We start from the raw sequence: 140,460 nt of genomic DNA, 5'->3' as shown, positions 1-140,460 counted from the left end.
AATCACAACTTACCTTGACTCTTTCAACACCTCCATAATTTCATCCATGGCAGGTGTTTTAGGAATCAAAACCTATTATACCGAGAATAGTAGCGAGTACGAAAGCTTTTATGGGCAGTTCAAGCAAGTTTTCCGAAAAAAGTATGAGGACGAAGACAACTTTGAACCCGGAATTTATGCTTTAAAAGCATACGATGCAATCCAAATCATCACCGAGGCTATGGAAGGAATGATCAACACTAATATCAGTTCAAAACAATTGTCTGAAAAAATCCTGTCAAGCAATTTCACTGGTTTAAGTGGAGAAATCCAATTTGAAAGGGGCATGTTGTCACAGAATCCTACATTGAGAATAGTAAACGTGGTTGGCAAGAAATATAAAGAACTTGACTTTTGGTTGCCAAGCTTTGGATTCTCAAGGAGGCTTGTTAATGAAGAAACTGAACATGATGGTAATACAGCTCAAGGATTGTATGGTCAAGTCACTTGGCCTGATGACTTGAACCAAGTCCGAAACCCGAAAGGATGGGCGATGCCTACGAATGCAAGGCCATTGATTATCGGAGTTCCTGGTAGAACCTCTTTTGAGAAATTTGTGAAAGTTAAAAATGAAAGTAATCAAAATGAGGAACCTGAAGGTTACTGCATTGATCTTTTCAAAATGGCACGAGAGGTTCTCGGTTATGACCTGCCTTACAAATTTGTACCGCATTTCAGCACTTACGATGATTTGGTCCGTTGCGTGCATAACAAGGTAATGAATGGGAACTCTTTCAACTAATTTCCAAGTCCTTGTAAAAATGTTTATCATTATCTTGTCTAACAAATGCTTCACATGGAAGACTTTCGATGCTGTTGTTGGGGATATAACGATACTAGCCAACAGAGCAGAACTTGTGGAGTTTACTCAGCCATATGCAGAATCGGGGTTGTCCATGATCGTACCAGCGAAATCCGAAGAATCAGCATGGATGTTCATGAAGCCTTTTACATGGGAGATGTGGATGGCTACTGCTGCCATGTTGATCTACACAATGTTCATAGTTTGGTTCCTGGAACATCGGTCCAATCCTGAATTTGAAGGCACATGGAAGACTCAAATCGGAACCGCGATGTGGTTCACTTGCTCTTCTCTCTTCTTCGCGCATAGTAAGTACCAGAAACTGCATGCGATTGAAAACATTCAAGCATACTCACAATACAAGTAATGCTTATTTTTTTGCAGGGGAGAATGTACAAAACAACTTCACCAGAGTTGTGGTTATTGTTTGGCTCTTTGTTTCACTCATCCTAACCTCGAGTTACACGGCTAGTCTTTCCTCGATGTTGACGGTTAATAAACTGAAACTGAATGTGACAGACATCGAATTTCTGAAGAGGAACAACTTGAAAGTCGGTTGCGACGGAGATTCGTTCGTAAGAAACTATCTAGTCGATGTGCTTCAGTTTAAATCGGAGAACATCAAGACAATCAACAGCCAAGACAGTTATATAGGAGAATTCGAAAAGAAGCACATCGCTGCTGCATTTCTCGAACTTCCATACGAAAAGGTCTTCATCAACAATTACTGTAAGAAATTTTCAGCCACCACACCAACCTACAGATTTGGAGGATTGGGATTTGTAAGTAGGATTTTCCAAACTTGTTTCTATCCATTTCAGCACCATGGACTTAAACAAAATCTTACCTATGCAGATATTCCATAAAGGCTCTCCGATCGCCATGGACTTCTCAAAAGCTATCCTAACTCTATCGGAAAACGGAGCGCTGAAAGAACTTGAAGAGAAGTGGTTTGCACCCTCACCCGAGTGTTCAACCGGTGTGACCGACAATCGAACCGAAAGACTGAGGCTTCATAGCTTCTGGGGTCTCTATATAATCTCTGGTGCAACATCTACCATTTGTTTCTTCTTATTCATCATCAAGATAATAAAAGACCAATATAGAAGCAATACTAGTCCAAGAAATAATAGTATCTGGAGTAAGGCAATTAGGCTTGCTAGATTTATCTACCAAGGACAACAAATTAATTTTGCTATAGACCAAACTCGGCCTCAACTGCCGGAAATTATCGGACGAGGATCTTCGAGATGGAAATATTCGAGTCCCGATGCAGCCGAGAATCATGAGGCCGCTTCCCCCGGAGCTGCTGATGTTGAAATGCTGTACATTCCAGGAGGTTAAATGACCAAAGAAGGGCAATGAAGGCTCTTGCAACTGTATACTGTTACCTGTGACATAATTTCATTTGTTTTATTCTTCTAATATAAATCAATAAGTTTATTTTAGCATAATGATATATATTTAGTACTTAACCTTACCTTTATTTTATTTTTGAGCTAAATTTAACTCTAAATATTTTAAAAGAGTTACATTATTATTTTTAAGAGAACTATTAACTAAAACCTTTAATTTTTTTATAACTTCTTATTTTTAAATATTTTTATAATTTTATAATTATTTATTGACGTGACATAAGATAAATAGTATCATGTTAACATAAACTAAACATGGATTACTATGCTAGTTGTCACGCCAACATCGTTAAAAAGTTGTTAAATGCTTAAATTGGCCCAACCTTTTAAGGGTTGCTCCTATAATGATTAAACTTTTTAAAATGGTCATGTAAGGGCATAACTTTTATAAAAGTACTTAAATGAAAGTCAAATTTTTCAAAATATCAAATAAGGGCCTAACATTTTCAAAAGTACTAAAATAAGGGATTTCAAATGTCGTATGTCAGGTTCCAAATTATGTTCTAACTACTTTCGTTTCTTTTCAAGCAATATTTGATTCGGGTGTTATAGGTTTTATTCTAAACACATCAATATTTACTTAATTTTTCCTACAAATTAGATTGAAGTACGTGAAAAATCCTTATTGAACACTTTCGTAAAGTTTATAGAGTCTCATTTGACTATTTTGAAAAGTAAGCAATATCTAAATTGTTAAGACCTAATTTGAGCATTTTCCCTTTAAAAGATTATTATTTTAGTTGTACTTTCATCAAAAGATAATTTTACACTTTTAAAAAGTTAAAATTAAATTTAACTAAAAATAATAAAAATCAAATAAATAAAAAATATAAAGATTTAGAGTTAAATTTATCATTATCCGTTAATTTTTTTTTTCTAGAAATGATTTTGGTCCTAGTTTTCATGGGTCAAATCTCTTACTTTCCACAATTGGCAGGAAAACCAGAAAAAGACAAAAAGGGGGGTTGCATGAAGATTCTCAATCATGTAACGAAGTAAACATAGTTGACTTTATTCATGGCAGACCAAGTCCAACATATAGACCAAAAGTTCCGGGCCATAAATTTCCATAGTGACGGCTTTTAAACGAATCTTTTCTCATTATTATTTAAACGCTTTGAGTTCCTGTATGTATCATATGTGCAATTATTTTACGAGTCCCCTAACAACATGCAACGACCTTGTTGTATCACTTTTGTGTTCATATCTCTCTTTCTCGTCTCTTCATATGGTGAAGAGACCGATAACAAGGTGACTAACATCGGTGCCATCATCGACGTCGATTCTCGAATCGGAAAAGAAGAGAAAACAGCTTTGGAAATTGCAGTTCAGAGTTTCAATAACAACGTTTCAAACAACCATAAGCTCTCCCTTTATATTCAGAATTCTAGAAGAGATCCCTTACTTGCAGCTACTGCTGGTAAGTGATTCATTCTTTTTAGTGATCCCTTAATTAGTATGTCAACGAGGTTTATTAATATTTACTAATGGTTAATCTGATTACAGCTAAGAAATTGATTGAAGAACAAGAAGTTAAAGCAATCATTGGGTTGGAAACATGGGAAGAAGCAGCTTTGGTTGCTGATATAGGAAGCCGAGCTCGAGTTCCGGTTCTTTCATTTGCAGTTCCAGCTATAATAACACCCACTCGTTGGCCTTTCTTGGTAACAATGGCTAATGGTGACTCCGAACAAATGAAATGCATTGCAGCTACTATTAGTTCATTTAACTGGAAAAGGGTTGTTGTAATTTATGAAGATGATACTTTTGGTGGTGATTCTGGGAAGTTAGCTCTTTTATCGGAGGCTCTACGCGATGTTGGTTCCGAGATTGAATATCGAGTGGTTCTTCCTCCACTTGCTTCTGTTTCTAATCCAAATGAAGTTGTGCAAGATGAGTTGATAAAATTATTCAACGTTCAATCTCGGGTTTACATTGTTCTTCAATCGTCATTACCGATGACAATCCATTTGTTTGAGAAAGCGAAGGAGATTGGACTTACTGGAAGAGACTCAGCTTGGATCATTACGGATACCATCTCGAATTACTTCGATTCTTTTAACAGTTCGGTGATTTCTTCCATGCAAGGCATTTTAGGAATCAAGACCTACTATGACGAGGGTACTAATCTTTACAAAACGTTTTATCCCCAGTTTCGAAGAACTTTCCGAGACGAAAACCCGGAAGAAGATAACTTTCAACCGAGCATTAACGCCTTACGAGCATACGACAGCATCAGAATCATCAAGCAGGCCATGGACAGTGATGAAAACAGTCCAGATTCGTTGTTGAAAAACATACTTTCAAGCAATTTCACAGGTTTAAGCGGCGAAATTCACTTTCAACAACACAAATTATCACATGATCCTATACTAAGGATTGTAAACGTGATTGGAAAAAGTTATAATGAGTTGGATTTCTGGTTACCAGGGATTGGATTCTCAAAGAACATTGGTTATGTTGGTAATAAATCTGCAGATTTTACTGGTACAGTCATTTGGCCAGATGATTCAAAGCTAGTTCCTAAAGGATGGGCAATCCCAACAAATAAGAAACCAATGATAATTGGAGTTCCAGCAAGAACCGCATTTGAGAAATTTGTAAAGGTTGATGATGGTAAACATCCAGGCCAAAAGAAATATGATGGTTTCTGCATTGAACTTTTCTATGAAGTTCTAACTGTTCTCGATTATGATTTAATTTATCAATTTGATCCCCACAATGGCACATATGATGAACTTGTTCACAAAGTCTACAACAAGGTAAAATACCCTTTGTCTCTTAGTCCATTTTTTTTTCAATATTTTTTTGTTAATAATCTCAATTTTGTGATTATGATAGAAAATATTCATATAATTTAACCATAATTTGAAGTGTAATGAATCATTTATTATCATTATTAAACAAATAAAAAAGAGTTTCTTACAAGTTACAGTGAAAGCAATCCAACAAAGTAAAACAACAAGGCAATAGCCCTGAAACTTCTTATTCTTACTTTAATTACCTTGATTTGTTTTTCCTGAAATCTCTTATAATTCCATTATATTTCCAGGAAATTTCGTAGCTAACTAGTCAAACTTTGAGTATTTATTTAGACAATGATGTGAAAAAGAAACTATGACACTCACCTACATGATTTAGATGCTTGTTCTGTCTCTAATAAGATTCTTCTTCTTTTTTTCTTTTTTTTTTTGTATGTGTGTACCAAAATCAACGGAAGACTTATGATGCAGCTGTAGGTGACATAACTATACTAGCTAATAGAACAACTTTAGTGGAATTTACTCAGCCATATGCAGCAACAGGGTTATCCATGATAGTTCCAGTGAAGCCTGAGCGCTCGGCATGGATGTTCCTCAAGCCTTTCACCACCAAAATGTGGTTGGTCACCGGTTCCCTCTTAATCTACACAATGTTCATAGTATGGTTCTTAGAACACCAGTCCAATCCTAACTTCAGAGGTCCATGGAACAATCAGATTGGCACTGCACTTTGGTTCACTTTCTCCTCCATTTTCTTTGCTCACAGTAAGTTTCACTGCAAAAATCTATAGTTCTTTATGCATGAAAATTTAGCCTAGGCTAAAACAGTTCATATTTTCCTTCTTCAGGGGAGAAAATTTACAGTAACCTAACTAGAGTTGTGGTTGTAGTATGGCTATTCGTTGCGTTGATCTTAACCTCTAGTTACACTGCTAGTCTAACTTCAATGCTCACCGTGCAACGATTAGAACCGAATGTTACGGATATTGAATCGCTGAAGCAGTCCAACGTGAAAATCGGGTGTGATGGTGATTCGTTCGTAAGAACCTACTTGGAAGATGTCCTCAAGTTTAAAAGTTACAATATCGAAAACGTTAGCAGTGAATACAAATATGAAGGGGAATTCAAGAGTAACCATATAGCTGCTGCATTTCTTGAACTGCCGTATGGGAAAGTTTTCCTTAACCGTTACTGCAAGAAATTTACCACTACCGCACCTACTTACATATTTGGTGGATTAGGCTTTGTGAGTATATGATATTGCTAACTTGGTGAATCTTTGCCGCAAAATTTTATTGAAATAAATGTAATGAACTCTTTATATATATAGGTATTTCAGAAAGGTTCCCCAATAGCCAGAGATTTTTCAAGAGCCATTTTAAAGTTATCTGAAGATGGGACTCTAATGTCATTGGAACAAAAATGGTTTGCTCCTTCACCAGAGTGTTCGGCCAATGTAACCGAGGAAAGTAAAACCAATAGCTTGAGCATCAATAGCTTCTTGGGTCTTTTCCTTATATCCGGGGCCACATCTACTGTTTGTTTGCTGCTCTTCCTCGCTTACTCGCTAAAGCGATATTGGCACCATGAGGAGGAGAATAATGCTGGCAACTTGTCTGTAGTTGATGAAGGTGTTTTGATCAAGGCAATGAGAGTTGCTAAATACATTTATAACGGAAAAATTTGTGTTCAAGGGGAAGTTTCGGCAGCACCCCGAGTACCAGATATCTATGAATGGAGCTCACCGACATGGGATTATGATCGGAGTTCATCTCATATAAGCATGGAGAATCTTGAGGTTAAATCACAAGCAGAAACTGAGATTGGAATACAGTTGCAGGTTCACAATTGACAAAACAAAAGAATAATCTCGGTTAAATGAAATCCAGCTGTAGTGTATATTACATTAGCCACCCTTCTTACATTGGTCTTGTGGAGAAAAATCGAAATATTTTACTCGTAATTTTCCACATTACCTAAAAGAAAAAAGGAAAGAATGTACTTATTTTTTAGGCTATGATTTTCTACCCAGGGTAGCCTTGTATTGGTATAAAGACAGATAATCACCAAACAGACACCGACTGTCGACCGTATCTCCAAAGATGCCTCCAAGCATTGAATGTAGCATTGTCTGTCAGGAGCCGTTGCCGGCTCGGATTAAGGGTGCTACATTTAGCTCACATTCTGATTCTTTCTGACCACTAAAGCTTGATGTGCACCCAATGATAAAGTTTTTTGCTATTCAAATGATGCAGACAAGAAATGTAATGCTTATTTAAGTTCAACATTAAATTAACAAACGAAGTCGGATTCTACATAATCAGGTCTGAATAATCATCCTTGATAAACAGAGTCACTATTTAACTTCACTGTCATGAAAGATACAGCCATCTCCACACTCTAAAAAACATGCAATGTTTCTTCAAATACACTAAAATTCGACAGGATTGGGAACTCAAATCCAAGATGTTATCCAATCAACTTTAAAACAATCTCCAGAGGACTGCAATGCCTGTTGTTAGTCCATAGTGAATCTAGAAACTCATCAGCATCTGGTATCAAACAAAACTTGTCCTGAAAAGAGACTTGGTTTAACACATTAACGACTTCTCGTGTTCTTCAGGTACAAACATATTCTCCAAATTTATAGATCGTTGTTGTACTATGTTTCATCCTCGAATTACCGGTAGCCTCTTCCTCTTCCACGTCCCCCCCAACCTCGACCCCTACCTCTTCCACCACCCCTCCCACCATAAGATATGCCTTCCAATGCTCTGTTCACAAGCTGATTTTGCATGCCACCAGCTCCACGGCCCTTCTTTGTCGCAAAGTTATTAGATCCATTAGCTGCAGTAGAAGGTCGCTTTACCCTGCACAACAATTGCACAGTTGAATTTGTTTCGTTTCAGGGTCACACAGTAAAAAGAATCCTCTTGAAACATGAATGAAAAGGAAGATAGTTTATGTGGTTCAATACTACTAATACTAATGCATGCTAATCAATCCCCAGACCACATCATGTTGGTCTGACTTTCCGTAAAGAAAAAAAATACATGAAGGTAGAAAGAAGTCTACAATGAACAGAAAACAACAGATAAAAGTAACAGCTAACTTACCCAGTTCCAGTTGCACTGGAGGGTACAGAAGGTTTTACAGCTTCTTTCCAAGAAAGGTTGACACTCTTATCCCCAATAAATGCAGGTGTTTTTGAATGCAAGGGCTGAAAACGTAAATAATAAAAGTTAAGCACATGAGGGTTTAGGCACACATGGAACATGCTATACAATTAGAAGACAAATAAACTCCCTTTTACCTTTGTCATAGCTAAAATGTTATTGCAAGTACGCAATCCAGTTGTGGTATTCTGCTTTTGAGTTTTCTGCGAACAGAAAATGAAGGATAAAGTCAAAAAGGAAACAGAAAACAAACTAAAATATGGGGGGTATGTTAAGAATAAACTCACAATGCTCTCCTTTGCTTCATCAGATTTAGCAGCTGCCATTGCTTTATTGTGCTCAGCCATTCCCTGAGTCAATTTCTTCATTGTGGCCCTAGTTAGGTCTTCAATACTACTCAATCTGGATCACCATTCATAAAAAAACGTATTAACATATATACAAGAAGCATTATGAACAATATGACAACAATTCAACCGAGGATGATAGGTTTGACAACAATTCAAAATTTCCTTTCTGTTGAGCAGTCTAGAATGAACCATAAGTCAGCTTGGGGCCAACCCGCATCTCTATGTTGAAGATAAAAATGGAACACAGCCATATCATAGGCAACCCTAGCAATTTTCCTTAGCATACTGACTAAGTTCATTTAGTAGATTGTATTTTTTCCTCTAGAATAAGAAGTTAATGGTAAATACCTCAATTAATTCACTGATTGGTAAATACCTCAATTAATTCACTGATTCAACATATATCAGTTTTGAGGACGTGATTAAAACTCAGAACAAAATTGAAATAAAAGGAAACTGGTCACTAACAGTAACAGAATATCTATCTAATCTATGCTACCTGGTGATACCAATAAACAGAAAAAAAAAAATTAACACTGTTACAACAGGAGATAACTTCTATCAAGATACATCAGTTGTTTTTTCCCCTTAAAAGTTATAGCATAATGAAAGACAAGAAGTACCTCTCAGTGAACTCCTTATAATACTCTGAGAAGTCCTCCCCAAGCCTATCTGATGGTTGACCAGTCACAATCTTGTAACCACATAGACTATTTGTGGCATTGGGAGCCTAAAATACAATAATTTTCAAATAAGCATTGCACAATATAAACTCATACAACAGGATGGTGAGAAAGGAAATTTAATCTTAAGAAATTATGAAAAAATAAAAAACCTTGTGAGCTAAATGGTGGAATGAAAACAACAAGCATTCGACATAGGTAAAGTTTGTTTCTTCACCAGTCTTCCTTCGAGGCATGTACTTCTGAGGAAGAAAGAATAAACAAAAAGATCATAAATAAACAGAGTCGTATATAAATATAAACATGCTTGAGACAATTAGAAGATAGAACACCAAAAATTCAACAAGACATAATAAGTAAACACATACTCATACCTTTAAAAGCTGAACAACAGAGGGAAGAATCTGGCGTGAATCCTGTGGCGTTGTGTAAGGAGAAATTTCCGCCAAACCTTTGAGCAAATCTAGCTTTCGCTCCTCCGGAAGCTGTAATACAGGGCCATTTTAGAATATATATTCCTTAACACAGTACTAGCAACTTAAAATATAATATCGCTCCAGAGCCTTCACAAAACAATGTTCCTCAAGAATTTCATGTAAAAGCAATTTCCCATTTTCAGGGAATATTCAGATGTGCAAAATATGACCAGAAGACACATCAACATATTGTAAGTAACATTTCTAGAGTTTCTAAGGTATTAGAATGTCGAGTTTTTGTACAGAATGAATGTTAGTATACCTTATCAAAAACAGGTATAATGTGCTTGTTTATGTAGTTGAGGAACTTGCTGCCAGATGCACCCCTCTGTAAAATAATTTTGGTAAGACAGCTAAGAAAGTTCATGTATGATATATATGAAGAATATTTAAAGGGGGAAAAAAAGCAGATACTCAGAAATACCAAATCAGTCCTTACCACGAAAAATGGAATAGCCATGAACAGACAAGATATCAGCCTATCTATATGATCTGCATCCGAAACCTGCACACAAAAGCCAGCTGAATAGTTATAAAGTAAGTTCATGACAATGACAGTGCAATGGTGAACCTCAACTAGACAATGTTGACTAATAAAACTATTTTTATATTCTATGGCCCCACATCCTTTCTAAAGAATATCTACATTAAATCATGCAAAGAGGTAGCTCGGTATTGTGATGCACCATAGAGAATCAAGTTAGGCATCAAAAAGAAAAGATTCAAACCGATATTCAGTAAAGAATCACTCACATCAAATTGTGCATCTAAATCAGCCTGCCCTTCAATTATTCCAATAAGTTCCTTCAAGCGCTCAGGAGGAGCTTTCTCCCCAAATATGCTCAAACTTTTTAAGAAGTCCATAAACATTCTGAATTCAGCTCCAGTTACATCCCCTAAACTCTGCATTGGAACTAAATAAAATCAATCCTCCATCTACCACTCTAACTTCAATATCAGAAGTTTATTCAGGGGGAAGAAAGAAAGACTAGATACAACGATGACTGCATAAATAGTGAAATCAAAAGTGTACCTTTTTAATTAAATCAGTTATATGCCTTTCCATTTCCTCCTGAGGTCTTAAGAGTTCAGCTTTAAGAGGAAAAACCTACAAACATAGTTGATTCCCCCTCAATTATCATCAGAAAACAAAGCAGAGATTAGCAACAATAGGCAAACCAAGAAGCAGTCTTAACCTTATCTCGTATAAAGCATAAAACCTTGTCACGGATAGTGTCATCTTGACTCGGATCCTCAACATTCCAAATATGCTTGAATAGTGCTGTCAAAGACTCTGCATTCACAAGAGAATCTGGTCATCAAGGGATACACCAGCAGGAATAATTCTAGAAAATGAAGAGTGCATGTTCATTCATGTCAAATTTTACAAGGATATAAAAGCATATGAAAATTGTTGATTACAGTCATCAAGATAACAATTGCATCTAACTTAGAATTTAAGTACATCTGTATATGCCTACAGTTCTTTTATTCACAAATTTTTTATGAACCATTATCATAAGAACCATATATTTATCCATAACATCCTAGTGAAAAAATCAAACTAAAAGAAGTTCATTTAAAATAGGACAGTAACCATAAAATGTACCTTGACCGGTAAAGAATGCTATCAACTCAAAATATCATATAATCATACTCTAGTTGGCAAAAAGCTTGGTTTTAGCACTCACGTGAATTTCACCAATGACAATATATATGTAAATGTATGCGTACATATATACTGCATTGATTTACCAGACATTATGAGAATGCACATTACCTTTCACATCCTGCCGCAGTACAGACATTAGGGCTTTATGAACAGCATCACGCTCCACAATCTCCTCTAGAAGAAACAAATTAAAGCAAAGAACAGGTTATATACACAATAGTAAGACATTCTTTAACATAGTGAAGTAATAGTACAATTTATCATAAAGGATTCCACTTTTACCGGCAGTAAGGAGTTGCCCTAAAATGTCTACTATTTTAGAAATATACTCCTTTGTGTCCTTGCAAAATAGAGGAAGCCCCCGAATTGCTTGCACCCGAACCTAAAAACAGTTCAATCTAATTAGCTTCAAGACAGTTACAAAAAGTTCTACTTTAATTCCTCACTAACCAATTATAGTAAACCCTAAAAGGGAAAATAAATTTAAACAACATATTATATCAGTAAAAATGCGCAGATTGTGTATGAACTAACCGCCAAATCTTCTTCTTCAATCAAATCGAAATGAGCATTCAGAGCACGGCTGGAGAGGTTAGGGAAGAACTTGAAGAAGCGGGGAATTAGCTGCGCAGCCAATTGCTTCGCCTTAATGCTTGTTTTCGTGGCATCGATGATTCCTTCGTAGTCTTTCACATTCTGTATCACAAATTAGACAAATTACAGAAAGAAAAATGAAAAACCCTAGAAATAGAGAGAACGAGGGGGGAGGACGAGAGACCAACCTGAGACTTATCCTTAGCCTCGTTGAGGCGTTCGCCAAATTCGTAGAGCTTCTCGATTTGCTTGGCTTCCTCGGAAGCGTCAGTCATCTGGTGGATTTAAAGATGGAGATAACTCAAAAAGACTGAAAATTCAACAATATTAACATAACAAAAAAATGAAAGCAAAAAAACAGTACTTTTATTGCGGTTTCCTGGTATTTTGTGCTCTGTTTGATTACTGAGAAACTGAGAGGGGAAAATATAGTGGAATTAGAAGAGTGTAAAAAGTGAAAGGAGGAAAACCTGAGAGGCTGACAGAATACTAGAAGAAGACTACGAGGGCTTTTTTTTTTTTTTTTAATTTGATTAAAGAAACTACGAAGAAAAAGAGAGGTTAATTTCGTTTAACGGACCTCCTCGACTCGCTGGTTTGCGGGTCGGCTCCGTTATCGCATTATATCCCCTTTTTTATTCATTAAACGACAGTGTTTAGTGTCTGGGCCTAGCGGTCCGTTATTGTGGAGGAATGTAATGTAACTGTAAGCCGTTAAAGCCAAATTTGGTCCAAGTCCATGATGGAATCCAATGGGTTGGGTTGTAAAAGTGTCAACCAACCGAACATTTCTCCAATTATATAGTGACACGTGGCATAAAACTATGGATAAATTAGAGTCCTTAATTATGATATTATCCCAGTAGAAAGCACTCATATGTTAATATTTAACAAATTTCGGATATGATAATTTAATGAATGATTAATATATATATATATAAGCTAAATTTTAAATAAAAATATATATAAGCTAAAAATTTTAAAAAGAAAAATGCATCATTTGATCAACAATAGAGAGCTGGATGCCCCTTAATCATTTTTTTTCAAAAGAAAATGTTATTAATATATACTTGCAAACAATTCACAATCATTCTAATATTGAAAATAAATTTTAAAGAATATGAATATTTAACTGGAAGTTAAGTCATACCGAATAATGTTGATAACAATATTAATATCACAAATATAAGTAATATAATTGAATGTCAAGTATCAAAATGGATCATGAAACTAGTGCATTGGATTTGGTATTGACGATCTTGTTCTCCTCCGATCAATTATAAAACCTTTTGTTAAATCATTCATAAATAAAAAGGAATTATTTTAAACTTGAAAAGTCTAATCAACCATTAATCTGATAAAACAATTATTAAACACTAATAAACATCTAACGTAACTTCATGATGTCCTCATAATACTCCAAGCTAAAATAAAAATCAAACATAGCTAAATGAGCAAACTTTATTATTAACGCGTTCAACATAATTAAATAAAATAAATTAATACCGTAATAAGCTGAACTGCAAACTTCTTCCAAGACATACCCAACAAAATCAAATCTACACAAAAACAATAATAATTTTAGACATAAAAAACGTCCCTTTCAATAATAAATGCTCTCAAAGCCTCGATCAATGACACGAGCCTCCACCATGCTCGCATCAAGCATTCCTTGAAGTTGTTTCGCATAGCCACTAAGAATCAAGTCATCACACTCCCTCGCGACTACACCGACACCACAAGCTCTATCCCGCTCGTCAAATGCATCATTATCACTGCTCCATTGGCGCCTTCCATCTAACTAGCCTCATCCATTGAAGTTATTTTTGAGTTATTATGCATATCAAGAATTAGGCAATCGTAGTCTCTCATGACTACAACACCACTAGCTCTATTTCACTTGTTAAAAGTGTTATAAACTTAACTATTGGTCATTCAAATAAAACTATTAAAATATATCTAAATAAGAAGAATCATTTAAAATTTAGAGCGTATTGGACATTAGAAATTAAAGCATATTCCTAGAGAAGAAAATAAACTTGTAAATTTCTTAATATTCCTAGAGAAGAAAATAAACTTGTAAATTTCTTAGTTAAGATGGCTTCAAACAATAAGGAAGGTGTTGATAAATTCTCTAATGAGCTTATAGCTAGCTTTTAAAGTATGATATAATCATGTAATAATATCTGTTGTTTGTTTATTTTATTCACCAACGCCAATTAATTTAATTTCTAATTTAATTGAGATCTAATGTAACTATCGAATATATAAAAATTTCAAATTCCACTCCAACTCTAAACATTTTCTATTATATTAAATAAGTAATCGACCACTTCAAGTTAAATTCAAGAAAATCAAATTTAATTTTCTTTCAATGGGTGCAAATTTTAAGCCCATATGGACATAAGAACAATTTCCTTCAAAATTGGAGTCCAAAATTCCATTTTAATTTCCTATTAAAGTAGACTTAAAAGACGACGCTATGCACAGTGTTTCAATTTCACCTTACTTTGCCTCCATATTTTGCACAAAAAATAAGCAGAAATTTCTTTTACCATCATTGAACAAGCACCACCGAAACCTACAAATCAGAGCGATGAGAGCCGTGGTCCAAAGGGTCGCTTCTGCTAGCGTCGAGGTCTGTTTCTAAACCCTAAACCTCGTTTCTTCTTCATATCCTAAACATCATTGGCTTAGCATTTTTCCCCCAGGTCGATGGCCGCATTGTATCGGAAATCGGACCCGGTCTCCTCGTTCTCGTCGGAATCCATGATTCGGACACCGAATCTGATGCCGATTATATGTAATGAATCATTTCCCTTCACCCTTTTCTTATCCAAATTTTTAGTTACTTCTTTAATGTTGCGATGATGAAAATGAAATAATTAATCTTTTTGCAGCTGTAGAAAGGTTTTAAACATGAGATTGTTCACTAACGAAAGCACTGGCAAAGGATGGGACCAGAATGTAAATTTTTCCCTTTTTACTTTACTTTTAAATCTCTGTAGTGAACTGAGGTTTTACTTCTACACTAAGGTTAAAGTTTGTGACTTTGATTTTTGGGATAATTCTTCAGGTCATGCAACGTAATTATGGAGTTCTACTAGGTAATTTCTATGCTTGAATATATATATATACTATAGAATCTGGTAAGGTGAAAAAAATATATAAAATATATTTATTAAAATTTTATATATATGAATCAAATAAAATTATCGTTGAAATGTCAAAGTTGAGAGGGTAAAATTCATGGTGATTTAAGTTCAAATCCCACTATTTATATATTTTTATTGATTCTATATATAATATAAAAAGAATAATATAATTTACATTGTAAAAGGAATGGCTTTTTAGTCATTTTCTGAGTCGGTGTTCGTTAACTCGTGACACCAACTCAGGAAAAGGATAGAGATATATACACACACTTCATTTGTTTATTGGATTCTGAATTCTAAATTTGTTTGGCACTGCAGTGAGTCAGTTTACATTGTATGGAATCTTAAAGGGCAACAAACCAGACTTCCATGTAGCAATGCCACCCCAAACAGCTAAGCCATTCTATGAATCTATAGTTGACAAATTCAGAAAAGCTTATAAACCAGATGCAGTAAAAGGTTATATTCCTAGTTAACTCTCCTCCCTCCATTAATTATTTCCATTGGTTGATTTGTTACATGATTTTATGTCATTTTTAAAGTAAATTTTAAACCATTTGCAAAAGCATTCATGTATTGTTTTATATTATCCAACACCAAGTAGAAAGATGTCCTTTGAATGCAAAATATAGAGAAAGGGAGATACATTGTAAGGTATACTTTGATTATAGATAATATCATGAATATAGAAAAGCTGACTTAAAGAGGCAAACTATCATTTTGATTCTCTTGAACCCTTCAAGTAGGTAACACGTGATGTTTTGTCACTCAAACATGGCACAATTTACTATTTGTTAGATGATGGATAGCGTGTTTAAAAAGTTATTTTGACTCTGTTTTGGTCATTTGGTGTAGATGGAGTATTTGGAGCAATGATGAAGGTGAGGCTTTGCCACAATCCCCCCCACCAAAATGTCATTTTCTCTTTATTCAGGGATGTATTTTGAATCGAATCTTTATACTTGTTCACAGGTTAGTTTGGTCAACGACGGGCCGGTAACAATGCAGCTCGATTCATCACAACCATCAAAGTGAGTGACTCTGATTGATTAATGTACGCAATTATTATCATATGATTAGTGTTCCACAATCGAGTTAAAAACACTAAAACAAGGTTGAACCTTTTCAGGAATACAACTGGAGTGGCAGAGGAATCCTAAATTGGTGGGTTGAGTACAGTATGTTGTTGGCACATCTTTGTAGAACTTGATGCAAAGGAAATTATTTTTTAGGATGCTTCATTGTTGTAAGGCAATAATTTACCACTTTTCAGCTGGAAGCTTAACCTTTTTAATATCAAATCAGCTTTTCAGAAATTTATTTTTATGTACTTGCTAAGCTCAGTAATTTGTTCTTTTTTTTTCTGTCAATTGTGAAAAAGATTTTAAGCGTGTCAAAACTCTAAACGCTAGTAAATATAAACAAATATTTTTATGCAAATATAAATTTCAAAATGATTACTTTAGTAATTAACTTCATTGATTATAAATAAATAATATAATTATAACCAATTGATATGAGCTTGCGTGTATTCGTACAAACCATTATTCTTCGAAATATAAGCTACTTTAGATGAAATGAGCAAGAAATGAAAATTTTAACTAAAACGAAATATAACTGCACTAAAATTTTAACTAAAACGAAATATAAGCTTTATGGTTATGGTTTATAACCAGATTAGAGTGTACCAACCAAATCAGCCGTACCAGAATGGAGCTGAAAACAGAGCTAGATAAAACTAATACAGTGATGGCCAAGCAAACTACTAACATTTAATAATGCGACCCTTTCGGAACCAGAAGTCATCTGCATCTTTCTCTCGGTTTCCTATGACGTCGAAATGATCATTGTTGCAGTAAATAGTGCTTCTTTTCCAAGAGATGAAATCTGAATCTTCCTACAACATGAGATAGACAATGCACTTGTTAGCAAAATCCGCATTGATATGTTAGCCGCTCAAACATGACCCTAGAGCTTGATTGCAGCTCATTTGGGATGTAATTGTTGCACGCATTACAAAGGAAATTACAGTGAGATAAAAGAAGCTTACTTATCTGCTTCTCTTAGACTATTGAAAGCAGCAGCTACGTTCTTAGATATTTCCACAAGAGACAAGCTGTCTATTACGGCTTCATTGCAATCAGGCATCCCAGGAAGATGTTGCTGAGATGTCAAGGACATATAGGCCTGGAACAAACATCATAAGAGCTAATCAATTAAAACAAAAAGGCAAAAGAAAAGAAAATTGTGGAGATGATTTCCATAACAGTTCTGCATTAGTACTCACTGCTTAACAAAGATCTTGAAAATCTCAGAGTTAATAACACCAAAGGAAAGAAGAAAAAAAGTTCCAAATTTTAGCTTCGAATTTAGATTCACATTAATTTCATCACTCATGTCTTGTTCTACAAGACTACAACCATAAAGCATGCAATTTTCAGTGTAGATAGTTCCAATTAAGTTTCTCAAATCTTGATCATATCAACAAGTTGAGCAAAACATAACATGATATGAATGAACATTTTGCATAAGGAACCATGGAAATGAACCCCACGTACTACCAATGAAAAACTCATCCATCCAAGCACCTGCCACTTCTTAACGCCGATATAATTAATAGCAGAATTTTTGTTGCTCCAGAAGACAATAAAAGAAACAACAGCAGATATTCATTTCAACTATCTCTACTCGCAAAAAAATAAGAGAAGACTTACAAGAAAAGCATGCGCCAAAAGCAATTGAATAACTTCTACATTGAGTTTTTTTATAATGCTTCTTACGCTGGTGCTATCTGAAAAGGACTTCAAAACTCTGAGAAACGTAGAATCTTCCGAAGGGCCATTCGATCTCCGAGTACGAACAGGCTATATTACAGAATAAGAATATTTAAATTATATGTTGTCCAGACTTTGTATCACAATTTGCAGTAAAAAATAAAAGTTCTCAATATAGATCATTGGCAAACCAGTTACAAAATCTTAGTTACTAACCTTAGCTGTGTATTTAAGTAAGTACTGCACAATGATTTCAAGCTTCCATTTAGGGTCATTAAAGATCTGAAAAAAGTGTATTCATGGTTGGAAATAATGATCATGTAATATGTCAATAGGAACAAAATTGCAATTAGAAGAGGAACTTTTTACAATGGTACTAAAAGATCAAATGAACTGTAGATATCAAAGAGACATTTAATAACATTTTATTAAAGCTGAAACAAATGCTGAGCTTGAGATATGTCAATAGGAGAAATATCCAATCAGAAAGGATATTAAAAATAGTTTTTCCAAAAGATTAGTTGAAGTCTGTCCTTGAAAATCCTAAAATTAAAAACTAATGAAACACTATCTGAGACTGATGACGGAAATGGACTACCTTCAAAAGTCAAAAGCAATATATAGTTGAGCAAAGTGTACAATCAAAGGACAAGGTGATGCCTAAGTGAATCAGCTGGATAAAAGGTAGCACCTGTTTGTTCACCACCTACCCAGGCAATTTTCTCTCCTAGATAAAGGACTTTTTTCTTTTATGAACAGAGACATTTTTTTGACGCGAAATTGTGTGTTTGTGCTAATATATATAAATGACAACCTGAAGAAATCGGGGAAGTATCTTTCTGTAATAGGTTAGCTCGTCCAAGATTATCTCTATCAGTGGGATTCTGCACCAAATCCAGACGTTAGCCACCTGATGTATATATACATATTAAACAAAAATACAAAGACCAAACTGAATCACCAAAACAGAGTCAAGCAATTACCTCAGACCATCTGATCTGGTAGTTAGACCTAGCATGTCGGCTTGCTGCTTTGACATGTCAATCTCCATAATCTAGAGGGGTCCACGATGTCACAGATAGTGAAAATGATTTAGAATCATCTTATATTTACAGATATTTGGGATCTAACCATTATTATAAGTTTCTGCATAGCCATACAAGTAGTCCTTTGAACTTCAAGTAATGCAATTGCTACATCAGTATTATGATTCTCGGATGATTTTTCATCAGAAGAGTCAGGCTCATTACGAATTCCAGCATAATCTTGGTACAGTCCACAGATTGTATGCAAACACTCTTTCATTAAAACCCTGTAGTTGACTCTTTTTGAAGCCTACAAATAAATCGAGCTTGAACAACCAATAAAAGACTGATGACAAAATAACTTTCAATGAAATATGTCAGAATGCAACTATGTAAGAAACAAAAGGTCGCAGAGAAATTAAAGGTTTAAAAACTGAAGCTGACCAGAAGCATGTTGATTAAGCACTCCCTCAAAAAGTTCCAGTTCATGCTTTCTGCAATAAACAATCTGTCAAAATTTCCTGATGATTAAGAAGCATAAAACATTCTATATTGGCTTACCTTTATACATACTGATACGGGCTAAAAAATCTCCTTCAAGAACATTGACAAGATACTGAAACAGTAACATATTTCCTAAGAACTGCAACAAAGTTGTTTTAGCAGCAGGTTGAAGTGTCAAACTAACTTAACAATAAAAAGAATAGACAATTACTATAATAGGACAGAAAATATAGGACAGAAAATATAGGTCACTTACTAGAGAAAACCAACCCAATGATATAACTAATATGGATATTGCTAACAAATTCTCAAAGAGCAATCTTTAAGGATCGTTAAGTTACTATTTATAGTGACAATGTTTTGTGTTTAATGCAAAACTTGGTAGTTAATTGATAAACTCCATACACATTACTAGAAGATTTTTTAATTCGGTAACCAAAACGAGTGCCTTTAGCAAAACTAATTAATATTACCATGATCTTTGCCATTAGAATGAGTGACGAGTGCCTTTAGCAAAAGTAATTAATATTACCATGATCTTTGCCATTAGAATGAGTGCAGTTGAAATACACAATCATATGAGAAATCCTCGGTGCTATATGCAAACTATCTAAAGAATTGAAAGATGAAATACATGGAATAAGTACACAAACCTTAGTATCCAATCTCTGAGAATTTGTTTTATAAGCCATTTCAGCAAGGCCTGTTATTAATTCATGAAAACCCTGGCAATGATAGAGGAAGTCAAACAAAAGCTAACGATGCTATTCTCAAGCAACAGCAGTATTGGTTTATACAGTTAGCTTCCCTGCTATTACCACAAATTTCCCTCTCATACAGAAAGAGTTCAACCAAAAAATAAACCTCAATTATTTCATATTAAAACAGCAAATCCAACTCACATTGGGATCAAACAGTCCACCCAACTTTCTTCGATTAGTTTCTTTCTCACTAGACATAACATCTAAGGAAACCATAAACGGCAACCATGCCTAACAAGCAACAAAGTCGAAATTAAATAAAAAGGGGGAAATAAAATTAAAACGTAAAATCCACAAATACAGAAACCTTGTTAAACATAGTCAAGATGACTATTTACCTCTTCAATCAGAACCAACTCAGGTGAACCATTACCAGATGATTCAGATACATAAATCCGAGGAAAACGCTGCATTAAAAAAATGTGTTATCATATTTTTTTCTTCGTCTTCCTAAATGAATTAAGTAACAAAATGATAAGTTAAGTAAATAAAGAATCAAAGTCAATTACCTTTTCAATCTCGTTCAGAAGCTCGTAACTAGACATTATAAGTTCTAGAGATTTGCCTGCCCTTAGGATTTGAAACACCGCTTCAACCATTTTCCTTTAATTAAACAAAGAACAAAGGGTTAATAATAATTTGAAGAGCAAATCAATCCTTCATACTAAAAAAAAAAAAAAAAAACTGAATAATTTGAATTTAAAAAAAAATAGTGAGAGCGTAGATTTACTTAGTTGGAGGTGTTCCGTTTTCTGGAACAATAGAAGCGATACGCACGGCTTCCAGAAAATCCACACCTAAATTCAACCAAACAAAATTACAATTCAGTAAAAAAATTACTGTTACAAAAATTAATCGGATGAATTGAATTCAAACCGGAGAGTGTACGAACGGTCATCTTTGGCATCTTGAGAATCTTTGTGAATTTCAGCTGAGTCGATGATGGCCAAAGTGTTAGCTTCTATGCAACCTCGGTTCATTCGTCCTTTTAGATTGCCACAATTATTGATGGTTTCCCTCTTTTCCATTTGGTTTTCTTCTTAATTTTTCAGTTTCTATTCAAATTTCAAAACCCTAGCTCTTTCTTATTCTCTCAAACTCTCGCAGGAGCAAAAGACTATGCGCGACTCTTTGGCGGGGGGAAAAGTAAGGGCCAATATAGTAAAGAACTCGGAAACCAGTTTAACGAGTGACAAACTCCCGCTCAAACTCCCAATTATTAATGGCAAAAAGAGTAAAAAGGAAAAATCCCAATTACTTTTGGTCATAATATGAAAAAGGTTAAATATGCTATTAGTCTCTGTATGTATTTAGAATTTTATATTTAGTCCCTATGCTTTAAAAGTAAAAATTTCAATCCTTTTATTTTCTGATTTAAACATTCTAGTCCTATAACTATCATGTTTGTAAATTCTGTCATAATTTATCAATTTAAATGTTTATTTTTGTTAATCATATGCAATATTACATGAAACTGTCTAATCAACATGTCATGATAAATTTTGGCGTAAAATATTAATAATGTTATAAGGATTAACTTGTTTAGTTATTCATATGCCTAATGTTATATGAGGCAATCTAATCAACATGTCATGACAAATTTTGGTAGAAAATACTAATAATGTTACATGGATTACATTTTCAATTTTGTCCAAGTACAAGGACTAAAAAAACATTTATGCAATATGAAATGAGGCAGTGTAATTAACATCTCATGGCAAAATTTGGCAGAAAATACTAATGATGTTACAGGAACTAAATTTTAAAGTTTGTCTAAGTACAGGGACTAACAAAACGTTTTAACCTTTAAAAAACTTCAAAAAATAGAAAATAAAATTCCGTTGCCGGGACTTGAACCCGGGTCTCTCGGGTGAGAGCCGAGTATCCTAACCACCTAGACTACAACGGAATGTTGTTGCAAGAGTGATATTTATAAATTTATTTAAACTAGTTAAATTGAAAACTAGGGTTTAACCAGTTTGACTTCCAATCAATTTTTAAAATTCACATAATTTGGTCCCTATAATGTTATTATTAAACCCGCACTGCTAACATTGTTGGTTGCTACTGTTAAAGTGATACATTGAATTTTTTAAAACAAATTGGTTGAACATAGTTTATTGGATTTTCCCTAATTGCATCACTAAATAACAATAAAAAAATATTTACATAATTATTTTAATGGTAGTATTATCAATTTAGACTTGCTGACGATCTTACAAAAGTAGAGGACTGGACCATATCAAATCAAAGTGGAAGGATTAAACTAAAAATTCTAGCATGGCTAGAGACTAAAATCATAAATTAGACTTCTTAAAAACAACAAATAAAACCAAATAGATCAACAAAGCTTACTAATCATACGAAGAGGTAAACCAGAAGATCCAATAGAAAGTAATGGCAAGTAATTAAAATGATAGAAAGTATGTAACTATGGTGACTAAAATGATTAAAGTGTGTAACGACAATGATCATAGTGGATGTACAACTCAATCCTTGTCCGGGCCCAATATAACCTCACAGCCTGAATACCAAAACTAAAATAAAACCTAACACTACCCAAAACCCAACCTATCCTAACCCAATTACCTCAGCCCAAACCTTAAAGAATTAAACCCAAACCCACCAGCCCAAATACAACCCAAAATCAGAAAAAAGAAGAAAAAGAAAAAACCCTAATCTATTCACCCTAGGCATCGCCGACGTCCCATCGCCCCATGCCAGTCACCTGCTCCACTTGCTCCACTGCCCATGTCAGCACCGCCCACTTGCCTGCAAAGATTAAAAGAAGAGGGGACAGATAATAGTATAGAAATCATGTAAAATGGCTATAAAAAGCCAGATCTAGTACCCTTGTAACATTGGGCATTTGGTGATAAATAAAAAAGCAACATTTGATTTTAAACACACAAGCAAGAACAGAGACCACAGCAATATCAAAAGCAGAAAATAGTCCAAACAGAGAATCAAAATCTAATAGCCCAAGGTGATTTTGTTTGATTATTATCGTTTTTTTCTTTCTTTTTTTTAAAAACCTATTTACCCACATACACACATATATTATAAATACACTTTAAAACGAAAAAAAGAGGAAGATTTTTACCTCCGTTCCCCGTGCACGGCGGTCGCCGGCGGAGAAGACGCTGCGGAGGGCGGTGGCGGTTCACCGGAGTGCTGGCCGGACCAAGGCACTTGCAGAAAGAAATGAGAGAAGAAAGAAATGTTTTTTTGAAGCAAAGTGAAAAGTGAAATATTTAAAAAAAAATCTGCCTTAAATAGCCGATCAAAACGATGTCGTTTTGGTCGGCCTTCCTAATGCCAAAACGACGCCATTTCACGTGACCCGTGTGAGACCCGACCCGATACCTGAGGGTCCGTGTGTTTTGGACTAAGGGTATATTTACCCATTTAGTCCTTCCTCTTTTCGGCGTGCTTCAATCCTGTTCCTTTTCTTTTTTAAATTTTACCATTAGATTTTATTCTATTTTCATTTTGATCCTCCTTTTTTTTTTTAGGCTTCCTGGAAAGCTGCGTTTTGGGGGGAGGGAATAATTTCCCTTTTGATCCCTGCCCTTTCGCACGCAATTCATTTTAGCCCTTCAGTCTACACTTCTCTATCTTTACTTTTAAAATTTATACCTAAACCTTCCTTTTTTATATAATTTAGCCCTTTTTTGATATCTTAATTAAATTAATTAATCTAAGATGTTTGCATTATTATTATATTTACCATTAGCATTATTTTCATTACTATTACATTTTATTAATTATATTATTATAGGGGTTATATTATCAGTATTATTCTTACTACGGTTATTATTACTATTACCATTATATTCATTAACATATTATTATTTTTACTATACTATTATTATTCCTTTTCTTTACTTACTAATATTATTGATATTAATATATATTAATGTATTGTCATTATCATTATTATTATTATTTTCATTATATTTATACTTATATTTATTTTATTCTAACACCATTTTATTATTATTATTTTATATATGTATACATATCCTTTTATTATTGTTTTTTATATACATATATTTTAAATATTATTACCGTTATTATTATGACTTAACATATGGTTATAATTACTTTTATTTTGATATTCTCCTATTATTATCATCTTATTGTTAAACTAATTAATTTCACATAGTTATTATATTATACACCTTCCTTTTTATATTTATTTACTTATTACTTCATTACTAATTAATTTAACTTACTATTATCATTATTATTTATCGTTATTATAAATATATTGTTTTTTTCTTATTAATGTTTTCACTTTATTATTATTACTAGTTTTCAACATGTTACTAGATTAATTAGTTTTATATAGTCGTTATTATGTTATTATAGATATGCTCTCCACATTTGCTCATATTATTACTAGTACTGTTATCATCATTATTTATCACCTTATTATTCTTATTACTACTATTAAATTATTATTATTATATTTCACCTATTATTCTTTAAATACACTTATTTAGTTTTTATTCCTTACTCACATTATATATATCATTTATTTGTAGATACACACACATACATATATATAAAAATATATATATATATATATATATATATATATATCTTCATATTTCGTTTTAAAATTTAAAAGTACTTATTACTTGTATTGCTACTATTAATATTATCATTGCTATACTATCGCTTTTAGTTTTACATAATGATTGTTTATTTATTACTAATTTTTTTAATTTCAAATATTTTAGCATAATTATTATTTTCTTTTCTGTTTTTATTTCGTTTCTTCATTTATTTATTTTTCAACTCTTATTATTATCATTCATATTTGCTTCTATGTTTATTCTGTTATGCCTGTCAATATCAAAATTTGAATTTATTTATGCATTCTTTATTATCTCATTTTATTGCAACTTATGTTACGTTAACCTTGCCCCGAAGAAAATAATTTTTTCATAAAGAGCGATACTCCGTACTTGGAATTTCGAGAAAATCGTGCATTAACTTACTGGGTTTCGATTCTTCTCATCTTACCTAAATAACGGAATATTCTTTTAAATCACAATACGAGTTTTAAAAAATGCTTATTTTCGGAGATACGAGGTGTGGTGCCCTAACTTACCGGGTATGACATTTTGTTACTTCGAAATAAGATTTTTCGCATATAAAGGCAATATTCGGTGTTCAGAAATTCGAGAAAACGTGTCCTAACTTACTGGGTTTCGATTTTCTTCGTTCACCCTAACTAACCGAATATCTTTTTGAAAAGTAGTTAAAATACACGGATTTTTAAGTAAAAGGCAAGTTCATTCTCAAAAGTTCGAGATGTTGTGTCCTAACTCACTGGATATGACATTTTGTTGCTTCGAAACGAGAAGGTCTTTAACGTTTGAATGTTTTTTACAAAAAGAAGGATCGTATTTCAAAGTCTTTCAATTTTTTTTTAATTTTCAACACTAAGACACTAATTAATCAGCTAGGTACCAATTTTTGGGCGTTACGAGGGTGCTAATCCTTCCTCGTGCGTAACCGACTCCCGAGCCCATCTTTCTGAATTTCGTGGACCAAAATCGTTGTTTAAATAAATCAAACTACTTATTAAAAACAACCACTTGTACAAGGTGACCCGATCACACATTAACAAAAAAGATTGGTGGCGACTCCCATTTTTTATTTTCATTTCCAAAACTTAAGTCGATTCCCGTTTTTCAAAAAATAGTTTCGACAATGTAAACTCTTTTTTCAATGCTCAAAAAAAAAGTTTATGAAAGTTAGATAACTAACTGTATAGTTTACCCCATATATAGTGTAATATCAATTATTTTGACAAAAACTACTTTGGTAAATTTGGAGTTAACCTTTAGACGAAACTTTATATAGAAACTATTTATCTAAACATTGTAAAAAGGCAACTATTTGACCATACAACATTAAGATATTTGGAGGTAATTAATTTTTTGAATGTCTAAATAATTGGTAAGTTCTCAAGCCCACAATAGATCCAACTTAGTAGTCTCATGGCAACCAGTGTGAAGCTGGTCTTTGGCCTCCACCGACATCTTAGTGTAAGTTGACACTTTCATTGTCCTTTTAGCCAACTACTATCTTGCTCCACCTCATCGTCACTAATTGAAGATCTAGTCCTCTTCTTATCCCCTTCCCCTATTAACTCAAATATCCATTTTAGCATATTGGTTCAGTGTTCGAGACCATCAAGGGAATTGGATCATCAGATCTTTCAAGCATATCCCACCTACCAACAACGTTCAGGCAAAGCTATGAGCCCTTAAAGACGGACTTCAATTAGCCAAAGACTCAAGCCTAGTTGATATTGTGATTGAAACCACAAATATTCAATTAATGTCCAATAATATCTCTTCTAATATTATTCTTTCCCTTTTGATTGAAGAGTGCAAAATGGTTTATCGATTTTTTACTATTAAACTTCTTTAACATATCTTTCGTGAAATGAATAAATGCACTGTTATATTAGTTCGACTAGGGAGTAATTTTCAACCTCTTTCTCTTCGGATGGTTCTTACATTTTTTTTTTCATTTAATGTCAGTACTACTCCTAATAGTTTAGACCATTTTTACTAGTTGATAAGTAGGGGTGTATTATATATCGAACTTTTGACTCTTATAATGTGTTTATGACTCTAATTCTCTTTTAGACTAAAACAAATTATTGTCACAAATTCGACTTACCATTTTAATCCAACCCTTATTCAATTAAATTAACATAATCAATTTAACCAAAATCAATAAAATAAAAAAATGTATCGTTTAAATCGATTTGAATTAACTTTCACACAGCCCTCACCAAACAGTGACGGGAAGGGGAAGAACATAGTCAATGTAGAGCCGTAGTTTTCATAAATCCCCCAATTCATTGAATCCTAACACAGCCGCATTTGCGTAACACTCTCCAATTTTCCTTCGGTTTTAATTAAAGACTTTAATCTTCCCGTTTCTTCAGCTGAACTTTTTTTGTTTCATTTTTTTTAAAACGTTGAATTGTGTGGTCTGATGATGTATGCATTGAAATTCCCATCTATCAAATGATTTTCATATTTAGAGTACGTTTGGTTCACTGTAATGAAATAGAGCTGCAATTGAATAGAGCTGTAATGGAATAAAACTGTAATGGAATAGAGTTGTAATCAGTAATTCAACTATTTGGTTGAATGGAATGGAATAAAACTGTAATAGTATTCTTGTGTTTGATTGAATAGAATGATGTTGTAATAGAATAAGAAAAAAAATTAAAATGACCAAAATACCCTTAGCGAAATTTTTTAGGTAGATGATTATTGTTATTATTATTAAATTTTAATAAGATTATTATTAAAAATAATTTAATAAAATAATAAATAATTTAATCATATTTTAACATAATTATTACTAAATATAATTTAATAAAATAATATATAATTTAATAAAATTCTTAATATAATTATTATTATATGAATTAAAAAATCATAAATATAATACTATAAAATAATATATAATCTACTTTATTATTTTTAAACTGCACTACATAATGTGCTAAAATATCATTAGTGAAAAAATAATTTGATTATTCTACAATAAAAATAAAATATAAGAAGTAATAAATAACTTGAGAATTATATTTCACATCCAAACATAATATTCATATGTTCTTGGGAATGTTTCTCGAATAATTTTCAAGATTGGAATACTACAATATTTTTTTCTCTAGAAGTCGTTAATGAGATAATACAATATTTTTTCTCTAGAAATCATTCACTATAAGATTGGAATACTACAATTTTTTTCTCTAAAAATCACCATTGTAAAAGGACATGATTGAATGTGCAAAGGTTTTGCAATCCATCCCTAGGTTAAAGTAATGCGTTAATGAGATAACTTGATATCCTTAAATATTCTATTCAGTTTCCCATAGTTTTCATATTTAATTCAACCACCAAAAAAAAAGGGGGGAAAAAAAGAGAAACTATATATAAATAAGACAACAAATGAGTGTATGATAGGAGCTGGTATTTACATTGAAAAGATTACAAAATAACATCATCAGTTTGCCCCAAAATGTGATTCTACCCAGATTCGCCTCTCATCACTCTAATCAATAGAACATTTTAATAGCATCCAAAAGATGAATAAAAAAAGGCTGCCAAGACAAAAAAAAAGGCATTGTAATAAGCAACCAAAACAACTGTTGAAAATGCTTCTTGTCATTTGTAACACGAGTAGTAACAAGGAAAAATCAACCGACTTGAATAAGATGAAGCAAATTGGCATTGATGAGATATTACTTCTCATGTGCCAACATTGGGAGTTGGAGTTGATATAGGAGCACCAAGTGAATTTCTCCATTGGTCACATGCTGAGCATTTATCCAATTTCACACTGTTTTCCAAGGTGCAAAACTTGCAAGACCAAAATTTGTACTTGGTGCCAATGTCTCTGGGCCTTTCCATGCAGCAAAGCTTGCATATTGGGGCTAATGGCTGCAATGTTTTCATATCAATGATATGCAAAGTAAGTTTCCAAGAGGGGGCATTAATACATATATATATATATATATATATATATATATTTCTCCAGTTCAGGAGGCAAACAAGTAACACAAAGTATCTCTCACTGTAAAAAAAAAAAAAAAAAGCAAACATGGTCCATACCAATATTAATATATCATGGCCTGTGGAGCTCAAAAAGCACAAATTCATGATTCTTAAGAACAACCAAAGCGAAAAATATGTGGGCCAAATACCATACAGGATAAGGATATACAACTCAAAAACAGGACCAAGCATGCCAGCGTGAACATTATCAATATAAATATCAAAATGTTTTAGCCCATAAAATACAATATAAAACATGAACATATGTGTTAAACAACATGATATCCCTTTATAAGCAAAGTATTTAAATGAAATGATATTGGTGCATGAAACACTTCTGGATTCAATAAAGTGCATGATTGGCACTCCTACACATGATTACTCCTTAATTTTCGGAGAATCATCATTAAGCATGGGGCAGAAGTGACATTTGAACTAGATTGGTGAGGTATAAGGTTATTGGATTTACAACCGTTTAGGAGATTTGGCACCTTCATTGATAGAAGATCTAGATACGGGAGGGGTAGTTAAATCCACAAAGCTAGATTCCGGTTTATCTTGCCCATGGCTTTGTTTAAGAGAGGTTCCACCAAAAGCATGTCTGCTGGAAACATCATTGATACTCAATCTCTCTCCTCCTTGATCCAAGTCCAAATGATCCTGCAGAGTATCAGCATAGCTTTCTTCATCAGTAATGTCAGAGCAATGGGAACCACACCAGATATCATCCTGCAATCTCCTTTCAGTAGCCATTGCAACTGCTTGTATAGGACTAAGCGCATCCCTAATGGTGCTGTCACCACCAAGACATTAAAACCAGCTAGCATGTGCTACTTAAATATAGATTCTCCAAATTATCTTCATATATCAAGATCTTTAGGATACCTAAGATAAAAATAAAGGCGCATTTCTTAAAACCTTAACTAACCCCTATTTAATTGTAATAATTCCAGAAACATAAGTAAATAGACAACAATGAGGAAACATGCAGAAAGAGCACTGATTGAGCAAAGATCAGTCCAATTTTCCAAGTAAGACATGCATCCCAAATGGATTAAAACTAACATAAGGCTCAAATACATTGTAACCAATAATCAAATTATTCAACTAACATAAGCTCTCCCTTTTTCCGCATAGATAATGTTTAATCGTGAATCCATATATAGGCACATCCTGAGAACCTCCAGTCACACCTAATAATGCTTTCTTAATGATTTGATCCTCACATGCCAGAATCTTTTATTTGATGGGCTTATATGGTTCTAACACAATAGCACGATCTTAAACAAGTCTTAACAGGAAAATTAGTAATATAGACATGAACCATCTATGAAACAACATTTGGCACTGGAAAATGATGATTAGGGACTATCTAAAAGAATGGAAATGGACCTTTCTAAGCTCATCCCAGAGCTTGTAAAAATTAGCATTATGAGGACCATGAGCATTATGGCAAAGCTCGTGAAGCATTGTATCAAGAACTTGATCGAAGGGATGAAAATCCCAATCCCGGTTCGGTCTTCGTAGCCTTAACTTCACGTGGATGCCAGCTCCCACATTCAGCCCAAGCAAAGCTGGATTATTCGGACTATCAATATGAAAAAAAAAAAATCAAAACTAAATTCAGTATAATTTTTTAAAGTCAAGCCAAAGTAACTCCTAATATGATAACTCAAAGCATGCAAACACTTCACAATTCTTTCAATGCATTATTTGCCTTCGGCATCATGCTTCAGCATTGATAAAACACATCTCAATGCCATAAAAGAAAAGCGCTTGAATTTCAGTAGTATAACCGTAAATACCTATTCTTCCATCAATCATAATTGAAGAAAAAGAATTCAGCACAATTGAAGAAAAAAATCATTCTCTTTAACAGAATAAAAGATACAAAAATGAATAAAATTGATCAAAATACCAGAATGCTGAGAGGAGCTTGACCCTCCATTTATGCTTACGCATAATGGGTTGAACTTGTTTGGCTATTTTCTCTAAGATTTTTTTTGGCTTCTTGTAACACCCCGTACCCGAGACCGTTACCGGAGTCGAACACGAGGTGCTAACCGACTAATTCATTTACTCGCACAGTCCAATTAAAAATTTTCCAGACGACTGGCTAACTGCATCACTGTCACCTTAAAAATCATAACTTGAGTTCCACAACTTGAAAATCAGATTCGTAATTTTTCCCCGAAACTAGACTCATATTTCCATCTACATATTTTTTTTTTTGAATTTTTGGTCGGGCCAATTATTACAGTTTATTAGTTAAAGTCTCCCCCATTCCAGGGTTCGACTACACTGACCTTCATGCATTACGAATTGGATATCTCCCTGTACAGGGATTCAATACTGATGCCGTTTCTTTCTATAGAAACTAGACTCAAAAAGGAATCTATACATATATGGCATGACTTCTAAATGTCTCTGGTTAATTTATAATGAATTTCCAAAGTCAGATCAGGGGATCCAGAAACTGTTCTGGCCCTGTCTCACGAAAACTTTAACATCTCATAATATAATGTTCATATGAACGTTTCGTTACTTTCCTATGAAAATAGATTCATCAAGGTTCGATTACATAATTTATTCGCTATTTAATTCCATTCCTACTATTTTTAGAGATTTTTCACATCCACATCACTGCTGCTGCCAGCATTTATTTTTAAGGTAAACTTTACCTATTTCATGATCCTCCATGGATCAACTAGAGTTTGTCATACATATACCAAAAGTGATCATGAATAACCATTCCCATGACTAACCGTTACCAACATTTCCATACCTCTCGATGGACGACATACAAAATGATTACAATGCTATGATCAAAGTATACTTAAAGCCATTTTCGCATGGCTTATATACATTAACCAAAATATCCTCCCGCTACTAGTCTATTCTATACATGCCATAAGATAATCCAAAACATAGCAGTACCAAACAGTGGATGGTGATAGTGTGACTGGTTGCTGACGATCCCCGAGCCTGTAGCTTCCAAATGAGATCTATAAAACAGAGGAAACAAAGTAAACGGAGTAAGCATTACAATGCTTAGTAAGTTTTAAGCAGTGTCAACAGATAACAACCAAATTATAACATAGTTGTTCGTATTTTTATTTCACTCTTCTTTCGGGCATACCATCCCTTTACCGAATATGCACATCTCAACATATATAGTAGGCAAATAAACTTTCACATAAAAGTGAGCTCATGTGACATAGATATATTGTATGATTTCACATAACCTCTCACACTGATCCGATGTCACATACTCATAGGAATAGTCTCATGGATTGCTCTCGTATGCATCACATAACTACCTTATGATTTAGTTCAAGTCAAGCTCACATATAAGCTTGGAGTACATACCTGTTTAACCTTTCGCACTGAATATATATTTATAAGCAATTCTTATTACGAAGTCTTATAGCTTTAACCTCTACTCGGATTATTGGCGAGACCTTTAGCTCAGACGAAATCTCCACACGAAGTCATCGGGTCTTACCCGGACATACGCTCCACACGTAGTCATCGGGTCATTAGAGCTCGGATATAGTACGAGCACGAAGCCTACGGTCATTAATCGGTGATAATATTCTCGCATAAAGCCTGCGGGGTTTTAACCCAGATATAGTACTAACACAATTGCCCTTCGGGACTTATCACATTTACACACTTCCACATCCATCACGTTGGCCACTAGGCCTTATCACATATATACACACTTTCACATTCATCACATCGGCCATTAGGCCTTATCACATATATACACACTTTCACATTCATCACATCGGCCATTAGGCCTTATCACATATATACACACTTTCTCATTCATCACATCGGCCATTAGGCCTTATCACATATATATATCTCATACATATTTCATATTTTTCTTGTACATCAATTTCAGCAATAGCTTATAAGCAACTCAAATAGTTTCATCAAAGTTTACAACAAAATCACATATTCACTACATGCAGTTTTCCTGAGCAACAGTCACTAAATTGTTTATAACTGGAGCTACAAAACTCAAAATCAATTGCCGTTAATTTTCCCGAATGTAGACTCACGTATCTTTCATCCATAAAATTTTCAGAATTTTAGGTGTGGCCAATCAATACCAGATTTTTCTTAAAGTTTCCCCTGTTTCACTGTTTGACTAATCTGACCACTCTTCACTACAAATCAAATTTCTCATTGTACAGAATTCAAAATGTGTTCTATTTGATTTCATTTAAAACTAGACTCATTAAGGAGTCTAAGCATATAAATCTTATCTTATAACCATTTTTGTACAAATTATAATGATTTTCCAAAAACAGAATAGGGGATTCCAGAGTCATTCTGACACTGTCCCACACAACTTTAAATATCTCTTTATAGGAAATTTCTTTGCTTCCACGGTCTCTTTTATAAGAAACTAGACCAACTGAGCTTTGATTACATATTTTATTCAGCCTATAATTCCACACCAACAATTTATAGTGATTTTCTAAAATCACATTACTGCTGCTGTCCAAGCAAATTATCACAATTTGCTCTTAAATTTCAAGTCCAAACACTTATGAACTTACCATTTGGGTTTAAGACATATCATGGCCACATCATATCTTATTAAATCAACTCATTATGTCCTATTATGATTGAATTTACTCAACGATTAATCGCTTAAAACTTACCTCGAAGTGGTTGACGACTAGATATCCACGGCTATTCGTTTACTTTCTCTTTTCCCTTATCCGACTTTGATCCTCTAGGCTCTTGAGCTAAATCAAACAATTTACTTCCCAATCAAACACAATCACACGGCATCCATATACATTTTAGAACCATTCTTAACATATTTACTACTCAAGCATGTAACTTAACAACTTAACCATTAGTTGCCGAACCACAAATAAAACATATTCATACGTCAATATCTCAAACCTTACCATAACAACCAATATGCAAGATATCACATATACATAACTTAGCTTATGAGAACATATGTATTACATCATAAACACATCTTTTACCAATTACCTCACTTAAGCCAACTTTTATAATCAACCACAAAGAAAAATATACCACAAATCACACTTCCAAAATGAGCTACCTCCATGGCGATTATACTTCATCATTAACATATCTCATTTTGAATCATATAATCAACATTTGTTCAAGACATCAAACCTCTTTAATTTCGCTATTACTAATATAAACATTCACAAATCATATTCTTAGGTAGACCGATTTCTTTCCATAACACATTCATCATCAATACATAGATGAAACAATCAAAATCCTTCCTTTATACCCTAGCCGAATGCTCCAATCATCCATCAAAATTACAAATTTTAGCATGGGCTAAGTAAGAACCATGATTATTTATCTAAAACAAGTTAAAAATTTCACCATTTGACATAATATACTAACCTTCTTAATGACTCAAGTGACCAAAATTCTTCCCTCCTTTGTTTCTTCTATTCGCCATGTTGAACAACCAAGAAAGAATTTTGTTTCTCCTCCCTTTCTCTAGTCACGGCAATGGGGGGAACATGGATGAGACAACTTTGTTCTCATCACCCTCCCATCCATTTCTTTATTACTAACCCTTTGTTTTATTCTTTCTCCCATAACACACTAACACAACATGTTTCCAACATGTTTCACCCCATAACATTTTGTCCATCCTCATGCTCATGGCGGCCACTACATATTAGGGGGAAAATTGACATGCAAGTCCTCCCTTTTGACTACATGCACTATTAGATCCTTGTAGATTAGCCTATCACATTTCAAAAGTGTCACACAAGTCCTTTTGACTAAATTCACATGCAATTTACTAAATCGAAGCTTAAAATTTTCGCACATTCATATTCACATATTTTAGACCATAAATATCACATCCAAATAATTTGGTGACTCGGTTTAGCGGTCCTGAAACCGCTTTCCGACTAGGGTCACTTTAGGGCTGTCACACTTCTTCTTCTCCAGGTTTCCTCTTCAATGCTTTAATTTCCCAGACCTTGTGCAAATCCCCCAAATTCATTTTCCTTTTTCAGATAATTTTGGGAAATATCAAAACCCTAATTCAAATTCCTGAAAGGTTAAAACTTTAGGGATGAATATGGTTAAGAAGGCTGGAAGGAAATGGGAAAAAGAACGAAAAAGAGAAAAGGCTCCAGATGTGAGGAAGGGAGAAGGGTAAAATTGAAACTGAGACACTCTGAATGGCTATTCTGTGGGTAAGGCGCCGAATGCTATTCAGCCTGTTTAGTGGGAATAGAAGCTGAATTGAATAAGGCTGTAATGGCATTACAGCCAACCAAACATTGGTTTGGTGGTGGACCCATTGAATTGGGCTGTAATCTATTCCTATTACACCCAACCAAACATAATGTTAGTGTGAGTTAAGATAAGCGGTACGATGTGATGTGTTTAGTTTATTTTTTGTCTCACGTTACAATATCGTTATAGTATTTAATCTCACCGTCATTGTTATTTTTACACTAATAGTAGATAAACGTACCACCCATTTAAATTCACACTTAAGCCTAAAACGGGCTGTATTGAATACATTTGCTTTGAAAAAGAAAACAAAAATTATCCAAACCCTCAATCTCTCGTCCTCCTACATTGACAATAATACTCATGCCATTCGAGCTAAAACTCAATCGGTAAAAAGTTTCTATACTTATTTGAACTAACTTGCTCCCAATAATTTATAAACCAAAATAAATAACGCAATCTTAAATTGTCATTGTTTACTTGTTTATAAAATTATCCTATTTATTTTGAAATGGATTAAATTATTTTTACTAGAGTAGACTAAATTACTTTTGATCCTATAGGAATCTTTTAAATATTTATTAAATTCACACCTACAATATAGGTGAAAAATAATTTATGTTATAAATATATCTATAAAAAAATTACATAAGAAAAAATAAGTCTTTTGTTGAAATGATGAAGTTAAAATAGTAAAGACCATGATTTATGCTATTGATAATAACCTTTCTAAACTTCGTTTAATACATAATTTAAACAAGCAAGTCTAGCAACTTAAGTTTTGACATGTCATGCTAGAGCATAATAGATTGACAAATTGCATTGCCAAAGTTATTACTAGCGATCATAACAGGTTATTGACTTTTAAAAACCCACCTGATCATGCTCGGTCATTATTTGAAAAAGATGCTTGTCGAGAAATGGTTAATATAAACTCCCATCAGCATTATTGTAGCTATAGTTCCTTGCACTAATTTATTTTCTACCAAAAAAAGAAAAGTAAAAACCATTCACGTATATATATTATATATAAAAAAGTCATAATATATTTATATTTTGTAAAATATTTCAGACATCAATTCAATATAGTATAGATTTTAAAATTATATAATATTAATTATAATCATATTTATATAATATTAATTATAATCATATTTATAATAATTATAAGTTACCTTAAATTTAAACAAAAGCGTGTGATACATAAAAATATATGAATATGGCATACAATATATATTTCATTGGCCATAATCTGTACTGAAACTGAGACAGCAGATTAAAATAATAACCTGAGGAGATAACCTTTAGCAACACAGCTGGATTAGAAAAGGAATGTATGAAATAGTATAAAAGTCCCAAAATACATTATTAGCTTAACAACATAATAAAAAAAAAATTAATTGATTTATTATTCAGCCAGCTTTCAATGTCCCTACACTTCTGATGTTTTCTTTATTTAATTCACCAATTCATGAACTACAGCAAGGATTTCGAGAGAAGAAGACATAGGCGTAATGATCGATTAAACCCCTAATGTTACTTATTTTTGACACTTTGATCCTAAACTTTTTTTTTTGGATTACTTTAATCTTTAACCTTTAAAAATTAGTCAAATTGCATGTTTTTGGATGGGAAAATTGATTGATCTGTTAAAATTTTAACAAGACTAATATGGTGTTCAAAAAAGCTAATAAAATTATTTTAAAAAAATAAAAAATTCATAAAACTTAAAAAAAAACTATCAAAGTCAACAATGAAGGATAAGTAGATTAACACGCGGACTGTCATATCAGCATTATTAAAATTTTAACAATTCAGTTAGCTTTTTCATTAAAAATATAATTTAACTAAATTTTAAATATTGAGGGCCAAAATATCAAAAAAAGAAAAGAATTAAGGCTAACATGTTAAAATGAGTAAACTTCAGGAGCTAAACTAGTCATTATGCCAAATATATATAAATAGAAAGTTCAGGTGTATCTGCGCAAATTAAGTTTCCAAATCTTTTTTTTAAAGCTACCAAATGATTAAACCAACCACATAAGTCAATATGCTAGCCTTAAAACACACTAATCCACGAATTTAGCAGCTCACTTGATTAACCCACAAGTTTCCCAACTGGAATTTTTTGTGGAGTAGGTTAAAGGCTGAAATTACGCGTATATTCGTTAATTATATATATATATAAATGTATGTATATTATTTCTCCATCCTCAAAACCCTATACTGTTCGTTGATAACAAAGATGGCTGTTGAAAGCAGACAAGACACAGCATCTGATAAGCTGTTACTTGAACATGTATGGGCGAACTTCATTGGTGGAAAAGAACCGAATACAGCAGCAGAACCTTCCATGGAGACTTTAGAAAGACTGCCAAGTCTTGGGAGGTGGATATCAATGGGAGCTGATGCTTGGGAGGGTCTTCTTGATGGGATTATTCCTTCAGGCAACAAAATAGACCAATCATGTAATGATAAAACAAGCAGTAAAGTGTGTTCCATGAGAGTAGATAAGGTGGCAACGACCAGGCATTACCGTGGAGTAAGGAGACGGCCATGGGGAAAGTACGCTGCGGAGATACGAGACTCGTCGAGGAAAGGTGCTCGTGTTTGGCTAGGGACATTTGAAACAGCCGAGGAAGCAGCGAGGGCGTATGACAAGGCTGCTTTGAGAATTAGAGGTCCCAAGGCATATCTAAATTTCCCATTAGAGACAGTTGCTAATAAGGCTACTATGGTTGATAACTCAAGAACTGGTCTCGGCTGTGTCGGAAATGTTCCGAACGACCGGAAAAGAGGGTGTCGAGATTGGGAGCAAAACAGGGAGTTTGTGATGGTTGAACAGCCTACAATGAAGAGAATGGCAAGTGTTGCAGAGCAGGTGGTTGAAGATGGATATGGTTTATTTGAGTTTCCGGATTTGGGGAGTGATTATTTAGAGAGTTTGTTGTCTTCTTTCTAACAGTTCGGAAATAGGTAGCCAACTGACTGTACATTCAAATCGGTTGATCATCATTGCTTGAAACATTCATTACTGTTTATTGTAATAGCAACGGTGGTATTGTAATTGAATTAGGACTCATTTGAAAAATTTTAAATTTATTTATGTAATGTATTTTTGTTTTATATTATTATAATATAAAGTAATATTATTTAAATTATTAAACTTAATTAAAATATCCCAATGCCGAATATTAATGCATCTTTTCTAGTGATAAATTCTTAATTTTATAACTCAAAAATGAATAATTTTAAATTACATAGAAAACATAATTTAATTTTGAATATTAATATATCAGTAGGTTGTTGAACTGATTTAAATTAAATAAATTATTAAAAACATAAAAATTTAGAAAAAATTAAAATATAAAATCTAATTCAACCGATTTTATCTTGATCCAAATTAATATATTGATTAATTCTCGGTCTAACGGTTTAACTGAATGATTTTAAAAACATCATTAAATTAATTTTAATTTTAATAAACAATTATTTAATATTTAAATTTTAATAATAAAATAAAAATATTATTCTAATATTAATATAGTAATATAATAAAACAATAAAAAATTTCTCTGACAACCTATACCCAATCCTATTGATGTAATCCTCATTTGAAATTTTATACCAAAAATATATATATTTAAATTAATAAAAATTTATTCAAATTTATATTCTTATATATCATAGGTAAGAGATACCATTTGATGGTTGGCAACCATACATGAGTGGGAACCTTGTAAAATAAGTTTTTGGAGTAGTGAAATTTTGTACTGAATCTATTTAATTGAAAATCGGTTAAACTGAATACTTGCATAAATTTAAATTGGGTTTATTATTTGAGGGGTTCACTTGCGGTCCTTGTAAAGTTATTGTATTAAAAGTTAGATTGTATTTTATCTCATTTACTAAAAATATGGACAAATTAATCCATGTGTATTAGATAAAGAAGCAAATTGATATTTTTTGTTAAATATTTCATCCATTTCCACAATTAAAAATTGGCGTGGCTAATGAAATAACTAGACAGTTACACGTAGAGTACCAAGTATACCTTATGCTTGTAACAACCCCTAACCCCAAGCCGTCACCGGAATAGGGCTACGAGGTATTACCAGACTTATATACTAACATTTATACAAAACCGAGTCATAAACTTTACATTTCAAATCAATTCTTATCAAATTTCATTTTAAAGTCCTTAATATGGGCCTACGGGGCCCTATATATGTTTTAGAAGTGATTTGAGACTAAACCGAGAACTTTGGAAAATTTCCCTTGAAGATAGGGGCACATGCCCGTGTGGCTTGGGACATGCCCGTGTGGCCTAGAACATGCCCGTGTCCTGCGGCCGTGTGATACATAGCTAGCTACTGACTTAAGCCCACGGCTAAATGACACGCCTGTGTGTCAAAGCCGTGTAATATTTAGAAGGTTACTGAGTTTCTTACACGGCCATAAGGCACGCCCTTGTCCCCTAACTGTGTGACACCATGTAGGCTTGATTTAAGCCAAATTGCCACCCCTTTTAGAGGTAATTTTCACAAGCCATATTATATAACATTTATACCTAAAAATTTTCAACCAAACAATTATTTCAAACCAAAACAAGTATATTTCATTTTCCAATCATAAAACATCACATTCAACATAGTTTGCATACTTAATTATTCATATAATTACATTACTAAATCAAATCCTATACGTGCCATGTAAACCAAAAAGTTATTTAACAAAATCTACCGGAGTAAATCTGGATAGCGTGACCCTTGATGTAGATCCGATCCTCGGTATGTATATAAGTCAATCTACAAAACAAATCACACACACAAGTAAGCTTATAGAAGCTTAGTAAGCTCATAGGCATAATAACACATATCTTACAGAACACTGTACACAATTATATATGTATTAGTTAAACTATTTCATCCTGCAAATCACAACTTCATTAATAAACTCATTTGAATGATTTTCATGATGCAATTCACGAACTTAATTCTTTTGGGCCCATTTCTTATTTATTTCCATTGTCAAATTAGGGAACAATAATGGAGTTGAGTGCTTCATTATCACATTGCCATAGTAAACTATGGACTTTCTCATTATCATACATCACACACCGAAGCCATAGCCCTGCCATAGTCTTATACGGATCACATATCATACCGATGCCATATCCCAGATATGGTCTTATACGGAATCACATAATCACATTATACCGATGCCATAGCCCGGTTATGGTCTTATACGAAAGCATATATCATATATTTTCCGTCAATTCATTATGGTCATAAAATGAAAGCACTCAAACCATTGTTTCAACTAATTTGTTCTTTTAGTTACACATTGTTCTTAAGTTAATACAATTTGATAATATTCATCTACAATAAAATACTTACAATCATAAGATTTTCATATCAAACATTGAACTTTTCCATATGAACTTACCTGGGCTAATTTGCAAAAGTCGTAGAAATTCAAGAACTATTCTTGAATTTTCTCTTTTCCACGATTCATTTCGTTTTCTTGATCTATAATTATAAAATCATTCCTTCATTAGCATCTATTTCAATTCCATTCTATTTCACAATTTATGCCCTTAATTTTCAAAATTACACAATTACCCCAAACTTTTCAATTTTTACAATTTAGTCCCTATTCAATTTATTCATCAATCAAACTAATTCCTTTCAAATATCATTTTATCTAAACACTACAAACTACTTCACAGCCTTTGACATTCCAAGCTTCAACACAAAACCCTAATTCCAACAACTTTCACAATTAGGTCCTAAAATAAATTTCTATGCAAATCTCTTCATAAAATCATCATATAATAAAATTAAAGCCTTAATTCCATGATAAATAATCATAAAATTTCAGCACTTACTCATGGTAACTTTCTAAAATATTCATAAAAGCAAAAACTATTGAATTAGATATTAGGACCTAATTGCAAAAGTCTCAAAATCACAAAAATCACAATAAATAATCAAGAATTGAGTTTACATGTAATAAAAATATGAGAGAGCGGCTTAAAATAACCCTTCAATGGTGTTTTTTCTGGAGAAGATGAAGAAAATTGAAGAAAACTAGATTTTTACCTAATATATCATATTTTACAATTTAATATTTACCCAATTCCAATTTTGCCCCTTGTTTACACTTGATTTTTATTTTCCAACACACACCTGCCGTCCAGCTCAATAATAGGTGTTTAATTCCCTATTTAGTCCTCCTTTAATAATTATTAGAGCTATTTAATCACATTTCACAATTTTGCACTTAATTCAATTTAGTTCTTTTTATCCAATTCACTATCGAAACCTTAAAATTTCTTAACAAAACTTTAATACTAACTTACTAACATTCCATGAATATTTATAAAAATATTTATAGCTCATTTTATGAATTCAAGGTCTCAATACCTCGTTTTTATCTTATTTATTCTACAAATTTCTTTTAATTCATAATTTCACTAATTCAAAATTATTTCTAAAACCACACTTAAATTTTACTTACTAATGTCTAAACTCACATGTCGGATTTAGTGATCTCAATTCACTATTCCGAATCACTGAAATTTGGGTCGTTACAATGTTGGTGTATGAGAACCAATTTTTAATAGTAAAACTAACCAATTTTTAATAGTAAAACTGACTCCTAGTACAAGAGCTTTTATTCATTCTTCTATTTTGCTTTCCTCTAGGCTTGGCAATCGAGAATTTTCTTGTGTTACAATATAATAAATACATCGTAGAAATAAATTTTATTCAAATTGAAGTCTTAACCATCTTTAATATTTGTAGATGTAATTTAAATGAAAGATAAATACATATTCTTGGACATGTATTTTCATCTTAATGTTTGTGGCTTTGGTGATAGGTGTATTGATGTACGACGTCTTTTAAATCACATATCACATTTTGAGTTTGTATGATGATAAGTCGACATAAACGAAATATGGTGTGATCTTCACTTTTGAACTTTGATAAGTCACCAAACTTTAATAAAGTTTGATTGTGTACATATATATATATATCTTCAAATTTTATAATAAAATTGTGTTTAAATAATTTACAATTATATTATTATTTTTATCTCTAATTTTATTTGTCACCAAATTTTTAGTTGATATTTTAACATAAAAAATTGTACACATTTACAAGCACATATACAAATAATTATATAAATATTCATTAAAAATATATTTAAATATAGGATATAAATATAACTATTTTAGAATTATTCTACTTTAAGATAACATAGGTTAAATGTATAATTAATAAGGTTAGTTTATTGTAAAGATGAGTATATATGTCGTAAACATAATCACTAACCATTTTATTAACTTCTTGGTTTTGAAGTTTCAAAATGAAAATGGAAGGAAATTTGAGAGTAAGTTCACGTTTATATTATACATAATGAAGTTGATGTTTTCTTCTTTTAATATTTTTATACAAAATATTTAAATAAAATAATTAAGGATTGAATGAAAAATATAATGAAAGTCGTTTTACTAATAGTCATATTGCATTTTGTCGCATCTACTTAAATAATAGATAAATTAATTATGGTACATTAGATCAAAGAACAAACTAGATTTTGTCCTATTCTATTGTTAAAAACTGGTCCGTTTACATTAAAATAAGGTACATGTTACATACCACGTATAACTATCTGGTTATTCTATCAATCACGCTAATTTTTAATAGTAGAAATGAATGCAATTTTTAAATAGAAAGGGTCAAATTGTTATTTGATCTAACACGTAGGGACTAATTTACTTATTTTCTAAAGAAATAAGTAAAATATAATTTGAATCTTAATACAAAACTTTCATGATACTTTTATCATATTTTACTTATAATTTAATATTGTGAGAGTAACAAAATTAAAAACATAGAAACACCAAAAGTTAGTTATGGTGTGACTCATATACACAGTTAAAATTTGAATAAATATTTTTCTTCGTCATTAATTCCATCATGGGTTTTTTTTTTTTTTTTTCTAGTTAAGCCATAATTATCAAAATAATCATCATTAATCCTATCAATACCCCGCCCTGCCTCCCTTCCTCAATACTTAAACCCAACTAACACCCAGCACCAAACGCACTTTAATAGCCACCTATTTCTAGCCATGTCCTTGCACTTAAAGAAAAGTAAAGCTAACCTGCAATCATTCCATATCGAGGCCTCAACAGATAAAGTTGGTTGATGGGTTTGCACCAAGTTGTTAAAACCCGGCCCTCAACTTCCCTTTTCTTTTCATCCTCCCCACTCCACACCCGCCAATTTTCTTCATATGGTTCTATCATAAGTTCTTTATAATCACAGAATCAAGATAAGTCCTCAGCAAACAAAAAACAATGAGCACTGCAAGATTTATCAAGTGTGTCACGGTCGGTGATGGAGCTGTGGGGAAAACTTGTATGCTCATTTCATATACCAGCAATACTTTCCCAACGGTAATGATGGGGTTCATTGAATATAATTTATGGTGCATTATGGTGATATTTACAATGGGTTTTTGTTTTTATAGGATTATGTTCCAACAGTATTTGATAACTTTAGTGCCAATGTGGTGGTGGATGGCAGCACAGTGAACCTTGGCCTATGGGACACTGCCGGTAAGTTTCATGTGCCTGCAAATTTGTACTAGCCTTATTATACTGACCATTCAAATCAAAGTAATGAGTTGATTTGTGTAAAAATTTTCAGGGCAAGAAGATTATAATAGGCTAAGGCCACTGAGTTATAGAGGAGCTGATGTGTTTTTGTTGGCCTTTTCTCTTATAAGCAAGGCCAGTTATGAAAACATCTACAAAAAGGTCTTCTTCTTTTTTTCTTTTTTTGCTGCCATACCTTACAATCCATATAGGTAACATGAAGCATTTATGCTAGGAGTCAGATTGTGTTTTGCCTCTTAAATTAAAAAAATAGGTAAATTAGTCTCTATATCTTAGATCAAAGAGTAAACCGATCATTTTGTTAAAAATTTCATTCATTTTTATTGTTAAAATTTAGTCATTGTATATCAGTATAAGATTCACGCAACACGCCATAGGTAATCGTCTGGTTATTTCTTCCACAGCACCAATTTTTAGCAGAAGAAATAGATGAAATTTTTAAAATGAATGGCTAGTTTGCTCTTTTATCTAAAGAACATGGACTAATTTATCAATTTTTTTAATAAATAAGTTAAAATACAATCTGACTCCTAATACAAGTTATTTTCCTCCCAAGTTACTTGAATTTTACATAAAAGCTCTCATTCATGGCTGACAGTGGATCCCAGAGCTAAGACATTATGCTCATAATGTACCAGTTGTGCTTGTTGGAACCAAACTAGGTAACCTAATTCTCCATCATAATTGGCACTGCCCCAAGCTTGAGAAAGAACCCAGACTTCTATTGCACAAAAACATCTTGTTTTTTTTTTTTTTCATTTTGTCTCGAATTGAATTGCAGATTTGCGAGATGACAAGCAGTTCCTCATTGATCACCCTGGAGCAACACCAATATCAACATCTCAGGCAAGTTTCTAAGTAAACATTATATGGTTATTTAACAACATAAATGTACTTTAAAACTGTTCAAAAGCTCATCCTTTTGGTTCAATGGAAACTTGGTAAACAGGGAGAAGAACTAAAGAAGATGATAGGAGCAGTTACTTATATAGAATGCAGCTCCAAAACCCAACAGGTACCCGGAGATATACAGTACCTAAACATAAACAGTAAAACAGACAAGAAGTGTAAAAAAAAAACTAATAACTTTCCATTGTTCTGGTTTTTTTTTTTTTTTTTTTTTGCAGAATGTGAAGGCTGTTTTCGATGCTGCAATAAAAGTAGCTTTGAGGCCACCAAAACCAAAGAGAAAGCCTTGCAAAAGGAGAACATGTGCTTTCCTTTGAATATTGGATCATTATTACAGTCAAAAACAGTTAACAAAAGCTGTTGCAGATAAACGCTGAATCTGCTATAGTTTGTTTTTGGTTTACATATGTTCCACGTGAAACTATGAAGCATCTCTAAGAAAACCCAAACTATCATATCAACCCATCGATCAATGAATCGATTTCAATTTTCGCAGTATAAGTTCCTTTTAATCCTTTCTTTTTACTTCATTTTATAACGAATTCTATGGATAATGTTCCTACAAACATGTCATTACAATGTTTAATTATAAATTCCATTCTTCTATTTTACTAAGATATTAGTAACTTCAAACTGCTGATTTTTACTAATTTATTATTTATAAATTGTTAGAATGATTATTTTTCAATAATTTAACAATAATATTTAATATTATTATTATTATTATTTCTCAATTTTATTAAACAAAAACATAAATTTTGACAAATTAAAATAAATGAATTAATTTCTCAATTTTTCGTGCAACTATTACAAAAATCCTTCATAGTCCTAATCTTAATTTGATGCAGAGGTGATAATAATCTTAATTTGATGCAGAGGTGATAATGGGCCGAGTTTGAGCTGGACTTAGCATGATATTGACGTACTTTATATTTTCCCAAATTCAACCCAGCTCGAAATATGAGTCTAAAATTTTGTCCAATTTAATCCAAGCCCATTTTAAGTTTGTCCATATTATTTTTTAATTTAAAAAATTTATATCATTTTATTTTAATATTTAATTATTTTATATATTTTTATTTATTGAAAATTTTATATAGTCATCTTAACATTATGTTAATGTTTATATTAGAGTAGTATTATATATATTTAGTATAGGTTTATTTTGTTAATAAACTTAAAAATAGGTCTTGTGGGCTAGACTTAGACCTTAAATGCTCAAACTCAAACTTAATTCATATTTTAAACAGGCCTAATATTTTTATTTACACTGTTTCAAATTTTTCGGGTGAAATATCTTCGAGTCTAGATTAATAACACCACAGGTCTAATTTGATGCTCAATGAAAATGAAATCATATTGAGCTTAATTAATATTCCATTCTTCTTTGCTGAAAGACCAAGCAATTCGAGTTACATTAAGGTTAAAGAGTATGGGATCCGCCAAACCTGCCCCAATGTCTCTTCAACCATCCAAAAACTTGAGTCAGTATCACATACATGTACCGTTATTTATTTATTTATTGAAATTGGTATATATCTGTATTATTTTGTATTTATAATATTTTTAAAATATTTAATTTATATATAAAATTATATATAAATATGAACTAAATGAAATTAAATAAATTTTAAATATAAAAATATTTATGGCATAATGATTTTTTTGGTCTTTTAACTTTATAAAGAAGAGAAAATATTTTTTATGATTTTTAATTTTTAAAAATTAATTAATTACTGATGTGAGATACACGTGTCAATCTATATGTATTTCACGTCAGCAAAGTTAACAAACATTAACTCTTCCATCATTTAAGGGTGATTTGACAATAAATGCAAGTTCGAAGGTTAAAGGAGGCGAAATTTTAAATGTAGGGCTAAAATGATCTTTTTTAAAACGTTAGAGGGCAAAAAACTCATTATGCCAATATTTATCAATTATATAAATCACAAGATAAATTTAAAAATTATACAAAAACTTTGGTCTAATGCACGATTTTATACATGAAATTTTGATTTAATTCCGTTTTTGCAAATTACTAACATAATTATCGATAAAATGTCATTTGAAATTTACATATTATATACACAAATAATTATATTTGTCTAGTATAAAAACTAATCGATATATTTATTTCTTTGAATGTGCACGATTAAATTGAAATAAAAGTTTCATATATAGATTTAAATCATGATTAAATTTCATTCATATAATTACACCATATCAAATTTTTGACGTATGAATTTGCACATTAAATAAAATTTCATGTATAATTTTAAAATTTATTCCTATAAAACACTCATCAACTAAATTTTACAAATTAAAATTTATTACTCAATAAATTTAAAATAAAGATATCACATACATTAAATAACAACAAAATAATAATAATAATAATAATAATAATAAAAGAAAAACACATTTATAAAAAATAATAATAAGGAGGAGGAGGAGGAGGTCATCTTGTATATGTGTAATTTTATAAAAAAGAAAAAATCAACATATGTATGCACTAGAGTTGTTTATGGGTCGGGTCGGGCTTTAAAAAAAATTTAGGCCCGATTGATAAGTTCTGGCTTGATCCAAAAATTAGGCCTAAATTTTTTCTAAGCTCGATCCGGATAAAAATGTTAAAACTCATATTCGGCCCGATCCGACCCACATTTAAAAAAGTTATTTTATTTTTTATATAAAAGATTTTTAAAAATATAATATATCAAAAACACTAAAAACATTAAAATAGATATTTTCCAACAAATAGAAAATAAAAAAATATTTATATTTAAATAACACTAAAACATGTGCAACTTAACAAGCAAATGTCTCCAAAATAGTAGCAAAATTAACAATAAAATATTAATCATATAATATCAAAACAATAACAACAAAATAATAACAATATAACAGTGAAATAGAAATAAAATAGTAGCTTTTTTTTTTACAAATTCGGGCTAGGTCAAAAAAACTTTACTCGTGACTTGACCTGTTTTCTAATCAGACCTTATTTTTTATCCAAACATATTTTTCAAACTTATATTTTTACTTAAATTTTCTCATTTTTCGAACGAAACTTTAATTGATTGATGGACAAATCTATATACACCAGACTATACATGTTAGCATAGTTTAAAGTTTTAAAAGTGTGGAACATTATTAATATCATCTTCTCGAAATCCAATAATGTTTGACCCTATATTAAATTAAATGTTTTCTAACTAATTATCTCAGCCAAACTTATTGATTATCGAGTTAGATGACTAATCAAAGTCATACATCTTAAAGGCCATTGCTATTGACTTTATTTCCCTTTTTCTTACCACAATTTCGTTTTCCCTAGGATTCCTACTTTGAATGTGATCAATTCCAAGCAATTTGTTAAGGACTAAATTTTAATTTTTAGTAATTATTGTAATATGTGTTTGAATGCTTTTAAATATTATTAACTTGTTTAAGGTTATAAATAATTTTAAATTTATATTAAAAGGAACATTGCCCATGCCACGTGCACAACATTGGGTGTGTCCAATTTTATATGATTGACATATTTGATCTTGTGTTTATTCTAACTTCAGTCCCTTAACTATGTCGGGAGTCGATGTTTAATTTTTTTTTTTAATTTAATATGATTTAGTCCATTATAATGTTATTAGTAAATTCAAATTGATAAATAGTTACTTTTGTTAAATTGATTGCGTAAACAAATTTAAACATTTAGTAGCCATGCAAATTCAGTATTGATTGAATATAATTAATTAGATTTCCATGTAGCCCTAATCAAATGACCGAATAATAAAAAAAAATCTAAGTGAACCCTTTCACTCTTTAATTTGGAATGAATTAAATCTCAAGTAAGATTCGAACCTACAACCAGTTAGTTAACAGTAGACCGTTCCATCATTAAGTTACTGAGGAACAACCAATTCCCATTTTCAACCCATGTCCAATATAAACTTGAAGTTTCCTTCGTAACCCTCAAAACTTCTTAGTAGTGATTACATTCCATGTCTCGTTTCATAAGAAACCTCAAAGTGACTATCTTTCATTATATTTCATCCAAATCCCAATTCGATATTATCAATTTGGATCTACTAAAAACTCAACCTTCAACCTTATTAAGAGAGCCAAGGCTCGTTGTTACATTAACTTAATTAATTTAATTACAATTTAAAATGATTTTTTTTCGTTTTTTTTGTTTTTTTTTTTTTTTGTTTTGGAATCAACTTGCTGTGTTCCCTTTAGTGTGACAAATAGAAAGATTCCGCAGTCAGCTAAGAATATATGTTAAGCACTAATATAAATTTTTTAAGTACAAAACATTTCCTCTAATAACATATTATACTTCAAATATTCCATGTCTATTCTTACCAATTTCGGTACCAGCTAGGAATATTTTTATACATTCTTGAATAGGATCAAGCAAAACAACAACAACAACATGGGATTTGTTAATTGATTAATCCAAATATTTTTAAGTCAAGATGGTACTTAATAAATTCGAATTTATTACACTCATTTTACGAGTTCGATGTGAATTTTTAAAAGGAAAGAATTAAACATATTTTTATAATGCAAATACTATTTATAATTTTTTTTATTGTGTTAATACGACTCATTAATCGAGTCATAACTCAGTTAAAAATTATCTTAATTACAAAATAAGTTATCTGATTTTAAATTTTTTATAAATCAATAAAAAGTATTCGTGTATTTTTTTACTTTTATAATTTGAATTAAAATAATTTTTAATTCATGAAACTTTAATAAGTATATTTATTAAATAAATTTAATTTTAAATTATTTTAATTTTAGTATTTTTTTGAAAATTAATTTAAGATGTTTTCTTATTAAATAATCACACTCTCCATACGTAGTAAGCCAATTAATATTCCAAGCGGTAACATTACTTTCTTGATTTTTTTTTTGCCATAGTTAAGTACCATTAAATCAGCCCACGATTTTTTGTGATATAAATAATTACACTAAATCAAGGATTAATTATAAATTTGGTCATTAATGTTTGCTTGTTTGTTAAAATGGTTTTAATTGTATTTTTGAGCTTTTTATTATTAATTTTATTTTCTTCAAACTATTTTTTCTAATGATTTAATGAAATTACAATTAAAAAAGTTAAAGGGATGATGTAAAATTTTAATATGTGGAATATTTTTAATGAGATATAATTTATTACTTAAATAACCATATAAGATAATTACATGTGAAAAGGAATAAAATAAATAAACCATCCATGCATGAGATTAAAAAAACTCTTAATTTAAATAAAATAAACATAATTATCTAAAAAAAGTTAACTTAGTAGAACAACCTCTCAGTAAACAAACGTATGACGAGCACCGTGGAAATACATGCCGCTTAGCCAAAGAAAGATGATGGAGAGGCCAAATGGGCACTAAATATTTTGCGAGAGATCTCCTCCACATCTCTAGTATGGCTGTCGAAATCGTGAGCATCGACATGTAGGTTTCAGATCCAAATGGTAGTATCGGATCCCTTAGCTATTGTTCTTGAGAAATGGCCCAGCCTAGCCCATTCCTTGAAAGAAGTTTTTTTACGGGATCCCTTCTACCAAAATTTTTACTTTTGGTTCCGGCGAACGAATAATCATTGAGTCCTCCTCTTTCCGGACAACACATACAAAGAGATCCGCCAACAATCAGTAATTAGTGAACCTATGAGAGACGCTTATAATTAGTTTCTTTCTCTTCTATCTCTCATCTATATCTATATATTTTTCTTTAGTTATTCACTAGAGCAATTATGATCTGGAAGTCGATCCGGGGCAAGTGTTCGGATATAATGACATATCCATAAGGCGCTCAACGAACCCTTTTAATCTTATAAAAACCTTTTGAAAAAAGAAAAAAAAATTGAAACATTAAATTTATTCATTAAAATTGTTAGAGAAAGTAGTTTGAAAAAATATCAAAAATCAAATATACAATTAGGACTATTTTGACAAAATATACAAACATTAGTGACCAAATTTATCATTAAGTATTAAATCAACCCACTTAAAGAGAAATATTAATTCAATGAGTTTGACTCCTCGACATTGAAATTAAAAAACGCTTGATATGATCAGGGGCGAAGCTAGAATAAATATTAAGGGGGAGGCGGATAAAATTTTAATTTTTTATAGTTTATATCTTTATAATTTGTAAAAAATTAAATCAAATTTTTATAATTTTAGGGAGGGCCAAAGTACAATTTTATCTTTACTAATTTAAAATGTTTTAAAAATTTTAAGAGCCAATAGAGAAAATTAATATTTTAGGGGGAGCCGGGCCAATGCCAACCCCCCTGGCTTCGGCCCTGGGTATGATAGAAACTTTTTGGTTTCTAATAAATTTAATTAATTGAGATGTGCGACCAATCTCTTAGGTTAATGTCACTAAATATAATTTAGTTTGTTTACAATATAATGTTACATCGCAAATTACTTTTCCAAAAATAATAGGAAGTGATTTTCTTAATAATTAATAGGAAAATTCCATATAGATGAAAAGTTAAAAAAATAACAAGAGATTGTTATTTTCTATTATTTTTGCTTAGGGTTTTATTATTATTTTACTTTTATATTTAGAATTTGAGTTACCCTTAATTAATATTTTTCAATATATACTCAAATACGTTTAAATATCAAATAACTTTCACATCAAACATATTTCATTAAAATTATAATACTGAAAAAACACCAAACACCTCGAGAATCCAACGATTTAACAACCAATCACAATGTTTAGTGGATAATATTTTAGAAAAAAAGTATGTATATATGATTTATTGTATCATTTATCCCGATAAAACTAATGCATTAAATACGAGCATTTTTTCTAAAATAATAACAACACAATAATCTATAATAAAACCAATATTTATTTATAAAACCGTGAGTCTGATTATTTTTCTCTTTTTTTCCCCAACAAAAATAGAATATATAAAAAAATATATAAAAAGGATGATTTGTGTGGTTTGCATGTGCACCAAAATTTATGCAATTTAAGCATTTAGGCATTGTCGAGTATTTACTGCAATCACGTTTGCATTAAGTGACCGCATTTCTAGCTACTACACCCATTTTTCATTTTCTTGCCTTTTGCTTTGCCTTCCATTGTTTTTACTTTAAAATATTTTACCAACACCATTTATTGTAATCATGTGCCTTTTATTTCAGTTTTTTAGTTAATTAAATCTTAATTTGATTGATATCATGAAGACATGAATTCAATTGTACTGAAGCACATTATCCTCCTGTTTATGAGTTAAGAGGAGTTTTAGTAATTTTAGATATTTTCTCAAAAAAATTACTAAAAAATATTATTTATATTTATTCTATTAAAATATTTAACAAATATAGGCATATAAATTAATACACGGGTAATATATCGTATCAATAAATAAATGAGGGAATTAATTCATTACAAAATCTGTGATAGACAAATTGGTAAGAGAAGAAAAAATATTAGAAGAGCAGAAAGGAAAAGTGTCACGAAAACAGAAAATAAGCGCATTAAATACATAAAACAATAATACATGAATTGCATAATTGGCTACAGAGAAACCTAATCTAAGAAGAGTGGGAAAGGAGGAAAGGGTAGAGGGTGAAGATAGAGTAATCAGAAATGGTTATACAACTTATTTTGTTCCACTTATTTAAAACATAAATAAATTAATTTTTGTACATTAAATTAAAAAAAAATTAGTTTATGTAATACGCTATGTGTCGCTGTCTAATTATTTTGTCAATTAAACTAATTTTTAATTAAAATAATCGTAAAAAAGACAAAATATAATCTAACAATTAACAATATCAAATTGGAGTTGGTTTAGACTTAGTTTGGATGGGCGATTGAGTGCGGTGCGGTGCGTTTAGCTTACTTTTTGTCTCATGTTACAGTATCGCTACAGTATCTAATCTCACCGCCACCACTATTTTTACACTAATCGTAGGTAAACGCACCGTCCATCCAAACTCACCATTAGTCGGTAAAGTATATGTAAAAAACAAATTCAAATCCCAACAGGTATAAATTTTCATAGACAAAAGTGGTCTACTTTTTTTTCCTCCCCCTCCTACTAGAGACTTGAATTCGCTGCTAAAACCTAAAAGAGTCTTGGAGGGATGGGGATGGTATTGGGTCCCCACTTTTCTGAAATCTTTTTCTTGTCTGTCTCACCCAAACAGTGAGAAAGAAAATGGCTCATTATAAACTAAACAGAGCATTGGTCCCATATGGATCCTTTTGTCAGAGCTTGGAACTCCTACATCTTTTACATTTCTACTACGTATTCTTCTATATCCATGAATACCAGACTTTTAATCCAAACTCTACTTTTTATTTATTTATGTAATATAGTTTAATGCCTAATACGAAAAAAGTAAGATGTTGAAACGGTGAGTAGAATCGGATATTATACTGGTGAGATTAAAATTATTTATAAAATACATATTTAGATTTAAACGCACGAAATAATTAAGTATAATTAACAAAAATCTACATCATCACTTTTAAGGAAGATAATAGTTAATGATATTATATAATATTATATAAGTAGAGCACAGTTGACCAGCTTCACCAGCTTACCAACAATTGAAGGCCGCAAACAATACCCTACGTGCCTGCAGACGCAACATCCTCCCTTTGGTTTGCATAATTAATGTTTTCCCCCTGTTTTTACACTTATAATTTTGGAACAACTCAATTTAATTCAATATTTGAAGATTAATTTTCAAGAAAAAAAAATGAAAATCCATGTGAATGAACAATAAATATACAGACCCCTCGAGTCAATCCAACTCCAAATCTCCAAACCACACACCCCCTTACTTTGCCCTAAATGAACTTATGAATTTGCAATTAAAGTAATATCAAAGTCCCACCACCACCACAGCACCCCTTATTTACTCCTTACAACAGTAATCCAACACTTCCATTAATGCACTGCAATCAAAAACCGAATTAATAGCAAATGAAAATCCCTCTATAAATCTATACATAAGAGGCAACCTTATCACAAAAAAAAAAAAAAAAAAACTTTTTTTTTCTCTGTCCACTCTTTGAAGTCACAAAACTCTTACTGACTTCACTTGTTTTTATTGCATTAAGAGCTTTTCTCTGTCACCTTTCTGATGAAGATACTAATTAAACCATGCTTCCTTTGCTTCTAGTCCGGGGGAATTTGCTCTTACTTTGAGTAGAAAACAAGTATTTCAGTTTTAATGTTAAAATTGTAGGAAAGGGTATGGGAGATATAGAACTTTCAATCTTCACCTTTTTCATTTATTTCCATTTCCTTTCTCGTTTACCTTTTAGCAGGGGATTCCCTTTGTGGGTTTTGCCTGTTATATAGTTTATATTATTTTTTTTTGGGAGATGGGAATGACTATTTTTTTATTTGAGAAAAAAATTATCACAGGGGTAGTAGTAGTAGTAGATGAGGAGGTGAGGCTATAAAGAAATCAGTGCCAACTTCTTCATCATCATCATGGCTTCATCAAACAGGCACTGGCCTAGTATGTTCAAATCCAAACCTTGCAATACAAACCATCAATGGCAACATGATATCAACTCTTCTCTTATGTCAAGTTCTTGCCATAGATCCTCTTTCACCTCAGGTAAAATAAGTTTATTACAATATATTGGTTGAGTGGTTATTTATTACATAGTTGTGTACAGTTGCAGGTTGTGAAGAACGTACACCTGAGCCTAAACCAAGATGGAATCCAAAACCTGAACAGATTCGTATACTGGAAGCTATTTTCAACTCCGGGATGGTTAATCCACCGAGGGATGAGATAAGGAAGATTAGAGCTCAGTTACAAGAGTATGGTCAAGTAGGTGATGCCAATGTGTTTTACTGGTTCCAAAACAGGAAATCAAGAAGCAAACCCAAGGTTCGTAACCAGCTGCAAAACACTAAGCAACAAACAGCATCATCCTCTTCATCATCCTCATCCGAAGGAGCTATTAACAAGAGCACCCTCTCTTTGAGTTCTTCAGCTCAAGCCATCGATGTTTCTAACTCTCCAAGTGGATCGGTGAACCAGACCTACTTTCACCATCAGCAGCAACCTCAAAACGAGTTGTTGAACGAACCCTTTTTCTTTCCCGTGCAACAACAGGCTACTGGATTCACGCAAGGGTTCGGGTTTTCCGACGGGATTCAAGTTCCTGAACAACAACCGGTTGGACCCTGTACGAGTCTATTGTTGAGTGAGATATTGAACCATGGTGCTTCGAGGAAAGAACATGAAGAAAAGATGATGATGCAGCTGCAACTTAGTTACACTATGGCTGCTCCTACTACAATTACTGTTCCATCTCACAATCACCACATTCATGGTAATTTCTTTTATTGTCTTTGTTATGTCATGGGGAAATCTAGGCACACGAGGGGTACACCGGGATTTTTGTGATCATTGTCTGTAAATGGACGTGTGCATGGCTTTATGCTTTGATTATGGGAGTGATTCCCTCGGTCGGCAGGTGAATCGGGTGCAGTGGAACCAGGAGGTGTAGCCAGATCATCGACGGTGTTCATCGATGATGTAGCCTTTGAGGTGGCGGTGGGACCCTTCAATGTGCGAGAAGCTTTTGGAGATGATGCAATATTGATTAACTCTGCTGGTCAACCTGTTCTCACCAACGAGTGGGGGATAACTCTTCAATCCCTTCAACATGGTGGATTTTACTACCTGCTTCGTTCATCAACCCCCTTTTCCGTATAACCAAGGTGACGAAAACTTTGAAAAATCAAAATTCAAGAAAAAACCCTTAAATTTTGTATACTGTTATTATCAAATATATATATATATAGTATAGTCTGTGCATGACAGCTTGGTATTCAAAGTTGATGATTGATGAAGGGGCCTCTTCTAGTGTAAACACTGAGGAGCCTTTTGCTTATCAATTAAGTTTTTGTCGATCAGTGTGTTTTATTTATTTATTTTGATTTTCAATTGCAGGTTTAGAAATATTTGGAAATGGATGACATACAGAGACATTGGCTGACACTGTCCTTTTTACTTCTCGTTCTTTGCTTGTTTTTCTCAAGGTTGAAATTTATAGCTTTATAAGCTATTGTCCTTAAGGCTATCTCTCTATATATTATTATGGATATATATATGTATTTGGAATAGTATGACAACTTTGTGGCACAATCTATTTAATTTCTCGTTAATTAAGCTAATATGTATGCAAGTTTTATATGTAATATATGGTTTCCTTTTACCTTTAATAAGGCTGTGATCATCATTTGCTATATACAATACTATTCAGTACATTTTCTAACACTAGATTAAATTTTATTTAATAATATTTTAACCTAATTATTGTTGATTAATTAAATATATTTAATGTCAAGAAGATTAAATAAAATTAATAAATAATAATAGTAACCCAAGGGTTTTTGGATTTTATTTTGTTCAACTAGATTAATGGTATGGTAGTTGCAATTTAAAATTTTAAAATTTACGATTTTAAGGAAATGGTTATATTAAGATTAGGGTTTAAGATTTTAAAATTTTAAAATATATTAATTTTAAATTTAAAATAATAATAGAAGTTAATTTAATGTTTTTGATATATTATATTATTCATGATGTGGTATGTCTAATCTAAGTTAAATTCTTATAATTAATATTTGATTTAGATAATGTATAATTTTGTTTATGGTTAACAAATGATAATACATCATTCAATTTTTTTAAAAATTCATTTACTTTTATTTTAATGATGTGCAATTATCTTGTTGGTGCAAATTTTTTTTAAAATCTAATTTTAATTGTGAAAATATTTAAAACTACTCATAATCTATCACAACCTTTAAATAGAAAGATAAATATATTTCAACATGCTTGAATACACGCATGTACTGATAACAATACTAATATTAACCAAATTAGAATTTAATCGACAGAAAATAAACTTATTAAATTCGTTACAACCATCAAGTTTTAATAATTTATAAGGGAGGTTTACATTATTTGCAATGTGAACTCTAAACCCGTCGAAAGTTCTATATTGAAACTACATGATATTGATGCTTTTGCAAGGAGTCTACACTTGGTGGCTCAATTGCTCTTTTATATGCACTAATTAAAAATAATATTTTCGGTTGTTGAGGGTTCGATTTTTCTCTTAAATATAAAGTAATATTAAAATTTATGATCAGTGTTTATCTCCTTAATAGATATACAGAACGTGAAAGATTAATTGTTAAATTCGTTAAAAAAAATTTATCATCAATTGAAAATGCATAATACATTTTTAAGGAAAGAATATAACTTTAAACACATTTACAAACAATTTTGTTGAAACCCTAAAACGCTGACCCACAGAAAGGGTGGGTGGGTCTATAAACCTTTCCTGTTGTTTATGGTATTGCGACAGGCAACAGCAAACAAGAAGGGTAGCAATGATAATATGTACCGAGTGGTCAATAGAGGAAGTGAAATATATTTCTATCTGTTGAGAAAAAAAAAAGAAATATATTTGTATTTGACGTGCACTCTGGTGAGAACAGTGTTTAATTAAACCCCCCCCCCCTCAAAGACAACCTCATAGCCATAGCCCTCACCCCCACACTCTTCCGATTTGACAAAGCCATATATATCAGCCTTGCCTGAATACATATATAGGATACGATATGTCAAGAAATAACTTCGTCTGCTTTTCTAGCTAGCCACTACACGTCACATTTCGCTAATATCACTGTGCTTCTTTTGCATGGACCGTCACCCATCATAATCATGGCTATTCTTATAGATTCCAGATTGAATGGAGAAACGAGCAATGGCCGTTCAATGTAACCCCTTCCATACATCCCTATAGTCTTCCAAGGGGAGGAGGTTGAGAGATGGGATATCTGTCACGAACTGGACACGTGGCGTGATGGGAGTGGTCAATTTTTTTATATGTTTATTGTGTACATGTGGGATTAGGTGTGTAAACAGTAGGTTTGATTGGATAGTTGTGGTGTGTGTTTTGAGCACGTACACTGGGGGGATGATGCCAAGTTTATACTGCAACGTGCGAACAAAAGAAACAAAGATCGGTAGGCTGCTGCTATGCTATTGCTATGCAAGCATACAGCCTCTGGTGCTCAGGTTCTCCAATCTCCAACCACTATAAGAAAACCACCTAATGAATCATGTTGAGTGCAGTTAGATTCTCGTGATAAAACTCATCTTCCAACTCTCAAACTATATTTACAAATTTTAAATTAATTATTATTCATGAATTATAAAAGTAGTTAATTATTAATACCTCAATCGTGTTAAAATAAAGACTTAATGATAAATTTAGCCATTAACATTTACATATTTTACCAAAACGGCCGTAATTATATTTTTTAGACTTTTTTTTACCATCAACTTTTTTTAACTGTTTTTTCTAACAGATTTGATGAAACTACTTTTATTTACGAGAAGTTTCAAAAGATTATTAATAAATTAAACCGAAAATATTGAATGTGTGCATTTATTTTAAAACTCTTTTAGATGATTACATTTATTTTCTTTAAATTAAGAGTTACTTTTTAACTTCATGAATTATTTATTTATTTTATTATTTCCACGTGTAATTATTTTATTATTGAATTATCTAAATAATAAATTACAATTCATTACAAATATTTCACATATGAAATTCCACATCATCCGTTAACTTTTTAACGGTACTTTTATCAAATCTGTTAAAAATAATAATAAAAGTTGATAGCTAAAAAGACTCAAAAATACAATTAGAATCATTTTGACAAAATATATAAACATTAATGTCTAAATTTGTCATTAAACCTAAAATAAAATAAAACCATGTAACAAGAGCCGATACATATGCCTTTCCTCACAAGACAAAGATTACATTGCATTTTTCAATCATGAAAACTTTTTCCCAGTTAAAATAATTTCATGATATTAACATATTTTATATTATTATTTAAATTATGAATAATGATTTGATAATAAAGTCATAAATTTTTTATCTATACAAATGGAGTAATGAGGCTAACAAACGTTGTTAATTGACATTTAAAAATTAAAAATTATATAAAAACTTGTGACATATGGTAGTCTTTTAACTCCAAAAGTGGAGCTAAAAACTCTACTATTTCTTTAATAAATAATAATTTATTATTTAAATTTCTAACTGAGTCCATGTTACGAATTTTTTATTGCTTTTTTCTAAAATAATTAGAATATGTGGTTTAAATATGTCATGCGTCCTTATAATTTGATGAAATTTGAGATTTGATCTTCTTAAAATGTTTGTTTGTTTTTTAGATGTTCTTAGTTTTCAATAACTAGCATCATTAATATATTTCATCAAAATTTGCTAACTTACCATATTTATTGAGAATATATATATATTATAATATCAAGAATCACCTATAAGATAACCCCTCCCCCAACTCTTAAATAGGAGGATAATCGTGCTTTGGCGTGCTTGAACTCACGTCCTCTTGCACTGACAATAATATTGATATCAACCGAGCTATGACTCACTTAGCAAGAATTAATGGTGCATTTGTTTCAAGGAAAATGACTTGCATAAAATGTTTTTTGCATTTACCTATGTTTATTTAATTAAAAACAGATTGGTTAATAAAAATGACTTAGAAGTTAACAAAAATAAGCTCATTTTCTTATAAATTGACTTTCCCTCTTGAAAAAGTGTAAGTCATTTTTCTTATAAATTAGTTATTTTATGAGTAATTTTATTTGTATATAAAATTTAACTTGAATCAAACCTAATATTATTATATTTATAAAAATTTGTAATTTTATTTTTAAAATATTTAAAATTTTAAATTATTAAAAATAAAATATTATAATGTGTAATATTATTAAACATGCATATTTAATTATTTATATTTAATAATATAATCTATTATTTTAATAAATTGTTTAATATTATAATTTTATTTTAATAATAAAATTTAAAAATAATATTATTATATTTTAAATAATATTCTTAATATATTTTGAAAATATTTATATTCATATTTTAATAATAAATATATATTAAAATTTATAAATGTTTAATAATAAATTTTATAGTAAAATATGAATATTTTAATTATATAAATATGAATATTTATTTAAATCATGCTTAAACAAATACAATAATTTAAATTAAGTTTAGTTAGATATTTTATTATTATAAAAATTATCTTATTATATAATAATTTTTATTGCCAAAAGGAAATTTTACTGTAATTTTCTATAATAAATATATTTATGTTGTATTTCTAAAATAACTTTTAGAAAATGGTTTTAAGAAAATTTACGAAACAACAACGAAAAATGTTATAATAGAATTATTAAAACACTAAAAGTATTAACTTTTTAGAAAATTAATTCATTTCAATAAATCATTTTCCAAAAGTTGTTTTTAATGAAAGGACTGTGACCTAAGTTAACAAGTTTTCAAAACATGCCAAAATTGAAAATAACTTTGTGAAAAATTGACGAAAAATATTCAACAATTAAATTTAATTTTTTAAAATAATACAAATTATTTTTCAAAATTTTAATCCAAATTTATTAAAATATCATAACTGAAGGTATATATGAAGTTTAAATATAGAGATGTTATATATAAATATAATTGTTTAATGCAACTACTAATTGTTCCTTTGTTTTTCAAGTTAAATCAGGTCATGGGGCTGCAACAATTTGATAGCCCATCGATTTGCCTTCAACTATAATTTTTTTTTTATTATTATTATTATTATTATTATTATTATTATTATTATTATTTTAAAAATTTGAATTATTTTGAAAATTTTAATGTTTTAACTTACACGCTACAAACTTTTTGATTTCAGCCCACCAATATTGATAATCATGATTTCTTAGACTTTCCTCTCCTCTGTATATATTTTGGAATTTAATTTTTGAATTTTAAAAGATATAAATGTAATTATATTAATTGATAAATACAGAAATAACATATCTGAATAATTAAATGCAGAATCCATCCTCCAAATATATTATTTGAAATAACTTTGGATAATATAAGATTAATTGATAATTTTAAAGAAAATACATTTAAATTATTAAAATAGAATTAATTATTATAAAACATAAATAGAATTTAACTTAAACATAAATAATTCTGAATGAGATTTACACAAAACATTATTTAAACCAAATTAAAACTATATAAATGATTATTTTAAAAAACTGGTAAAATTAGAATTCCACATTTAATTGGTAATAGTAAGATAGATTTCAAAGTGGAAATTATTTTATGAAATTTTTCTACCACATCATTCATGATCTCTTTCCAATCATTTAATGTCATTTCAGTAAACTTTTCCAATCATTGACACATTATTTTGAAAAAGAATTTACCTGAATCTCAAACCCTAAACCTCAAAACCTTAAACCCAAATCCTAAATTAAAACTTATAATTTAGGGTTTAAATTTAAGATTCAAGATACTAAAATTATGTGAAAAATATTACTAAAATATTATTAATTAATTTAAAAGAAACCTTTAATAATGTAATGTGAAGGGTCCATAAAATAAATTTTCTAATCGATTATACATTAAACAATATATGTTCATATAGAAACAAAAAAGTTAGACGATAATAGTAAGTATACTGCTAATGCAATCATGGCTGCAGTTAGTATATAATTGATGCCATTGTGCCACCAAAGATGGATATTTATTTTATTTTCTCCATTCTTTACTCTTTCATCATTTATGCCCCAAGGTTGTTAGATATAACCAAAATATATAAATCAATTAACAAGACTTTTCAATATTAAGAAAAAAAAATGACAATTTGTTTTTATATAAGACTTTTCAATATTTATTTACTTTTACAAAGTCCAAAATTCAAATTTAGACTTATGGGAATTTTCAAAGGAAAAACAATTATATAGATCAAGTAAATTAATTTATAATTTAATGTATATTTTTCTTTATTTTTTACGTGCTTAAAGAGGAAATCAAATTAATTTTCTCAAGAAAAGATAATATAAAACAAATAAAATTTGGATTAAAAAGGATTAATTTCACTAGATGTCCTCAAACTATCACTTAAATTTTAAACTGGTTCATACATTTCAAAATATTTTAATTGGATTCACTAAGTATCAGTATTGTATCAATTCGGTCTTTCCTTCGACCGAATCGTCAAATTTGATTTTAATGTCAGTTCAGATCCGACATGAAGCATTTTTAAAACTCGTCTATTAAAGTAAACAAGCAATTGCCATATGAACGGATTTTAAACGTAAATAGTATCACTAAATTTTAGAAGTATGTATTCTTTTAACACATTATATCCAAACAATTCTTGCTAAACTGCTTACAATTTCATCAATGTGTTTTTAATATGTTTAAAACCAAAATCGAGTTAACATTTAATATTCGAACTGTTGTCAATATTGATAAAAAGACCTAATCGATACAAATTATAGATATTTTAAGAACTCGATTAGGACTTTTTGAGATCAGAACGAGCTTACAATCTCGAGTATATTTTAACCATGTTTAATGGAATTAAACCTTAAAAATAAAATTGGCAATCACATAAGATTATATCACGATTTGATCCTTGAATTATACAAGTTTTCCCACACTTTGACTCTTAAACTTTTTTTATACCATTTTGATACTTCAACTATCATTTTCGTTCTATTTTATCTAGAAAATTATCGATGTCAAGTAAGAATGTCATGCATCAGTTCTTATTGGAAAACACTTTTTTTTTTCTTTTGTGGTAAACAAAGACAAAAATGATAATTCAAGTACCAAAGTGAAAAAAAATAGGTACTAAAATGAAAAATAAAATACAATTTAGGGACTAAATCATGAAATTTAGGTATTACAAAGTTACTAACCCTTTTACCAAACAAACCCGATTAATATAAGCTCCCAAGTCCCTGTACTTTTTCATTTAAAATTTATCCTCTCCACTTTTCTAGTTTCAAAATTCATCTCCAATTATCAATATCATTAAAATTCTTCTTTAAATTTGTTGGCGTAATAGCTTGAAATAAAAGAAAATGCTCATTTGACAACCATGTAACAGAAAAATAACACTGTAATAAACCCGAATTTAAAAAAAAAATAACGATGTTAATAATTGGGCTTGCATTTTTAAATCTGAAAAGAAGAGTGACTAAATTATTAAAAAATAAAAATAAAAATACTAAATTCAAAATGTACAAATAGTTGTGGGACTTTTTTCACATTTTAACCAACAAACTTTTCTTCAAAAACTAGTGAAAAAAAAGGTTAACACTGTTTCTTTTATACCCAGTCCATCCAAACCCAGAAAAAAAAATACACATTCGAAAAAGAAACGCCTTTTTTTTTAATATATATTTAAATTTCCATTTACAATTTTAAATATTTTTTGACGCCAATCAAAGACAACAATCGGACGAACGAAGAAGAAAACCCAGAAGAAAAGAAAAGAAAGCAAAAAGGAAAAAAATTCACGTAACAGAGGAATGGGAGCTTACAGAGCAGATGATGACTATGATTATTTGTTTAAGGTTGTCCTGATTGGCGACTCCGGTGTCGGAAAATCCAACCTTTTGTCTCGATTTACAAAGAACGAGTTTAGCCTTGAATCTAAGTCCACCATTGGGGTTGAGTTTGCAACCCGTAGCATTCGTGTTGATGATAAGGTCGTTAAAGCTCAGATTTGGGACACTGCTGGCCAAGAAAGGTTTTAATTTTTTTTAATTTTTTAATTTTTCCTTTGCATTATTTTCTGGGCTGCAAATCTTGATCTGGGTTTTTATTATTTTTGCTTAATTTGAGTATTTGGATCATGTTTTTGTTTTTTTTTTTTTGCTTAATTTATGATAATCATTTCCTAGGCGATAAATGAATTGTTATATAATGTTTCTTGTGCCTTTAATTCTTGACATTGTATTGAATTATGCTCGGATGATTCATTATATATATATAATTTTGTGTTTTTTTCCTTGTGTTGTAAAGCATAGTTTATTATAATTAAGACTTAATTATCACCAAAGATAGAACACTGATTCTTTGTTTCATGATTAGCATGTTTCTGTTTTGGTTATTTAACTAGAAAAACTTACAATTTCATCACCAATGTTATGAAAATTGAATTTTTTGCTAGTAACTGTTTTTACTCTTAATGTTGAAACCATACTTACAAGGGTTGTAGAGTGGCATTCAATGTATTAATCATAGCTTACCAAAGAAAGATATTAAAAAAGATGGAAATGAAAGCCATTTTTATTACAATTCCCTGCACTATGATATGTCTGATTTTACTTTTTGGACACCCTTTTCCAAGTATGTTCTAATTTCTCTGTTTACTCTCTTTTGTTGTCAAAGATATCGTGCGATAACAAGTGCGTACTACCGTGGTGCTGTTGGTGCTTTACTAGTCTATGATGTCACTCGTCATGTTACATTTGAAAACGTAGAAAGGTGGCTGAAAGAACTTAGAGGTCACACCGATGCCAACATCGTGATTATGTTAGTTGGAAACAAGGCGGACCTGCGTCACTTGCGAGCAGTCTCCACTGATGATGCTAAAGCTTTTGCCGAACGAGAGAACACCTTTTTCATGGAAACATCCGCGCTAGAGTCTTTGAACGTCGAGAGCGCATTCACCGAAGTGCTGGCTCAGATTTATCGTGTTGTAAGCAAGAAAGCTCTTGATGTAGGAGATGATCCCTCGGCTTTGCCTAAAGGCCAGACGATCAATGTAGGATCAAAAGACGATGTATCAGCTGTGAAGGGAGCTGGATGTTGCTCGGCTTAAGGATGGTGAAAAAAGTCAAAAAGAGATATTTAGTTGATATCTGCATAGAAGTTTTTGCCTTGCATCACAAAACGTGAACGTCAACAAAGTATCAACCAAGTTTTTGACATTGTGCTTTGGAACATGCTAAGCACAACTTGTCCATGTTTAGCTTGAATTCTAGGACTTTAAAGTTACTGGTTTTTATGTTATTTTTTTTCGTTGTTAATTTTCAGACAGATTGCTTTTGGTTCTTTCCTTTGTTCATTGCCTTTTTAAGTGCAAAACCATCATAATTTTACACAAAATTGATCTCTTGACCATTCTTTTTTTTTTCAACAGAAAAGCTAAATCATTATTCGCAAACAGATTACCACAGTTTCTGTCTGCATGGTTTGTCTTTTCTTTCATGGAACATATGGGTTACAGAAATCATATCCCGTGGAATTACATACATATGTACGTGCACACAATCCCAGTTGCATATGTGTTTGCCCGTGCATGCACGTTATAGGCAAACAGGGGAGCGGAAGAACCATGATCATATTTCGAAAGGAGTGATTACGCTGAAGCTGAATTATATATAAAGCTCTGCATATCCATGAACTCCCATTTGAACTGGAATTCATTAATTTAATTTTGTTGAGGGATTTGTTTACTGTTTCCAACTAGAGTTGATGGACCTCTCAACTCGTCTATTACCGTCCACAATTAAAATTGTTTTTCCAAATCCATAAGCATCAGTTTTAAAATAAAATAAATGCATGAGAAGAGCGACCATCCCCATGGTAACCCACTAAAAAATCTTACATTTGCGCTTAATAAAATAAACATATGCCCTATAACACATAACATAACACATAACATATAGAATAAGAATAAGATTGGGTTTAGATGGATACTGCATTTACTTACGGTTAGTATAAAAATAACGGAATTAGTGAAATTAAACATTGCAGTGCGAGACAAAAAATAAACTAAACACGTTACATCACCCATCCAAACACAACCTAAGACTGCATTATCGAATAGGATACGAGACTATAAATTGACCCCAAAATTGGACTCTATTCATTCAAATTTAAAATCGATCCAACCCTAAACAAAATGTACTTGCATTCAAATGCCAACAAGTTTAGACTCAGGAGCATAAAATCACTTTAATTCAAAAAAACGCAGACATAAATTATCAAATTATGTGCCACCGAATAGGAAGAAAAACAGTGTTAAGAGCTGTAACCATCACTTTTTAACGAAAAATAAATTAATAAAAAAAACTTTGAATTTAAACTATCTATTTTGCTAAATTGTAGAAAAACACACATATAGTCTTCTATTGAAGGAAAACATTTGATGTATATGAAGCTTTGTATGAAGGAATGTCATTTTCGAGCTTCAACCTTCTTCTGCTCCCTCGCTGAAACAAATTCGATTATGAATGTCCATCAATCTCAAACTGTCAAAAAAGGGGGAAAAAAGTTGGGAAATAATAGTTGTGGTGGTTCCAGATTCTTACCAGCTTTTTCTTCTTCTCGTTTTTTAGCAGCTTCTTCTCTCTGTTGACGAATAAGAGCTAGGCGTTCTGTATCACCACAATTTTCGAAGTAAGTACTTCATAAGGAAAAATGGTAATACAATAAACCCCACAGGATATACTCTTAACCATTGCGCAAAGCAGAACCGACACGCCAAGCTATACAGTTTTTCCATTTTGCATGTAACTTAAGGAGTAGGAATAAATTTAGCATGTTTAAAGATTTCAAAAGTACTCAGCTTGAACACACATCTCAGATTAATGAGCAACAATTACACAAGCATTATAAGTTTTCAACCTACAGAATCCAATTCCCTAACATCAAGACAAGAGGAAAAAACGTGTGAATTAACCCTTAAACTGGAGTTGATAGGGGCAATGGATGATTGTGTTCCAAGATAAATCTACAACTCGCATAATATGAAATCAGAAGTTAGTATCTGTTGTGCCTAGCCCATTCTATTAACTTGATGGGATTAACAAGTCATTTTGTAAAGGAAGTTAGATAAAAGGTAAAACAATATCAAATTAGCTTACCCAAATCTTTTCTTGCTTGTTCTGTTTTCCCTTGCTCTTGCAGCCTCATGTATCGTTCATGGGCTCTCTGCTTTTCTAGTTCCTCCCTATAGACAGTAAGACAAAATATATTTGATGGAGCATAATATGAAAAGAAAACAAACCATGACTTGAAAGTACCAAAAGTATAATATGGAAAGAAAAGAAATAGCATATTTTACAAACCTTTCACGCCTTGACAGTTCAGTAGTTTTACCAGCCTACACATGAGAGGATAAAATCAAAACATAAATAAAGCATTAATCATAATAACATACAATCACTAAAATAGTTTATAGGGGAGTCTTTGTGAAACTAACATCGAGATCTCTAGCTTTCAAGTTCTTTGGCTTCACCAAATTCGGATTGTTGACCTCAATAACACCTTGAGTTCCCTTGCGCTTTTGCTATTGGTTGGCAATAAGAAATATTTCAGATTCCCTAATCATTCATATGCAAAACAAGTGGAAAAGAAAAACCCGGTTATGATAAACTTACTTCAGTTTCATCTTCGGATTCTTCTCCAGACTCCTGTCCAGATTCCTCCTCGGATTCTTCTTCCTCTTTGTATGCAGCTTCTTGCTAACAACAATAAAGAGTAGAAGAGTGAGTTCTTACTGTTTTAGAACACGCATGACTATTATACGCGTGCGTGAGGGTGTCGAAATAGAGAGAGCGTACCCGCTTAAAAGTGCGAGGACGAGATGAGGTACCAGCAACTGCAAACACAAACAATCCGAGACAACAAAAAACATGGTTTTATCAGGCAGTGTGCTTGCAAAAGTGATTTCAGAGGAAAGAGCATCAGTTAACCCTAATCCTAATTTAAACAATGCTTCATTATCATCAATAGTGATAATTAACCTAAAATTTACTCTAAGCAGATAATACAAAACTAACCAAACACAACTATTCTAACTTTTCAAGCAAAGTTTTTGGACATATATTTTCAACAAACCAATAGAAGAAAATATCAATGTGATCAAAATTTCAAAAATTTAAACAACAATTTCGTAATTGCAATAATCTTTGTCAATCATAAACTAACTGTGTACATACTTCCATAATTTCAACTAAAATCATCTAAAAATATCTAAAAACATGGCTTTTAATCGAATATTTTCGGGAAAAATAAACTAAAAAAAAAACTGAAAATTTTAGAAGATTAAGAAATCTTACGCATCTCTTCAGGAGTAGAGAAGTGGCGTTGACCGGTGGGCTTTGCCTTGAATTTTCCTCTTCCCATTTTTATTAACAGAGAAACAGAATCGCCAAATACTATAAACTTTAGGGTTTACAAAGAGGAGAAAAAATACTATGAACTTTTTATTTAAAAAACCCCTGGCTGAATCTAAGAACCCTACTATTTAGTCAACTCGTGATGTTAGTCTCGTGGCGTTTGGGTTTTTATTCTATGGGAACGGTCTTATGTGAACTTTTCTCCGATTGTGACTTCCGAATCTGACGCCGTATATATAAGAATGATCTGACACAATAGGTTGGTGTGATTGTATATACTCTCCCACTTGTATCTGAGTTGAATTTAATTAAGGTTTTATCGCTGTTTTGGTTGAAAATTATTTCCCAATGCTATCAATGGAGGTGTATATGGCGGGGTAGAGTCGGGTACAAATTAAAATTTTAGGTTGGTTTGTTAGGTGTAGTTTATCTAAAAAATAGATTTAAAATTTTAATTAAATTCAATTCATATAAAAATATTAAAATTAATCTCGGTCAACTCTTATTAACTTTTTATATATTTTTATAAAAATTTATAATAGATCAAAATTACTAAAAATATTAAAATAGATATTTATTAAAAATTAAAAAATATTTTTATTTAAATAATATTAAAATAAATACAAGCAAATACTTCTCAAATAGTAATAAAATTAAAATAACTAAAAGTTATACAATATCTAAATAATAACAATAAAATAATAATAACACAATAGTGAAATGGAAGCAAAATAATAAAAAACAATAACAAAATAGTAAAAAGAGAGAGAGAGAACAAGAAAATAGTAAAAAAATCATTTTTTTTTTTACATATTCGGGTCGGGCCGAACTCAGGCCAAAAAAAGGCTTACTTAAGGCTTGGCCCATTTTCTAAATGAGCACTATTTTTTCTCAAACCCATTTTTTAAGCTTATATTTTTACCTAAACCTTCTCACTTTTTGAGTGGGCCTTCACGGCCCGACCCATAAATAGGTCTACCTATAAAGTCATTTATCTTAACCAATAGTCAAGGGTTCGATCCTCGTTTTGGGTATGAAACAGCTTTAAAATTCGTAATCAGCATGTACTCACTTAATGAGCCTACAAAATGTAAAAGATTAATTACTAGATTCACTCTAGAGAAAACAAAAAAAAAAAAAAAAAGAAGGAATATTAGTTTTTTGAGGGTATATTCTCCCACTTGTATTTACATTTTTCTTGAGAAAAATAATTAAAATATCTTTTAAAAGTTTTAAATTTGTTTAAAATTACTTTAAGAAGGAAAACGACTTGGAAAAATTCAAGATTATGATACATGTAAGTGAATAATCTTCCAAAAAATAATTGAAAGTTTTAACACCACTAGAACATAATATATCATTCAAGATACATGCTGTTGTGTAGAGAATGAAAGCGTCGAGAGTTGTATCATATGACACAGACCTTTTATTATTTAACCATAGAAAATTACAGAAGAATACACCGCACTGAAATAGAGAAGCAAACAGTAATAGTACATATATCCTAATCAAGTTCCACAATTCTTGAAAATACACAACATATCATTTCCTTGGTTCTCGTTTCGTTTTCTAAGTCATCGTTTCGAAACTATAGATCACTCCCCGATCCGATTCCTCTGTATTCTACAACTCCCATGGTTTATTTTCAATAACGAACCACTTCCGAATATGAGTATCATAAGACTAAAAGCCTTCTCTCCGGTCTCAAGTGAAGAAGACCAGAATGAATAGAATAATGAACAAACCCAGCAAAAATGATATCATCATACACTGGCCCGTTGCACTTGCCTTCTTCATAACCATAGCTACTTTCTTCTGCAAGGAGAAAAAAAAGGAAATTTTCATCAAAAAGGCCAGCAAATTCAGCTGATGTTGGCAAATGAACAGAAAAGCCCAAATATTTAACTTCCGGATCACGATTCAAATGTGTTTTATATCTGCAAATCAAGTTGACAGAATCACCTGAACAAAATCCAATCTGTTTGTTGTGCTGTCCATTTCATTACCTAAATCATCTATTATCTTCTCCTGAAATAAACAGATTCAAGTATTAGCATATGAACATATCGACTACAATACCAATAGCTTTGGTATCCGGTAAACCAGAGAGATTGCAGTACTCACCTGTGCAAGAAGTTCTTCATGTATGGTAAGACCAACACCTCCTATTCTCTCAACACTGGCACTAAGCTCGTCCAACTCCTCATCCTGTTGCCTAAAACCATCAATTGATAAACAATCAAAAACCAGCAAAATCGGACAAGGAAGCATGTTGAAGAAACAAATGCCGTAAAAAAAAAAAAAGAAATAATGGAAATGAGCAGGGGAAATCGAGAAAACCCTTTACCTTATAAGAAGCATTTGTCTGTCTGATTCCGATGATATAAAGTCATCATTATCTTCCACGGTGTACATGTTGGATCTATCTGGCAGCCTCATCAATTCTCTGTGCATTGCACTTGCGCTGTTGCCGTTTTCTTTTCCAGCCACTACAGCTTTCTTCACATTCCCGACCTGATCAAACAAAATAATCCTAAACAAGCTATCCATAACCAAAAATGTAGAAGACTAAGATTCAACATGAATTACAAAACCAAAATTTTCCATGGATTGAAAATTCCATAGATAAAATATACGATGATACCTGAGTTCGAGCAGAGCTGGTCCATCTCCTCCGATTTTCAAGTTCCACTTCATCAATGCCATACAATGAAGGATCCCTAGCTGCCACAGAAATTGCTTTGTCCAATTCATCTACCTTCCTATCAAGAAAGAAGTCTTTTGAGCAATGGCAAATTGGATTAAAAAATTTCCCTGTTTTCGAGAATCCAATCCAAACAGAGTACGAAAACTTAAATTGAATACCTGCCACTCAATGCTCTCGCAATTGGTGAATAGTTCTTTCGTGAGACGAACTCGTTGTTCGTTTTCGGGACGAATCCTCTCCCATCGGTGAAAACTTGACTGCAATTTATCGATCTAAAACCAAAAACCCTAAATGTCAACCAGTGGGAAAAAAATCCCAAAAGAGAATATAAAGAAATACAGTTAACAAATAAATGAAACGATAAAAAAGGAAAAGACCCAACATACAGATTCTTGAATCTCTTCTTTAACGATGTAAAATGGATCTTGAGCTTTAGACATCTTGTAAGTGACGGAAGTAAAATTATATCCTTGAAACATTTAGAGAACAATTCTTTAGCGTTCATTCAAGTAAAAAGAAACAACATAATTTTTTTTCCCATGGCTTCTTACCTCTGCCACTGATCTGAGATAAACCCAGCAAGGAAGATCGGCGTTTCCACTGATCGGAACGACGATGACGACAAAATGCGATTTGGTTCTATATAGAGCCCTAAAACAGAGAAAAGGATTCGAGATTTTGGACTTTGGGCATCATCTTTTTGTGATTTTTCGTTTTTAATTGATGGGTTTAGGCTGGCTGGCTTCACAATTCTGGTCCTTCTTCCCATTTGAGGTTTGAAAAACTTTAGGCCGAAAATGATCGCAAGGTTTTCAAATTGGTCCATGTTAATTACTGCCAGCCTGAAATATGCAGAATTTGTAAAAGCCCAATAAATTTTTACAAGTTTCTCCTGTTAACTAGATTTAATGAGTAATATATTATTTAGTACCTAAATTTAATTTTAATATTCAATTTAATAATTAAATTTTGATGATTAGTTCATTACTTGAGTTTTTCTTTATTCTATACAAGTACATAAGGTTGTTTTCAATATTCAATTTGGTATCGGTAAATATTAAGTTTATTTATTAATTTTATTCTCAAACTTAATTAAATTTTATACGTATTCAAATTCAAGATCAAATTCGACACAATAATTAAATTTAAGGTAATATATGTTAAAGCTAATAACATAAAACTTAATAATATTTAAAATATATATTAAAACAAAAAAACTCGTAAAATATTTGAAACGAGTATTATTACAAATTAAATTCACTTAATCAATAATTTGAACTACTTAAATTAGAATTCAACTTAATTATTATTAAATTTTTTTTTCTAATCAAACCTGAATAATTTCTAAATATTTAAAAAAAAGGAGTTAAAAGTTGTAAATGTGTTCTGCTTCAATGGTTCAATAAGAAGCCGACAGCGTCTGATCAGACAAAGACCGGTCTAGTTCCCTTTTTGGCAAGTTTCATATGGGACCTACCTACCACACATATTACGCCACGTGTTCTCATATTGGTTGATAAGAGGAAGTCACAATCTAAAAGGAAGTTGAAAAGGAGAAAAAAAAGGAACCAAAGCGTGAAAGAGAAAGTTTTGGGGGATTCAATTCTCTCGAGGAGCCAATAAAAAAAAAAATGGGCAGCAAAGAGCTGAAATGACTAGTTTACGCCTCAATCAGACGGTTAAGGAGTTGGTGGGCCCCGACACGTGTACGACGCCCGATGAGGCAGTGGTAGGTAATTAAAGAAACATCGGGGCGCGTGCAGGGATGATTGACATGACTAAAGTACGATGAAAGCTGAGACAAACGCAGCAGGGGGGAGGGGTGGGGGGAAGCAGCAGCAGCAACTCGCGTAAAAGTCGAGGGGTTGCTCTGTCATCTACAGAAATAAAAAAGGTTTAACTTTAGTCATTGCCCCCCGCATTTAATTATGACATCCTTCAATCTTCCCCACGCTCATAAGTTCCACGCGCCCCCTTAATTGTCAGAATTTTCTATTTCCCTCGAAGAAAGTTATTTAATTAAAATATGATATTTTTATTTTATTTTATTTTATTTTCAAAATTTTAAAATTAAGTTTAACTGTTAATATATATTTTTAATTTATTTATACGATATTTTGAGATAAGAAAATAATAATAAACTTAAATTTAATAAAATAATTTTAATATCATTAACAATTTTAATAAGTAAAATTAAAACAATGAAAAGAACTTCAATTTTAGTGTATTCAAATAATATTTTTCCACTTTGACTTGCTGTTATTTTAAATAATTTTAAATTATTTTGGAGTTATTTCTTTTATGGATGCAAAATATTCAGTCAAGTAAGGCATTGGTTTGGAATTTGACTGTTCATGTTATAACGTAAGAAAATTAACTGACATTTAACAGTTGTAAATTCACATGTGTCTTTCTAAATTAAATGAACAGACCCTACTCAGTCAATATGATTGGTAATAATAGGTTTTATTCGTTTAAATGAAATATAAGTAGTAAATTACATGTAATTTTTGATTATTTAGTAAGTTAAATTAATTTTAAATGGTAAAATGATTAATTTTTTTAAAAATTAGTTTATTTTTAATCTTACAAACATAGGGTAATATATCCAATTTTTTAATAAATAAATCAAAATGCAATATAATTTTTAATGTAATAGCGTCAATGATACTTTTACCGACGGTTTATTCACTCTTAAAAAATCAAATCATTAAGTTGAAAACTTGCAAAATCCATTAGTCTATTACCAGCAAAGATGCTTTTATGTATATGTCTGGTTTTATTGTCCTTTATGGATGACTCATGGTCTTTGGTCGTGGTCCAAAACCCTAGCTTTTTGACAAGTTTTTTTTTTTTTCAAAAGCTGCTTAAGCACGTAGATTATGATCATCTTCTTCCATATATATATAGTTTCATGCACCTTCATCCTTTATTTTTTATGGGATTTCTTTTAGCCTTTGTATATATGGCAAAGAGTTGCGTATGCATTAATCAAAGCCAAACAATGGAATACAACTATACAAAGTGATGGGAAAAAAAAAAAAAAAAAGCTAATTGATACGTTTTGTCGAGAGAACAATATTGCCTTTTTTTTTGTGTGTGTGTTTACATGTTTATATTTTTTAAGAATGTTGTGATAATTTGTCTGAACATATTTTTGGTTAGACGAAAAGAAATGAAAAACAACATGAGAATTAATGCCTTAATTAATCAGTTTCTTTAAGTACTTAAGTTTTTATAGAGTTTAAGATATCGACTCATCAAAGATATATTAACTTTAAACAAATGACATTTTCAAGATTTTTGGAAGAGGAATGAATCACGACTTAACAATATAATTTAAATTCTTATCAAATAATTATTAGAGTAATTTGGTTTCTTTATTTTGATATCTGAATAATAAAAAAGAAAAATAAAAGTTCCGGAAATGATTTAAGATTTTGACATGATGACAACAAAATGGGCTACAAACATGACAGGTTGCTTTTGTTTCACCTTAATTTTGCTAATCTCCCCCCCCCACCCCCTTTTCTCTCTTAAATTGGTATAATCAACAACTATAGGGTACAAATTGGAGTGAATAAGCATAAAAAATAAATAATTAAAACAAAGAATTTTTTTTTTTAAGATGCAAAATATATTTGTAGGGCCAAAATGCCAATCTCTTTGTGGCTAATTTTCAACGAAGTACATTGGTTTGATCAAATTTAAATGCGAATCAAAGAATAACTTTATGGTACATCCCTGGTAGAATTGTTCATGGTTGGATCATCCGTCCAGGTTTAAAATTTAGTTTGAAAAATGAGAAATTTTGAACAAAAATCTGATGTCTGAAAAATAGGTTGGGTAAAATTTAAAACTCATTTTTTTATATGGGTCAAACATTGGGTAAGATTTTTTTTACCCGAGCTCAGCTCGTCCAGAATGTATTATGTTATTAAAATTAATTATATTAATTATGTATGTTAAATAATAATTAATCCAATAACAATTAAACCCATTACCCAAAACTTAAAAAATGCTCAACTAAATAACCCAACCCAAAATATAAAATTTTAAAATTATATTTAAATACAATAAAATATTTATTATACTTAATTGTGTTTTTAATATAAATACTTTTTAATGTGTTAGAAGAAAATTATTTTAGATTTTTTAGTGCATTTTGTGTATTATATTTAAAAATTATTTTTAAATAAAAATTAAATTGAAAAAATAAAATATAAGTGGGCCAGGCCAGGTTTACTTCCTTAAATTGGGTCAAATTTATGCAAAAAAAATTAAGCCCGTTTATTAAACAATTCATTTAATTAACATAAAGTATATTCAATTATTGATCATAATTAAATTATATTAATTATTTTTACAATTAAAATACTATAATAATAAAATATTTCAAACCACAAGCAAGCCCTTAATGAAAACAATAATATTGTACTTCAAAAATTTTAATAATTTTTAGTTATTAATTGAATGAAAATACTTAAATTAAATGTTAATGTATCTATTATGTATTAGTTTTATATTATTGAAACATAAATAAAAATATAATTTAAAATTCGATAATTTAAATCATAATAAATTATCTTTTATCATAATTGAAAATTTTAAATCATAATAAAATTACAAATTAATATGATACAAAGTGTAATTTTAAACTTAATAAAACATTATTTGAATATTTAAAAATTAATAATAATAAAAACAAGTTTAATATCAATTTAGTACTATAATAAACAATAAAATTATTTTATCTATCTAATTTTTCTCAAAATCATATTATTGTTATTATTGGTATATATTCATATGTTTAGTGTTTTATTGTAAAATTTGTGCCTACCATAAATAATGTATGTTGAAATTCATATATATATATATATATTACAATATATTATAATATGTCTTGTTTATAAACATGTTTTTCACAAATTTAACAAATTGTTATATTTTGATCGAGTCTTAACTCGATTGATATATGTATTGTTATCAGTATAAGAAGACATGAATTCAAGTACGATGAAATGTTTTATCCTCTTATTTATTAATCGGAGTGAATTATAAATAATTTTAAATATTATTTAAAAATAATAATCTGAATATATTATTAAAAAAGCTATCTTAAGACATAAGTCAAAGAACATGATTGTAAGATATAATGATGATTAAGAAAACATTTTGACATCGATTTCAAGCATTATCGGATTCATTTTTGTTAATTTTTTATTTGTTGCTTAAATACTATGGTGCACGTGAGACTGAGCATCATCATTCCTTTCTTTCAACTCATCTATGACCACTTTTGGCTTTGGTCTCTGTCTTTTTCTTTTTGCCATTTCATTTTATTTTGTAATAATATGTTATTACTGCCAACGTCTTTAGAATTCCACCCTTCAATCGGTTAGATCATCTATTCGTCTAAATTTAATTAAATTGATTAGATTAATTTATTTATTTAATTTAATTAAATAAATTATTAAAATTTATAAAAATTAAAATCTAATTTAACTGTTCTATATCAATTCGAGTCAATTAATTTAATATTTTTTTAACTTGTATCTCAATCTAATTAATTTAATATGGCTGAAACAACCATGATTACTGCTTAAATAGGTCAAAGATTACAAAATTAAAACTGTTTGCTAAATTTCAAAGAGAGAATTTTTTTTCTTTTTGAACATGGGGTGGACAGAGCAAACTTTTCTTTTGTTTGAAACATGAGTTTTGAGCAGTTTTGGTATTTGCTTGTTCTCCTCCACTTAGTTTGATAGTTTAAAAGGATAAAAATGTAATTATATATTTACAATGACATTCCTAACTTATTTTTTCATTCTTTATGTCAAATGCACATTGAAATTATTAGGAATAACGAATAAAATATCAAATAAAGTAGGACAATGCAGGATGGTTGTGGACTTATCTAACATTCATAAAGATAATAATGATATTCAAATTTTAACACGTATGATAAAATGGAACAAAATATGTCAATAATATATTGATGATGAATCTTGTAATATCCTCCTCCTCGTGCTCCATTGTTATTCCTACTATTATATATAGGGATTGTCACACCCCAAGTCCGGCAGATCCAAGATTTAGAGGTGTAGATGGTAAATTGTTTAGCAAAGTATAATCCACCCATTTGCTTTTTTGGCGTATATGTGTAGGCATATAGTAACTGTTGTGTAAGTAAGTGAATATTCTATTTCAGATTATTTTGTTAACTAAAGATAAAGGTTTTGTTAAGTGAAATGATAATTATGGTATGAGTTACCGCCAAATGTATAATACGCCCTGTTTGCCTTAGTACTGTGTTGGTTGGGTTATTAAGTGATCTGGTTAGAAACCAATTGGATAGACTAGTCTGATATCTTTTATGCAAGGTTCTCACTTATATTTCTTATGAAAACTATAAACCATTAAGGAGGGAAAATTTTGAAATTGGTGACACTTGTTAAGTTCCACTACAAGGAAATGGTTCATATATATGTGTGTTAAAAGGGTTTGTAGGATAAGTTCTCTTATTCCTTCGATGTTACTCTCTAATTATTTTTTTTTAATTTAATTATATCTCTTCTTCCTTAAGCTGGAAGTAAAAGCTCTTAGTTTAATCAGTAGTCATTCCATATTTAGTTGTTGTTGCTAGTCAGAGAAAGATGTCTGAGTTCGAAACTTCGAACTATTGTAGATAAGTATCAAGTGAGTCTCTACCCGACTCTTATATGTGAAATGTTTAAGTAGAAATATATATATATATATATATATATATATATATAAAGATGATGAGATCTATGACAATTGGCAAGTGTATGAGTATAGTAAATATGATATATGTTTTGTAATGATAAGTACAAAGTTCTGTTCAAAAGAATGTTGGTTGGTAAGCATGCAAATAAAGTTTGAAATACAAAAAGTATGAATCGGTATAGAATGCGAACAAATCTAGGTAAGTAAATGCAAAGCAATGATCCTTTGTGATGCCTCTAGCACGACAGTTATATTGCGAACCAAATTGGTAAATCATGATATGGAAACAAGTGTAAGACCATGAGGTTGACACCCATTGTATCGTATGGTATGAAAACATTCATGGTGTAGCCTCTAAAAAGATGAAGACTGGATTGGAAGATCACGATACATGAAAATATGCAAATCCATATGGCTGAAACCCATGACAATATATGATTGTATGAATATTCATGGTGTAGCCTTCGATAATGTGTAGATCGGACGGGCAAATCACGATACATAAACTTATGTGTAAGTCCATGAGGGGGAAACACATAGCACCTTTTGTGAAAGTCCGCCGGGACATTAAACACGCAATTTTGTATGTTGCCTTTATGGCGTATTCTGTTTAGCCATTGTGGCGTAATTGGTTAAGTTTTTCTAGTAGAATAAGATTATTTGCACTTATTATAAGTTCTGGATAAATTTTGATTTCTCTGTACTACTATGATAAGGTTACGATATGTCTGAAGTTAAGGTAGTTAAAAAATATCTATGATGTAATTGAATAAGTCTTAAGGGAATTTCTTAAAAAAAAAAAGTGTGTATCTGTATGTCCAAAGAGGGTATCCACTATGATAACCTGATATTTTGAAATTTAGGCGTGTTCGTAATTACGAATGAGATAAGTATCCATTAGTCTAAGTTTGTTTGTACCATGTAGGGTCAAATCTGAGTTATCTAGTATCCGCCATATCTGAACAGTATCATGTAATCTTCTGAAATCTTAGGGAATTAGAGTTATTGTATTTCTGATTATTTGGAGTTCTGAAATAAAATTGTATAGAATTCATTTAGATAATCTGTATAATTCATTATCTGTAATGACCCAAAATCCGTGGGCACCAGAAAAGTGTGTTACCCGGCCTCCGTCTTAGTGAAATAAGTTCGAAAATAATTATTAAAAATATTTATGAATCTAGTAGTGTGTTTAATTAGGTTTTAATTAAGTAATTTTAGCTTAATTTAGAGTAATTAGTAAAAAGGATTAAATTGAATAAGGGTAAAAGTTTAATTATAGATTAAAGAAAATTAGAAGGACTTAAGAGGAAATTAAACCATTTCCTATAGTGAGGCGGTTTAACGTGGAAAATATCAAAGATTTTATTGATTAAAAATATATATATTTATTTAATAATTAAGTATATTATATTATATTATATTATATTATTATATATATAAAAGAAACAAATAAGTTAAAAGAAAAGGAAATGAAAACGAAAACAGAGAAGAAACAGGGGAGAAAGAAGAAAGAAAAGGGGAAATAGGGTTTATGATTGGTAAGCTCAATCAAGTCCTTTTCTCATAATTTTGATATTTTAGAAGTCTTAAAACAAGTTTTTGATGAAATTAAGTTATTAGTTTGGAAGTTCTTAGGTTTTTAAACAAAGTTCATGTTGAATAAAATGATGAAATAGGGGTTTAATTGAATGAAATTCAAGTTAGAATAGATATAAGGATTGAATTGCAAAGTAAGCTATAAGTTTTGTGTTTTAGGGACTAAATTGAGGAAAATTCAGAATTAAGAAAATATGTTGAAAATTTAATAGTTAAATTTGAGTTTAAATGAAATTTGAATAGGAATAAGGTGTGAATTGGTGTTATAAATTTGGTTATTAACATTTTACATCAAAACAGTTTTGGGAAGTAACAATGGTCTGAATTTGAAAATTCACTAAAAATTTTATAAATTGAACTAGAGGATGAACAAAATATGGAATTAAAGCTTATTGAGTCTAGTTTCTTATAGTAGAAACAGTGTAAGCAATTAATTGATGAATCAAGAGATATTTGAAAGTTTGTAATACTGGTTCGGGGTGATTTCGATATGCCCTGTTTTAACTTTGGAAAATCATAAAAAATTGTAAAAAAAAATTATTATGGAGTGTAATTTATATATGTGAACTCCTTAATGAATCTAGTTTCAAAATAAATAAACAAGAACCTTATTCGAGTTCTGTACAATGAGATAATTTATTTTTAGTAGAGAGAGGTCAGAACTGTCAAATGAAATAACAGGGGAGTATTTAACGAATAAACTGTACTAAATGGCTAGACTAAAAATTCTGGAAATTTTATGGTTAGAAGATATATGAGTCTAGTTTTAAGGAAAATTTACGGATATTAATTTTGAGTTTCGTAGCTCAAGATATAAATAATTTAGTAACAATGACTCAAGTAGACAGCTTAATGGTGAAATTATATATATACACATTAAAAATGGTTAAATTTGCATGTTTAGGCTCATGAATTAAATTGAATCATGTTGTATTGATGATTATAAATTATTATTTTCGTAGCCAACAAAGAACCTGAAGCATCAGCATCGAAAGGAAAGGAGAAAGTCATCGAGGACTAAAACGGGATAATTACGGTGTGTATTACTATAATTCGAATTTTAATTATTATTGATTGCTGAAATTTTAATTGTTATGTATGGTAAATAAGACTTGAGGTAAGTATGTGAAATTGAAATTAGAAAAAGTAAAATAATACCCTATTAACTCGTCGGACTAGATTCGATACAAATGGCGTGCCATTGGATTTGTGATGTGATGAAGAGATTGTAGTTCGGGCGAGAAGATGTTTCTGTTATTATATACTTCGGTTTATCCGAATAGGCATTTAATGCCTTATTGGTGTGTTTGGGAGGATATATTATACCGGTGTGTTATGGACGATTTACAATATTCCGGGTGTGTTTGGGTTGGATATTCTGGTGTGTTTGGGTGGAAATCCACGTATCTGTCATAGTCCGAGCTTTGTTAATAGGGTAAATAATTGAAATGAAATTTTGAAAATGAGATTATTTGTTAATAGGGTAAATAATTGAAATGAAATTTTGAAAATGAGATTATTTGTTAATAGGGTAAATAATTGATGTTTGTAATTTATTAATGTTAAATAGTCTTGGATTATAGTAATACCAATCGAGTATATCCATACTCAAATGTCTGATTGTTTCCGCATGCAGGTTAGTAGAAGTCAAGTGTCCCGGCTCAGCATCCAGAACAATCCCGACTCCAACACAAACTTGGTGATGTATATTTTTCTTTTGGGTAAAGGTGGCATGTACATAGGTGTTATTTAGTCACTTGAATATGTATATTACTTTGGGTAGTGAAGGATGAATTATAAAATTTAGATGGTTAAATGAAATGGTAAGGAAAGTACATGATATTTTGATACATGAACATCAAGTTGTTAAATGAATGAAGTTTTTAATCAATTTTGAATGATGCTATAATAGTTATTAAATTAAAATTTTGTTAATAATATAAATATTAGTATATGAATGTGAAATATTGGTGTTGGTTGTTTTGGTTTGAATTTGCGGGAGGTTTAGGTAAAATAAGCGAAATGTTGCCAAATTTTATAAAAAATTTGGAATACTCGAACAAGTCCCGTTCTACTTTTAATACGTGTTTGAACTTCGAGAGTTCAAGATAGGGACTTAATTATTATATTATACTATGAAAGTTATATTAATTGTAAATTATTCGTAAGTTGTCTGATATGTCCGGTAATGCCTCATAACCTCGTTTCGGTAACAGTTTGGGGTTAGGGGGTGTTACATTATCAGTGTGATCTTGTAGGGTATTGAACGAGAATATTGTTTGACTAGTAAACTGATAGTATTTAAATATGTATGGATGTCCGCCAAATCTGTATGTATGAAAAGATGGTTTGTATGTTGCAGACTCTAAAGAGATATTTTTTGAAAATTACCTTTGTGGTTCTAAGAAAAAAGAAGAGATTAAGGTAATGTCTGGAAGGATCTTAAGTTAGTTAAGTAGTTAAGAGAGAATTGGTATGATTAAAAGTATAGTAGTTAGCGTGTAAGTGTAAGACTGAAATTGTGATAGTATCCGCCCGAAAAAAAGTAAATGGTTAAAAAGGGTAGTTGGCATACAGATGTTCTTCAAATAGTATAAAAGAATCCACCAAGGTATTTTGTATTAACTCTTACAAAGTTCTCTTTAAACTTACAATGCTTGTTATTGTTTCAGGTGATATGGTAAGAGAATGCGCCAGGAGGGACTATGCCAAGAGTACACCAATGTAGCCATGAAATGGGTTTTATGCATATAGTGGAAAAGTGGCGTATTGTAAGGTTACACCTTAAAAGTGTCTTTAGTAAAATTATGTGATGTAATGTGTTGTACCAAATGTGATGCAATAATTCAATTTTAAATATTCTTTTGTTTATTTGAAATTAAGTCTTTAAAATAAATGATAAGAAAAATGTTTTGAGTAAAGAGTGTTTGTCTACTATTTCGAATTTCATTAAGTGTTATGTGTAATAACACCCGAGATCCAGACTCGGTGAGTTGGGTCGAGGTCAAGTCGTTACAGGGATAATGTAACTATTGGCTCCTAAACTTGGCAAGTAGATCCACATAAGCACCTGAACTTTTTTTTATCCATTTTGACCCTTAAACTTGAAAAATATTATTCATTTAAGTACATTATGTTAATAACCATGAAAAAAAAGGGGGTATTGTAACTTTTTTAGCCCTTGAACTTGACAAGTAGGTTCACATAAGTCCTTAAACTTGACAACTAAGTCCATTTTAATCTTTGAACTTGAAAATTCTAAAAAATTGATGATATGGCACTCTAAGATTGTGCCACATCATCAGTTGAAAAATAGAAAAACTAGATGGTGATGTGGTATATTCTCAGAGTGTCATATTCAATGTTTTAATAACCGAATCAATGGTTGAACAGGTTTGCCATAAGTTCTCGATTCAATTAGTTCGACCGGTTCAACCGTTAGACCAATAATAATTAAATAGTTAATTAAAAATTTACAGAACTCTAAAAAGGCAAGTAAAATCGATCTATATATATATTTATATGTTTTTTAATCAATTATTTAATTATTGTTGGTCTGACCATCAAATCGATCGAATTGGTTGAATTGAGAACTATTGGTTTAACCTGTTCAACCATCGATTTGGTTATTAAAGCATTGAATATGATAGTTTGAGATTGTACCACATCATTTATTTTTTTTTTCAAATTCAGAGTGCCATATCATCAAACTTTTAGAATTTTCAAGTTCAGGGTCAAAATGGAATCTCAGTTGTTAAGTTCAAGTGCTAAAGTGAGCAAAAAAAAGTAAATATACCAAAGTGAATTTAGTTGTCAAGTTCATGAGCCAATGTGGACCTACTTACCATGTTTAAGGGCCAAAAGTTACATTATCACTTTTATACATACATATACATCCTATGTAGGGTGTATTTAAAAAAATATATATATAATTAACAAATAAAATGTTAGTTGAATAGTAAAATACAGATGTTAAAAATTATAGAGGCTTAGGTTCAAATCTCATTATATGTATTTATATTAATTGCTTGTGGAAATTTTTAGAATCTACAAACATTTTGAGGTTGTGACATGTGTTTTTATTTATTGATTATACATTCTGAAACACGTCATAATCTCAACTTGTTTATGAGATATAAAAAAACTACATACGCAGCGTATGCTATAATTTTCTATTTGTAATTTTACTTTTTTTATATATAAATGATATGAAATGACAAAAGCATCTTTAAAATAGTTTCACTCAAATAAATTGATGTCTAATTAACTCGTGACATCAAACTTAATAAAGACTTATTAGTAAAAATATGTCTTATATCAATAACAGTTTAATGGACCGATTGACTTACAGATTGGTTGATTAAATTAGTTGTACCAATTTTATTTATTTTAAAATTTTAAATTTTTATTCAATTAAAATAAAAGAATAATCAAATCGAATTTAAAATTTGATGATACGATGGAGTTGATTATCGATTCGATTTAAAAAAAAAAAAACTCTGCTTCCTTGTTTAAACATGATTAGATTAACATGTTTTTGCTTATTAATTAATTTTTAATGGGTTTGATTTGAGATGAATGGTTGTTAAAGTAGAGAGGAAACCTAATCAACACCCAAAGTCTAATAATCAAACAATCTTAGTGCGGTGGGTGGGACTCACAGACTGACGCCAAAGATTAAAGTGAGGGAAAAAAATGGAAATATATAAATTTGTTTTCCCACGCTCTTATACAGCGCGTTCATTCCAACCGCCTCTAAAACATTCCATTCCATTTCAACGTTGTAGAATCATGATGTTCGATGTCGTTTTAGTGTCTACATTTTATTTTTATTTTAATTTCGTATCAAATAATTTAAAATTTATTTTTAATGTACTTTAATTTAAATTTAGAATTGATTAAATTATATATTTTTATTCTAATTAATTTAAATATTAACTTTTCCAATAATTAAATAATAAATCAATAAATTTCCAATAACATAAAATAAAATAATTTATAAACTCAAATTCTAGATTTTGAGTAGTTAATATCGATTAAAATCATAAAAATGAAACTCAAATGAAAATCCAAACCGATTCATAGAGAGAAATGAAGGATCAATCTACTCTTTGATCTAATATACAAAATTAATTTATACATTTTTAAGTAAAGGGAATCAAATACAGTATAACTTTTAATATAAAGTTCTCCATTATATTTTTCAGTAATGAAATTCCTTCTACCAATTAAAATTAAATTAATAAATTTTGAATTTTGGTTTCATTTATGATATAAATTATGAAAGTGAAATGCATATCTTACGACTATATTAGTAGAGTATTAATATAATAAATAATTTGAAAGCAAGAACTTAATCTGAAGAATTTCAAATTAATTTATTTTTATTTTCTTTTCCTTTAATAAAATTTAAAATATAAACAATTTGTGAATTTAACATGTGTTATTTTATCATTTACATTATTTTTCATGTAATATAAGTCACATTAAATATAAAACAAAATATTATAAATTTAGAAAACAAGTTCGGATTTTAATTATTAGAGTACGCCCCGACTCATATTTTAAAACATAATTTATTTACTGTTTTCAAACTTAATTTTCAAAATTAATATTTTCTTAAAACCCTTTCGAATATTTAACGGACCTTCAGACTCGGTTATATTTAACTGATGATGTTCCGTTTCTATTATCCCTTAATTAAGGGATAAGATTGCAATACAGTATCACAAATTGATGTTTTCAAGTTAGTGACATAGATTAGATTAGCTTTTTGTCACCCTAAGCACACAAATTAGAAGGGTCAATTAATTCTAAACATGATTGTCATATTCCATTGTTGGTTTAAGGCACAATGGGTCCTTGCATTTGTAATTGCCTTTTACCCAAGAAAAGCAAAAAAAGAAAACACCCTAGTGGCCTACAAAACTATGTATCAAAGTCAAAACTTTGCTCAAAGCAGAAATTATGAAAAAGAAGAAGAAGAAAAGAAAATATTGTATATATATACGGAGGATTTACTTATATCACTGTAATTTATTATTTCGTATTTTTTTACGATTAATATTTTAATGACCCAATATTGTATAGATTATACATGTCAAGTTTGACATAAATTAAAATTTTTAACTATTCATTTTACGTAAAAAATTTTCGTTAGATATATATTAATATAGACAATATTTTAGATAAATATGATAGAGATGTTGAATCGGTTTAAAATTTTATATGCATGATAAGTACAAATATATTAATAAATTTAACAGTTGAATCATTAAAATATTAATTATATGATACTATTTAAAATCACTTAAGTTTTAGATTGGTGCAAGTAGATCATTCCCCACAAGAGGATACCGGGGGTTGGCCCACCCACTAACATAAAAAATTTAACTTACAATTTATAAAAAAAAATTATATTAATATAAGATAAAATTATACTTTAACCCTTAAAAATCATAAAATTTTGATTTAATTCTTTAAAATTTTATAAAATGTAAACTATTAAAATTATAAAATTATATTTTAAATCTCACAAAATATATAAATTAATTTCAACACTCTAAAAAGATTTTATGACTTCCCTTTTATCTCCATTTGTATACACATATAAATGTATGTAAATATCTCATGGCTAACAACTTGACAAGTTGAAGATTATAGGGTTTTGCTTTTTCAAACAAATATAGGCTGGATATGAAGTTGGGAAAAAAAAGAGTTTGTCCCTTTATTAGAAAAGATTCACTAATTTTAATATTATTTTGCATTCAATAATCACATTGATTAAATATGTCAAAAAAAAAAGTTTTTTGGCTAAATAGATTAACTTTTTGAAGAGAGTATGAAAACACGTCCAGTTAGACGTACTTTTCTGTTGATATGTTAAGAATAGCGCGACTAGCTGGAGATGTTTCCTTATCAACTGTATAGAAAACGTGTTTGTCTACTGGACATATTTTCATAAACTCTCTTCAAAATCTATTTATTTCCCTAAAATTTAAAAATTCGACTTATTTGATCAATTAAAAAAACGTAATTTAACTTTAAAATTAAGATAAAATTAGAAAAAAAAATTATTAAACGTGAAGCAATAATCACGTTATTTTTTGTTAATAAACTCAAAAGTCGAGATTTTGAGTCGATAAGAAATAAAATTTGTGGATATAGAGGAATTTCCATCTTTTTTTTCCCGGGGAAAAAATGTCAAAAGTGAAAAGACAAGAAAGTAAAGGAGGAGAGAAAAGAGCTTATTGCTGTGACACTCAAGAAATGATGTTTAATTGGTGCATCAAGAATACTGATAAAAGCATAGAGGATCAATGAAGGAAGGATGTGAGTTGAAAAAAAAAAAAAAAAAAGAAGAAGAAGAGAGAGATTAATTTTAAGCTTAATTAAGCAGTTCGAAGAATTTACATTTATGCTTAAATTTTCAAAATTAAGAGTAAAAATAAACCAAATTTTAAATTTGATAAAATTAAAATAAAATTTTTACATTAATTGACAAATTTATTTTTTTACTTCATGTTGACGATATGATATTTTAGTATCGTGCGTATCATTACTTAATAATATATTTTTTACATAAAAATGAGTGATTACATGATACGTCGTATCATCGTAATGACCGAAATTAAGAAATTGTTAAGTTGAAAGACTAATGATGAGTTTAGATGGATGTTGCGTTTAATTTACTTTTTATTTCACTTTACAATATTTAATATCGCCGTCATTATTATTTTTACATTAACTGCAAGTAAACACATAGTCCATCTAAATTTACATTAAAATAGGAAAAAAATTAAAAACAAGTTGAAAAAAAATAAGTTCAGAAATTAAATGTGTGCTTAAATAAAAAATAAAATAAATGAGTATTCTACATAGAACAAAATAAAATAAAATAAAAACATTATTATTTTTCATCTTAATACATAAAAATTAATTATATCAAATTAAAATAATAAAATGAGAAAGATATATTTAATTCAAAATTATCTAATTTAAAAATTCCATTATTTTCTTTGAATTTATTCATATGTCTTAACAAGCACGAGAAAAATTATATATTTATTCTATACCTTAAAACTTTTTATCTTTTCCATGTTTGTAATATTTTATTTTATTTTGTATATAATTACTTGACTTTCAAAGCTCTCTTTAGTTCCTGGTTACTCACTCACTCTCTCTTTCTGCCACACATCACTCACAGCAGTCGCAGCATTGCAGCAGCAGCAGCAGCAGTGGCAGCACTGCTTTCTGCTTCCTTGCAGACCTTTCAGTCAAGAAAACACCCAAAAATAAAACATCAAAAATACCCACCTACTTTCCAATAATCCAATATAATTTTCCTTCTATATAAATTTGTACTGTTCACCAAATATATCTTTTACTGTTTACATGTACATATCTAAATCTAATTATTAAGTCTTCTTAATTAAAGCTTCTGTTTTTGATATCTAAAACAAGACTACCCTCCCCCATCCCCCCCATAAAAAAAAAGCTTTCTCTTTTGGTTTCTTTTGAAGGGGTCTCTCGACAATCGACTCCTTTAAAGTTTGGCAAAAAAAAACCATGTTCTCTAAATATGCAGTCATGAAATGCTCTTCTTCTTCATAAACTCACTTCCATTACAAATACAAAAAAGAACCCAAAGCTTTCTCTAACTTTTTGAGAAAACCCCTTTTTCTTTGACTCCCCCAATGGGGTGTTTAATCGATCTGAACACTACTGAAGAAGATGAAACGCCGTCGTCTTGTTCTTTATCACCATCTTCTGTATTGAGTGCTTCTGGTTTTAGTTCTTCAGTTTGTTTAGAGCTTTTGCATGCTTGTGTTGGTCCACTTATATCTTTACCAAAGAAAGGAAGTGTAGTGGTGTACTTCCCTCAAGGCCACTTGGAACAAGCTCCCGAATTTTCCGGCTTAGCTTCAGTTTATGATCTTCCTCCTCATGTGTTTTGTCGGGTTCTTGATGTTAAGCTCCATGTAAGCTACTTATATACATGTTTTTTTCAAAGCTGTCGCTTTTATTTTGTTTGTAAGAGCTATAAAGTTTGGATTTTTGGGTGGTTTCTTGGGTTTTAATTATTCAAATTTTTTGGGGGGTTCTGGGTTTAATTCAACTTTCAAGAAAATCCATGTAAAATTAATATTTTTATTGAAAATTTATGTTTTTTGTTATAATATTTGCTATGAAATGCTTGTCTTTTGTTGGTAGGCTGAGGGTGCTACAGATGAGGTTTATGCTCAAGTTTCACTGGTTCCTGATAATGAGGTTAGTTTTTATTCCATTTTCTTGTATTGCTTACTTCAGTGGTTTGATTATAGTAAAACCATAAGTAATATATATGTGTGTGTGTAATCAGTTTGAATCAATATGCTTTACTTTAGGTCCTTCATTTAACTTAATTCTTAATTTGGTTTATCATTTTTATTGGTTAATGCATTTCCTGTTTGGTTGCAAGGTGATTTCTATTTTCTTTACCTACAAATTTTGTGCCTGGTTTTGTGTAAATTATGTAATAATACAGCAAACTGAGCAGAATTTGCAAGAGGTAGATGGTGACGATGAGGATGCCGAAGCAGATATGAAGTTAGCCACGCCGCACATGTTCTGTAAGACCCTTACGGCTTCCGATACCAGTACTCATGGTGGTTTCTCCGTTCCACGTCGAGCTGCGGAGGACTGCTTCGCTCCCTTGGTAATTCTCTTGTACTCTTGTTTCGATATTGTTTTTACAAGACTTTGGTATGTTTTCGTTAAGCATTCTTCTGTATGGGATTTTGATTTTAAGTTAATTGGATTTATAGGATTATGATCAGCAGAGGCCATCACAAGAGCTCGTTGCAAAAGATCTACACGGTGTAGAATGGAGATTTCGACACATTTATAGAGGTATATACACTAAATTAATGGAACGAACGCTTATGGATTTCATCTATTTGTTACTAAGATTTTTTTGGATCGTGTAGGGCAACCACGGAGGCATTTGCTCACTACTGGGTGGAGTGCTTTCGTAAACAAGAAGAAACTCGTATCCGGAGATGCTGTGCTTTTTCTTAGGTTCAAAGGTTTTCCTTTTGTGAAGGCTTATTTAATATCCTATTGGAATCTTATTTATTGTTGATGGCAGAGGCGAGGATGGAGAACTGAGGCTGGGAATCCGAAGAGCTGCCCAAATTAAAAACGGGGCTTCTTTTCTTTCTTTGTGCAGCAAGCAGTTGAACCGCAGCACTTTTGCAGATGCGGTCCATGCTATATCTATGAAAAGTGTTTTCAGCATTTACTACAATCCAAGGTATGTTGCTGTTTACACAAGCAATATTATCAAGATACAAATTGAACTGTGATATGCACATTAATGCTCGGGGTTGAAGTGTTTAACATTAGGCTGGCATTTCTCACTTGTTTCCTCTATTTCCCGTTCGCTTCAAGCCCAAGTGTACTATACCTTGGTCAGACATTGTTTAAGACCTAATATAGAGAAGTTTCTAAAGTTGTCTTTAGTGTAGATATACGTGTCATATACAAACCAGTATTATTGTTGAAATCTTCCTAAGCTCGTTCCTTAGTCTTACTGTTATATCTAACTGTTTCATTTTCACCCAGAGAACGGAATAGCTTATCTTTTTTATGTGTAGCAGGGCTAGTTCATCGGAGTTCATAGTTCCGGTCTGTAAATTCAGGAAGAGCCTTGATCGTTCATTTTCTGTTGGAATGAGGTTCAAAATGCGGTTTGAAACTGAAAATGCACCAGAACGAAGGTGTGACCCGATTGAACCCGCAACTCTTTGAGTTAAAATTATATTATCTTTGACCTACACCACCAATGTATCAGGTCCTTGATTGAAATTTTCTTTTGTTGCAGATCCTCGGGACTCATAACTGGAACTAGTGATTTGGATCCTGTTAGATGGCCTGGTTCAAAATGGAAATGCTTGTCGGTATGTGTTCGATATATCTTCATTATTTCTGATTTATCAGAACATTGCTAGAGGTCATCTAATGGTTCTTTCTGACTCATTTTCGCAGGTGAGGTGGGATGATATTGACGCCAACAAGCACGGGAGGGTTTCTCCCTGGGAAATTGAACTTTCCGGTTCTATTTCTAGTTCTAACTGCTTGCTCTCACCCTGTTCGAAAAGGAACAGGGTTGGATTGCCTTCAGGAAAACCGGAATTTATGGTTCCTGGTAGGTTCTTTTCCATAACTAGTTCTCTTCCCGTGTTACACAATGTTATTTGACTCGGTCCTTCATTCAATTATAACAGATGGAATTGGAGCACCCGACTTTGGGGAACCTTTGCGGTTCCAAAAGGTCTTGCAAGGTCAAGAAATATTGGGTTTTAGCACTCTTTATAATGGTGCTGATAGTCACAACATGCATCGGTCTGAAATACGACGGTGCTTTCCTGGATCTAATGGTTCTGGCATTGCTACAATTGGAAATGTTGGTAGAGACCCTCCGTTGAATCCCGTTATTTCGTATAAAGGTGTAGGCTTTGGGGAATCTTTTGGATTCCATAAGGTCTTGCAAGGTCAAGAAATTTTTCTAAGTTCTCTGTATAGAAAAGGCTCAACTATGGAAGAGACTCGAGGAAATGACAGTGCTGGTCTCACTAATGTTGGGCAAATGTCGGGAACTAGAAGTGGATGGTCTTCCTCGATGCAGGGATATAATACACATAGTCCTGTACAACCATCTGTGCAAGTTTCCTCACCGTCTTCTGTGTTGATGTTCCAACAAGCAAGCAATCCAGTTCCGAACTTCAATTCTACTCGTAACTTCAACCAGGAAATGGAGCGGGGAGTGAGTTCTTTTCGTGTGCCCGAAACTTATGGAGCCAAGTTACTGTCATCGTCAATCAGCGAACATGATTCACAACCTCTGGCAGCTCAACCTTCTTTTGGGACCAATCAAGAATTAGCCTCCTGCAAAAATAGCTGCAGGCTTTTTGGTTTCTCCTTAACTGAAGGAGATCTTGATACAACTAAGGAAGACAGCGTGGTACATGCAACATTATCATTGGGTCGTGGATCGCTTTTACCTTGTATCGGAGAAAATTTCCATCCAAATCCTCCAGCAGTGACAAGCACAGTTTGGAAGCAATTGTACTAAAAGTAAGCAATCTCTATGCTGTCAAAGATATGCATTTTTTTATATTGCATTGTAGTTTAATCACAAAATAGCATGTTCGGGTCCACAAATATGGAGTTCTATAGTCAGGGTTTTATTGAAAATGATTGGTTCTTAGTTTTTGTATTCAAGTTGGTTCGGCATTTGATAGTTTTTCGACATTCTTTTTACAGGGAACTCTGCAACATTGTCTTAAACGTTATGCAGCTGATGTTTGAGCATAGAAAGATGCCCTATGGTTGGCCAAGTTGCATGTATTTTTATTGCAAGAATCTAGTTTTCCATTACCTAAAACTGAAAAAACTTGTAATAATTTTATGAAACGACTTTGATTCTAACTTTTAACTGCTCTATGGATATGTTAAAAACACCATGTAATGTATTGACCTCTGTGGTGGTACTCTACTATTCTCCATTCAAGCCTTATGCGCTTTCTGTTCCATATAATCTGCTCTTTGTCACATTGAATGTTGCCATGTTTTGCTTACTACATTTTAATTATATATGTTCTTGTATTTTATGAATTGTATTTATATGTTACTGTAGTTGTAATTTAACCTTAAACCTTGTATTAAAGAATGATGACACTACTCTCAATTGAGACTTAACTCGATTGATATGTTGGTTCGAGTGCATTGAAGTATATTATTTTTTTATTTATGGGTTGAGAAATAATTATGGATAGTTTTAAATATTGTGTCAAAAACAACGTATATAATTAGAACTTACAATTAGATTGTTCAAAAATTAGTTGAATAAGTGGTTAAGCCGGGATTTTTTTAAAATTTATTAAATTAAATTGATTAGATCGATAAATCAATGCTTTGACATAATCAATTACAGTTCATTTTAAAAACATTACTTTTTAACCATTTAGAAAAATTAATAATTTAATCTAATATTTTTAATATAAATTTTGCAAGGATCTATAAAGTAAAATTCTTTGACTTCACGATTGAAACTAACATAGAACCCATTGCTGATGTGAGAAATATGACTTGTGATGACAGTTAGAGGACAAAAATTTTGACCCCGTAGCCACCAGACATATATTCTTGTCCTTCAATGCTCTGTGGAACTGCAATATATGCGGTTCTCAGCTGCTACTTTTTTATTAAAAAAATATTCATTGATAGAGGAGGATTACAAATATCAGTGTTATATTACATTTTAATAATACAACAAGGTTTGAATCATGAAAATAATATTATTAGAAAGAACAGTCAGTCACGAGTAATAAATATGAATTGTAAAATTAATATGAAACATATTAAAGTTTTTAAAAAATTTATTAAACTTTTCTAAATTATAATTAAACTTAAAAATTTTGGTAAATTCTCATTAATTCAAAAATTTTAAAAGTTTGAATTAGGTCTATTTTATATTTTTTATTAAATCTTTACTTTTTAATTTTTTTTAATTAAGTCAATAAAACTTAATGTCAAGAATGGTTATTGAGTATTGAGAAAGCCAAGTGCGCCTGACATCTACTTTGCTCCAAAGGCTGTTGCTTATTGTATAGTATAAACTTAAAAAGAAAACATCATCCCTACATTTTTATTCACTTTTTTAACTGCATTAAAATTGAAGTGTTTGATATGATTAATTGAACTCAATTAGTTGGGATATCAAGAAATATATTAAGTCTATTGGTTTGCGAATTGGTACGAACTGATTGAGTCGAATTGAATTTGAATATATTCACTTTTCAATATGGATTATTCATATACATTGATAAACTAATCAAATGACAGATTGAAACTTAGACAAATTTGCAACTGGATCTGAATGTTTTCACTTTTCAACATTGATTATACAAATATATACATACATGGATTGACTTTTTTTTTTATATAAATAACCTAAATATATTAATTAATTAAGAAAATAGGTTAGAGGAAAAATTATATGCGAAAATGACCCGTTTGCTATAGTACCCGTTGGTGTTGCTTGACTAATCGATGACACCATCTCCTTTTTCCCTCTGATTATGACCCAATTCTCAATATTTAAAAAAATAATAATTTTAGGCGGCACCACACTATATTTGAATTTAGATAAAGTTGAGGAAATTTTTTTAGGGATATATTTGGGTAATTTAAATAAGAATTTTATATAGTTTTTAATTTTATTGTTTTAAAAAATAAAAAAAATGAGAAGGGTTTTTTTCAAAAGGAGACAGACTTAACATGCAAATATACCAAAAACCATTGATGGTAACACCTTTTCTTAAGCCAATCTAAAAATGATAATTGCTTCGCTAACTTCTTAAATGTTTTATATAATCATACTTTAGTCTAATGTCGTCACTATATCAAGTGACACTATTAAAAATTTATTATTTTTAAACACTGATGATTAAGGGAAAAAAAATGGTGCCGCTAGTTGATAAGGAACACCGTCAAGTAGTATAACAAACGGATATTTCTATATATAAATTTTCATTCAATCTGTTTTCGTAACAATTAATATTCTCAAGTTATTCCTAAGACTAGTCGGCAAAAATCTCAGAAAGTTCCACATAAACAACCAAAACCCCATAAAATTTTCACCAATCACCAAATAGCTGTCTAATTAGAAATTTTATTATATTTGTGGTGTGTTTAGAATTGGTGATTAGATTCAACTTCTTTTCAACTTTGTCATGTCGCACGTAATGGATTCCGTAAGAGAAAAAACAGTATCAGGAAATCGAATCACTGTTTTACACAACACACCATGTGTTGGCTAACCGAGAACCCTGCGTTGTTTTTACTTTATATATTTCGTCTATTATTTCCACAAATAATTACAAAGTCCAGGTGTTTCAGACATTAAAAAAAAAAAAAAGGGGACATGGCAGATGAGGAAGAGACGACAACGACGAGCTCTGAAACAACACTCGAAACAACCCCGACATGGGCTGTTGCCACGGTTGTTTTTCTCTTGATTGTGGTCTCCATCTTTCTTGAGTATTTGCTTCATCTTTTGGCTAAGGTATGTTACAGACTGTAACCCATGAATGAAGGTTTTATCTACAAAAATCACTCTTTTTTTCCCCTTAAATTTTCAGTATTTCAATAAGAAAAGAAGGAAGTCACTCATTCAAGCCCTTGACAAGATCAAATCAGGTGAGGATTAATCCAAACTAAAATCAAACATTTTCACTTCACACGGAGGACCGCCTTGTGGGTGACTCCTCTCTCGAGATTAACCCTTTGATCGACGGGCGTACACCTAGCCTGATACAATCCTTGTTACCTGTCCACCATCCTTTGAGGTGTTTTAAGCTCTTTTTAACCCCCAAACTTCTCAAAAGAATTGCAGTGCCACCACAACGTCCTCTGTGTATCAACATCTTCTTATCATCCTTTCTATGTGTTACTAACTATGAATAAAACTAACATTCTTGCACTTAGAATTAATGCTGTTGGGCTTCATATCATTGCTATTAACTGTAAGCAAAAAGCGAATAGCAAACATTTGTATCCCGAAGAACGTAGGCGAAACTTTTCTCCCTTGCAATGATCCTTTAAATGATAGCGAAGAAGAAGCAAAATGCCAAGAACAGGTACGTATTCTATTATATTCAAACATTAATCATATTCATTAATCGTGTTTTAAGTAATGGATTAGTGGGGTTTATGTTTGGTTTTTGGAACAGGGAAAGGTATCATTGTTGTCAAGACAAGGTGTGAAGGAACTTCAATACTTGATGTTTACTCTGGCTTTCTTCCATTGTTTGTCTTGCGTCCTTACATTCAGTCTTGGAATGGCAAAGGTAACATTTTCAATTTTTTCAATGATTTATATTTTTGATAAATTATCAAAAATTAAATTTTATTTAGTTTCAATTTTAATAGAGTTAACATTTTTTTGCCATCAATTAATATTTGTTATTTAAAAATGTCATTTATTTTTTAAACAAAGTTAATATCTTTAAAGCTTTTATGGTTCTACAAATGGGAAAAAATATTTTTATATAATTTTAAATGGATAAATCTCAAAACTACACATGAACTTTAGTTTAATGTGTAATGATATACTTGTACTTTAATTTATGTGCATTTTATACATGATATTTTAATTTAATTCAATTTTCAGAACAACTAACATTATTATATTACATATACAAATAATTATACTTATTCAATATAAAAATAAATTGATATATATTCATTTTTAATATATATAATTACACGTAGAATAAAAAAATAATGTAAAATTTTAATATTTATTTTTAAATAAAATGTTAATTCTACCAAGTCCTTTTACTATTCTCTCTAGGGGTCATGTTAATCTCTTATCTTCTTATCTTTCTTTTAATGTAAAAAGGACAGCAATGGGGTGTTTGGTGGTTTAATTTTGACTCTGGTTATTCCCCCTAAAATAATGCAATACAAATCAAAATCAGCTACTAAATGGAAAAGGGGAACTGTGAGAGGAAATTCCGAAGAAAGTAAAATTTTCTCTCAGAAAGCTAAGTGGGAAAATGCGACTTGTGTTTGACATTTATTGCTTTGATTTTTTGTTTTTTTGGACAGATGAGAAGATGGAAATCTTGGGAAGCTGAAACAACAACATTGGAATATCTTTTCTCAAATGGTAAGCTATTGGGGTTGGGAACTGTTGAGAAGGTTGGACAAGAATATTAGTTTTCGTTGGTTTTAGCCTTGAATTTTATCTTTCGATTTTGTCAAGAGTTTGGAGAGGTACTTGGAGTGAGAGTGCCTTCATTCACCACCAAAGAAATTGATGTGGTTTTAATCCATGCCCCTTGAGGCGCTCAGCAAAGTCGAGAGATAAAATCTAGAGTTAAAACTAAGTATAAACACTTCGGGTCTAGGGATGAAGATAAAAATTTTATTTAGGTGATCAAAATAAAATTCTAAAATTTTAAGGGAATTGAAACTAAAAATTTTATTTTAAGAGAACTTAAATTATATAATTAATTTTTAGGATGGGCAAAAATTACAAAATTTTCATTTATTTAAATGATTAAAGGCCTTAAAATGAATGATTAATACTTAGCATGTAGCACTAATAATATTTTTCTATTTGACCAAGGGGTCAAGGCGCTAGCCCTTGACTTCGTCTCTGTACAATACTTTAAAGATTTTTTTTAAAGAAGTTGGAACTTTTATCAATAATGCATGTAGTAACGAATCTGGGGTGATAAAAAATTTGATTCTTTTAAATTATAAAGATATAGGTTATTAAAATGATAAAATTACATTTTTACTATCATAACAATAAACAATTTAATTTCGGCTCTCAAAAATTTTTCTGACTTCAACCTTAAATGTACATAAAAGTATGTGTATTTAAATAAAAAAAATCTATTAATTCAATTAATTTTATAAAAATTAACGACTAACACAATCCCTCAATCAACTCAGAATCAAGATTGAATTAACATTAACTCGATTGCAAGTTGCAACCCGAGGTTTATTATCTATTATAATTTCAGCTAACGATCATCAGTATTCTATACATATATTACTGTGAAATTGCATTATGAACCATCTTACTTTCATCCATTACAATTAGATCCTCGGAGGTTCCAACTTATCCATCAAACATCATTTGCAAGGCGACACCTGAGATTCTGGAGTGAACACAAGTTTCTTCGTTGGCCGGTTCGTTTTATTGCCAGAAAACTGTGATCATGTCAATTATCATAAACATAAAAAACCATGAAAACCTGTTAAAAACTGATGACGATGTTTGGTTGACATGTATTATTCTTGCAGGCGTGTTTTGTTCGACAGTTCTATTCATCTGTTTCCAAAGTGGACTACTTCACGCTCAGACATGGATTCATTACGGTAATATTGACAATGTGTAATAATAAGAGCACTTGACCACTTCATTTTGATCCAAAATTTTGAACTCTTAGTATATATTCCCAGGCCCATTTTTCAGAGGGAAGCAATTTTGACTTTCAAAAGTACATAAAAAGAGCTTTGGAAAAGGACTTTGGAGTGGTTGTGGGGATAAGGTTGGTCTATTTCATATGAACCATCTTCATGTTTGTGTGTGTGTTTTCCCCTTCAGACCTCCGGTTTTCAGTAATTACAGTCAACTTCGATTAAATCTAGAATCGAGCCAATAAATCGAACTCCTAAATGAGAGATAAAGCTGGTCCAACGTTGTCTTCTTCAGAAACCTTACTTTTACCACTCGACCGAATAGATGCTTGTCTTCCTCCCATATATATTATACTTGAATCTGATAATGATATATTTAACCACTGGTTTCAGCCTCTGGATTTGGATCTTCTCAGTGTTGTTCATATTCTTCAATGCACATGGTAATTATCTCAAAACAATACATATATATATGCAATTTTATAATTAAGCCTGTTAATGCTAAAACCAGTTCATTTTTTTTCAAATGTAATTTTCAGATTTTCATAATTATCTCTGGCTTCCTTTCATTCCACTACTGGTAAGTAAAACAACTTATGCTCAAAAACACAAGTGTCAGCTATATTCATATCTGATATTTATATCGAGATACAGGTTTTAGACATAACGTAAAATGTAACGCTTAACAGATGTTATTGGTGGTTGGGACACAACTACAAGGCATCATAACAAGGATGTGTTTGGACAGCCATAACAGGTCCCAAGTAGTGAGAGGAACATTTCTGGTTAGGCCTAGTGATGATTTCTTCTGGATTGGCTGGCCTAAACTGCTTCTCCACCTTATGCACTTCATTTTGTTTCAGGTCACCTTTTTTTTTTTTTTTTTTTAACCTTCCATTTCTACTCCCTTTTGATTGTTTCCGAAAACCTAATAAAAAAAAATCATGTTTTTTTGTTTGTTAATTTGCAGAACTCTTTTCAATTAGCATTCTTCACCTGGACGTGGGTAAGCATTTCTGCAGCTGATTACACTTTTTTCTTTTTCCATTTAATTTTTTTTGAACATTTTGGTTATAAAATATGCAGTATGAATTTGGATTAACATCGTGTTTCCATCGAAGTACCAAAGACATTGTGATAAGAGTAGTAATGGGAGTTTTGGTTCACATCCTTTGTGGATATGTTACTCTGCCTCTCTATGCTTTAGTCACTCAGGTAATTTCATCGTTGTTTTTAATTTCGTAATCATTTGATTCAACCCGAACTTAAATTGCATGTATATTTGCATGTTTTAGATGTTCTTATATTTGATTGTTAGGTTAGATGTTAAATGTTAGTTTAGATTTAATGTGAAGCATTCACGGATAATATAGAATTCACGAACGATTAAATTCAATAAAAATTAATTGATACGATATTAATATTTTAAAATAACAAAATTAGGATCTTTTTCAAGTTTGAATATAATGTAAAATTAAAATTAATAAATCCAAAGATACATTAGGGTTTAAGTTAATTGTTATTAACCGATTGCAAGTTAATGTTTTTAACAGATGGGGACATCAATGAAGAAAGCTGTGTTCCCTGAAAACGTGGTGGAAGGTCTAAAAAGATGGCGAGCCAATGCTAGAAAACAAATCGCCCTAAAAAGTAATTACATTTCAGCACGGCCTTCACTTGAGACCGCATCTGCCTTCGGAACTTCACCTTCTTTCAGCCTCGATCCGTCTCATTCGGTAATGTTTGATCGAGTACCCGAATCCGATCACCTTGCCGTCGAGATGGTGGAAGATGAAGAAAGGGAAAATACGATATCTAGAGAAGCAGAAATGGAGCAACAAAAGAGAGGTTCCTTCGGTGGTTTTGATCTTAGAAATGTGTCGTGAAATTATTGTGGTTAAATATCAGCCTTATGGATTGTATAGTCGATAGTGTCATTTCTTCATTTCTTTACGTAGTTATTATATGTTGCTCGAATTTAGGATGAGTGTCGGATATTATTACATAGATATATTTAATTTATTTATTTATTATTCTAAACTATGGGAATGAGCATTATTAGGCAAGAAAGAGGTTTTAGTATTTTGTAAGAAAAAAATGTAATTAAGATTAGATTATTTATGGAACAAATTATACACACAAAATATGGTTAGGTTTCATTACCTACAATATTCACGGACGAAAAGCAAAATACACTATAAATAAATATTACAAAGAATTTATAAAACTCAATAATACATGTATCTCGTAATTCTAAAAACTAATAACTATCCTATGTTTATAAACTTGTTATATTATACTTCACAAAATCGAAATTTGGTCTGCTCAGGTGATTCATATTCCGACCCGATTAAGGAAGGGATGTCATTCAAGTCACCACTTTGCTCACAGCTCGCCTGTTTGCTAGTTAATTGATCTGCGGTTCACCACCTCCCTGTTTGTCTGCTAGTAAGTTAGCCACTTTCCAGCTTCACCATCTAACTCATTTACTTACGAGGAGGCACTTTCTAAGATACCTTTGAGGTTACGTGTCAAATCTAGAGGGGTAACGTGTTGTTATGCATGACACCCAGTTATCCCCTAGCACATCCCATCAGAGAATCGTGCTTTATAAAGATGAAGATAAATTCCATGCGAAGGGGATTAGAGAAAAAACCCCTCAACAAAACCTTATTAATTAGCACTAAAAAAATCTTAATCCCTTTAATTTCTTAATTAATATATATATTTATTTACTAAATAAATTTAATATCCAAACCAATTATGAAATTCTTTTGGCACTATACAGTTAGAAGGTTAGTACTTACTAGAACTGTTCGTAGGCAGATCCAAGGCCCAATTCCAATAAATTCGTGTTTAGGCCCATTTTTTGTTGACCCAACCCTCCCAAAAAGCTCATTTTATTGTTCAAAAATAATAAAAAATAATAATACAAATTTTAATTGATATTTTATAATTAAATTTAAATTTAATCTTTTATCATTTAAATTGAATTCGGGCCAATTTAGGTGAGGCCGAGCCGGTGGGCTACCTAGCCCTTGGATAGGTCTAGTACTCACACATAGTTTAGGCACATCTACACGACGATTAAAGGATGCTGCTCAAATAAAGGCCTTCCACTTTCTCTCTTGGAGGCTCGAACTTGGATGCGTTCTATGCAAGGTTTTCAAAATTGGATCAATAGTCAAACCAACTAGGCCATTAGTTTGTCATTCCAACCGATTCGGTCAGTTCCATTAAACAGATCATTAAAAAAATCATAAATAATAAAAAAATGAAAAATTCGATTCAACTAATTTGTATCGATTCTTAGGTCATCTGATTTGATGTCTCTCTCCAAATCAATTCCCCGATAGGTTTTGGTCTAGCAAGTCGCTCCAATCTAGTTCAAACAACCATAATTTTATGGCTAAACACCTTTGGGCACCAAGCCAATCATAAGAGTTCAATTATGAATTAAAATTTAAATAAATTTTTATTAATTGAATAACGAGTGGAGAGACTTCAGTTGATGTTAATCTCAGAATTTATCTTTGATCAACTCTTAACATTTCCTAGGGGTGTGTGTTTGTTCGGTTCAATTTTTTATTGCAATAATCAAATAAATCCAATTTTAAGGGATAACTGAAATAATCAAACCGAATTTCATCAATTCAGTTCGGTCTATTGGGTTTTGTTGTTGTTGTCGTTGTTGTTTTTTTTACCTTTTAGATTGTCAAAATAAAAATTATTTATGTACTATATTTATGTATATACAATAAAATTAATAAATTATAATTAAATTAATTGTAAAATTGGAATTATAAGCAATAAATTGGGCTTGAGTTTATTTTGTATGCTTTGGTGTTTGGATTGGTTACTTGGGCTTGATTTTATTTTAAATTTGTTGGGTATAATCATAAAAATAATTTTTAATGTTTACAAGAATCGATTTAGTTGATTATTTCAGTTTAAATTATTAAATTAAAATGAAATTGAATTACTCATTTAAACCGAAATAGATAATCAAATAAACAGAAAACCGATTTAATAAAAAAAAATTGGTTTATTCAATTCGGTTTAACCGATATTTTGCACACCCTTTCTATTTTCCATATCCAAAAAAGGTTAACATCTAACAAATTAGGCATGAATTGAACATGATGTGTAAGAATAAAAACAAACATGTTTACATTTAAGGTTGTGTGTTGTGAAAGTCCTACCGGTGCCGGCCAAACTTATTGATAACGTTAGTTAAGTCTAATTTTCACTGGAATACACATTTAACTCACAAAAAATGCCTTTTTTATTTGTATTGGATTTGGAAAATCAAACTCGAGAGAGAGGCCCGAGTATTTGCTGAGAACGGTCGATGAATTGGTAGCAGAGGAGTCATAAATTTTTTTTTTTTGAGATCGAAGTTAAATTATATATATAATTTTATTATTTTAATATTTTATATTTTATATTTTATATTTTTTAAAATTTAAATCAATTTTATTATTTTTAAAATTAAAATATAATTTTATTATTAATTTAAAATTTCATAAATTATAAATAATCAAAATTTTCTATTTTAAACTACTCGAACCCTGCGAACCCCTGGCTCCGCGACTGTGGACTGTACTAACTAACAAATAACTGTGACGCCTTGAATAAAAGGCTTATAATAAAAGCTGAAAACAGCATTATTATATTACAGTAGGGTCGGATATGGACAAATATTACAACAACAACAACGTGAGAAAACAGAGCCGCAGTTTTGGAAAGGAAATTTCTCCGCTCTTTCACATTCTACTCTGCCGTGTGATTTTGTTGTTCGTTCGTTTTTCTTTTGGGTAAATTGCACCCAAGATTACTAAACTATAAATAAGTGTATATTTTGACTATTTAATTTTAAAAAACTTATAAAATGATAACTAAATTACTTAAAAAGTCCGTTATATAATTTTCACTGTTTATACCGCCTACACTAATCAAAAGGTCTCCTACCTTTTTTTTCCTACAGTTTAGTTTTTTTTTATGAAACAATTTTAAAAGTCACAATCTGTGAATCAAAATTCAAAAAAAAAAATTCTCTGATCTCCGACAGTAATCATTAGATTAACTTGGAGGTAAGTTATGTTCTTCTACTCATTGATAGGTATTGATTCACCGTGGCAATTGTTGAATTAATTCTTGGAGCTTGCTAGTTGGACTTAAAAAAAAAAAAAACTTAACCCAGTGGCTTAAATAAAAGCTTTCTAATACTTTAGGGACTTAATTTTTTTGAATAAATTAGTGATCATTTTGTAACATTTTGAAGTTATGACGAAAACATAAAGTTACTAATAACTTGGTGACACTGGGTATAGTTTTACCCATTTCTTTTAAGGATAAACACAACATTTAATCTCTAGATTTAGTTTTTTTTTTTTTTTTTTTGTATTCGAATTTTATTTATCCATATCATCTCTAAACTTGAAATTTTTTTTAATTTGGCCATTGAACTTGAATTGCGTATAAGTGCGACAATTCAAAATTATAAGATTATGTCATATCATCATTTAATTTAAAAAAATTAAATTTTCTTTTAAAGTTTTTAAAAATTTCCGGGCGATGAAGGACCGTACTAAAAGAGTGTTACGTCATCACACCATGTTTAAGTTCATGTTTAAGGAGTTTAAGGGTCAAATTGAGAAAACAAAATTGTCAAGTTTCTAAACTAATATGGATGAAAAAGTTTAAGGACTTATTTGAAAAAATAAACAGTTAAATAGATTAAATATTGCTTTATCCGTTTTCTTTATTCTTATGACGTAGCCCAGCTGGCAGCTGCTTTGAACATTTGACTGTGTAGTTGCTTTAGTTGTATTGCATTCTTTGGAAATCGAAGCTTCTTCCTTGAGACGAATGTATATTACAGTTTACATTAATCTTTTCCTTTCATATAATTAAAATTCTAGAGATTTAAATCTTGAAATTAAGTATTTATATTATTATTTAATTATTTTTTGAGTTTAAGTCACTCTCAATCGGAATATCAATTTAGTTGTTAAATTACGAAATATTTTTTCGTAATTAAAATTAGTTATATTATTTAAGAGTACTTTAATTTTTTTTTAAAATTAATAAAATATGCATATGATAGAATTTGAACGGAAATTATTTTTTTAATTTTAACATCGTATATATTTAACGTATTATTATTAATTAATTTCAAATCTTATATTTCATTATTTAGTGCATGTTATTTTTAAACACATATTTATATTCTAAATTTGTGGTTTTTACTGAATATACGCATGTGATAAGATTTTAGTATATTATAAATGATAATTAAAACATATGACAATATATATATATATAAAGCAATTACAACATTATAAATCTTATAGAAGTTTAAAATCTAATTAAGATATATAAAAATATTTACAAAATTTAATTTTGATTTGATAAAATATTAAAAAATAAAAAATTGGCTAAATTGCTTAGTTCTTGGGTTAATTAGTCTAAAGGTTTTCTCCGGATTGACACCTTGTCGATTTCAAAGTTAACTAGTCAGTTAAAGTTTTTATGATTTTTTATATAATTTTTATAAATTTATATAAATTTAATATTTTTATAGTTTTTTACAATATTATTTTTAAGAATTTTAGTAGGTTTATTTTTAAATTTTAAACAAGTTTTATTATTTTTATATATTTTTACAATTTATTAGATTTATTAGATTTTATAATATTTATATTTTTATAATTTTAATAAGTTTATACTAATTTTAATTTTTTCAATTTTTTATAATTTTTATTTAATTTTGTGAGAAAAATATTAGATTAAACCGTAAACTATCACGTGTCATCATCTCGATTAGTTAGACAATTTATTTTAATAGTCAATGTAGCTGATAATAGAAATCACTAATAAAAAACTTAATTGATTATTTTAATTAACAACATAAATTTAAATAGATACTAATTTAATACAATAATTTAATTGTTTTTTTGGAAAGATTTTTTTCACAAATAATCCTAATTGAAAATCCGCTTCTACCCGTTCTACCTAAATCCCCACCTTACCTAGTCACAGTACGACAGGCTTTTTATGTCGTTTTGATTGGGTAAAAAGATGACCGGTTCTTTACTAGGTTGGAACTGACCGACAGACCGAACTTCTTTCAAAGTAAACAGCCCCCAATTAGTGTTAGAATAGTATTTTATTTTGTCTCTTCTCTCTTTCCGCAACATTTCCGTTGATTATTTACACTAAAAACAACATTTAATTGTTTATTATTCAAGTTCACATGTCTGAAACTTAAAATATAATTTAGATGAATTAAGCTAAGTTAAATAAATATGGTGTAAATGTCGTGTTTAATTAATCGGAGAATGTTCTATCAATCGGACAAGTGACCTTGACTCTAGAAAATATCTAGAGAACATTAAATTAAGGAGAAGTGGCAGCCTTAAGTTGCTAACTAATAAATACCAATAGACTTACTAAAATCATTAAAACAAATTTAATGATTCAAGAAAACAAAAGCTAATAATTAAAGTATGATGCGTCTAACCACGTGATTAACAAAATCAACTGTACAAATCTAACAAAAAATCTTTCTTTTTCAATAAATTACAAAACCATAGACTTTTAACAGTGGAAAATAGGACAATAAAGAAAACATGATCAGATTTTCTACTTTTTTTTATTTAGAATAGTATATTATAAAAATATTTTTGTGCTTTAATTTTTACTCATTCTATTTATTAATTGTTTTATTTTAAATTTAAATTATATAAGATTATCAGCATGTTCACTTGCGTGCTGAACTCTAATTATTCAAGGGAAAGAAATTATTTTTTGTTTCATTGTTAAATTAAATTAAAATTTGAAATTAATAAATATAATTAAATGAGTTCTGTTTTTAGTTTAAAAAGGTGAGAAATGAGAGAAAAGAAGCGTCCACGTCAGGTTGTGGGTCCCAAGTCTGTGATCTCATCCTAAGCAATCTTAACACGTGATTGAAGATTGGAATTAAAAAGCCACGGTGATCTTTTGATGAAACAATGCCACGTGTCCCACCCTTATTACAGAACATAACTCGTACGAACCACCAAAGACCTTTGAGTGATCTAATGCCTGATCTCATCATTCGTGTTTTCTTGCATGTTTGCTTACGCCTCTTGTTACAATTGTTTTTTTTTCCTCATTACCCATTCCGCTACGGGTAATTGAATATGAATTTTTTTTAAATTATTATAAGAGATAAAATTCTAATAGTAACGTAATAATGTGAATCAAATTTAATTTATATTTGGGACGATAAATATTTTAATTATCATATAAACACATTATAATATGAGTGTTTTTAATCTCATCATACTTTGTTTTTATGCACGGTATATATGTTATCAATTTTAATAGTAAATATTGAAAAATAAATAAAATTTATAGTAAAGGTTGAGATTTTTGTGAATATTTAAGTAATAGTTTTGAGTCTCATTATGTTCAATTGTTATATTTTGATCATTAAACTTATCATATATAATTGTCAAAAATGAATTTCATACGATTATATTCATATTATTTGTCTATTTGTATTCTATATCGGTTTCATTGTATTTTATAGTTGTTTAATTATAGATAGGTTGAGTTGATTAAGTGTTAGCACTCTAAGAGTATTAGAATAATTCACTTTGCTATAAAAATTATTTATTTTCGTTTTAATATTTTTATAAATATATCTATATTTATTATATAAAGGGTGAAGCAAGAACCAAGAAGCAACAATAATAGATGAAATCAATAAAAATATTCCAATTTTTACACTCAATTCCACTTTGCAATATCCCATTTCCTCATATTTTCCATGCACTGACAGGTCACCTTCCTATTACGTTCAAAACAACATGTCATTTAGTTATTACATTGCCGTGGGACAGATAACTTTGGAGGCTATTGTTGTCGTTTTCATTGGAAAATATTAAAGTGTTGTGCCAGCCGCAGGGAATTTTAGCCACTGCCTTGGAAAAAAGAAGCTATGTTGTGCAATTATTTCTCCTACCATGTTTAAGTATGTATTTAGTTCGTATATTTTAAGATGTTACTTTTCAATCTTTGTATTTTTAAAATTTTTAAAATTTAGTCTTATCAAATGGTAATTGTTATTTTAAAAATTTGATATAACAAACATATTATGGCACGTGTAATGCATAGCAGTTTGTTATTTCTACATATTAATTTAAAAAAAAAATCAATAAATTTAACGAATATTGTTTTGCATTAAGATTTAAATTTCGAAATTTGAAAAATATAGCGACTTAGAATAATCTAGTTGAAGAATATTGAATAAATCTATAACTTTACCCATAATACAAGATTAATAGTATAATTTAACTAATGATATTCGAACCATACTGAATCAACTAGTTGGACAGGAAATTGATTAGGGTACCATTCTGGAGAAGATCATTGAACCGGTTGAACCAAGTAAAAAAACCAGTTGAATTGGATTTTTAATAATTTTATGAATTTTTTAAAAATTTATTTAATTGAACTGGTAAATTGATGGCCTGATCGTTTCGATCATCTGTCTAATTTTAAAAATCTTGAATTTAACCAAACAAATTTAATTGCTATCCATTGGCCAAAACTAATATTTTAAATTTTGAAAAGGATAAAAAATGTAATTGATTAAATTAAAGTAAATTACTAAATCTACAATTTACGCAAATTATAGGGTTTAATAGTAGAATTTTACAAAGATATTGGCTCTTGTCTTTTGGCTTTTTGTCACACAGTGTGTAAAAGGATAAAGAAAAGGTCACGCTCAATTGTGGGGGTTGGGTTGGGGGGCGGGCAATGAGAATCGGTCTACCAAACGGTGACGCAGAACAACATCACCCACAGTCCCCGTGATGTCCCACAGTACGTAATCAGCGTTGACGTGAAAGTCTACTTATTCACCCCTCCTATTTATATAATGACAACCATTATTATAATAAAAGCCCCCTCCCTCCCCCTTTGCTTTGCATTAAAAAAAAACAAACATTCTTTCAATCTCAAATTCTCAATGCAAGAAGCAATCCCATATAAATCATATTCGACCACCACAGCCACCGCCGTCGGCAGCCGTTCGCCGCTTCTTAACTTCCTCGGTGGTGGTGGGGGTGTGGTTGCCAATGGTAGCGAAAGCAATATAAGGAAGCTGGTGGAGGAGAATGCCGTGGTGGTTTTCGGTAGACGTGGTTGCTGCATGTGCCATGTTGTGATGAGGTTACTGCTAGGGCATGGAGTGAACCCGGTTGTTTGCGAGGTCGAGGAAGGGAAAGAAGAGGCGGCGATCTGCGAGTTGTCGAGGATCGACGGCGGCGGCGGCGACGATGGAGGTGGTGGTGGTGGGATTCAGTTACCGGCTGTGTTCGTGGGAGGGAAGATGTTTGGGGGATTGGATAGGGTAATGTCTACTCATATATCTGGTGAATTGGTGCCTGTTTTGAAAGATGCTGGTGCTTTATGGCTATGAGTTTTGTGAAATCTCTATTGTGTTCTGTTTTTGGTTCTTACTGTTCTTCTTCTTCTTACTTTTTTTTTCTTTTTTTTTTAGAAATTCAACAGTTTTTACTTTATTTTGATAATGTTTTGAGGGACTTGATAGAATTTAAAAATATAATTTGACCCAATGATGTAAATTAGTAATTACAAAGGTCTCAATCATATATTTACCAAAATTTAAAATGACTGAGGACCAAAATGATAAAAAAAATACAACATTTGAACTGACCAAATTCATATGGCTCCTACCTATGATTAACTCAACCTTCCCAGTTGATGGGTTTAAATGCAATTTTTTGGGAAATTTTTTAATTAAATGCTTGCATCATGAGGATATGGATTAAACCTGGATTAGGACAGTATTTTTTTATGGTAAGTGATTAGGACAGTATTTAAAATTCAAGAAATTAACCAAATCCAAGCAATTTCAACCACCATAAACTTGTCAAAGAAAGCAAAACTATTACTTTTTTTAGGAAAAGTAAAATAATTACTTTAATTTATTCAAATTAAGAAAAATTTTAATGATTTGACCATCTCTTCATTTTACAAAAATTAGAAAGGTATTTGTACCATCTGTGGGTTAAATTGAAATTACTAGAGTAAAAATGATGACATAAGTATTTTTCTTTAATTTAAGGAATAAATATTAAAATTTATATTATCACTAATTAAAAAATAATTAAGTGATAATATCAAATGATTATTTTATCTCTAATTAATTAAATTAACAAGAGTTAAATAATAAATAAAAGAGCTTAAATTTTATAGAACAATTAACCGGAGTAGTTAAATTTTAAAAGAACACTCTTTTATTAATGTGATTTGTTCAAAAATGTAATTTGTTCTAATGAAGCGGTTAAATTCTATAAAAACTCTCTTTTATTCAAATGGTTGACATTATAAAAAGGGGTTACTAAAACCGCTCTACATATTTACAAGTTCAAAAAACTTAGAAAATTTTTACAAAATTCTCTGAAAAACTCGAAGAAATTTTAAAAAACGCTATATCAATTCTGAAGAAAACTACGTTCCCGTCAACCAAATTCAATTAAATATTCTAGAATGCACTTAGTTTCAAGTCAACCAAATTCAACTTTGTCTATCCTATTTCCTTTTTTTTTCCCCCGAAATTAAATATTTATGTATTTATTAGGGCAGCTGAGAATGGGAATAAATGAAATAAATATTTTATAAGTCTCTTTAATCACATCCTTAGATTTCCTTATCTGCCTTATATAACGGTGCTTCAAAGATATTGACTAAATTCTATTTAACAATTATTCTACAATTTTATTAATTAGTTGAAAATTATTTAGTGGTTAAGCTAATATGCATATATAAAATTAAAAATTTATATCGGACTTCGTGTTAGTCTAATGATGAAAATGTTCATCTCTTTAAATACGACTTAAATTTAAGTCGTACTAATCATATTATTGTTACAATTTTACCTTTCTGAGAACCCATATTGAAGCAAAATTAACCAAGTATAAGAAATAACAAATTAAAGTTAAAGATAATGGTGATCTACAAAAATGAATTAAAAAATGTTAAAAAAAAAACCAGCTCATCATTCTCCATTAATTGTGCTGGGTAATGATGATCCCAGAAAAAAGGTATAATTAGATAAGTAATTAACCGAGAAACTATTTTATTGCTCCATCATACAAAGTGGAGAAACTGTTGATTTTATTTTGAAATTTTTTATCATTATTTTCTTTTAATTTTTTCAAAATAGTTATAAGAACGAAATTAATAATTAATTTTTCGTATTTTATAGATTCATTAGAAAACTGATTAAAGTAAAATGAAAAAATTATCATCTTATTTAATTCTCATGAATTTTTATTAATATTTTGATTAACTTCTAGCTTTAAGATCTTGTTCATGCAATTCTTTAATTAATTAGCATTAATTAAGATTTAGGACCATCAATTGACACCAAAACAGTGGCCCTTATCTTGATAGGTCTTAGGCTTTCCTTTCCACCGAATTTTATGTAATATTATATGGATTTCGTAGGATAAACCTGATCATAACTGAGCCATTTAATGATTAAACCACTAATTAAGAGGACAGTCAAATTAAAAAAACCTTTCTCTAAGTCAACGATAAACCACTTATATTTATTTCATTTCTAATTTTTTTAAATATATAAAAAAATTAATAAACTATCATGTTTTGGATATCCCATGAGGCAGTGAGTTGGGCTTGGACTGTAATCATGCAATGTCCAGGTTTGTTGCTCATGGTTTATCTTCTTAGGGACCTCTGCTTTGCGTTTTTTGTTCGTTTGGTTTTTTTTTTTTTTTGCCTTTTCAAGCATTCGACTCGGTTTGGAGTAGAACTGTAAATGAGTTGGGCTATCCATATCGTTTAAAAAGTGAGAAGATTTAAATAAAAATATAATTTTAAAAAATAAATTTAAGTAAAAAAATAATACTCATTTAAAAAATAAGTCAGGCCTTAGGTAAAATTTTTTGGGCCTTGAACCTGGCCCAAGCTGAATTTACAAAAAAAAGAAGAAGAAAAATTGCTGTCTTTTATTGTAGTTTTCTTGCTGTTTTTTCATCTGTTCTGCTGCTATTTTTTGTTGTTTTCTCAATTCTTATTATTATGTTGCTACTATATTATTATTATTATTATTATTCGGAGTTTGGATATTTTATAATTTTTATTTTATTGTTAATTTTATTACTATTTTAGAGGTATTTGTGTATTATTTAATTATACATATTTTTAATTTACTTTCAACTTGTTAGGAAATATTTATTTTAATGTTTCTAGATTTTTTATGTATATAAAAATAATATAAAATTAATACTGGCAGGCCCAACTCAACCCGTATTTTAGCATTTTTATTTGGATTGAACTTGAGTAAAATTTTCGACCCATTTTTTTAATTTGGGCCAAACTTAAGCCTAATAAGTAGGCCTAATATTTTGTTTGGGCTTAGACCAGCACATGGAGACCTCTAATTGGGAGAGGCTAAACTCTTTGTATACTGTTCAAGGCGACACTAGGAGCTAATAGGGTTTTGGATCCCCAAGAAAAATTTTAGTTAAATTTTTAATTAATTTATAAATAAAATTGCACTTTTAACTTTTTAATATAAAAAATTTATTTAATCTGTAAAGAATAATGAAATTATAAATTAATATATGAAAAAATCTTAAAAAAATTATAGTTAAATTTCGGTCCCTCTAAAATAAATTTCTAGCTTCCTCTGTATTGATAGTACCAATCAATTGAAGAGTTCATTAGCTCTAAACAATTTCAAAGAGCAGGAGTGATTCATTAGGAGCTTGAGAAGACGTCCATATACACTAAACATGGTTTGACTTGAACCTATGTCTTATAGCTAGCCAAATAGTCGCATTCCCCCATGCTATAGAGTATAAGTTCAAGTCTAACAATATACTTTTACACTATATTATCAACTTATCGCTTATCTAGACACTTTAACTTTGGATAAAGTTAAGAGATACAACCACACTAGTAACCCGCTTATATTTTGTAATTATTTTTGTAGGAGCAAAAAATCAGAGATTAGCATAAATACTCGATACATTGCCATTGTTAGTCAATTCATCCAATTAAATATAATTTTCGGTTAAGATGTTACTGTCATTGCTCGCTTCTATGTCCTCAAAAAGAGCCAAACTAAAAGACTATAAGACAACATCAAATATGCAGGCACCAACTGGCCAAAGGATTCGTATATTTGGCTCTGAACTCTATACTGTTCTCTGCAATATTCAAGAGCCCCAAAACAAGAAACAAAAAGTAAATAAAAATCAAAACCCTTTTGAGGATTCATGTTTCAGGAATGGTCAAAAGATTAAGACAATGGCACTTTATCATTTCTAAAACCCCTCCAAATATTTTTGATTTCTAAAAATAACCCTTCCCATTGGAATTAAAGAATACACTAATAACATGTTTGCTGGCTCAAATAGATTGTGATTAAGATAATATTGCAGGGACTTTGATTGTGGAGTCTTCGAGGATATGTACCATTTCATTTGTGCACACAAAATGAGTTAAAATATAAGGGTAGTAGGTAGATATATAAGATTCATATTCATATTAATGTTGTCTTTAAAGTTTGAACTTTGATAAATACGATTTCATTTCTTTAATACTTCAACTCCAATGGTACGATCTCTGTCATTTTTCCCCCTCCATTAAATCGCATATATATATTTTTTTCTGCTGAACTACTGTCTCGACTTGATTTCCTAAATTGTATCTGATATTTTCTATATAATTCCACTTCTAATCAGCATGCATGCATGCTGACATCCAATGACTAGGGAGTATAATATATATAAGTCATGCAATGCACATGCGCATGCAGCATCCATAATGTTCACTGATACAGTTAGCTGGCATGTGCTGTATCTGGTAATTTTTTCCTATAATGGCCGTCATCCTTGTAAGAATCGTTTTTAAAAACCTTTCACCCCCAACGACCCCAACCGAAGGTTCGCAGCATTAATTACCAATATTTTAATAATTGCAACCAATCAGTACGAGGATGTTATACTAGATTTCTTGTCAACTGCATGGAGACTAGTAACCATGCATGTAAAACCAAATGCAAAACAACATATTAGAATATCCAACTATTAGATAGTGACAGACTATAAATTGTTTATGATTATTATGTATGGTTGGTGATCTCTCCAAGATTTTTCATGAAAATAAATTATTTAATCTTCTTGTTTATCACCACCAATTTGTATAAATTATGGTATATATAAATATGAAGCAAATGATTCTTACTATCTTCCCACTGTCCCATGGATGGAAACAATAGGTCTAATGTTGCTAACTTGCCACCAGGGTTCAGATTCCATCCTACTGATGAAGAGCTTATCATTCATTATCTAAACCAGAAGGTTTTCCCTTCCTCCAATCATCACCTAACGTTCTCCATTATAGCTGATGTTAATATCTACAAGTTCAATCCATGGGAACTTCCTGGTAGGCTTCTCCTTTCTGCTTGTCATCTGATATAATATATATTATGTTTATGGCATTCATGTTTACAGATAAGGCTTTATTTGGTGAGAACGAGTGGTTTTTCTTTAGTCCAAGAGAAAGGAAGTATCCGAACGGAACACGTCCGAACCGAGCAGCGGCATCGGGATACTGGAAGGCTACCGGGACCGATAAACCGATCATCGCTTCTGCTGGTTCACAATGCCTTGGAATGAAGAAAGCTTTAGCGTTTTACAAAGGACGTCCTCCTAAAGGTGTAAAAACCGATTGGATGATGATTGAATATAGACTGCTCGATGATTGCTTTGTATCTCAAAGACCTAAAGGATCAATGCAAGTAAGTTTATGTTACTTTCTTCTCCACTGAAACTATAGGACTTGGTCACTGCACTTTAAACTCTTTGTGTATCTTCTTGTTTTAAGTTGGATGATTGGGTTCTATGCCGAGTTAGTCACAAAGGCAAAGCTCCATTGGCTGGTGGGTACTTACAAGGTCAAGAGATGGCAATACAAATCACCATTGGAATCAATGAATATGATCATCAGTTACCTACAATGGACCAGATGGTCGGCCTTGAAAGTGAAGAGCTCGATGAAAAGGTGTTTCAAGAAGGGTCCCCAGAGTATCCTCCAACACCCATTGATACCAGTATGAGAGAGGTGCTGAAGTCCATTGAGAGGGTACTGTCTGTTGGAGCTTTGGATGAAATGGTAAAGGCTTCTTCAAGTAACGATGGTGTGTGAGGTTTTTCATTACCAAACAAAGGAAAGGATATATATTGTTCATGTTATTATATACTATAAATATTGCGTTTGATTACAACAAAGGGAATCAAAGATAAAGAATAATGAAAGGGAATCAGAGAATTCCCCAATGCTCCATTGGATTGAATCAATGAAAGTAGTGTTTTTCTTTTTTCCACAAAGTTCAACTAACAACTGGATATGGCTGGCACGTTTTGCTCTCAAATCTTTAATATACATATTATTTATTTATATTTAGACATATGTGATTATTTCTCTTTAACAACTAGGTTTCCAAAATTTAAACCCTATTCTGTATGCAATATGCACCAATGTTATGTGATTATTTAAACTTAAATCAATTTATCAAATCATTGCGATGACATTTTTAGAACTAAAAGAATACATACTATAAATTTTTTTTGTGTGAAAAGAATAGTGAATACAATACTTAGATTAAACCATTAAAACTTAATAGATTCTCTACAAACAACTGCAAACCCTTCTTTCCTATTAAAAGTTAACTTAGCGATGCTATAGTCTCTGTATTCTCTTCTCGAGAAATATATGACATTTCCTATTGATTCATTTTCGATAATATATGTTTGAATTCTTTTGATAAGTGTAGAATTAGAAGATCTTGAGAAAACTACTTGAATGACCTGAATAACCTCTACGCTATTTGTTTGAATCGAAACTTTGTCCCAACTTCTATTATGAAGAACTGTCAAGCTATCTAGGATACTCCATAACTTAGCATTGAAAACAGAACAGGGTCCCAATATCTTATTAAACCCAATGATCCAATGGCCGTGACGATCCCTCAACACTCTTTCAGCAGCTTCTTCTCTTGAGTCCAACTTGATAGCGCCACTAGAATATAAACGAATCCAATTGCGAATAAGAGAGGATGGATGCATGCTATAATTTTAATATCCATTATGCATACTATAATATTACTCGTAATAACTAATGATAAATAAATAGAAAATAAGATACTAAAAAAATATAAAATAAAAATTACTTAATGACTAGTTTACGAAGCTGATGTTCAGGATGTGAGACTAAAATAGTCAGAAAAGGACAAGAACTCCCTTTCACCGTACCGACAAATACAACAGAAAGAAACAAATAGGTTTATTTCAAAAGACAGCCCCAAATTGTGACCTAAATTCTAAATTGATCCTTATACTACAAAACGTTCTAATCAAGTATTTAAAGAATCAGTATCATGCTAATTGTGTACTTTTGTCGGTTTAACTATTATCTTAGGTGTAACACAATCTAAAATTTCATGTGTAGCATATATAAGGCATATGTATGAAATTATAAATAAATCTGCAAGGGGTAAAGCCAAAAATTTTATGGGGGGTCAAAATTAATTTATATATTTTTATAAGATTTAAAATAAAATTTCCCAATTGTATTAACTTACATTTTTATGATTTTTAAAAGAACTAAATCAAAATTTTAGCATTTTTAGAGGCCAAATTATAATTTTATCATATATTAATCTTAAAATTTTATAAATTTCAAGGATTTAAAGCAATAATTTCTTATTTTAGGTGGGAAAAGGGTCCTTCCAGCACCCTCCTTTGGCCTTGAATGTGCATTTACTACATAGATAATTTGTATCCATCGTATTCAAAATATAATATTCTTAAATTTTATTTAAATTATTTATTTTTAATAAATCAAATTCAAATTGTATGCTCAATAGACATGCGTGCACATATTTATAAATTGATTCATATATTTTAAATATACTTTTAAACCGGTATTTAACGCATAAATTGCTCGCTAAGTGGACATAATGACCTAATTCATATAATACTGCTACTTTGGGTACTAATTTAGAATCTTAGCGATTATTTGGGGAGTTTTGGTAAAATTAACCCAATTAAATATATCAGCGTAATTTTACAATCCCATTCTAAGTAGCCCTATAAATAAAGCCGCAAAAGTCATTTTCACCTTTTCCCTCCCCAATTTTAAACCTCTGTCAGTAGAGTGGAAACACCAATAAAACGTTGCAAAAGCCAAGCCCTTCTCCAAAGAAAATCTTAAAAAATAACAACGAAAGAAATTAGAGAGAAAATCAACTGATCGGCGGAGGATCTGAGCAAAGATGATGAAATATTTTGGTAGAGGAAAAGAGTCCGCTGCTGATGTGTCCCCGCAATCTTTCGGTCATTCGGCCTCTCCATCGTCGGCGTCGGCGTCGGCTTCTCCAGTGACCGGTCCAGCTAGACCGATTCGATTGGTGTATTGCGATGAGAAAGGGAAGTTCCGGATGGATCCGGAAGCCGTTGCGGCTTTGCAGCTTGTTAAGGAACCAATTGGAGTCGTTTCGGTCTGTGGCCGGGCTCGTCAGGGAAAGAGCTTCATTTTAAATCAGGTATTTTAATTTCTTCTATGTTACTTGTTTTGATTATAAATTGGAAGAAATTTATGTTGTTTTGGTGCTTTTGTACGTTAAATGATGAATTCTAGGGTTTTTGACTTTTGGAGTAGATTATATTGTAAGCTTAGGGTTTAGGGGAACGGAATGTGTAATTTTGATCAATTGGAGGACTTTTGGCGTAACTTTTCTGCTTTCAGAAGCCCTCATTCATTATAGCTGTAAGGGGAAAATATCAACTTTAATTTAAGTTCATATTAGTGCGTTTAACTATTTAAGTGGAGATTACTAAAGATGTGAGAAATGTGAACTTGTTAGGAAAAGCACATTGGTTATGATAATGTTTAATTGAGTATGTGTATAGAGAAAAATATATATGGGTTAACGTGAAACATCTTTGCTCTATTCATAGGAGATGTGAATTTTACTATAAAACTTAGTCTTACTCTTATTTCAATTGTTGTAAGGCATAAATTATGGAGTTGTTTGTGGTATTGTGGTTAGATATTGTAAACTTGTAAGTGGTTTTCTCTCTATTGAATCTTGCATGTCATCTGTTCTTTTTATCAGCACTGTAATGCATATTGTCTCTTTTACCTATGAGATTGCTATGCATTCATTTTTTTGGCTATAGCTTCTTGGAAGGAGTAGCGGATTTCAAGTAGCATCAACTCATCGACCATGTACTAAAGGGCTTTGGTTGTGGAGTGCACCATTAAAGAGAACTGCTCTTGATGGAACTGAGTACAATCTTTTGCTGTTAGATTCTGAAGGAATAGATGCCTACGATCAAACAGTTAGTTTTCACTTACTTTTTGTGGGAATGGGTTGATTATATTTATTGGTTTGATTATTTTTTACTCATGCTCTTATCTTGCAAACCTGACAGGGAACATACAGCACTCAGATATTTTCCTTAGCTGTCCTCTTATCTAGTATGTTCATCTACAACCAGGTTGGCTCTTTTCTTTTCCATTTTTGAAGAGACATTAATCCTTTTAAGCGCCATGTTAATAAGGTTATTCTTCTGATATTTAGATGGGAGGCATAGATGAAACTGCACTGGATCGTCTCTCTCTTGTCACTCAAATGACAAAACATATTCGAGTCAAAGCTGGAGCAAGAACAACCACAGCTTCTGAACTTGGGCAGTTCTCCCCGATCTTTGTTTGGCTTCTTAGGGTAATATTTGATTACAGACAGAAACATGCACACACTGTCTTGTTATTGTTTGTGACATGTTTGATTCTTGAATATGGATGTGATGAGCTTTCTCATGATTGTAAAATACACTTTTTCAGTTCTCTTTCGTAAAATATTTGTCTTACTTGCAGGATTTTTATCTGGACTTGGTGGAGGATAATAAGAAAATCACTCCCCGTGACTACCTAGAGCTTGCTTTACGGCCAGTTGAAGGTAGTGGGAAAGATATAGCTGCCAAAAATGAGGTAATTCTTAATATGGGTTTAATTTGGGGAGTAAAGGAAGTCAGTATAAATTCTATGAATTAGTTTATCTGCTGAAGTTAAGTATCTCTGGGATTCTAGTTAGAGTTTCATCCTGATGTTTTCCTAATAGCATTCCTCTCTTCACGAGATTCATTTCTACAATGTTTGTGATGAAGGATATGAAGAACTAAGTAGATGAATTTTTCTTCTCTGTCATAGACCTTCCTCCCTTCACAGATTAGAGATTCACCTCTCCAGTATTCATCATGAAGGATACGATTAACTAAAGTATTTGAAAATTTCTTCTCTATGATACTTTCTGATTATGCATTGTTAATTATTGTAGATCCGAGATTCCATTCGAGCTCTATTTCCTGATAGAGAATGCTTTACCCTTGTGAGGCCTTTGAACAATGAAAATGATCTCCAAAGACTTGATCAAATTTCGGTTAGTATCTAGCTGCTTTCATATATGCCAATCTCTCTCTGTTTTCTACTATTATTTTTATCTTTGCTCTCCCTCCTCCCTCGTTTAGTGCTGATTGTGCCTTTTTCTATTTGGCATGCATAATTTATGTACTAAGACCTTAGTTTTAATATGTAGCTTGACAAACTGAGACCTGAATTCCGAGCCGGGCTTGATGCATTGACAAAATTTGTTTTTGAGAGAACAAGACCGAAGCAGGTTGGGGCTACTATACTGACGGGGCCTGTTCTTATAGGTATCACAGAATCTTATCTGGATGCTTTGAATAAAGGTGCAGTGCCCACTATATCTTCTTCATGGCAGGTTAGTTCCTGTTGTCAGGACATGCTTCCAGATGCATTTTTAATGGTACCAAAGAGGTTTAAAAAAGACATTGATGCTGAAAAAGTTGTATAAATATTCCAAAGCTTAAAAGGTATGAAAATCTCCTCATTTTCCTTAGAAGGATTCTTATCAGTGTTATTTTCATACAGAGTGTTGAAGAAGCTGAGTGTCGAAGGGCATATGATTCTGCTTCAGAGATTTATATGTCAACTTTTGACCGTACAAAGTCACCTGAGGAAGTAAGTGATGCTTTTATCATAATTGTTTGGTGGTACTTTTATAATATTTTAGCATTTTAATCTTGATGGTCCTAGGCGGCGTTGAGGGAGGCTCATGAAGAAGCAGTTCAAAGATCGCTGGCTGTATACAATGCTAGTGCTGTAGGAGTTGGTTCAATGAGGAAGAAATATGAGGAGCTTCTACAGAAATTCTTCAGAAAGGCATTTGAGGTATAGAGTTACTCAAATGCTACATCATAACGTTTTATTTTTATGTTATCAAAATTCATGGTAAGCCTTGTATTATGGATTGGTCATTTATGCAGGATTATAAAAGGAATGCATTTATGGAAGCAGATTTGAAATGTTCGAATGCTATACAGAGCATGGGAAAGAGATTGAGAGCAGCATGCCATGCTTCTGATGCAAGTGTAGAAAAAATTGTGAAGGTAAGCAATCACTGTTACTTATTCTTCATGTGAAGGACTTCAATCTAATCCTGGAACTTTAATTCTCATTAATTGCTGTTTTTAATGATATTCCTGATTTTGATTTTATATCACTAAAATTGTAAGGAAGAAGGCTGGTTAATCAACCAACCTGAGTGGAGTTATCTGTTTTTGACTTTCTGTTTCAGTCTTAATTTATTGCTGTTGTATAGATCCTATGAAAAGTTCTTTTTATATATTATATATATATACATCAATGGAGACAAGTTATAGGGATAGTGTGTGGTATTCATTGGGTATATTAGAATGTTTTATGCAGGTTCTTGATGCTCTTCTGTCTGAATATGAAGCATCATGCCATGGCCCTGGAAAATGGCAGAAACTGGCTGTATTTTTACAGCAAAGGTTTGTATCAACACTATTATTATTTTCTTTTGGATATTTATACCATGTCTACTGTGGATTAAGTTTCTAGTTTTGATTATTATCTTGTCTATTCTATTCAACTGTCAGTATGGAGGGGCCAATACTGGATTTCACCAGGAGACATATAGATCAGATTGTATCAGAGAAGAATTCCCTTGTACTGAAATGTCGTGCAATTGAGGATAAGATGAAGTTAGTTAACAAGCAGCTGGAAGATAGTGAGAAATATAAATCTGAATATCTGAAGCGTTATGATGATGCTATCAATGACAAGAAGAAGCTTGCTGATGAATATGCAAGCCGTATGAATAATTTGCAAGGTGATAATAGTTCACTGAAGGAGAGATGTTCTAGTTTAATGAAAACATTGGATTCTGCCAAGCAAGAAACATTAGACTGGAGAAGAAAATATGATCAGGTGTTATCAAAACAGAAAGCCAGAGAAGATCAGACTGCCTCTGAAATTGAAGTGCTCAAGTCCCGGAGCACTGCTGCTGAAGCAAGGCTGGCTGCTGCTCGAGAGCAAGCTGAGTCTGCTCAAGAGGAGGCAGAGGAGTGGAAAAGGAAGTATGACTTTGCTGTTAGAGAGGCTAAGACTGCTTTGGAGAAGGCAGCAACTGCACAAGAGCGGTCAAGCAAGGAAATTCAACTCAGGGAAGATTCTCTGAGGGAAGAGTTTTCACATTCATTGGCTGAGAAGGTGCTGTATCTTTTTTGCCTTGCATTCACTCCTGCATTCTTGTTCATTCAATCCTGTATATGCAAATGTAAGTTGCAGCAAGAAAATGTGATTTGTTTTATCTTCTGATGAACATTGCAGGAAGAGGAAATAAAGGACAAGACAGCAAAGGTTGAGCATGCTGAGCAGTGCTTGACAACACTAAGGCTAGAGTTGAAGGTGAGCTTGTTATATAGATATGCATATGATTATGTATGTGTTTATATCTAATGGATTGGCACATGATTACTAGCACAGTTTTAAAATTATGATGTACAAGAATGTTATATGTTTAAATCCTTTAATGAGCTGAACAATGTTTAAGTGCATTTACAAACTTCGCAGTATTTAATAATGGGAAATGCTTTGCAGGCTGCTGAGTCAAAAATCAGGAGTTACGATGCAGAGATATCATCATTAAAGGTTGAAATCAGGGAGTTAGCAGATAAGCTAGAAAATGCTAACTCCAAGGCCCAGTCATTTGAGGGAAAAGCAAGGATTTTAGAACAGGAGAAGATCTATTTGGAGCAGAAGTATTCATCTGAGTTTAACAGGTTTGCAGAAGTTGAAGAAAGGTGTAGAATAGCTGAGAAAGAAGCGAGGAAAGCAACCGAGTTGGCTGATAAAGCACGAGCAGAATCTGTAGCTGCTCAAAAGGAGAAAAATGAGATACAGAGGACGGCAATGGAAAGATTGGCTCGTATTGAGAGGGCTGAGAGACAAATCGAGAACTTGGAGAGAGAGAAAACAGACTTGGAGGACGAATTACATAGAATACGTGTGTCAGAGATGGACGCTGTTTCAAAAGTTGCATTATTAGAGGGTAGAGTCGAAGAGAGGGAGAAAGAGATCGAGTCACTGTTAAAAACAAACAATGAGCAGAGGGCTAGTACAGTTAAAGTACTTCAAGACCTTCTGGACTCTGAACGTGCAGCACATGCAGACGCTAATAACAGAGCTGAAGCCCTTTCTCTTCAGCTACAAGCTGCACAGGCGAAACTTGATCAATTGCAGCAAGAGTTGACTTCTGTTCGTCTAAACGAAACTGCATTGGATAGTAAGCTAAAAGCTGCTTCTCACGGAAAGCGATTGAGGACAGATGATGAAGTGGGAGTCGGATCTGTGCAAGATATAGACACGAGTGACCGATTTTTAAGAGCAAATAAGAAGTCCAAGAGCACAACTAGCCCCCTCAGGTATTCACCGTCAGAAGATGGCGGGTCAGTATTCAAAGCTGATGATGACAACCAGAACCAACAAAACAATCAAGAGGATTATACGAAGTTCACTGTACAAAAACTTAAACAGGAACTCACGAAACACAATTTCGGCGCAGAGCTGCTTGCGCTGAGGAATCCGAACAAGAAAGAAATCCTTGCTCTGTATGAAAAATGTGTACTGCAGAAATCATGATAGTTTTGTTTTCAGTTGATAATATGACTTTGTATATGGAGGTACACCTGTAATCTACTTTTTAGTTTGATAGAGTCGAGTTGATGAGCCGAGCTGAGCTAGGTAAAATTCTAAGCTCTCTTTTCTTTATAATTGATTTAAACTGACATCATCAAGGGTTTTATGTCATATATAGGAATGTTTATGTGTATTTGATTGTGGTGACCCACTGGGTTTCTTTATATATAAAACTATTATAGGGTGTGATTTCTTTTACGTTCATAGTTGTATCTGAATTCTTAAACCTAGTACTTGATTGAAGGAATATTGTAAGTTTGTTTGTATTATTCACCTCACTTGGCCTGAATTATCACTGTAAATTAGGTTTGGAATTGCTTTTTGGCTATTACACAAGAAGTAAAATTTCTTGTTTCTCTTTTCTGTTTTGGTTTGGGGGTCTAATGACTTTTGTTGATTGGCTACAGAATTCATCAATCTTATAAAAATGGATGGTTATAGCTATTGATGTTTGAACCGGGTTAAATCAACTGGTTGGCAGTTTAGACTGGTTGAACCGATTAAAAATCGGTTGAATTTATTTATTATTTTAATTGAACCGATAATCTGATCGGTTCAATTATTTGATTTTAAAAAATGTTTAATAGCTAATTGTATATCATATTTAGAGTTTGTTAAATTATTTCATTGTTAAAATTTTTAATTATTACAAACAAATGTTGGATTTGTTGTGAAATAATAAAGAAAGAATAAACTAAAATGTGATAGAAGAAAGAGTGTAAAGAGAAGGTCGAAGAGAAAGTGTATCTTCTTTTTTTTTATATATTTTTCATGAGTACATGAGCCTCATATATATAGGGGTTAAAAGCAACTTTCTAATTATTATAGGGCATGTAAAGGGTCATGACTTTTTATCTCCTATATTAATGGGTATAGGAAAAGTCTAATAACTTATGGGGTATAAGAAGGGTTTTATAACTTATGGGGTTGATAATGACATCCACAAATATTTCATAACACTCCCCCTTGGATGTTCATTATCTAATTATGCCTCGTTAAAACCTTACTAAGAAAAACCCAAGAAGACAAAAACTTAGTGAAGGAAAAGAGTACATAATTATACGCTTGATATGTTTGCCTCATTAAAAACCTTACCGAAAACCCAAAGGATAAAACCAATGTTAAGGGAAAAGAGTAGTACAGATTAACTCCCCTAATGGCTACATCACTTGAAATCTCAAGGTGACGATTCCAATGTAGTAAACAAGCTTCAAACACCGATGTAGGAAGCGCCTTAGTGAATAAATCTGCTAAATTCTCACTTGAACTGATCTGCTTAACTTTTATCTCCTTAATCTTCTAGAGGTCATGAGTGAAGAAGAATTTTGGTGCAAGGTGTTTTGTTCTGTCACCTTTGATGTATCCACTATCGAGTTGATCAATGCATGCTGTGTTATCTTCAAACAAGACAGTTGTAGCTTCCTTTTCAGATGATAAACCACAATTATTCCTTATATGCTGGATCATAGATCTTAGCCATACATATTCACGACTTGCTTCATGGATTGCTAAGATTTCTGCATGATTAGACGAGGTTGCTGTAATTGTTTGCTTCATTGAGCGCCAAGAGATTGCAGTACCTCCATATGTAAAAACATATCCAGTTTGTGATTTTCCATTATAAGGATCGACATAAATCCCTGATCCGCAAAACCAATCAACTCGTCTTGGATTTATTAGGAAAAATCGAACCATATTCTTTATGCCTTGGAGATAACGAAATATCTGCTTTTACTCCAAATTCAATGTCTCCGAAGTTGGGCATGAGCTAAATCTTGCTAGCAAATTTACGAAAAAGATATATCGCGGGTATGGCTAGCAAGATACATTAATGCCCCAATTGCATCGAGGTATGACACTTCGTGACCAAGAAAATCTTCACTATCTTCCCGAGGACGGAAATGGTCTTTACTTGGATCAAGTGATCTTACAACCATCGGAGTAGTTATTGGATGTGCCTTATCCATATAAAATCTCTTTAGCACCTTTTCCATGTACGTTGATTGATGCACAAGGATTCTTTTTTTTTAGGTGCTCAATTTGTAACCCCAAACAAAATTTCGTTCTTCCAATGTCTTTCATTTCAAATTCTTTCTTCAAGCACTCAACAGTCTTTTGGATCTCTTCAGGAGTTCCAATGATATTCAAATCATCAACATATACTGCAATAATTACATAACCAGATCCAAACCTCTTAATGAAAATGTATGGACAAATTGGATCATTCTTGTATCCTTCTTTCAACAAATACTCGCTTAGGCGATTATACCACATGCGTCGGATTGTTTTAATCCATAAAGGGATTTGTGCAATCTGATCGAATAATGTTCTCTAGAACCTGAACTCACTGCTTCAGGCAGTTTAAATCCTTCAGGGAGTTTCATATAAATGTTAGTATCCAGTGGGTCATACAAATAAGCCGTTACTACATCCATTAGGCGTAAATCAAGCCCTTCTCTTATAGCCAGACTTATCAAAAATCTAAATGTAATTGCATCCACCACAGGAGAATATGTCTCTTCATAATCAATTCCAAGTCTTTGTGAGAATCCTTGTGCAACTAAACGTGCTTTATACCTTACAATTTCACTTTTTTCATTTCTTTTACGCACAAAAACCCATTTATATCACATTGGTTTCACACCTGTAGGTATACGGACTACAGGTCCAAACACTTCTCTTTTCGCTAGCGATTTCAATTCATTTTCAATTGCTTCTTTCCATTTTGGCCAATCATCTCTTTGTTTACATTCCTCAATCGATTTTGGTTCATAATCCTCTTTATTATTTATAACATCTAGTGCCACATTGCATGCAAAAATATCATCGACGTCGATTTGATTTCGGTTCCATTTTATTCCGGACATGACATAATCAATAGAGATCTCTTCATTTTCAGGTACCTGATTTTCTTCTAAAACTATTCTTCCAGTCATGTCTATAGTCTCTTCAAGAGATCCCGATATAATCATTTTTTCTTTGATTTCGCCATCATTAATCTTTGCTCCTTTCTTTTTTGGAGGATTCTTATCTTTGGAACTAATTGGTCTACCACGCTTCAGGCGTGTATTAGACTCAGTAGCAACTAGATTTTGTCCTTCTGGGACATCAAGTTTTATTGGAGCTTTCACAGCTGGTATATATGACTTAGTCACTTTCTTTGGGTCAGAAAATACGTCTGGCAATTCATTAGCTAAACTTTGTAAATGAATAATCTTTTGAACTTCTAAATCACATTGCTTAGTTCGAGGATCAAGATAAGCTAATGACAACTTTTTCCAACTAATTTTCTTATCCAGCTATTTGATTTCTCCCCCTAATGTTGGAAAAATTGACTCGTCAAAATGACAATCTGCAAAACGAGCCGTAAATAGATTCCCTATAGATGGTTTTAGATATTTAATTATGGATAGGGATTCAAATCCAACATATATACCCAACCTTCTTTGAGGTCCCATCTTAGTTCTATGTGGTGGAGCAATTGGAACATATACGGCACATCCAAATGTTCTTAGATGGGAAATATTTGGTTCCTGAGCATGAACTATTTGTAAAGGGGAGACTTTATGATAACTTGTTGACCTAATGCGAATTAATGCAGCTGCATGTAAAATTGCATGCCCCCAAGCAGTGATTGGGAGTTTTGACTTCATAAGTAATGACCTTGCTATCAATTGAAGTCGTTTTATTAAAGATTCTGCTAGACCATTTTGTGTGTGAACATGAGCTACAGGATGTTCAACACTTATTCCAATGGACATGTAATAGTTATTAAAAGACTGAGAAGTAAATTCACCAGCATTATCAAGACGGATGGTCTTAACAGGAAAATCTGGGAAATGGGCTCGTAATAGAATCAATTGAGCAAGCAATCTCACAAACGCCAGGTTGCGAGTTGATAACAAAGATATATGAGACCATCTACTCGATGCATCGATTAAAACCATAAAGTACCTAAATGGTCCACATGGGGGATGTATAGGCCCACATATATCCTCTTGAATTCGCTCAAGAAAAGTAGGTGGTTCGTTATTTATCTTAGCTGGTGATGGTCGGATTATTAATTTCCCCAGTGAACATGCAGTACATGTAATGTTTTGAAGAATCTACTGGCTCTTCAATGAATGTCCACATGAATTTTCAATTATTTTTCGCATCATTATTGAACCGGGATGGCCTAACCGGTCATGTCAAAGAACAAAGTCATTAGTAAACTTCTGGTTTACTATACCATGTGTTTCTATAGAACTGATCTTTGTGTAGTACAAACCAGTAAAGAATGCAGGCAATTTCTCAACAATTTGTTTATTGCCTTGAGCAATACTCATAATTTGAAGGAATTCACAATTTTCTTCGTTTAAAGTCTCAATATGATATCCATTTTGGCGAATATCTTTAAAACTCAATAAATTTATTTGAGACTTAGGGGAGTATAATGCATTAATAATTTCAATTTTTGTTCCCTTTGGTAATAAAATAATTGCTCTTCCGGAGCCTTCTATAATAGTTGTACTACCAGATATAGTGCTCACACTTTCTTCTTTCATTATTAAATAAGAAAAATATCTCTTATCTTTCAATATGGTGTGAGTAGTTGCACTGTCTACTAGACATATATTTTCACCATTCATAGCTGATTGCCTTTGTGAGATAATGTTCTTCAAAGAAACAAAATAACCACAAAATGTCACACATAATGGTGAAAATAGGTATTCAAAGTTCAAATTACTAAAAGGTCTATAAAACAAAATTATCACATAAAACATAGCACTAGTAAAGGTCATAACATCATTATTAAAGTTGCTAAATGAAACATAGAGTAGTAGAGGTTTATTTTATTATTTATCGAAATTTGTGGCCTTAATAATTTCCTTTAGGGGTAGAAAGAAAATCAGTCACTTCTAAGTGGGTTGCATTGCCATCATCAAAATCACCTTCGCCATCTTTATACATAAGATTGGTTTCTACTTTCTTTCCCTTCTGTTTTATGGACTGCTGATAAAGATCAACTAGATGCTTTTGTGTGCGACACACATGAGACCCATGTCCTTTTCCTCCACAACGATAGCATACATTAGTCACATTTTCACATTTTTCTTTCTTTTCCCTGTTACCATTTTTCCGATCCCACTTCTGGTAGGAATGTGAATTTTTAAAACGACCACCTCGACCATATCCATATCTATGTCCGCGGCTACGCACACTACTATTTGCATGGTGTGTTTCTTTTAATTCTTGCCCATTGTGTAAACTCACATTCGCTTCAGGGAATGGAACAGAGCCAGTTGGGCGTAATTCATGGTTTTTCATTAGCAGCTCGTTGTTTTGCTCCGCCACTAGGAGACAAGAAATTAATTCAGAATATTTCTGGAAGCCTTTTTCACGATATTGTGTCTGCAGGACAACATTATTTGCATGGAAAGTTGAGTATGTTTTTCTAACATTTTCGCATCAAGAATCTTCTCTACATAAATTCAATTGTGAAGTGATTCTGAACATGGCCGAGTTATAATCACTAACAGACTTAAAGTCTTGCAATAATCTTAAATCCAGCCACTCATAATGAGCTTTAGGCAAAATCACAGTTTTCTGGTGGTCATATCTTTCCTTTAGATTGGCCCAAAGAATTTGAGGGCCCTTAACAGTCAAATATTCGGCCTTAAGACCTTCATGGAGGTGATGGCGAAGGAAAATCATGGCCTTGGCCTTATCTTGTGTACTTTCTTCATTTCCCTCCTTAATAGCCTCACCAAGACCCTTTGCATCTAAGTGAATTTCAGCATCTAGTACCCATGATAAATAGTTATTTCCAGTGATGTCCAGAGCCACAAATTCGAGTTTTGTAAGATTTGACATTATAAAACTATAAGACAAAATATACAAGTCAATAATGTAAAATAAAGCATGTTAATATGCAAATGAAATAACACATATGCAAATGAAATAGATCAACTTGTTATCCTTACTTCACCTAAGCATCCTTCGGCAATCTTTAAGGAAAAATTTGTTGGCCTTGATTTCTTGTATTAGAGGCTCGTGCTGATAACATGTTGTGAAATAATAAAGAAAGAATAAACTAAAATGTGATAGAAGAAAGAATGTAAAGAGAATGTAGAAGAGAAAGTGTATCTTCTTTTTTATATATATTTTTCATGACTACATGAGCCCCATATATATAGGGGTTAAAAGTAACTCTCTAATTATTATAGGGCATGTAAAGGGTCATGACCTTTTATTTCCCATATTAATGGGGTATAAGAAAAGTCTCATAACTTATGGGGTATAAGAAGGGTTTTATAACTTATGGGATTGATAATGACATCCACATAAATATTTCATAACAGGATTGAGAGATAAAATATTCTGATGTCTTTTTAAGCAAAATTTCAATTTCGAATTTTTGGATGACAAAAAACACTTTATCTCACATTTAAAGATTGAATCCAATTTGATTTCAAATTTTGTTAGTGTCTAAACCCTAGTTTTGTTAGTGTCTTTGCGTACACCTGCATGTACCATTTGGAAACGTGAACATATATACCTTTTATACAATTAATAAATTATCCATAAATCCCCAATAAGAAAATAAGCATAGAATTCATATCTTTTTATTATTGCAATAATATCGGTCATTGACTCACATGTATATTAAATTAAAGAGTAAATTAATTTTTTTATTAAAATTCTATCTATATTTCTTGTAAAAAACTTGTCCCTATACATCATCATGAGGTATACATGACACGTCACTTATCATTATCTAGTTATTTCATTAGCTAAACCAATTTTTAACAACACAAATAGATGAATATTTTATCATAAAGAACTTTTAATTTAACATATATAAACTAGTTTATCCATTTTTTTAATAGAAAAAAAAATACAATATAAATTCTAGTATATAGGCTAGAGCTGATCATGGTTTGGTGGCTCACTCACCAAGGCCCGCTTAGAAAAATGGGAGGGTTTGGGTAAAAATATAGGCTCGAAAAATGGGCTTGGGCAAAAAAACGAGACCCGTTTAAAAAACGGGCCGGGCCTCGAGTAAGAGTTTTTTGGCCCGGGCCCGGCCCGAATTATATATTAATATTTTTTTTTATTTTTAATTATTTTAAATTTTTAATATAACTATTTTTTATTATATTGTTAATTTGTGTATTGTTTTAAGAATTGTTTTAGTATTATTTTTATTTGTTTTAATATTTATTTTTATGTTTTTAAATATATTTGATTTATTATATTTTTAAATTTTTTTATTTAATAAAATAAGAAAAAAAAATTAATATGGGTCGGGCCGGGCCGGGCTCGGGCTTAGTAATTTTATTTCGGGCCGGGCTTGGGTAAAATTTTAGGCCCATATTTCGGGCCGGGCCGGCCCGGGCCTAGTAGACGGGCCTAAAATTTTACTTGGGCCAGGCCCGAACCCGGCCCGGCCCGAACCCAGCCCGGCCCGGCCCATGATCACCTCTAATATAGGCCTCAATCATACTTTCACCGCTAAGGCTCATTTGTTAGATTTGTAAAATAAATCTAAAATAAAATTTAATAAATCAAGATCTATCATGTCAAATCATCAAGAATAAATTAAGAACAAAACTAGATACGGAAACGTACCTGAATCCATGATATTTGACCCAATTAGAACTCAATTACTAAAGTATCTACATATATTTAACCCATATTTTATTTAATAATAAAAGCCCGATAAAATTCTAATTAAATTAGACTACTTTTAATTTGGGCTAACCTATCATGATAGTAAATAATAACTTAACACATGTAATTACCTCTATTATATATGTGATGTCCATATTTTCCAACATCATTTAGATTCTGATCATATTTGCTCTTTTAAGCATAATGTTTAGAACTACTCATAGCCCCTCCACAACCTCTAAATAAGAAGATAATGCACTTCAGCGCACTCAAACCCATGTCCTCCTGCATTGATAACAATGCTCATCCAAATTAAGTTGTGACTTAATCGATCGTTGATAATGTGGATTTTAACCATAGTAGTTCACATTCATATTAATTTGAATTTACGAATAATTAAATTATACTAAATTAAAATAAAATAAAATCACATTTTATCATAGTAGAAAGTTTTTGAGGATACAAATACAATTGCAAATATAAGCATACATCCACATAAATATAAATAAAATTAACTATTATAAACTACAATCGAAATGATAATTAGAATATATCTATAATTAAATTAAAATAAATCTAGATAGATTCATACTTGATAAAATTTAAACCAGAATAAAATTAAAACAAAAATCATATAAGATTTACAAGAGTGGAATTTGAAATTGAAAATTCCAAATTTCTAAAAGCCTCGACTTTATTTTATCCTTCTTATTTGTGGAAACCTTATAAAAGGAGATGGACCCCCTCAAAAATTTTAAAACTTTTCATTATACCCTTAATTTTTTTTGAAAATTTTCATTAAATCTTTAAAATTTTTGATTAAATCCCTTGAGACGACCAGCCAGTAGCTGTAAAAGCTGAATCTATAGGTATGGTAGTAAAATAAAAGCATGAAAATACCTGGAAGTCTCTGAGGATGAGTACAGCAAATCCCATTTTCACCTTCTAGAGTTTGAACAAACTCATCAATCAAAGGATGAAGAAGGTTGTAGTTATCAGATACTGCCTTTGCCTCTAAATGGTATAGATTGTAGAATTTGGCTTTGCCTTGTCACCCCCGATGGTAACCCCGGCAAATAGTCATGTATTCCCTCATCTTGGGAGCATATGTTATGCCCATATGAAGGGCAAGCAATGGTTGAGATGCCACAACGGATTTTGAACTCGCCGGTGGCGGAGTTATTGCAGCATGTCATCTCTCTATTTCTTGTTGTTGTGGTGGTGGTCTTATTATTATAGTTGTTTTTATCCCTTAATAATGGTGTTCATTTCACCCACTTCTGCAACAAGCTCAAAGAAGCTTTTTTTTTTTCTTTATTTCTTCATGTTTGGCTAAGGAATTTATTTCTTCCATTTTTTATATTATTTTTAATATATAAATTTTTTTGGATATGATTGAAAAAGCTTGAGTCTAAATTGAAGTTTTATTTGTTGTAGTAGTTTGATTGTTGAGGTCCTTTCGGATTAGGGATATTGGATCATATTAGGGTGTTATAAGGCAGGGAGAGTTGAGATTTTTCTTTGGAAGGGTTGAATTTGAATTACAAATTTTTGAGTGAGTTAAAATGTAATTTCAGTTATTGTCTAAATATAAAATTTTATAATTTTTAAAGGATTAGGCTATAAACATTTTGTTTTTGGAAAAGACATAATTTAATTTTAAATTTTAAGAAGGGTAGAAATATAATTTTACTATTAAATTAATTTAAAACATCATAAATACTCAAGGGACTAAAGGGATAATTTTCAGTTTTGGGGGGAGGCAGCTCTACTTACCCTCTAGTTTCGCCTTGGTAGTCCACCCTATTAAAATTTAGAATTTAGTCTCTTTATTTTTCAGATTTTAAAATTCAGATCTAACTCATAATACTATTAAAATTATTTTATTCAATTCAGGTTTATTATAATATTTTTAATTACATTGTTATCAAGTGTGTATTTTCCTTATTTCAAAATGTCACACCAATAAATTTAACAAAAAAATTAACAATCAAGGACGACATCGAAAGAGCAAGCAAGGGCCTTAGAACCCCAAATAATAAAATTTCTTTTAATCCATTTAAAAATTATGAGATAATATGTTAATACTTTAATCTCCCTAAAAATATAATTTAATCTTGCTCCTTAAAATAAATTTATTCACGTAATTACATCTATAGTTTTTCATGTAATTTTGTTTTATTAAGTTTATTTATAAAATTTATTAATATATTCTTTAAATTATTCTTTAGAAACATAATTTAAGATCACATTATGCAAAATTTAATTATTAAGAAATTTATATGTTTTTTAATCAATATATCTTTTATATCTATTTTATATTCTATAAAATAATATTGTTTTCAAGATTTGAATTTTCGTTTTAGTTATGGAATATGTCTTGTCACTATATCCAACATTTATTTGTAGCATTCTCAATGTAAATTTCTTTTATGTTCGTTAAATTTTAATTTGTTTGAAGTTTTATATACGGGAAAATATTTAGTACATTGTCAGTGAAATTTTTAGACTTCATAAACATGGTTAGAGGTTGATAAGTGTCCTATAACATATAATGGACTTAATCCACTCATATGGGCTTCATAAGTGGGCTTTGCTTTTAAATCTAACTTCAGTTTTCGAACTTGATTCTTCGTTAAGAAATGTTAATACTTTATTATGAGAATGAAATTTAGAGTTTGAGTCTCATCATTAATACTGTAACAAGTACGAAGTATTAGAGTTCGAGTCTCACCAACAAACCATTTTATTTATTATAAAAGAGAGAGGCCTAAACATCCATAATAGTTTGAGAACTAGATCAAATTCTACTATTAATCTTTATGTTTTGTGTAAATTTTAGATTTAGTCCTTATTCTTTAATTTGATTTATTTTAGGCTTAATACTTTTAAAATTGATAAATTTTAGTCTCTATACTTTTCGAATTTCGAAATTTCAATCTTGATACAAATCACAACTGTTAAATCCATAAACTGACTTTTTCGTGAGTAATATATAGAAAAAAACAAACTAACATAACATTACATATATGATAATATGTCTGTCTCATCAAATTTTGAAAAATAACAAAACTTAATGAGCTTCGAAATTTTAAATTCTTAAAATACAGAGACCGAAAACAACCAAATAGAGTAAGAGACTAAATCCACAACATACACATAATGCATAAATTAATACTAAAATTTTACCCTCGATACCCATCAAGAGGGAAAGATGGTAAATTTCCCATAGATTTTGGAACAATTCAATGTGTTTCATTAGTGTTTTATTTACCCTCAAATCCACAATATATGGGTGAAAAAATAAAGGATAGGCAGCAAAAATGGATGCTGATAGATATGGTCCAAACTAGTACTACATGTAGCATCAATTTAGTGTTGCAAATTACATCAAAATTTGTTTTAGCTGTGGGATTTTTTTGGCATGGTGTGGTCCATCTATTGCAATAAAAATAAAGTTGATATTTCAATGCTGAATTTACCTCGTCGTAAATTGACACACAAGAAGAGGAAGAGGAGAAGAAGAAGAAGACCCAAAGTTTCAATCAAATCCAGCAGTTTGTTGGGTAGGCAGGAGAACATGCACAGCTTTCTAAATTATGTTTGAAAGGAAAGCTTGGCCTAACTCTGTAAAGCAAACAAACAAAGCTAGTTTATTAAGTGTATTATTTAGTGGCCCATTATATAGGAATTTTTAGTTTATCACCCATTCAAAATTTGAATCTTCCAGATGGTATTATCGGGTGTAGTGTTAAGGCAGAGAAATTAAGTTCAAACTTTAAAAATAACATTGTTGAAAGAGGCAGCTATGAATCTTAAAAGGATTAATGTTCATAAAATGAGTATAAAGGATAAAAAAACAACATAAAGATAAATTTAGCCTTTAACGTTTACACCTTTTATCAAATTTGACCTTATTCTTTTTTTAATTAATTTTGATCTTCAATCTTTTAAAAAATTCAAATTTAACCATTAGCCTTTTAAAAAAAGGAGTTGAACTGTTGCTTTTCTAAACAAAAATACTGACCAAAACATTAAATAACATGGCAGCTCTTATGTTGATCCACATGCAAGGGGAGAATTTGAGGGGTAGGCAGAGGCATTGACCCTAAAATAAAAAATTATTATTTAAGTCCCTTATATGATGAATAAATTAATTTTAAATTTATGGTATAATTACACTTTGCCCCAAAATGAAGAAAATTATGTTTAATATCTTTTAAAATGATGAAAATAATAAGTTAATACATTATAAAATTATGTTTTGATCTCTCAAAAATCTATTATTTAATTTCATTCTCCTAAAAGAATTCTAGATTCACCCCTTTTCATGTGTAATTCATTTTTTACAATTTTATTAACTTTTATTTTTTTAAATTATTTATTAAACATGACATATAAAATAATACAACATTAAATACATTAGAACTACCGCACGAGTTGCTGCACTAACATTATTTTAAAAAATTATCAAGATTTCTACCAAAAAAGTAGATTGACAGAAGAATAGACATTGAAGGCATTGGTTTACTGTTTGCAGTATTGTGTGAAATTTGGGTTTTAAAGCGATAGAAACAAACGAGGCATGCAAAATGACAACCTAAGCAACTCTGTGGCCTTGATCTGAACTATGGGTGTTGTCCAATGTCACTTTCCAAATTGATGTATGGATTTCATTTTATGTCTCTAACAAGTAGTGCAATAATAAAGCTTGCAGAATCCAAGAGCTCCATTCTAATAAATGGCAACCCACCATACCTAACTACTTCATCAATGGATGACATTTGAGTGACTTGATGAACCAAGGAATAAAATAGATACAACACTGTAAAATCTCATAGCTCATAGCTGAGACCTGTCTAACCAGTTTTAGCAGGCAATGATAGATAATGGGTGAAACTCTGCTTATGGTAGATAACTGTTGTCTTTTTGTGACAAGAAAGAAATTTTGAAATTCGAAAATCCGAAAAGTACAAAAATATAAATTTGAAAAATATATAAACTACAATTGATTAAATTAAAGTACAAAGATCAAATTCACAACTTAACTAGAGTACAAAGACTAATAGTAGAATTAGACCCAAAAAAGATAGAATTTGGGTTTAGACTAGGACTCAGTGCAGTAAGGCAGTTGGTGGGCATAATAAATCTGCAGCATCACTTTCATTAGTGTGGGAATTGAAAATCATTTTCAAGACCTTAATTGTTAATAAAATTTACAGTTTGGTCCATTAACTCCTTAATGAATCTATCTTTTTCACTGTGAAAATTTCATCCCCAACTCTCTTTTCTTCCCCACTAAACCAAGCCTGTAAAAGCAAAACATCAAGTAGGGTAACAATGAAAGGCAAAAACTTGACAACAAAAACAATTAGTGGCTGTGTCTCACTTTGTGACCTTGTTTTTGCAACAAGCTATGGGGGTGAAAAAATATTTTTTGTCAAGCTACACTTCCTTGATCCGAGCCGTCTTCGTAGTAATAAGGAGTTAATTTCCCGTCCTTTTTGGCAGCCTTCAGCTGGTTCTCGGCACCGGCTTCTTGCAGCAACTTAACCACCCTTCTCATCGACGGTCGGTTGATCGGGAGTGGACTTGTACAAAGGAGACCGATGTTGAGGACCTTACACATTTCTTCTTTGAAACATGGATTGAGTTTGGAATCGAGGACATAGTCCACTCCTTTTTGATCTAGAGTGGTGCAGACCCACTTTACGAGGTCCTTCTCGCCAAACTCCGGGTCAATCGGGAGTCTGCCTGTGACTAACTCAAGTATTACTACTCCAAAACTGTATATGTCACTCTTCTCGTTCACCCGAAGCGTATACGCATACTCTGCACCAAAAGTTTCCATAAGACATTGCAAACATTAACGTTTTCAATTACTAGATTGACAATAAAGATAATCAACAAACCTGGAGCAATGTAACCACAAGATCCGGCAATGACAGACATAGACTTAGCGACCTTTCCAGCAGCATCAACCACCTTGGCAACTCCGAAATCCGCCACTCTAGCGCCAAAGTCACCATCCAATAAGATATTATTGGACTTGACATCTCTATGCACAATCGGAGGCACACAATCATGATGCAAATACGAAAGTCCCTCGGCTGCATCCACGATAATCTTGTACCTCGTCGGCCAACCGAGTGAACCACTTTTGCAGCTGTGCAACAAATCACCCAAGCTACCATTCGGCATGTACTCATACACCAAAAGCTTGCAATCCCGGGTAGTACAAGAACACCATAACTTAACAATATTCTTGTGCCTAATCTTCCCTAATGTCTCAACCTCAGCTTGAAACCCGTCGTCCTGAACCTGTGACTCAGCATGACCTTTCTCAAGATCTACACTGTCGCAACCCTTTTTCAAACAACCCCAAAGCTTCTTCACGGCAACAGCCTCACCGTTACTAAGCACGACCTTGTAAACTTTACCCGAAGATCCTCTCCCTATCACATTATCTTCATCAAGACAATCCAATATCTCATATTCACTAAAACCCAATTTATGGAATGACATTAAAGTCCATTTAGACTTATCAATGGCCTTAGCTTTCTGATAATTCCTATATTTCAAGTAAAACCAAACCACACCAACAACAAACACCAAACCAGCTAGTATAAAAATGGATCTAAGTAACCAAACATAACCTTTATGCTTATCTTCATCCTTACCACCACACGAACCACTATAATTCCCACACAAACCAGGGTTCCCCAAGAAGCTGTTTTTGTACATGTCTTTATCGAACAAAGGCGGTAACTCACCAGATAACAAATTATTCGAGAGGTTAAGCTGATTAAGCTTCAAACTCTGCAAAGCGAGTGGGATTCTTCCGGTTAACTGATTATCGGACAAGTCGAGATAATTCAACACCGATAAGCTACCGATTCCATCTGGGATTTTCCCAGAAAACTTGTTGTTAGCTAAGTTCAGCTCGTTTAATTTCTTCAACGAATCGATCCCATTAGGTAATTCACCTTCTAATTCATTCCCATGAAGATCAAGGATCCCTAATCCATCAAGGTTTACTATACTTTTAGGCAATGCCCCATTGAACTTGTTGTCACTAGCAGAGAGTTTAGCTAAGTTATTAACTAAACCGAGTTCTTCAGGCAAGAAACCATTGAACTCGTTTCTAGATATAATCAAAAGGGACAAATTTGCAGCATTTGCAATTGATTTCCCAATTGGTCCAGAGAACGAGTTGTTAACGAGATCAAGTAAATAAACATGGGGGAGACCCCAAAATCCGGTGGGTATTTCGCCGGATAATTTGTTGTAACCGAGTCGGATCCGATTCAGGCTCCTGCAGTTGGCTAAACTCGACGGTATTTGACCTGAAAACGAGTTGTATATCATTAGCATCTCTTCTAGCTTCCCTTTCTCGCATAAGCTGGGTGGGATTGGGCCCGTGAATTGGTTGCTGGACACATCGAACCATCTGAGCGGTGAGTTTTTGCCGAGATTTTGAGGTAACTCACCGGTGAGTCGGTTCTGAAAGATTCTGAGTTCGTACAGAGCTGGTGAGTCGGCGATACTCGGTGGCAATGTTCCTTCCAAGTTGTTGGAGTAAAGGTTGAGACTTTCAAGTGGGAGCCGAGTTAGCTCATCCGGAATCTTCCCAGTTAACCGGTTCATCGACACGTCGAGGAGTCTCAGGTTGGTTAAATTCGAGAACCCACGGGGTAACTCGCCCGTCAACGAGTTGTTGTAGAGCTCAATCTGAACTACACTGACCAACTCCGTGAGCGAACTTGGTATATTCCCGACCAAATGGTTAAGTGCAAGGTCTAAATCAGCAAGTTTCTTGAGTTGCCCCAGTGAGTCAGGTATCTCGCGGACTAAATTACACTCTGTGAGCCACAAAATCTCCAAGTTGGTCAAGTTCCCAAGCTCAGGCGGGATCCGACCCGGACTAAACGGGTTGTAGGACAAATTCAACATTTTAAGCGTACTAATGTTCCCCAAAAAAGCAGGGATAGTCCCGTCTAGCAGATTGTAAACGAGGGACAAAACCTCGAGCTTCTGAAACCGGCCAAACGACGACGGAAAATCACCGGAGATATTATTACCGGTCAAATCGAGGTATTTAAGATTAGGGAGGTCGGCCAAAGTGTGAGGAAGCTCGCCGGTAAGAAGGTTCTGAGAGAGATCAAGGTGGACGAGATTTCGACACGTGGAAATGTCGGGTATGGTGGAATTGATATTGTTGAAATAGAAGCTAATGTAGGAAAGGTTTTGGAGGCGACAAAGGAAGGAAGGGAAAGGACCGGCGAGGTTAGCGTTGGAGAGGTCAAGGGAAGTGACGGAAGCGGTGGCGGCGTCGCAAGAAACACCGCGCCAGTTGCATGGAGTGGGGTGGCGAGGGTTCCATGAAGAAAGAGCGGAGTCTGGGTCGGAAAGTGAGGATTTGAGTTGGAGAAGGTAGAGACCTTCTTGGTTGAGAGACAGGGAAAGTGAAGGGAGAGTGATGAAGAAGAAGAAGAAGAGAAAAGAGAGGAAATGGAAGAGCATTTTTTTTTTGGGGTGGGGGGTAATGGTGGAGGAGATTGAGTTTAAGGGTTTAGGAAAAGGAAGAGATTTTGGGGTGAATATATTTGAATTTGAAAGAGGTGAAGAGGGAGGGGTTTTGAGTGACAAAGATGGTGTTCTGCCATTAGAGAGACATGAAATGAATGAATGCGCAACAGAGTGAAAGAGAAAGAGATGATTAAGAAGAAGAAGTGTAGAGAGCGTTATGGTGGGGACATTTTTATTGTGAATGATAACTTAAAAACTATATTTCCACTTTTTTTTAATAATTATATTTAAGTATATTAATTAATTGAACTAAAATTCCCATATAGCATCAGTTGGTGCTGTAAATACTAATTATACATAATGAATCTAATATTAAAAATTTATCATATGTAATTACAGCTCAAAATGAAGCTCGAAGAGATATACATATTTTAGTTACGCATTATGAATTTCGAATACGGATATTCAAAATTTACCGCACATAGTTAAAATTTAAGGTTAAGCTTGAGGAGACTCATATTTTAATTACACATTAGGGTTTCAAACTTAGATATTTATGACCCACAATGTATACGGGCGCAGAGCATTATGGAGGATCCAAGGAGATAACTGAGATGTGTTTAAATATGGGCGCAGAGCAGCGGCAGAAAACAGCAAATGTGTTTTGTTGGGAGTGTTTTTTAGAGCGTGACTGATGGGGTGGTTGGTATTGAGTGTCCTGAGAGTCACGCGTGAGAACTGAAAGCCCTTACTAGTGTGCTGCAAGAGGACGACGACATGTTCAAAGCTTTTGACGGTTTTTGACCACTTACACATCTGGTTTGAACCTAGTTTTGACCCATGCAATTTTTTTTTACGTCTCACACATTACCGACAAAAGAAAATCATTCACGAAACATATCATTAAATCGAATCGATTAAATTAAAAATTGATTAAGGATATTAATTAAGAAAAAAATTAATTTAAATTAAATAAAAGTTGATCAAATCAGATGAACTGATTAAATAGATTAGAATCAATTCGATTTTGAGAATATTGTTAACAAACAATTCTTACAATTTGATCTTACATCATGAGTACAACGATTATTATAAGAATGGTTTTTTTCTAAATATTATTTTTAATTTAAATTTTGAAGTTTGGACTAAGATTAAGTTCTTGATAAACTTATTAAAATGTTTTTTATATAAATATTTTCTATATTTTAATTACAATATTATGAACTTTTATTAAATTTATAATAATTCATTTATGTTTTAGTTAGATATGCATTTTATTTAATTTTTAGAAATTAAATAACATTTTGAGGTGACATCCTATAATGAATTTTTTTCATTTAAGCTATTTAAATTTTTAAAATTTTAAATTAGTGAAGATAAACTTGTAATTTGACCCCAAAAATGATAAAAAAATTTATTCAATCTTTTAAAATTATAAAGATATAGGCTATTAAAATAGTAAATTTGTAATTTTACTATCGTAAAATTACAATTTAATTTCGATACCCCTAAAACTTTTTTCTAGCTTCGCCCCTGGTGGCATCAGTCTTATTACTAGTGTAGGAGAGCGTGAGTCAAGCACGCTGAAGCATGTTTATCATTCTATTTAAAGGTTGAAAAGAATTATAAGTAATCTTAAGTATTGTTTAAAAAACATTTTGAAAATTGGATTTTTTTTAATATCTTCTAAATTATATTTAAGTATTAAAATTTTAAATAAAATCGAGTTGGAATTGTGCAAAATTTTAATTTTAGAAATAGGCATAAGTACCAAATCACTACCAACTAGTCCTCCAATATCTTCATTGATAATAGAATGTAACTTTATAGTTGAGATCAATAGAAATAGAAAGTGGAAATTCCATAAATTTTTTCTTCCTTTTCACTTGTCATGAAAAAATTGAGTGTGGAAGAATGACATGTAAAGTGATTCCTCCCATAATTAATTATAACTTGTAAGTTAATTTTTCTTCTAATCATGGGATAAATTTCAATTATTTGGAACTAAGTCACACTTGAACATAATGCCTCCTTTGATTATTTATATAGAAATATTAAAAAAATTGTTTTTAATATTTCTTTCGAGATTTATGACCACAGTACTTAACACTTGTTGATAAAGAGAAATTGATTTATTATATAAATATTAAAATAATTTATCATAATTAATATAATTTTAAACTTAAAATTAAAATTAAAAATAATATAATATAATATTTATTGAAAATAAGTAACTTGTTTCAATCTCAACTAGAAACACTTGAGACTATAAGTTTGAATTTAACTTGAAGAAAGAGGAAAATAGATGAAACCTTTGACCATTTTCCATCTACTTTTTATTTTACATTTTATACTCAATGGTAATTTTAAAGGTTGAATTAATAAATATATATAAAAACTTTAATTATGAAATATTGTTACTTTCAAATTAAAAGCAATAGCGATTCAGTTTAGAGAAAAATTGTATGAAACATGACACCATGTTATTCTATACCATTTTTAATCATTTAATGAAAATTCAATAAATTTTTTCATGCCATTGATATATAATTTTGGTAAATCTTTTACCTTAAACAGAAAATAAAAAAGAGATTCAAATATAATTTTAGGGTTTCAATTAAAAATTATCGAATTACAAAAAGGGTAAAGAATAACTTCATACAATTCTTTCTCTTCTGTTTGAACCGATTTTAAAATAAAATTCCGATTATTTTACAATATCAAATCGAATAATAAGTCAAATCGATATTCAATTTTTCTTTGACTACACTCATAATATATCATCCACCTTCCAAATTTTTAGGTAATGTGGAATAAATGTTTTTTTTTCTTTTTCCTCATTTACCTTCCAAGCATTTAACTTGTAAGAATTGGGGACAAGGGTCAGTAAACACTGAGCAGAGTAGGATCCAAAGGGAAATTTCTAAATTCTTCCATATTTTTGAAGAAATTATTACATTTGCATACAGTGGACCCAAATTTATCATTTTATTTAACTCTAGCTGGCAATAAAGAAAAAAAGAATTTAAGATTTACTGCCCTCTATTTTGGGTATTTTTGACTTATAATTTTCATAATAAATGAAATGGATATGAATATATAACATGAGAACCGTGATTCTATTTAATGTTACCCCAGCAATTTATAACAGGTCTATTTTCATCTTGGTACACTAAATTATTTTTCTCACCCCTTCAACAAGTTTGTCAAAATTTTTGTGTTTTCGAGTTTTTTTTTTAAGCTAAAATATGATATGAGTTTTGTATTTTT

At 31.3% G+C, this 140,460-nt stretch overlaps 19 protein-coding genes, 1 long non-coding RNA gene and 1 other non-coding gene across 27 annotated transcripts in view; 13 read left to right on the top strand and 8 right to left on the bottom strand.

Annotated features, from left to right (window-relative positions):
• Positions 1-2,282, top strand: part of LOC108488048 (glutamate receptor 2.7-like) — a 3,238-nt gene extending 956 nt beyond the window's left edge. The window contains exons 2-5 of the mRNA XM_017792366.2: positions 1-754; positions 843-1,149; positions 1,226-1,623; positions 1,697-2,282. The exon at positions 1-754 is cut by the window's left edge and continues 538 nt beyond it. Coding sequence (XP_017647855.2) covers positions 1-754; positions 843-1,149; positions 1,226-1,623; positions 1,697-2,185 — 1,948 coding nt within the window. The 3' untranslated portion in view covers positions 2,186-2,282. The remainder of the gene's footprint in view (positions 755-842; positions 1,150-1,225; positions 1,624-1,696) is intronic.
• A 1,116-nt stretch (positions 2,283-3,398) lies between these two features.
• Positions 3,399-7,462, top strand: LOC108488047 (glutamate receptor 2.7-like). The gene is made up of 5 exons (XM_017792365.2): positions 3,399-3,676; positions 3,763-5,018; positions 5,477-5,783; positions 5,867-6,264; positions 6,349-7,462. The coding sequence occupies exons 1-5, from the start codon at positions 3,427-3,429 to the stop codon at positions 6,868-6,870; spliced, it is 2,733 nt and encodes a 910-aa protein (XP_017647854.1). The 5' UTR covers positions 3,399-3,426; the 3' UTR covers positions 6,871-7,462.
• Positions 7,290-12,597, bottom strand: LOC108489200 (apoptosis inhibitor 5-like protein API5). 2 transcript variants are annotated; one of them, XM_017793546.2, is made up of 17 exons: positions 12,334-12,597; positions 12,158-12,244; positions 11,910-12,071; positions 11,658-11,757; positions 11,484-11,549; positions 10,900-10,997; positions 10,737-10,811; positions 10,457-10,606; positions 10,143-10,208; positions 9,966-10,031; positions 9,602-9,712; positions 9,380-9,469; positions 9,168-9,274; positions 8,482-8,596; positions 8,332-8,397; positions 8,135-8,238; positions 7,290-7,888 (listed from the first exon to the last, which is right to left on the bottom strand). In XM_017793546.2, the coding sequence occupies exons 2-17, from the start codon at positions 12,242-12,244 to the stop codon at positions 7,699-7,701; spliced, it is 1,653 nt and encodes a 550-aa protein (XP_017649035.1). In that variant the 5' UTR covers positions 12,334-12,597; the 3' UTR covers positions 7,290-7,698. The 2 variants fall into 2 exon arrangements, with proteins under 2 accessions (XP_017649035.1, XP_017649036.1); XM_017793547.2 differs by having other exon boundaries at positions 12,440-12,595.
• Positions 12,598-14,390: 1,793 nt separating this feature from the next.
• LOC108489202 (uncharacterized) lies at positions 14,391-16,440 on the top strand. Of its 2 annotated transcripts, none has more exons than XM_053020067.1 (8): positions 14,391-14,607; positions 14,681-14,772; positions 14,870-14,936; positions 15,046-15,076; positions 15,443-15,583; positions 15,980-16,005; positions 16,097-16,178; positions 16,254-16,440. In XM_053020067.1, the coding sequence occupies exons 1-7, from the start codon at positions 14,452-14,454 to the stop codon at positions 16,157-16,159; spliced, it is 576 nt and encodes a 191-aa protein (XP_052876027.1). In that variant the 5' UTR covers positions 14,391-14,451; the 3' UTR covers positions 16,160-16,178; positions 16,254-16,440. The 2 variants fall into 2 exon arrangements, with proteins under 2 accessions (XP_052876027.1, XP_017649040.1); XM_017793551.2 differs by having other exon boundaries at positions 14,396-14,607; positions 16,097-16,155.
• A 279-nt stretch (positions 16,441-16,719) lies between these two features.
• On the bottom strand, positions 16,720-21,409 carry LOC108489201 (negative regulator of systemic acquired resistance SNI1). Of its 3 annotated transcripts, none has more exons than XM_017793548.2 (15): positions 21,081-21,409; positions 20,919-20,985; positions 20,698-20,791; positions 20,527-20,595; positions 20,330-20,419; positions 20,081-20,152; positions 19,485-19,566; positions 19,368-19,417; positions 19,030-19,233; positions 18,882-18,952; positions 18,713-18,782; positions 18,115-18,180; positions 17,839-17,988; positions 17,175-17,311; positions 16,720-17,021 (listed from the first exon to the last, which is right to left on the bottom strand). In XM_017793548.2, exons 1-15 carry the CDS (start codon positions 21,214-21,216, stop codon positions 16,952-16,954), a joined length of 1,428 nt encoding a protein of 475 aa, XP_017649037.1. In that variant the 5' UTR covers positions 21,217-21,409; the 3' UTR covers positions 16,720-16,951. The 3 variants fall into 3 exon arrangements, with proteins under 3 accessions (XP_017649037.1, XP_017649038.1, XP_017649039.1); XM_017793549.2 differs by having other exon boundaries at positions 17,905-17,988; XM_017793550.2 differs by having other exon boundaries at positions 21,065-21,224.
• Positions 21,410-22,024: 615 nt separating this feature from the next.
• Positions 22,025-22,097, bottom strand: TRNAE-CUC (transfer RNA glutamic acid (anticodon CUC)). The gene has a single exon. It is a non-coding gene; the product is annotated as a tRNA-Glu (tRNA).
• A 7,162-nt stretch (positions 22,098-29,259) lies between these two features.
• On the bottom strand, positions 29,260-34,828 carry LOC108488046 (uncharacterized). The gene is made up of 5 exons (XM_053019920.1): positions 34,760-34,828; positions 30,713-30,801; positions 30,187-30,382; positions 29,907-29,917; positions 29,260-29,587 (listed from the first exon to the last, which is right to left on the bottom strand). Exons 1-5 carry the CDS (start codon positions 34,826-34,828, stop codon positions 29,260-29,262), a joined length of 693 nt encoding a protein of 230 aa, XP_052875880.1.
• A 2,425-nt stretch (positions 34,829-37,253) lies between these two features.
• On the top strand, positions 37,254-38,149 carry LOC108488952 (ethylene-responsive transcription factor ERF091). The gene has a single exon (XM_017793210.2). It carries the CDS (start codon positions 37,256-37,258, stop codon positions 38,027-38,029), a length of 774 nt encoding a protein of 257 aa, XP_017648699.2. The 5' UTR covers positions 37,254-37,255; the 3' UTR covers positions 38,030-38,149.
• A 5,100-nt stretch (positions 38,150-43,249) lies between these two features.
• On the top strand, positions 43,250-45,169 carry LOC108487506 (rac-like GTP-binding protein RAC13). The gene is made up of 7 exons (XM_017791863.2): positions 43,250-43,537; positions 43,612-43,699; positions 43,791-43,900; positions 44,358-44,421; positions 44,541-44,605; positions 44,709-44,774; positions 44,887-45,169. Exons 1-7 carry the CDS (start codon positions 43,439-43,441, stop codon positions 44,983-44,985), a joined length of 591 nt encoding a protein of 196 aa, XP_017647352.1. The 5' UTR covers positions 43,250-43,438; the 3' UTR covers positions 44,986-45,169.
• An 8,559-nt stretch (positions 45,170-53,728) lies between these two features.
• On the top strand, positions 53,729-55,927 carry LOC108488647 (WUSCHEL-related homeobox 9-like). Its single transcript, XM_017792938.2, has 4 exons — positions 53,729-54,302; positions 54,364-55,029; positions 55,174-55,420; positions 55,653-55,927. Exons 1-3 carry the CDS (start codon positions 54,173-54,175, stop codon positions 55,413-55,415), a joined length of 1,038 nt encoding a protein of 345 aa, XP_017648427.1. The 5' UTR covers positions 53,729-54,172; the 3' UTR covers positions 55,416-55,420; positions 55,653-55,927.
• Positions 55,928-62,912: 6,985 nt separating this feature from the next.
• Positions 62,913-64,749, top strand: LOC108487284 (ras-related protein RABA1f). The gene is made up of 2 exons (XM_017791585.2): positions 62,913-63,385; positions 64,030-64,749. Exons 1-2 carry the CDS (start codon positions 63,165-63,167, stop codon positions 64,460-64,462), a joined length of 654 nt encoding a protein of 217 aa, XP_017647074.1. The 5' UTR covers positions 62,913-63,164; the 3' UTR covers positions 64,463-64,749.
• An 851-nt stretch (positions 64,750-65,600) lies between these two features.
• On the bottom strand, positions 65,601-68,098 carry LOC108487582 (uncharacterized). Its single transcript, XM_017791953.2, has 8 exons — positions 67,710-68,098; positions 67,212-67,249; positions 67,029-67,112; positions 66,851-66,937; positions 66,717-66,751; positions 66,513-66,598; positions 65,958-66,023; positions 65,601-65,858 (listed from the first exon to the last, which is right to left on the bottom strand). The coding sequence occupies exons 1-8, from the start codon at positions 67,774-67,776 to the stop codon at positions 65,824-65,826; spliced, it is 498 nt and encodes a 165-aa protein (XP_017647442.1). The 5' UTR covers positions 67,777-68,098; the 3' UTR covers positions 65,601-65,823.
• Positions 68,099-69,172: 1,074 nt separating this feature from the next.
• LOC108488362 (syntaxin-61-like) lies at positions 69,173-71,242 on the bottom strand. The gene is made up of 8 exons (XM_017792647.2): positions 71,028-71,242; positions 70,863-70,945; positions 70,635-70,748; positions 70,414-70,527; positions 70,117-70,283; positions 69,894-69,984; positions 69,732-69,797; positions 69,173-69,584 (listed from the first exon to the last, which is right to left on the bottom strand). Exons 2-8 carry the CDS (start codon positions 70,914-70,916, stop codon positions 69,474-69,476), a joined length of 717 nt encoding a protein of 238 aa, XP_017648136.1. The 5' UTR covers positions 70,917-70,945; positions 71,028-71,242; the 3' UTR covers positions 69,173-69,473.
• Positions 71,243-78,686: 7,444 nt separating this feature from the next.
• Positions 78,687-80,748, top strand: LOC128281915 (uncharacterized). The gene is made up of 3 exons (XR_008272198.1): positions 78,687-78,764; positions 79,785-79,858; positions 80,459-80,748. It is a non-coding gene; the product is annotated as an uncharacterized LOC128281915 (long non-coding RNA).
• A 6,217-nt stretch (positions 80,749-86,965) lies between these two features.
• LOC108486999 (auxin response factor 3-like) lies at positions 86,966-91,402 on the top strand. 2 transcript variants are annotated; one of them, XM_053020066.1, is made up of 11 exons: positions 86,966-87,803; positions 88,036-88,092; positions 88,361-88,519; positions 88,629-88,713; positions 88,791-88,881; positions 88,952-89,116; positions 89,463-89,582; positions 89,687-89,762; positions 89,851-90,010; positions 90,090-90,939; positions 91,129-91,402. In XM_053020066.1, exons 1-10 carry the CDS (start codon positions 87,519-87,521, stop codon positions 90,935-90,937), a joined length of 2,046 nt encoding a protein of 681 aa, XP_052876026.1. In that variant the 5' UTR covers positions 86,966-87,518; the 3' UTR covers positions 90,938-90,939; positions 91,129-91,402. The 2 variants fall into 2 exon arrangements, with proteins under 2 accessions (XP_052876026.1, XP_017646680.1); XM_017791191.2 differs by having other exon boundaries at positions 88,349-88,519.
• A 2,002-nt stretch (positions 91,403-93,404) lies between these two features.
• Positions 93,405-98,948, top strand: LOC108488642 (MLO-like protein 12). The gene is made up of 14 exons (XM_017792933.2): positions 93,405-93,931; positions 94,008-94,065; positions 94,354-94,505; positions 94,599-94,715; positions 95,479-95,539; positions 96,485-96,573; positions 96,688-96,762; positions 96,847-96,935; positions 97,198-97,247; positions 97,344-97,384; positions 97,494-97,667; positions 97,775-97,810; positions 97,891-98,019; positions 98,358-98,948. The coding sequence occupies exons 1-14, from the start codon at positions 93,791-93,793 to the stop codon at positions 98,688-98,690; spliced, it is 1,545 nt and encodes a 514-aa protein (XP_017648422.1). The 5' UTR covers positions 93,405-93,790; the 3' UTR covers positions 98,691-98,948.
• A 3,312-nt stretch (positions 98,949-102,260) lies between these two features.
• On the top strand, positions 102,261-113,064 carry LOC108488045 (NAC transcription factor 56-like; the record flags this gene model as incomplete). Its single annotated transcript, XM_017792363.1, has 4 exons — positions 102,261-102,284; positions 112,152-112,302; positions 112,371-112,657; positions 112,744-113,064. Coding segments are annotated over 4 exons (783 nt in total), but the record flags the coding sequence as incomplete, so codon positions are not given.
• LOC108488593 (glutaredoxin-C9-like) lies at positions 106,733-107,393 on the top strand. Its single transcript, XM_017792879.2, has one exon. It carries the CDS (start codon positions 106,739-106,741, stop codon positions 107,279-107,281), a length of 543 nt encoding a protein of 180 aa, XP_017648368.1. The 5' UTR covers positions 106,733-106,738; the 3' UTR covers positions 107,282-107,393.
• A 1,972-nt stretch (positions 113,065-115,036) lies between the features above and the next one.
• On the top strand, positions 115,037-121,278 carry LOC108489454 (uncharacterized). Its single transcript, XM_053020065.1, has 14 exons — positions 115,037-115,462; positions 116,100-116,261; positions 116,355-116,420; positions 116,504-116,647; positions 116,800-116,913; positions 117,260-117,361; positions 117,518-117,703; positions 117,874-117,963; positions 118,039-118,173; positions 118,269-118,391; positions 118,711-118,796; positions 118,905-119,517; positions 119,638-119,715; positions 119,908-121,278. The coding sequence occupies exons 1-14, from the start codon at positions 115,193-115,195 to the stop codon at positions 120,946-120,948; spliced, it is 3,210 nt and encodes a 1,069-aa protein (XP_052876025.1). The 5' UTR covers positions 115,037-115,192; the 3' UTR covers positions 120,949-121,278.
• Positions 121,279-125,865: 4,587 nt separating this feature from the next.
• On the bottom strand, positions 125,866-129,857 carry LOC108488044 (uncharacterized). Its single transcript, XM_053019919.1, has 3 exons — positions 129,709-129,857; positions 126,526-126,868; positions 125,866-126,399 (listed from the first exon to the last, which is right to left on the bottom strand). Exons 1-3 carry the CDS (start codon positions 129,855-129,857, stop codon positions 125,866-125,868), a joined length of 1,026 nt encoding a protein of 341 aa, XP_052875879.1.
• A 3,789-nt stretch (positions 129,858-133,646) lies between these two features.
• On the bottom strand, positions 133,647-137,452 carry LOC108489239 (receptor-like protein kinase HSL1). 2 transcript variants are annotated; one of them, XR_001871933.2, is made up of 3 exons: positions 134,574-137,452; positions 134,051-134,493; positions 133,647-133,970 (listed from the first exon to the last, which is right to left on the bottom strand). XR_001871933.2 is itself a non-coding variant. In XM_017793623.2 (2 exons), the coding sequence occupies exons 1-2, from the start codon at positions 137,182-137,184 to the stop codon at positions 134,102-134,104; spliced, it is 3,003 nt and encodes a 1,000-aa protein (XP_017649112.1). In that variant the 5' UTR covers positions 137,185-137,451; the 3' UTR covers positions 133,647-134,101. The 2 variants fall into 2 exon arrangements, 1 of the variants encoding a protein (XP_017649112.1); XM_017793623.2 differs by having other exon boundaries at positions 133,647-134,493; positions 134,574-137,451.
• Between the last annotated feature and the right edge of the window lie 3,008 nt (positions 137,453-140,460).

Source organism: Gossypium arboreum, chromosome 10, assembly GCF_025698485.1.
Source record: "Gossypium arboreum isolate Shixiya-1 chromosome 10, ASM2569848v2, whole genome shotgun sequence".
NCBI lineage: Eukaryota > Viridiplantae > Streptophyta > Magnoliopsida > Malvales > Malvaceae > Gossypium > Gossypium arboreum.
This window is presented reverse-complemented; position numbering and strand designations above follow the sequence as displayed.

Excerpts from the sequence above, each read along its gene's own strand:
- LOC108488047 (XM_017792365.2), top strand. The coding sequence starts at position 3,427 with ATGCAACGACCTTGTTGTATCACTTTTGTGTTCATATCTCTCTTTCTC. Across the intron at positions 3,677-3,762 it reads CTTACTTGCAGCTACTGCTG|CTAAGAAATTGATTGAAGAA; the intron begins GTAAGTGATTCA and ends ATCTGATTACAG. Across the intron at positions 5,019-5,476 it reads TTCACAAAGTCTACAACAAG|ACTTATGATGCAGCTGTAGG; the intron begins GTAAAATACCCT and ends AATCAACGGAAG.
- LOC108489200 (XM_017793546.2), bottom strand. The coding sequence starts at position 12,244 with ATGACTGACGCTTCCGAGGAAGCCAAGCAAATCGAGAAGCTCTACGAA. Across the intron at positions 10,812-10,899 it reads TATGCTTTATACGAGATAAG|GTTTTTCCTCTTAAAGCTGA; the intron begins GTTAAGACTGCT and ends CTATGTTTGTAG. Across the intron at positions 8,597-9,167 it reads TATAAGGAGTTCACTGAGAG|ATTGAGTAGTATTGAAGACC; the intron begins GTACTTCTTGTC and ends ATGGTGATCCAG.
- LOC108489202 (XM_017793551.2), top strand. The coding sequence starts at position 14,452 with ATGCACAGTGTTTCAATTTCACCTTACTTTGCCTCCATATTTTGCACA. Across the intron at positions 14,608-14,680 it reads TCGCTTCTGCTAGCGTCGAG|GTCGATGGCCGCATTGTATC; the intron begins GTCTGTTTCTAA and ends TTTTTCCCCCAG. Across the intron at positions 16,006-16,096 it reads TATTTGGAGCAATGATGAAG|GTTAGTTTGGTCAACGACGG; the intron begins GTGAGGCTTTGC and ends ACTTGTTCACAG.
- LOC108489201 (XM_017793548.2), bottom strand. The coding sequence starts at position 21,216 with ATGGAAAAGAGGGAAACCATCAATAATTGTGGCAATCTAAAAGGACGA. Across the intron at positions 20,792-20,918 it reads AACGGAACACCTCCAACTAA|GAAAATGGTTGAAGCGGTGT; the intron begins GTAAATCTACGC and ends GTTTAATTAAAG. Across the intron at positions 19,567-20,080 it reads CTCAGAGATTGGATACTAAG|TTCTTAGGAAATATGTTACT; the intron begins GTTTGTGTACTT and ends ACTTTGTTGCAG.
- LOC108488046 (XM_053019920.1), bottom strand. The coding sequence starts at position 34,828 with ATGAATTTGGGGGATTTGCACAAGGTCTGGGAAATTAAAGCATTGAAG. Across the intron at positions 30,802-34,759 it reads GGAAACCTGGAGAAGAAGAA|CCAAAAAAAATCTTAGAGAA; the intron begins GTGTGACAGCCC and ends TGTTACAAGAAG. Across the intron at positions 30,383-30,712 it reads AAGCTCCTCTCAGCATTCTG|TCCGAATAATCCAGCTTTGC; the intron begins GTATTTTGATCA and ends TCATATTGATAG.
- LOC108488952 (XM_017793210.2), top strand. The coding sequence starts at position 37,256 with ATGTATGTATATTATTTCTCCATCCTCAAAACCCTATACTGTTCGTTG.
- LOC108487506 (XM_017791863.2), top strand. The coding sequence starts at position 43,439 with ATGAGCACTGCAAGATTTATCAAGTGTGTCACGGTCGGTGATGGAGCT. Across the intron at positions 43,538-43,611 it reads CCAGCAATACTTTCCCAACG|GATTATGTTCCAACAGTATT; the intron begins GTAATGATGGGG and ends TTGTTTTTATAG. Across the intron at positions 44,775-44,886 it reads GCAGCTCCAAAACCCAACAG|AATGTGAAGGCTGTTTTCGA; the intron begins GTACCCGGAGAT and ends TTTTTTTTGCAG.
- LOC108488647 (XM_017792938.2), top strand. The coding sequence starts at position 54,173 with ATGGCTTCATCAAACAGGCACTGGCCTAGTATGTTCAAATCCAAACCT. Across the intron at positions 54,303-54,363 it reads TAGATCCTCTTTCACCTCAG|TTGCAGGTTGTGAAGAACGT; the intron begins GTAAAATAAGTT and ends AGTTGTGTACAG. Across the intron at positions 55,030-55,173 it reads TCACAATCACCACATTCATG|GTGAATCGGGTGCAGTGGAA; the intron begins GTAATTTCTTTT and ends CTCGGTCGGCAG.
- LOC108487284 (XM_017791585.2), top strand. The coding sequence starts at position 63,165 with ATGGGAGCTTACAGAGCAGATGATGACTATGATTATTTGTTTAAGGTT. Across the intron at positions 63,386-64,029 it reads GACACTGCTGGCCAAGAAAG|ATATCGTGCGATAACAAGTG; the intron begins GTTTTAATTTTT and ends TTGTTGTCAAAG.
- LOC108487582 (XM_017791953.2), bottom strand. The coding sequence starts at position 67,776 with ATGGGAAGAGGAAAATTCAAGGCAAAGCCCACCGGTCAACGCCACTTC. Across the intron at positions 67,113-67,211 it reads GTCCTCGCACTTTTAAGCGG|CAAGAAGCTGCATACAAAGA; the intron begins GTACGCTCTCTC and ends TATTGTTGTTAG. Across the intron at positions 66,938-67,028 it reads AATCCGAAGATGAAACTGAA|CAAAAGCGCAAGGGAACTCA; the intron begins GTAAGTTTATCA and ends GCCAACCAATAG.
- LOC108488362 (XM_017792647.2), bottom strand. The coding sequence starts at position 70,916 with ATGTCTAAAGCTCAAGATCCATTTTACATCGTTAAAGAAGAGATTCAA. Across the intron at positions 70,284-70,413 it reads CCAGCTCTGCTCGAACTCAG|GTCGGGAATGTGAAGAAAGC; the intron begins GTATCATCGTAT and ends TTGTTTGATCAG. Across the intron at positions 69,985-70,116 it reads AGACAAATGCTTCTTATAAG|GCAACAGGATGAGGAGTTGG; the intron begins GTAAAGGGTTTT and ends TGATGGTTTTAG.
- LOC108486999 (XM_017791191.2), top strand. The coding sequence starts at position 87,519 with ATGGGGTGTTTAATCGATCTGAACACTACTGAAGAAGATGAAACGCCG. Across the intron at positions 87,804-88,035 it reads TTCTTGATGTTAAGCTCCAT|GCTGAGGGTGCTACAGATGA; the intron begins GTAAGCTACTTA and ends TTTTGTTGGTAG. Across the intron at positions 90,011-90,089 it reads ACCGGAATTTATGGTTCCTG|ATGGAATTGGAGCACCCGAC; the intron begins GTAGGTTCTTTT and ends CAATTATAACAG.
- LOC108488642 (XM_017792933.2), top strand. The coding sequence starts at position 93,791 with ATGGCAGATGAGGAAGAGACGACAACGACGAGCTCTGAAACAACACTC. Across the intron at positions 96,574-96,687 it reads ACAAGTTTCTTCGTTGGCCG|GCGTGTTTTGTTCGACAGTT; the intron begins GTTCGTTTTATT and ends TTATTCTTGCAG. Across the intron at positions 97,811-97,890 it reads CATTCTTCACCTGGACGTGG|TATGAATTTGGATTAACATC; the intron begins GTAAGCATTTCT and ends TAAAATATGCAG.
- LOC108488593 (XM_017792879.2), top strand. The coding sequence starts at position 106,739 with ATGACAACCATTATTATAATAAAAGCCCCCTCCCTCCCCCTTTGCTTT.
- LOC108489454 (XM_053020065.1), top strand. The coding sequence starts at position 115,193 with ATGATGAAATATTTTGGTAGAGGAAAAGAGTCCGCTGCTGATGTGTCC. Across the intron at positions 116,914-117,259 it reads ATATAGCTGCCAAAAATGAG|ATCCGAGATTCCATTCGAGC; the intron begins GTAATTCTTAAT and ends TAATTATTGTAG. Across the intron at positions 117,704-117,873 it reads CTATATCTTCTTCATGGCAG|AGTGTTGAAGAAGCTGAGTG; the intron begins GTTAGTTCCTGT and ends ATTTTCATACAG.
- LOC108488044 (XM_053019919.1), bottom strand. The coding sequence starts at position 129,857 with ATGACATGCTGCAATAACTCCGCCACCGGCGAGTTCAAAATCCGTTGT. Across the intron at positions 126,869-129,708 it reads TTACCATCGGGGGTGACAAG|TTTTATAATGTCAAATCTTA; the intron begins GCAAAGCCAAAT and ends TTTGTCTTATAG. Across the intron at positions 126,400-126,525 it reads TATTGCAAGACTTTAAGTCT|ACACAATATCGTGAAAAAGG; the intron begins GTTAGTGATTAT and ends GTTGTCCTGCAG.
- LOC108489239 (XM_017793623.2), bottom strand. The coding sequence starts at position 137,184 with ATGCTCTTCCATTTCCTCTCTTTTCTCTTCTTCTTCTTCTTCATCACT. Across the intron at positions 134,494-134,573 it reads TTGTGGTTACATTGCTCCAG|AGTATGCGTATACGCTTCGG; the intron begins GTTTGTTGATTA and ends CTTTTGGTGCAG.